The 135,393-nt window shown below is 37.1% G+C and overlaps 3 protein-coding genes across 5 annotated transcripts; 1 reads left to right on the top strand and 2 right to left on the bottom strand.

Annotated features, from left to right (window-relative positions):
* Positions 1-30,651: 30,651 nt before the first annotated feature.
* cnksr1 (connector enhancer of kinase suppressor of Ras 1) lies at positions 30,652-87,937 on the top strand. Of its 3 annotated transcripts, XM_073826765.1 has the most exons (22): positions 30,653-30,840; positions 37,275-37,432; positions 39,770-39,972; positions 40,079-40,163; positions 56,457-56,498; positions 60,018-60,137; positions 62,306-62,365; positions 64,779-64,847; positions 65,297-65,416; positions 68,236-68,324; positions 68,669-68,698; positions 68,912-69,015; positions 72,574-72,698; positions 72,948-72,981; positions 73,080-73,255; positions 76,157-76,230; positions 76,665-76,736; positions 81,056-81,129; positions 81,440-81,513; positions 83,120-83,222; positions 83,350-83,528; positions 86,619-87,937. In XM_073826765.1, exons 1-22 carry the CDS (start codon positions 30,789-30,791, stop codon positions 86,940-86,942), a joined length of 2,367 nt encoding a protein of 788 aa, XP_073682866.1. In that variant the 5' UTR covers positions 30,653-30,788; the 3' UTR covers positions 86,943-87,937. The 3 variants fall into 3 exon arrangements, with proteins under 3 accessions (XP_073682867.1, XP_073682866.1, XP_073682868.1); XM_073826766.1 differs by lacking the exon at positions 68,669-68,698 and having other exon boundaries at positions 30,652-30,840; XM_073826767.1 differs by lacking the exon at positions 62,306-62,365.
* A 259-nt stretch (positions 87,938-88,196) lies between these two features.
* On the bottom strand, positions 88,197-93,318 carry cldn23l (claudin 23-like). The gene is made up of 2 exons (XM_073826768.1): positions 93,171-93,318; positions 88,197-92,070 (listed from the first exon to the last, which is right to left on the bottom strand). Exon 2 carries the CDS (start codon positions 92,031-92,033, stop codon positions 91,362-91,364), a length of 672 nt encoding a protein of 223 aa, XP_073682869.1. The 5' UTR covers positions 92,034-92,070; positions 93,171-93,318; the 3' UTR covers positions 88,197-91,361.
* A 4,779-nt stretch (positions 93,319-98,097) lies between these two features.
* Positions 98,098-109,238, bottom strand: grhl3 (grainyhead-like transcription factor 3). The gene is made up of 15 exons (XM_073827261.1): positions 109,124-109,238; positions 107,961-108,129; positions 107,812-107,870; positions 107,065-107,257; positions 106,863-106,945; positions 106,616-106,766; positions 105,578-105,689; positions 105,204-105,298; positions 103,627-103,785; positions 102,296-102,377; positions 101,833-101,966; positions 101,022-101,148; positions 100,634-100,719; positions 100,482-100,546; positions 98,098-99,120 (listed from the first exon to the last, which is right to left on the bottom strand). The coding sequence occupies exons 1-15, from the start codon at positions 109,138-109,140 to the stop codon at positions 99,003-99,005; spliced, it is 1,650 nt and encodes a 549-aa protein (XP_073683362.1). The 5' UTR covers positions 109,141-109,238; the 3' UTR covers positions 98,098-99,002.
* Positions 109,239-135,393: the final 26,155 nt, after the last annotated feature.

Raw genomic sequence — 135,393 nt, 5'->3', positions numbered from 1 at the left:
TATGTTGTTTTGTATGAGCTAACCTATATAAGGAAATTATACAAGTGCAAGTATGTTTGGGATGATTTTGCCTTTAATTTTCACTGAAACTGTACAGTAAAATGACTTGAAATTAATACATTACATTAATACATTAATACACAAAACCAGTCTTAATTCGCTGGGGTATATTTGTAGCAATAGCCAAAAATACATTGCATGGGTCAAAATTTTAGATTTTTCTTTTATGCCAAAAATCATTAAGAAATTAAGTAAAGTTCATGTTCAATGAAGATTTTTTTGTAAAATTCCTACTGTAAACATATCAAAATGTAATTTTTGATTTGTAATATGCATTGTTAAGAACCTAATTTGGACAACTTTAAAGGTGATTTTCTCAGTCTTTTTGATTTTTTTGCTTCCTCAGATTTCTGATTTCAAATAGATGTTTCTCAGTCAAATATTGTCCTATCCTAACAAACCATACCTCAATAGAAAGCTTATTTATTGAGCTTTCATATGATGTATAAATCTCAGTTTTGTCAAATTTAACCTTATGACTGGTTTTGTGGTCCAGGGTCACATATATAGTCAGTGAGAGAGAGAGAGAGAGCCTACACACACACACACACACACACACACGTTGGGTTTACATGTTTTATGGGGACATTCCATAGGCGTAATGGTTTTTATACTGTACAAACCGTACTTTCTATCGCCCTACACCTACCCTACACCTAAACCTAGCCCTCACAGGAGATTGTGCACACTTTTACTTACTCAAAAAAACTCATTGGGCATGATTTATAAGCCTATTTCCTCATGGGGACCTAAGAAATGTTTGGTCCCCATAACGTGATGAATACCAGGTACACACACACACACACACACACACACACACACACACACACACACACACACACAAACATCAAAATAAAAAAAAAACGGAATAAAACACATTAATAGTATTTTTTTTTACATTAATAAATTATTTAGAATAATTAATATTAAAATACAAACGTTTATGGACTAATGTAAAGTATTTATAAACATACGAATATAAAGTATATAGGAAACGCCGGTTTGACAGCTTCTTTACATGCATTTTGCCTGCTCTCAGTACCCGTACCGTAAGTGCACGATTACACGCGCAACAAAAAAAAAAAAAGTGCGGCTGGCTTGACCGTGTATTTTAAGGCGCGGCTGGCTTGACCGCAGTAAAAAACACAATAAGGGACAAGGTTAGCCTGCAAAATCAAATGCATTAAATCAGCGTCAATAAGAATAGCACTTTTACATGTGAAAATAATTATATTATGATTCAGTTAGCCTAATGTTAGTTGTCTAAGATGCAGTTTTTAAAGATTAAAAGTTTTAAAATGAGTGTCGGGCGATCAGCATCACAAGTGTTGGCTAAGGCGTTAGCTACAGAACGAATAGGCTAGCTAGTTACGTTACTTATTGCTCAAAAATATGGTAATTGATTTAACTATGATCTGCGCAGCATTTTATACGTGGAGAGACAGTTTATGTATATTAGAAAACTCATTCTAATTCATTCCCACTCTTCTTCGGTGGTAACTTAACCCAACTCCGTGCTTCCTGTAATGAGAGCTGTCAATCAAGGTACAAGGATGTCCCTGTGGGTGTGATTATGATGAAAGTGACCAATCATAACAGAGTCAGTGCCCTCCTTGGTTTCCGCCCCCAAATTGTCAAAAGTCATCTAGACTCGAGGGAGCAGAAATCAGCTGAGCGAGGAGAAATCCACTGCGCGAGCAAAACAGCACTCCGCGAGCAGAAGCCCGCGCAGCTGCCTGTACACCTCTCGGTTGTTGAATTTGTGCGCGAGTACTTTTATCATGCCAGCTGAAGGTTCATTTTTGCGCGTGTGAAATAACATAATGTGCTCGTGAGCATGTCTTACACGCTCATAACTTTTGACTAAAGAATAACGCCATATACCACCCCTTAATCTACACATTTCCACCCACGGTGACTTCATTTTGTTTTCCTAACTGACAACGGTGTACCAGTTCTAACATCAAGGCAAAAGTTTGAGCAATGCATGCTAACTATTGTGACGTTGGTTGTACAGATGAGCACAGAACACTATTTAAAGTCCTAGCTTCAGAGGTGACGACAGCAGATTTATTGATTTATTTACCATATATTACGCTGCTGCCACACAGATCTAATATAAACACAGGATTTTTTTTTGGCCAGCTGTTTACCTTCACATACCTAACCAACTGTTTTTTGTAACTCGTATGCTTTTAAAATTAACTTGTGTGTATTTGACAGTTTAAGCGCAATAAGACATGAAAGACAACTTAGTTTAATACTTACACGCTGTGTGACAGCCACTTTATGCGTGCATGCTTCGGATGTGTGCGCTCAGAAAACCCGACCCGAAAACCCTAAGAACTTTAAAGGTGCCATAGAGAGCATTGATACAATATTTTAAATTGTTCTGTGATATCTACATAGAAGGTATATGGCATAGGAAAGGGCAAAAATTCTCCAGAAACGGTTTTACAGGTCCATTTACAACTTTAGGATTTGTCCCTAGAATGAAACGGTCTGTTATTACCTTATTTGGAAGGTTCATGAATAATAATGATGAGCTGGCTGTTTATATGCGGTTTATTGAAACTGGCGTTTTGAATGCACAATCATTTTACTTTCACTTTTGTGATCGCATGTGCTCTGTGTAACCTTATACTACAGCGGCAGTACTTACCACATAATGTTAGATGCTTGTTAGTGATGCTCAGATCTCTAAATCATTCGTCATCATCCGCGCAGTCATCTTTCCGTTTATGTGGTAAGTGAAATCTTATGTACTGCAATGTAACAGGCTACCACTAGCAGTAAGCTAACCGTGTCCCTTTAGTGGCTCGCCTTATTTTATTAGAACGCCTTACTTGTTTTCCTTGCCTTTCTAAGTAAGTTACAGACACCATCCCTGCACTTAACATCTCCTGCACAACCTGGAACATAACATTTATTCCCATTATCTGCCATTTTCGCTGTTGTCCTCGCTTTTTGTTTTTTTCCACATTAGCCTACCTGCAGAACTTCTGATGATTCGGCTATGCAAATGTTGGGGGCGTAACTATTAATGATCACGACTATTACGTAATATTACATAAAGCCTATTTTTCAGTGGTCTTTTTCAAACACCAGATTTACATAAGGAGGAGGAAACAATGGTGTTTGAGACTCACGGTATGTCATGTTCATGTACAGAACTGTTATTATTAAACTATGCCAAGGTAAATACTGTTTTCCATTCTATGGCACCTTTAAACTAATGTGTTTTGGCAAGGTATCTGAGGTACAAGCTGTAAACGCACAGCCCTATTCTGGAAAAGGGGGCGGGGAGCAGCAGTTCATTTGCATTTAAAGAGCCATGCATAAAAAAAACAGCATGTTTCTGCTTCCACTCAAAATAGGCATTTCAAAATGATATGTGGGGTATTTTGAACTAAAAGTTCACAGACACACTATCGGGACACCTGAGACTTATATTACATAAGAACATAAAAAGGGGCATAACATGTCTCCTTTAAACACTTTAAAAACAAGCAAAAATGTAGGGCTGTCCCCGAATAGTCGAAGATTCGATGCATCGATATGCGGAGCCTGATTCGACCACCGATCTCACAGTCGAATCTTCGCGGGTGAAACGAGCATCATACCATTTTGCCAATATGGGGGTGCTCAATGTCTAATTGCACACAGAACTACTGGTTTTGTACGGTTATATTAAGTTATATACAGCCTTTGATTATGATAATGCAGTAAAAACAAAAGTGAAAAGAAAGAAGCGTTCAGTAAATATTTTTAACGTGTTTGTGAATAATTCCAACCACCCCTGTGACAAATTTAATTTTCACTTTCTCTGATGCATGACGAGATGAGGACCATCTTGACGCGTTTTTGCAGTTGGAGGCGCCTCTTTTGAATGGTTTTCTGTTGGCAGTGAGCGTTCTGTGCCCTGTTTATGCGCCCCCGGCTGCTGCGCCTCGCGTTTTGCAGGAGCGCTCTGAGCGCCTGAAGTTGAAAAAAAAAATCAACTCTGAGCGGAAAAACACCCAACGTCATTCGCGTTCTTTTCCATTGTCCAATCGAATGAATGGAGATGCGGGTCTTCTGTTGTGATGGCGAAAGTTTACCGTTGCTTAAAAAGTCCGGAGACTGCAAGAAATGGAGGAGAAACCTTTGGTGTCTATCGTGGGTAACCCGGAGCTGTATTATTTAGGGTTTCTGCTAATATGACAGTTTACTTAACAGCAAAAAACTAAGTTAGAGCGCTCGCGCTATAATCCTTTGAATTGACTGACAGGACAGCTGTTTTGGTCGTTGCTTAGCAACATAAAAAAACCGCAGCACACTGCTCTTTCATTAAAAGTCACCAAAAAAGGCAGTGCTGTGCGCCTCGCGTTTTTAGAACTAAAAGACGCGTTCTGTGTTTTTATTTAAACCTAAATAAGTTTGTCTGTCAGTTGGCAGGCAGTTTTGGTCGCTTATAAAATAAAATAAAAATAGTTTTACCCTCCTGCTGACTATAGTGTCGTGCCCCTCCCAACCCATTCACACACGCACATAAGATGATTCGACTATCGGTCGACTATAGAAAGATTCGAAAATTCTGATTCGACTATGAAAATTCATAGTCGGGGACAGCCCTACAAAAATGCCTAAATAGCTACAAATAACTTTGCTTCATAAGACCTCAAAATAGCATCAAAATATGCTTTTTTTACCATGGTTTCAGCCAAAAATCTTTACTGCTCTACTGAAGAAAAGAAATCGTGTATAACCTGAGGGTGAGTAAATTAAAAGCAAATTTTTATTTTGGACTATCCCTTTAAAAATTAAGTGTGCAATTTTTTTTATGTTAATCTTAATTATAAGTACTTATAATCAGAAGTACTTATCTGCAACTTATCTAAACCATTTATAAGATTTACTCATAAAACCAAAAAACATAAAAACTGCATTATTTTTGCAATTTTGTTGTACAACACTAGCAGCACAGTTCAGCTTTAATATATAAGCTCAGTAATACCAGAACTGATATGCACTTACATAAATCATTGACAGACTGTGTGTCAAAGTGAGCTGTGAACATCAGCTATCTATAATGAAACTGATAAAGAAATATGAGCTGTGCTTAATTAACACTGCACTCATTTAACGCATACAACACTTTGATGAATCCAGGTTATTGAAATCTTCATACAAGATGTACAATATAATAGATTGTGTTTTGTGGCATCTCCCTCCAGAAAGAGAACGAAATTACCAGTACATTACCTACATTTCCTCAAGTCAGAGACATGTATAAAAATAAAACAAATAGATGAGATTTCAAAAATGGAAACATAAATTATCGGCTAACCATGTCTAAATTATGCGTGTCCTTTCAAGTTAAAAGGACAAACAGAATAGAACTGAAACTTCAGCACAACTTCTGTTTTTTTAGAAAAACAAACCCAAACTATTATTAGCATAATGAAACAAAACACACACATATACTGTAGATCAAGGAGCTGGAGCGGATGTAAAATGCATGAGAATACTAAAGTAAAAAAAACAACATAAGAGATCAGAGCCATTGGTCACACGTGACCCTGAAACTCTTCTCCTGACAATGCGATGCAAATGAAAGCGCTAAAAGAGCTGTCTGCAAAAAATTAACAACATCTTTCTCATAATGTGACCCTGTTACAGAAATAGCATGCAAGTAATTGGGACCAAACTGTTCCTGAGAGAGGTGAGAGGAAGGGTGCGTGAGTGAGAGAGAGGGAAAAAGAGATGCGAATGGAATTAAAAGGCTGGTATTTTAAATGACTTGGCCATTCATGAAACAAGTGTATGACAGGAGAGAATAGACAGGGTTGCAAAACAAGCGCAGATAATAAAACGCGAAATAAACAGACTTGTCATCTTTTCCAAAGAGGAAAAAGAAAGGATTGAGGTAAAAAAAAAAAGAAAGAATTGTGTGACACGTTCAAAAAGCATGAACCAAAAAAATTAATCAAACAAAAGTTCCCTTATGAGATTAACTCTGGTTTATGATGACCACAATGTGTTTTGTGGTTTAAATTAATGGCTGTCACGAGTAGGAAAACATCAAATTTCAAGAGACCTTTAAAAATGCCAATTTGCCTGTTTAGACTATGTCATGTTAATGGTTCATGGTGCTATTAATGGATTTCAATGTTTGATTTTGAAGAAATTTTTTGTTTCAACCTTTGTATGATAAACTAGTTAGCTGCCAAACTGGATCACCACTTGATGTCCAAGTAAAATCAATTGAGAACCAATGGTTCTAAGAAAACCTAAAGTGTTTTTAAGGTCCATTGATAAAGGGCTTCATTTTTTCCTCCTCATTAAGTACTTGACTTTAGACAGGTATACAGAATATAACAGAACCACTAACTAAAAAACCTCAAAAAAGCACATACTTCTTGTAATTGCCCCCCAAAAAATGCTGGATTTTTTGTCAGATGTATTATTAGTCCAGTCAAACATCAACTCTGCAGCACCCTTCAACTGACGAAAACTCATCCGGACTGCATGTGAAGAGAAGAAACTCATTTTTTCAAGCCCTGAAGGAACCAATATTAAAAGTCAGACCTGTCCCTATGCGTGACTCACTTCCTCATAATATGACTGACTGGCAGATAAAGTGGGAGTTGAGTTTCTGATCCCTCTGAAGTCCCCGAATAGGTCAAACCAGTGGTGTAGTGGTGCCTGGAGAAGTGGGTATACTCTTCATTCATTCATTTATGAAGTGTATACCCACGTGACTCTCGGCAATCTCTTCATTAGAGACGCTTTGAATTACTGTTGGTACGCATTTGTTTACTCCTTGGAAAAGAGGTTCACTGGTTTAAGAAATTTCTGATCGTAAAAATCTGCTTCTTTTTATTTGTAAGGTATAGTTTTCGTTATTATATACACTGATTAAAATGGATGGACTTGGATTCAAATTCGGCCCTGGACAAATCCAGCCCATCTGGCCCATGAGTTCCCCCGTGAAAGTTTAAATTGGAGTAAATAAATTTATGAATAAAACAGGACAGAAACGAATAATGATAGAAATTGCTGAATTCAAATTTTAAAAACTTAATAATGCATTTTTGTCACATAGAAATGCACACAGTAAAGCACTGATTTTAAGCTAGAACGCAGGAAATGTATTGCTAATAAATTCTGTAATAAAAAATCTTTCTGTAATAAAAATAATTTTCTCGTTCCAAAACTGTTTGACTTACTTTCTTCTGTGGAACACAAAAGATATTTTGTAGAATGTAACCAAACATATCTAGTTACCCTTGATTTCTACTGTATAGACATAAATTTACTGAATTTATCAAAGTATCTTCTTTTATGTTCCACAGAATAAAGTGATATTGAGTAGATTATGACAATTTCCATTTTTGGATAAAATATCAGTACTTTAATATTTGTAAACAGTGAAACAAACACCTTATTTTAGACACTGATATTGATCTTTAATCAGGCTCTTATTGAATTAACATTTTACTTAAATTAAAATGAATTAGAACTAAGCTGGAAAAGATTCGCGTTCAAGCGCAAGCAATAGGCTGAAACTTGCCACAAAGCACCGGCAAAAGTAAATAACAATGAATGTGTCTGGGAAAGAGTAAGGACAAATCTGAATTATTTATGAATAAACTAGTGTATTCTGAGTCAGTGTCGCAAAGATCTTTTTTTTGGACGCGCCTTTACAGAGAAATTAATCTTTACGCTTTACATAATGTAAGAGCTTTCGTTTTCGATTTGTTTTATTTCGTTAAGTAATAATTTAAAGCTTTCTATAGATATATTTATCATGTCTGTGAGGCATGGATTTCCCTTTATTTTGGTTAAGCACTCCTGTTCAAGAACGAGACGGAAGAAAGCGCATAATTTGTTTTCTTTATTTGATAAAAACGCTGTAACGCTTTTTGATTACTCGTACCTTTGTGAGCAAAAATGACAGATAATTTTACATTGCTTCCACTGAAAAAAATGCAAGTGATTGCGCTGGCGCCTCGATGTCCTGCAAAGGAGGAAAAATATATTTTTGTCCCGTCCATTGCTTCACCACTATTTCAAAAAACGAACCCAGCATAAATATGCAGATGTCATTCCCAAAACATAGTAGCGTGTATGTGTCCGAAAAACAAAAGTTTCATACAAATTCTGAATGGATTATAGCCTGGAAAGTGCAAAGCGCGCTCCCTTTATTATGACTAAAAGCGTCACCAATCTTAGTTCATAGAGATCTCACAAAGTTCCGTTATAATTAATAAAGCTCTCTAAACTACACAATGAATCTTGTATTTACATGGCTGTTCTTCAGAGCAGTAGGAACATGCAACTAGGCCATTATATAGTCTCACCTTTAACCCACAGATCAGGTGACGCCATTGACTAGGACACACCAATGATATTGGAAAAAGAGAGAGGAAAGGAGCAATTCAGGGGAGAGGAATGTAAAAGAAAGCCAAATAAAGGAAAGTAACTACAGTCGTGGCCAAAATTTTTGAGAATGACACAAATATTAGTTTTCACAAAGTTTGCTGCTAAACTGCTTTTAGATCTTTGATTTAGTTGTTTCTGTGATGTACTGAAATATAATTACAAGCACTTCATACGTTTCAAAGGCTTTTATCGGCAATTACATGACATTTATGCAAAGAGTCAGTATTTGCAGTGTTGGCCCTTCTTTTTCAGGACCTCTGCAATTCGACTGGGCATGCTCTCAATCAACTTCTGGGCCAAATCCTGACTGATAGCAACCCATTCTTTCATAATCACTTCTTGGAGTTTGTCAGAATTAGTGGGTTTTTGTTTGTCCACCCGCCTCTTGAGGATTGACCACAAGTTCTCAATGGGATTAAGATCTGGGGAGTTTCCAGGCCATGGACCCAAGATTTCAACGTTTTGGTCCCCGAGCCACTTAGATGTCACTTTTTCTTGATCTGGAAAACATCTACTGTGTACAAATATCTGACAGATGTCTGTAAGATGTCAGTTTTACATACATTGTAAATCATAAACATCCAAAAGTCATCTAATATACATCTATTTGACATCTGACATTTTTATAAACTCATATGACCTGCTCTTTAATACCAGTTTCAGCATGAAATAAACATGAAGAAACATCTGAAGGTATGTTAAAAGGAAGAGTACAACTTCCCAAAATCCGTATCCTGTATCATGTATCACGTAATTGCTCAATAAATGTTTCAACCGCGGAAAGACATCAATAAAAGAGCTTGTCAACAATGTCATGTGATATCACATTTACCTCAGAAAAAAATACCATAAACTTGTTAGTCAGCTAGGAAATTAACTCTAGAGAGGAGCATTTTGCTAAATATAGGCATCATATAACATAAAATTTGAATAAATCGTTTTTTATGACAGCCACCATTTAAATGTTATGGTATATTTCAAAAAATGAATTGGACTAGAAATATAATTATGTATGTTAAGTTAACTTTTAGTTTAGTTTAGTATTACAATTTTAATCGTTAATAATATAGTAATGTAGTTCCAACTGACTCTCTTGTAAATTTCACAGCATTAGTTAAGAGATTTTTTTTTTCCTTGAGAAAATCTGGCATGTACTGCACCTGATAAATATCCAAAATAATTCATATTCAATCAAATCGAAAATTGAATTGAATCGCAGGCTTGAGAATCAGAATCAAATCAAATCATGAAATTTGTGTCAAAACCCAGCACTAATGTGTATATAAAAGTAAAAGAAGAAAACTAAATGAATGAATGAATATAAACAAACAACATTACGATAAACAACTGTATGAGTCAGAAATGTCAGCTTGCTGATGATTCAGGCATTTGACATGCACACAAAACATTTGTGTCTATTTCAATGTCAAACCTAACAAGCGTGTAAGGCTGCATGGTAAGCAGTTATACAAGACTGAACAACTATGAATGTGACGCATCAAAGATGAAGGTCTGACAGAATATGTGAGCCCTGGTTAAAAGAAAAGAAACAGACAGCAGGAGTGATGGGCAAGAAGAAAAGTTAGACAGAGAGAGATGAAGAGAAAGTCAGACAAAGAATCATGAATGAAACCCCAAACGAATCATTAAAACTCTGTGATGAATTAAAGATAAATGTCTAATATTTTCAAAGTGTGAGACTCTGACTGGTGCTCACAGGTGGCAGGGATTTAAAAAGAGATGACAGGAGGAAATTTGGCTTTTAGTTCAGAGTTCCGGATCACATCATCTCCATATTCCCAGCCATCATGTGCAGCTACGCCTTCTCACGTTTCAAACCACTGCTCACACTGACAGCTGAGACCGGAAACACACGGTTTCAAAATCTGATATTCCCGAGGAACATATGCTGGAAGCATGTGGCATTGTGTGTGGTATTTACGAGTAAATGCAAGAGCAAGAAAGCATAACTGAATTTAATTAATATTCTTTTAGAATTTTCTTTCAGAAACTGAAAGCAACTAGAACAGAGAACATCTAATGTACATTAATCCAGCAATTCTGTTTTTTGGCTCCATCTCAGTTCAAAGCTCACAGCTTGGCTCGTAGGACACAGTCAAACTGGCTCTTCCGAGTGAAACATAACCCCTCCCTGTGGAACAGACCGGGCCTCATACGCTATGATATACCGTCAACACACTTCCAGCAAATCTGGGAAGCTCCCGGGTTCACAGGAATAAATTTCCGGCGATGGAGCGAGAACAGAACTTGTGACTCCTAGAGCTCACAGAAAGCCTGTCCTTTAATGGAAGCATACAGTCTCATATGCTCTCCTTTGTTCTCCAACATCTAATCTCCAAAGGGTTGGAAGTCCTTGTTGAGCAATCTCCAGGTTCCATATAACTGCAGGCTTTTGAAATAATGATACCAATCTTCGTGCAGTATGTTTGATTATAAACACACATCATCGCTCAACCTCAGAGAGCATGGCAGCCTACAAAGAGGTGAACAGCAGGTGCTTTGAATAAAACCAAAAAAGAAATCTCTCAAATGTCCAAAATTAGTACTCGCCATATGCCAAATAAGACTTTGTTGACTAAAAAAAACAACCAGTCAACCTGTAACTATATGTGACCCTGGATCACAAAACCAGTCTTAAAGTAATAGTTCACCCAAAAATGAAAACTTGATGTTTATCTGCTTACCCCCAGAGCATCCAAGATGTAGGTGCCTTTGTTTCTTCAGTAGAACACAAATGAAGATTTGTAACTCAAACCGTTGCAGTCTGTCAGTCATATAATGGCAGTCAAAGGGACCCACGGCTTTGAGAGTCAAAAAAAAAAAAAAAAACATATACAGACGAAACTAAATTAAACCCTGCGGCTCGTGACGATACACTGAGGTCTTAAAGGAGGTCACTGGACGCCCATTTTCCACAAGTTGATATGATTCTTTAGGGTCTTACTGAGAAGTCTATAACATACTTTGGTTCAAATTTCTCAACGGTAGTGTAAAAAAAACACTGTTTTTACCTTGTCAAAATCAGCCCTTTTTAGAAGGAGCTATTCTGTTGCATGTTCCTTTAAATGCTAATGAGCTCTGCTGACCCCGCCCCTCTCTGCAGTGGGATGACGAGCCGTAATGTTTACTTTAGCCGCGTTTAGCTGCGAAACTTGCTAAATAGCACATTAAGAAAAATGAACAAATGATTCGCACGAACATAGATGCATATGTAGATCGGGATCACCGCTTTCCTTTCAAAAACGAAAGTAACATTAATCCTCTGTATCTTCAGCGGCTCAGATGTCGGGAGTAAATGACGACTGCTGTTCATTATTACATCCAACAACAGAACACCTCAATCGCTCAATCTGAGACATTCTTGTCTTCCCCTGCATCAGACTTGACACAATGGCGATCGGAGTCAGACTGTTTCAGCACAGTGAGGGCGGGTCTAAGGTAAGGCGCTCATGTCAATCTACTATCTGGGAGCGTCCTCTGTCGGTGTGTCATCACACCGACTTGAAGCTGAGAATGACCTGATTTTAAAAAGGCGATATTACTTTTACAGATTAAAAAAATGCCACTGAGTGGATTTTTATCATTGTAGGGTGGTTGTGTACACAAACTGCAAACATACATTAATGTTCAAACAACATGTAAAAGTGAGTTTTGCATCCGATGACCCCCTTAAGAAACGAAATAATCAGTCTGTGCAAAAAACTGAACAGTATTTATATAATTTTTTTTACCTGCATGCGTCTACTATGCAAGAGCATGTTGACACGTCACGCGCCGGCTGTAAACGCACTCAGGACAGTTGGACAAATACAGACTGATTGTTTTGTGTCCTAAGACCTTAATGTATCGTCACAAGCCGCAGGGTTTGATTTGGTTTTGTCTGTGTATGTTTTTTTGACTCTCAAAGCCGTGGGTCCCATTGACTGCCATTATATGACTGACAGATTGCAACGGTATGAGTTAAAAATCTTTGTTTGTGTTCTACTGAACAAACAAAGTCATCTACATCTTGGATGCCCTGGGGGTAAGCAGATAAACATCAAATTTGCATTTTTGGGTGAACTATCCCTTTAAGTGGCATGAGTATATTTGTAGCAATAGCCAAAAATTGATCTTTATGACTGGTTTTGTGGTCCACATATGTGACCCTGGACCACAAAACCAGTCATAAGGTTAAATTTGACAAAACTGAGATTTATACATCATATGGAAGCTCAATAAATAAGCTTTCTGTTGATGTATGGTTTGTTAGGATAGGACAATATTTGGCTGAGATACATCTATTTGAAATCAGAAATCTGAGGATGCAAAAAAATCAAAAAGACTGAGAAAATCACCTTTAAAGTTGTCCAAATTAGGTTCTTAACAATGCATATTACAAACCAAAAATTACATTTTGATATGAATTTTACAAAAAATCTTCATGGAACATGAACTTTACTTAATTTCTTAATGATTTTTGGCATAAATCAAAAATTTTGACCCATGCAATGTATTTTTGGCTATTGCTACAAATATACCCCAGCGACTTAAGACTGGTTTTGTGGTCCAGGGTCACTTATTAAGAACTTCAATATAGCTAACTGGTTTTGTGGTCCACATATTAAGAACTTCAATATAGCTAATACATGTCTAAAACTGAACTGAATTGCTAATGTAATACTTGCTGATGATCCTGTGTGTTTGGGGGCTTTTTAAGCACTAGTAGTATGTGAGCAAGAACCGGAAATTATTTTTTTATACAAATCATGCAGTCTGTATCTAGTTGTATCCTGTACCTAGTACTCACTTGGCCTAGTCTGTATCAGGAAGCACTTTATAGTCTTGTGGTAATTGCTGAAATGCTGTAGCAAGATTGCAATCAGCACAGCTATTCTAAAATTTATAAATATAGATTCCTCTCTGCCTCTCTTTTTCATTTGCAGAAAGAATTTTACTCAAAGGACTGAGAAGAACTGTGAACATTTCTGCAGCAAACCTGCTGTCGCCTGATCGGTGAACCCATTTAAGGGGTGAGCGACCAGAAGGCAAGGGAGAAGAAAAGTTAATTTAAACATATAATTGTACAAATTACAATGACAGAAACAAAAGACTAAAAAACAAGATTCTCAAAAGAGATCAGCATTAGTCTGAGAGCAAGATAAGAAGTTAAATCGGCTTCCTTCCATTCTCATTAATCACATGACATCAGAGCATATTGTCTCAGCTTGCCCTGTAGTTATAAACTTGGCCTCCAGCTGAAGTTTCAGTGCTGTACAATGCAACTGACTGAAAGTTTACTGTAGTACAACAGTGAAATAAAGCAGGAGTTTTGCTCTCAGAGTTGTTAGCACTGTGGTCTCTTCGTGTGATCAAACGATAGGATTCCTCAAACCAGCGTGTCTGAATTTATCTTTGCAAATCAAAAGGAAATGTAAAACATTTGACGAAAAAAAACATTTCACTGTGAGAAAACTAAACTTATAAGACCAGCTTATATTACAGACACCAGTGAATTATGACAAACATTTGACTGTTGTTAAGATTAACCACAATGTTTTTACATCAGTTTTGTCCCATACACCACAAACAGTCTTGCTACATGAATTCAAGAGTGCTCGATAATTCAAAAAGTACTATTTTCCAGCTATTCTTATGACCTTAGATTGCTGTGTTATTTATTTGATTTTCTGACATTTCACATGTACCCCAGAGAAGACAAAATACATGAAGCAAGAAACACTGGAAAACAGTCGGTTCACTGAGCACAACATCAGAAAACCAATATTCTTCCACAGGAGTTTAAAGGTGGTACAAGCTGCAAAGTCATTCTACAAAAAATGTTAAATGTTTTTTAAATGTTATTTTCTTTCTAATTGCACAGAATGTTTAATAAGTTTCTTTATATATCCTCAGGCAAACTTTAAATCTCATGTATGATTTAAATCTACGACTTGTACAATAAAAGGGTTGACAGTTTTGCAGTTAATTTATTCATTTCTAGGCTAGGCACACTATAAGGTGGTCAGCAAAAGAGAATTATTGTTGATATTTCTAAACATATTCTGTGGTTTACTGTGCATAGTAACAGAGTTGACTATTTAAAATCATCCATTACTGACAAATCTAACAAAACATTAAGGTAAAATGTGACCCTGGATCACAAAACCAGTCATAAGTTGCCCGGGTATATTTGTAGCAATAGCCAACAATACATTGTATGGGTCAAAATGTTTCTTTTATTCCAAAAATCATTAGGATATTAGTTCCACAAAGACATTTTCTACTGTTTCCTACTGTAAATATATCAAAACTTAATTTTTGATTGGTTTTGGCATTGCTAAGAACTTAATTTGGACAACTTTAAAGGAAATTTTCTCAATGTTTTGATTTTTTTTGGTGCAAAACTTCCAAATAGCTCCATCTCTGCCAATATTGACCCATCCTAACAAACCATACACCAATAGAAAGCATATTTATTCAGCTTTCAAATTTCTAAAAATGGACCCTTATGGCTGATTTTGTGGTCCAGGTTCACAAATTACTATAAAAAGAGAGACATGTGTCTTATGTTTTGTAAATTATTTCAATCACAGGAGTTAGAATGATAACATGGTTGATAAACAATTTAATTGGAAACACAAGCTTAAAGGCAAGCTAAAACATTTATCCACATGAAGAAAGTTTCTGGATTTTTGTTTGTGTAAAAGACAATGTCTATATAAGTTAAGAAGTAAAAGTTAGTGACAGCTTTTCATCGTTAAAGTCATAGTTTACAAATGTTTAAGAGGGACACTTTTCTGTTACAAAACATCTCACCTGTGCTACTTTACGCGGCGCAACATCAAGTAAGGACTGCCAACTATACCTGAAGAATTCTGAACCAGTGTTTAGTGATTTTATAATTATTTTAAAGTATCAAATTTCTGTACGATTACTGTTTTTCTCATGAACTTCCCAAGGCAAACACGTGCACCTTTTGAACAAATAGAGAAACCCTGAGGACACATTAATTTTAGTGCTGTGATTTCACCACCTCTCACCTCCGTCTCCAACTGCACCAGCTCCATTTTGGGCCATGGTTCTGCGAGTTGAGCAAGTGGCATTGTGCACGCTCCTTCTTGTCTGTTTCAAGTACTCAAAATTGGACGGGGATTTCTTCCGAACCCGTGTATTCCCTGTTGGAACGACCTGGTCTGTCCCTTTGGATCTGGAGCAAACGGGCGACTTTCCTGTCTTACAATCCGCGCATAGTCCCTCCGTAGGAAAATCGAAACAGTTATTCCCGTTTAAATGACGTTGACGGATTCTCCTCTCGGTCCGGTGGTGAAGAGGAGTTGCACTTGCACAGCCCCGTTCCTGGTAATGAACAAATCCCCCCCACTCACTCACTTACACACAGGTGGATTTGGGTTTAGACGAACATGCGCCGTGCGTCTGCGGCGATGAAGCGCGTGTCCTCCGAGGAAATGAAATAAAAGATGTTATTGTAATGCAGTGGTTTCTCAGCTGACACTCACTATCGGTGTATACACGCAGACTCAGGAACAGAGGAGCCGATGCTGTCAGTGGGTTTCGCTCTGAACCGAATCCACAGTGTAAAAGCGCATGAGCTTCAGCCGATCATTGGTTTGAAGACAGTTCTCGGCCAGCCCCTTTCTCCTTCTACCCCTCTGCTGACGCCCCTCTCTGGGTACTTACTGAAACTGCAAGCTCTCAGCTGTATGGTCACAGTCAGACTCTCGCGAAATAAATTCTCTACATTTGAAATAAAAATAAAAAAATATTATTAATAAGAAAGTACAAAGAAAAAATATATATTGCAAACCACGTCTTTACTTTACTCAAATGTTAATAAACAATAGCCTACTATTAACGATTTTATAGAGTGTTTTCAAGATTTAACATCAATCGGCTATATTGACACTGAATGTAAACAATGGCACCTAACCGAACGAAACTCGATTATTTAGCTGATTATTGCTGCTGAAAATGGTCAATTATTGTCACGTTTTGGGCTGTACTAATCAGTCGGACAGGGAAAAACATTTGGAGTACTATAGACAGATTTCCAGAGTAAGAATCTTGACAACATTCATGTTTGTTCCCTGGTGAAAAAAGACAGCTAAAACCAGCCTAGGCTGGTTGGCTGGTTTTAGCTGGTCAACCAGCCTGGTTTTAGCTGGCCATAGCTGGTTGGCAGGCTGGTTTTAGGGGGGTTTTGGCCACTTTTCCAGCCCTGGCAGGCTGGTCTTAGCTGGTCAGGCTGGGGGACCAGCTAAAATCAGCTACTTCCAGCTTAAACCAGCCAACCAGCCTAGGCCGGTTTTAGTTTTTTTCAGCAGGGTTCTTATCATTTCCAGTCAGGTAGGTGAAATATTAGCCTTATATCTTAATTAATATTGCTTGTACGTATCTTTACCACCTGTTAAATTTAGTTTGTCAAAATATTGCGCCCTTTCCTGCTTACTAAGTCCTTCTCTATATGATTTAGCAGCTTCCACACATTCTGTATGAACTATGCAATCCATGCTGTTGTTTACGTGCGAGTATCGCCAATATAGCAGCACATCTGGGTAACTGACCAAATTGTGACGTAAGTGCAAACCCTTTATACTATTCTTTAACTCGGAAGTAGGGAAATAATAACAAGACGAAAAAAGGCACAAGAAAGGAAATCATTACAGTGCATATCAAACATCTACTAAAACTCTATCAACCACAGTAGAGATTGATGTTGCAAAGTATTCCGCAGCACTGGCACAAGTATCCTATCCCCTCCATCATGCCGGGTTTGCTTTTTTGTGTTGTCAGTTGTAATTGTCTTGTAGTCTTGCCCATTTTGTGACAAGGCAGCGATATGCCAATACCTCTTGACTCTTTATTCTCTCAAAGGGAGCAGAGAAGAGCAACTGTTGCTTCTTGCTGAGAGTGGTTACCACTGGCAACCACAGACCATCTGCCAGCGTGCCTGTGAATCTGTTGCCAGAGTAAAACAGAGTATGAATGGTCGTCTTTATGAGATGGTAGTGGGTGGATATGGAGTGTGCATGGTAGAGGACCATGTTTCATTGAGTCAAATGATGCCACAAAGCGCAAAGTGCTTTTAATGGCACTCAAATGCACTAATGATAATATAGGGCAATGTCAGGCTAAACTGTGACATTTTTAAAAGGCATCAGGACTAAGGCTGTATCCGAAATCGCCATCTATACCCTATTCACTATTCCCTACATTAGTCCACTCAATTAGTTCACTTAAAGGTGTAAATGAAAACGAGTGAGTGAATTCGGACACTAAGGGCACCGGAAGGACTGCCGCTTTTGCTTGCTGTGTATTAATCTTTTGAAACGGGCAGTTTCAGTAGTAAGAATAAGGGATTTATCTTTAACTCTGTCACAGAAATTATGTATGAACCCTAGTTATACAATTTAATAATCAATATACAACAAACTTATACCTGTATTGTACGCTGTAGTGGACGAGTGCGTTGTAAAATGAACGGATGGATGATTCAGCTGCGGGCGCCATCTTCTGGTGAGACGCGGGAATTTAATCAGCGCGCGACTCTCACAGTGCATTATGGGTTATCTCTAGACGTTGAGTGTACATCGGTTGTATACTCGTTTTTGCGGTGCATTGTGGGATTGAATGAGTGCACTCGAGAACATCCATTATGGTTTCGAACACCACTAAAAATGGCTGTCCCCTCAAATAGTGCCCTATTTAAAGGGTATAGGGGGCGATTTCGGATACAGCCTTAGGCCTCAAAGAAAGATGTGCAAAATTCCTTGATGTGGACATAAAGTCAATTGTATGAATCTTTTTCACCAAAATGAATTACAAACTCATTACGCTCTGTTGTGTATATGTGTGTGTGTGTGTGTGTGTGTGTGTGTGTGTGTGTGTGTGTGTGTGTGTGTGTGTGTGTGTGTGTGTGTGTGTGTTTTGCTCTAGGCTGCTGCAGTACAAACAGCTATTATGTACACAGATATCAGATGCACATACTCAGCTGTACCATGGCTTCGATTCTCTTACTCTTTACCACTAGCTTGGCCTATTTCAGCGAGGACCTGGCAATCTGCCTGCCAGCCTGTCCCTGCAATTACTGTACGGTAAGTCTCTTTGAATCAAAAGCGTCTGCTTGAACAGCAAGTACTTGGTCATGGTACAGTGTGAACACTGCGACTTTCTGTGCAAGGTGACTCTCCATATTATTTAGTCTTTAGAACTCACAAGAGACTCTAAATACAAAAGCAAATCCAAAGGTTGAAAAAAACTGAAACCAGAAGACGCAATGCAGGATGTTGTACTCTTTATTTGGCTGGTTTGGTATTCCTTGTTTTATACCAAAGCGGTTACCTGTGTTTTACAACATCAAGGTTTTAAAAATGTATCTAGTTTGACCTTGTAAAGAATGTGCTGAAGTGCAAAGGAAAGATTACAATGCATTCTGAGCATTACTGGAATACTAGATGCATACAGGCAGTAGGAGCTGAGTGAATTCAGACTGAGCAGTATTTTTATATAACACTTATATAAAATAGGGTACATTGCATAACATTTATGGGCCATTCTACACAATTGATGCAAACTGCTGTCCCACAACCAAAGATCACATTTGAAAAGCATGTAAGTATTCAAATCTTAGATGTGTACTAAGATCCTTCTATTATCAATTGAAACCCACAATAATATTGAAAATATCAGTAAACTTAATATATACAGTGGTGTGAAAAATTGTTGGACCCCTTCCTGATTTTCGATTTTTTTGCATGTTTGTCACACTTTAATGTTTCAGATCATCAAACAAATTAAAAAAATTAAACAAAACATGCAGTTTTTGAATGAAGTTTTTTTATTATGAAGGGAAAACAAAATCCAAACCCACATGGCCCTGTGTGAAAAAGTGTTTGCCCCCTAAACTTAATAACTGGTTGGGCCACGCTTAGCAGCAACAACTGCAATCAAGAATTTGCGATAACTTGCAATGAATTTTGGCCCACTCATCTTGGCAGAATTGTTGTAATTCAGCCACATTGGAGGGTTTTTCAGCATGAACCACCTTTTTAAGGTCATGCCACAGCATCTCAATAGGAGGACTTTGACTAGGCCACTCCAAAGTATTAATTTTGTTTTTCTTCAGCCATTCAGAGGTGGATTTGCTGGTGTGTTTTGGATTATTGTCCTGCTGCAGAACCCAAGTTCGCTTCAGCTTGGGTTCACGAACAAATGGCCGGACATTGTCCTTCAGGATTTTTTGGTAGACAGCAGAATTCATGGTTCCATTTATCACAGCAAGTCTTCCAGATCCAGAAGCAGCAAAACAGCCCCAGACCATCACACTACCACCACCATAATTTATTGTTGATATGATGTTCTTTTTCCGAAATGCTATGTTACTTTTACGCCAGATGTAATGGGACACACACCTTCCAAAAAGTTCAGCTTTTGTCTTGTCAGTCCACAGAGTATTTTCCCAAAAGTCTTGGGGATCATCAAGATGTTTTCTGGCGAAACTGAGACGAGCCATGCAGGCCAGGTGGAGTCATTAACACTGACCTTAACTGAGGCAAGATAGGCCTGCATTTCTTTAGATGTTGTTGTGGGGTCTTTTGTGACCTCTTGGATGAGTCGTTGCTGCGCTCTTGGGGCAATTTTGGTCGGCCGGCCACTTCTCAGAAGTTTCACCACTGTTCCATGTTTTCGCCATTTGTGGCTAATGGCTCTCACTGTGGTTCGCTGGAGTCCCAAAGCTTTAGAAATGGCTTTATGACCTTTTCCAGCATGATAGATCTCAATTTCAAAACTTTCTTTCTCATTTGTTCCTGAATTTCTTTGGATCGCAACATGATGTGTAGCTTTTGAGGATCTTTTGGTCAACTTTACTTGGTCAGGCAGGTCATATTTAAGTGATTTATTGACTGCGAACAGGTGTGGCAGTAATCAGGCCTGGGTGTGGCTAGAGAAACTGAACTCAGGTCATAAAGAAAAACCTTCATTTAAAAACTGCATGTTGTGTTTACTTGTTATCTTTGATTAATGTTTAAATTTGTTTGATGATCTGAAACATTTAAGTGTGACAAACAAAATAAAAAATCATTAAGGGGGCCAACACTTTTTCACACCACTGTATATAAAATCATCATTTATTGGGTACTTTCAATTGGGAGGTGGCTGTCCCGAAATCTAACCCCTAACTAAAATATTGTTGTATTTTTATCCGTTGTTGTTTTTAAAAGTATCTTTTTGATAGAAAGTTTTAAAAATTGTTTTAGATTTTTTTTGTAAATTATAAAACACCCCTAAATTTATGATCAGGAAATATTCCTGTGTCCCCCTCTCTCATAGCTATAATGTGTGAGTACATGGGCCCCAATAATAATTTTGAGGTAAATGTGTTCAAAAGTATGAAAATCTGTGTGTAACTTTAAGGAACCGCACTTCCGAATACCTTTTTTTTCTGCAGTTAAGCACACTTTTTTTAAGAGTTATTCCATAACATTTAGTTTTTACATGTGCACCGCTGTTCAGAACTGTGCTAGCTAACCATGTGCTGATTAGCATCTTTGAGCTAGGTTCAAATGTATCTAAAATTGTCAGTACAGACATATTCGGTGCTGTTTTGCTAGTGACGTCTTTGTTTTAAAATTGTCAATACCGAAATAGTCATGCCCGAAACATGTCATCATTGTTTCGGTATAGTGACAAAAAGAAACACATAACACTTTAATTGGAGAAAATTAAAAAAATGTGTAGTTATGCAATTTTTTTGCATTTTATTATATTTCAGCAGTGTTTTAGTATGCAAGATAAATTCTGTAATGTCATTTCAGAATTTTCCTCCATATAATGGACTTCCATGGTTCCAACCGAGTTTGAACTTCCAAAATGTAGTTTAAATGCAGCTTTAAAGAGCTCTAAACGATCCCAACTCCGCCTGCTGCGTCCATATTACGGCAGCAAACTTCCTTGACTATTACGCCGGAATGGGGGTGTAGTTCCATCTTATCGGCCTAGAAAATCACAGCTTTACATTTTCCGCCGGCATTAGTAGACAATATAACTACAGAAGAGTCAAGTTTTAAATAGGACAAATATCGAAACTTGTTGGTCATTTTTGAACGTGATGCTATTGGTCTAATAGGATTCAATGATTTATGCTAAGCTATGCTAAAAGTGATATCGCCAGAACAGGAAAACGGCTGAATGGATTTCAAAACGGTACAACTCAACTTATTAACTCGGGGGGAGTTGGAGAATGAGCCTATTTCCAAAAAAAGTGGAGTGTTCCTTTAAGCCCCGGTCACACTAGACTTTGAGCGTGCGAAATTCCTTCGGATGCTGCTGCAACGGTCGTGATATGACGTCATGCTCTGCAGCTTCTTTTTTAAAAGTTAAATTCAGCACATGACACTAATAATACTATATAATTAAAATGTAAAAACATACAATCTACTACACTTTACCGTAGTGCTGCAGTTTTAAATGTTTAAAGTTAAGGTTGTTTTCATTCAGCTAGAGGTCATGCTGTGACGTATCGATCTCCTGTTGGACACACAGAGTCATGTGATGCGAATTCGTTGCTCAGAGTTCACCGAGCTTCAACTTTCAAACGCAGCGAAATGCGAAAATATTTTGCACTGGCTTGCGTTTCCGGTCTAACGCATCCGCATGCGTATGAATGGAAGTCAATGGAACGAAAAGTGCAGTGTGACCGCACCTTAATGCAGCGTACAACACAGGTACCAATTCGTTGTAAATTGATTTTTAATTTTTTTTAACCAGGGTTTATACGTAAATTCCTTGACATAGTTCAAGATAAATCCTTTAATCTTACTACTCGAACTGTCGTTTTAAATGATTGTTAAACAGTAAGCAATACTATGCAAAAGCGGCAGTCCTTCCGGTGCACTTAGTGTCCGAATTCACTCACTCGTTTTCATTCACTCCTTCAAGTGAATTGTACTAGTGGACTAATGTAGGGAATAGTGAATGAGGGTTTAGGGGGCGATTTCGGATACAGCCTATGTATTGATTGATTTATTTTTAGCTCTGTGAAGGCTTTTATTACTGGCAGGATTAGATAAGTACTCAATAATGCCACCTAGAGGCTGGTGATATATTACACAGTGTAGATCCTCAGTAGTTTACCCTATTTGGCTACGCATCAGTGAGTCTGTTAGTCTGTTTGTATAGACCTGTGTATGAAGTCTCATGGCCGTTTGCCTGTTTTTCCTTCTGACCCCTCTGGTGGCCCCTTTAACACAACTCATGTGTCATTTGTTCCACAGTGCACAGATAGATGTGTTCAGATGTGTAATTGATGTTGATGCAAAGCTCTGCAAGAAATAGTTGCCAGCCAGAACACTCTTGATGATCGTTGGTTGTATTCCCAGCTCAAATAATCAAATTTGCTGCTCAGGAATTAACCGACTTATCAATTTTCACAGCTTTATGAAATTACGGTTGAACCACTGATGCCACTTGTACTATTTTAACAATGTCCTCACTACCTTTCTAGGTCTTGAACGTATCAGTTGCATTGCTGTCTATGCAGGATCAGAAAACTCTCGGATTTCATTAAACATATCTTAATTTGTGTTTAGAATATGAAGGTCTTACAGGTTTGGAATGACATGAGGGTTAATAATTAATGACAGAATTTTCATTTTTGGGTGAACTATCCCTTTAATTCTGAATTCCAGTTTAATTAACTTTTAAGTATTTGTGTCAATGATTAAGCAAAAACGTTGACACAATTTAGCGCAGGGATTTTACATGCCCTGTCACTGTTATGTAGCATTTATTTGACCTAAAAAAAAACACTGCCTAGGAATAACCCGCACATCCTCCATGGGTAATTGTGTATGCATTTGGTGCTGTGATCTGATTTCCAGCCAAGAGCTGCATCATTTCGCCTCCAATGACCTCGGAGAGTCCCTGTCTGGATCACGCTTGAGCACCATGGGAAGATGACTCATACTTAACACATTACACTGCAGAGGTGCACATTAGATTAAGACATGCCACTATTAAAACCCCTCACCCAACATGCACACATGCATACAATAGCCTTGCATATGCTCGCTATTATTCTTGAACAACTACAACAATGTGCCTCCCTCCTTAACTCCACACACATGCAGGCTATTCAGCAGGATGTCCGCCCGCCCGCCTACCACCCACGCTACATCACACACACCCATACGCGCATGTGAATTGTTGGACAATCAGTAGGAGGTGTGTGTGGGTGTAAAACGAAGCATGCAGCAGACTGCTGGAGCCACGGATCTGCTGTGGGCAGAATAATCACCGGACTGCATGAAAATCTTAATGGCAGTTCTAAATGGCATAATGCCAGTTGAACATGCACATGCACTCATGCCACTTGATTCAGCATGTGGTGTGTATAGTATGTTGATAATCAGTATGCATATACAGTTGGAGTCAAAGGTTTACATACACCTTGCAGATTCTGCAAAATGTTTGCATGTTTACATACAAAATGCATGCTATTTTTTTATTTAGTACTGACCTGAATAAAATATTTAACATAAAAGAGTTTTAAATGTAGTCAACAATAGAAAATAAAAGTTGAATTTATAAAAATGACCCTGTTCAAAAGTTTACATACACTTGATTCTTAATACTGTTGTTACCTGAATGATCCACATCTGTTTGCTTTTTTTTTAGTGATAGTTATTCATGAGTCCCTTGTTTGTCCTGAGCAGTTAAACTACCCAATGTTCTTCAGAAAAATCCTCTAGGTCCCACAAATTCTTTGGTTTTTCAGCATTTTTGTGTATTTTAACCCTTTCCATCAATGACTGTATGATTTTGAGATCCATCTTTTTACACTGAGGACAACTGAGGGACTCATATGCAACTACTTAGAAGGTTTAAATGCTCACTGATGCTCTAGAAGGAAAAACAATGCATTATAAGCCAGGGGGTGAAAACTTTTTGAATTTGAAGATCAAGGTAAAAAAAATTGTCTTCTGAGAATGATGTCAGTATCTTCTGTAGCTTCTGAAGGGTACTAAATAAAAAAATATATTTCGGCAAAATAAGAACAATTTACACATCTCCATTCTGTTGAAAAGTTTTCACCCCCTGGCTTATAATGCATAGTTTTTCATTCTAAAGCATCAGTGAGCGTTTCAACCTTCTAAATAGTTGCATATGAGTCCCTCAGTTGTCCTCAGTGTGAAAATATGGATCTCAGAATCATTGATGAAAAGGGTTTAAATACACAAAAATGCTGAAATCCCAAAGAATTTGTGGGAACTGATGGATTTTTCTGAAGAACAGCAGGTAACTTAACTGTTCAGGAAAAACAAGGGATTTATTAACAACTATCACTAAACAAAACAAAAACAAGCACAACTGTGGATCATTCAGGTAACAACTCAGTATTAAGAATCTAGTGTATGTAAACTTTTGAACAGGGTCATTTTTTAAAATCCAACTATTATTTTCTCTTGTGGACTATATGTAAACATCTTTTAAGTGAAATATCTTATTCAGGTCAGTACTAAATAAAAAATAACATACATTCTGGATGATCCCTCTTATTTTGGTAAAATAATTAACATTTTGCAGATTCTCCAAGGTGTATGTAAACTTGTGACTTCAACTGTATATCTATATAGACAGTTCATTTGCCAGCATACTCTTTTCCACAATGCAGTGGGTCTCTTGGTTGTTGTACCAGGCAGTATACATTACTAGTTTAGTATGCAACGTATGGTTTAAAGGTTAGGTTCAAATCCTAAAGATTTATGATCAATCACCATTGTGCATATGAGCATTCCGTGTGTACTGAGGCACTCCTCAGACTACTATCGAGTGACTGTTCTTGTAATAAAGAAAAGTGTAATTCTAAATTAGTGCACAGTGGATGTAGTAGGTAGGATACACTCTAATATAATATAAGTAATATAAGATGTTTAATTATGTATAATAGAGTTTTGTATGTTTAGAATGGAGTATACCAGTAGGCTTATATTGCATACTGAACAATGTAGACGCACAATGTGTCATTGTTGTCTCATGACATCACTGTTGCATTTTATTTCAGTGAGCTCTACCTAGTTATATATATCCTACAATCATATGCAGCTATTACAGAAGGTTCAATCATTCAGTAATGCTACAGATGGAAAAAGGATGCATTAAGAGACGGGGGTGAAAACTTTTGAACAGAATGAAGATGTGCCTAAATATCATAGCTCTTAATGCATTGTGTTTCCTTCTGAAGAATCAGTGAGTGTTTGAAACTTCTGTAATCGTTGCATATGAGCAGAGGTGGAAAGTAACGAATTACTCGTGTTACTGTAATTGAGTAGGTTTTTTTGTGTACTTCTACTTTTTAAAGTAACTTTTAAATTTTGTAATTTTACTTTTACTTAAGTACGTTTTGATTTAAGTATTGTACTACATTTTAAATATCATTATGAGTGTTTTATAATGAATGCTCACCCATAGAAGAGGAGTGAGGCTCTGTGTTTATGAGCATCAGGCGCACACTGACAGAGTTCACTGATCCTGTCTTTGTCGAACCTTCACATCGATGTGTTTCAAAAGAATGTATTTGCTGTAGTTTGAATTCGTATGTTATTTTTTTAATGGAAACAGTAGATATTCAGTCAGTCAAGTTCAAAGGGATAGGTTTAGTGGTCTTTTGGCATCTCCCTGTCCTGTTTGGTAAGGCAGGTTCACTTATTTAAGAAAAAGTACTCTGAAGTTGTAAAGAATGTCTGAAGTAAGGAATTCAGGTGCTTTAAATCTGTATATATAATTTTAAAAAGTTAGAATTTAGCAGAGGTTTTCTTTAAAGGTTATAAGGTATATTTAAAGTTTTAATTTAAAGTTTGTTTGAATTTTGAGTTTTTTATAACATGCAGTAGAAGAATAATAAGGCAAAACAAATGTTTTGGTTAATAAAAAAGACTTAAAAATAAATACTTTTCTCTTTACAGCGGAAGTAAATAAGTAAATTAATAAATAAGAGGATATGTCAGGCATAGGGGGGCCTTGCAAAATTGAACGGAGAAGGAGGGGGGGCCCCGCAGTAAAAAAAAGGTTGGGAAACCCTGCTCTAAGTTTATGCAACATTCAGCGGTTGTGATGTTTAAAGTTTTATGGGATTATTTGCCTAAAATTTCCCTAAATGTTTTATATGGTTATTTTTTTTATTTGTTATCTTATCTTATTTATTTGTTTTTATTGCACTTTAATTTGTAAAGTTGTTTCCTCAAATAAAAACAACCAGGTTGAGAATTATATCCCCTTGGTTTTTTTTTAATAACACTAGAATCCCCCACCCAGCACTGCTGTTCAAAAAAAAAAAAAAAATACTCACTAAATTTTACTCAGAGTAAAATTTTAAATGAGTTACTTTTTACTTTTACTTGAGTAGATTTTTTGACCAGTACTTTTACTTGTACTTAAGTAAAATTTAATTGAAGTAACAGTACTTTTACTTGAGTAGCATATTTTATTACTCTTTCCACCTCTTCATATGAGTCTCTCAGTTGTCCTCAGCATGAAAAGATGGATCTCAAAATCATACTGTTATTGTTGGAAAGGTTTCAAATACACAAAAATGCTAAAAACTGAAGAATTTCTGGGACCTGAAGGATTTCTCTGTAGAACAGTGGGCAGTTTAACTGTTCAGAACAAACAAGGGACTCATGAACAACTATAACTAAACAAAAAAGCTGTCCACAGCTGGACAACACAGTATTACGAATTAAGTGTATGTAAACTTTTGTAAATTAAGTTCCTGCGGACTATATGTAAACTTTTCTGTGAAATATCTTATTCAGGTCAGTACTAAATAAAAAAATAACATCCCTCTTATTTTGGTAAAATAATTAACATTTTGCAGATTCTGAAAGGTGTATGTAAACTTTTTACTTTAACTGTAGATGTAAAGGTTTGAAGGGCTTTGTTGAGTGTATGTTTAATGTGAGATCAAAAAATGGATGCTACCTCGAATTAAGTTGTGTTGTGTTTCGTGTGTGTGTGTGTGAGAGAGAGAGAGAGAGAGAGAGAGACAGAGAGAGATTTTTTAAATTTAAAATACTATATTGGCATCAGAAATATACAGTGTAACAACAGCAATAGCAATAAAACAGTTTAAGTGGTAAATAAAGCATAAAATAAATATAATAAATAAAAAGGCAAAAACAGAAAAGGAGACACTGTGCTCACTACTATGTTATGGCGAGTTTCCAGTTCATTCATCACTCTGGAAATGGACTGTCAAGTTGAGCACATTGCATTCTAAATATGTTATTTCAGCTAGAGAGGCAGAAGTGAGGTCTGGAAAAGCAATGAGTCTCCCAAATCCAAAATATCCTCATCCTCACCAACATTTTGTGCACCACCAGCCATCTTGTGCATTAAACATATTTTGCATGCAAAACACACAAAACAGTTGCTTTTAAATGTTATGCAAAACCAGAACTGCCTAAGTACCTTACAGCCCATTTGAATACATTAATGTAAATTAAAATGAAAGAGAGTAAGAGGGAGAATGTGCTCGATTTGTTGCAAAGATGCATTTCTTGTGCCATCACAAAGTTTATCAGTGTCCTCACAGTGTCTTTCTGCCAGGTGTGAATTCATATGCTTCTGCGTTGCATAATTAGTCTTTTCTTAGCAGCCAACTTGAGAAAAATAACCAGCAAACACTAATTATGAAAAACAGATTGGATCAGGCCCTGTTAGAAGTCAACATCTAAATGAAAGCATGCATCAATGATGTTGTTTACTCAAGAGAAGCAGAGCGATTAAAGGCATTAAAACAAATATATTTGAATTTGAATAATTAGCATAGTTGTTTAATATTTAAGATTAGGAGTGGAATTCTGGACAATCTGACATTATGTGAATATAGATTTGGTGAGTGTACTAGTGTACTGGCAAAACAGCGATTCTCATTGCTTACATTTACAAATGTCAACATGAAGAACCCGATGTGCTCAGACACGCAAAATACTGAATGGTATTTGGCTATTTTCTTGCAGCTCAAGAGGGAGGAAAGCCTCAGGGACTCTGGGCTAGATTTATACTTAAGTTAAAATGAGATCTGAAAACCAATACACAGTGTAAAACTAGGCCAAGGGTCAATTTCAAACAAATGTGGTACTAAATAAATGTTAAATTAAAACATTCATTTCACTGCAATAATCGCGTCAAATTGCTTTCAACGCAGCATTGCAGAAAATCACGAAGGTGATGTTCATAATATCTTCATGCCTTTATAGTGGCATTTAGCAGATTAGAGCTGGGCGATAATATAGTTTACATTACAAACAAAAAAAAGTATAGAGATTTGAGGTTTGCTGATAAAGCTGGATATAACATAGTGGGTTTGGACTTATGTCATGGTTTGGTCAGTTACCCACATATTGGAAATACTTGAATGTAAGCATAGATTGCACAGATAATGTACTACTAAATATGTTGTTCTGCTAATTTATGTTGTCTAAACCACGGAAAAAATGTGTGGAAGCTGCTAAATCGTATAGAGAAGGATTTAGGAAGCAGGAAAGGGCACAACATTCTGACCAACTAAGGTTAACAAGATACGTACAAGCATTATTAATTAAGATATTAGCCTAATATTTTACCTACCTGACCGGAAATGATAAGATAAAACATGAATGTTGTTAAGATTTTTGCCCTGAAAAACCTGGTTTGGCCATACACAAATGCCTTTTGTTCCTCAGTTTTTTGCACTCTTCCCGTTTGTTTGTTATAAGTTTTGGCAGTCTACTCCAAATGTTTTAGTATAGCCAAAAACATTACAAAAATTGACCATTTTCAGCAGCAATAATCCGCAAAATATGCGAGTTTCTTCGGTTTCATGGTATTGTTTACGTTCAGTGCTGCTGTGCCAAATACAGCAGATTAATGAGGCATCGTGAAAACACTCTATAGACCTCATGGCATTAATACAAACATTTTGCCAGTATATAAAAGTGACAGCGAAAAGAAAGTTTAGACCGTTTGATAACACTGTTTTCCTCACGAATTTTTAGTAGCGTCCGGTTGAGAACAAAGGATTTTGAATATATTCCAGGTCAGGTCGTCTCTGCGCACACAGTGCCGTCATAACTCAGTACAACTATTATCAAAGAGTTCAAGAGCTTCAAGGATACATTTCATAAGGCCACTCAATGCTCGGCCGCCTCTATGCTCCACAATAGAATGCAAATCAAATCATACACTTGCTTTGCTTTTGAAGCGGCTGCTCTTTTATGTTGCACTATCATCTAATCCATATCCGTATGTTCTGAATCATATGGCTTCTGCGATATTGCCTTATTGCTCACGCATCTAAAACTATAGAGAGAAGCACTCTGTTTACAATATGTATGGGAGGAATGAATTATAGAGCTCAATGAAGCCAAGACTGCATGGTGCTTTTGAGACATGTTTTATCAGGTTTAAACAATAGATAATAGAACTTGTTTAAAAAAATAAAAAATGATTTGCGTTCACACACATAACACTTAAACAATGCATCAATCACACATACAGTAGGAGGCGCTAGATTGCAGTACAATTCTCTGCTGAATAAATTAAAAAATAAATATACACACATAAAAAACAGCTTAATGGTTTGATAATTTTTGCTTGTCTCTTAAAAACCCTAAACCCAAACCCCATATTAAACTAGACCAGGCTGGGAGACCAGCTAAAACCATCAAATACTTCAAGGCTGGATTATATGATAAATTAATGACATGTTTTTAAAGAAGTCTTCTGCTCACCAAGCCTGCATTTATTTAAACCAAAGTACAGCAAAAGCAGTACAAATTGAAATATTTCACTATTTAAAATAACTGTTTTCTATTTGAGTAATTTATTCCTGTGATTTCAAAGCTGAATATTTAGCATGATTACTCCAGTCACATGATCATTAAGAAATCATTGTAATATTCTGATTTGCTGTTCCAAATTTTTTTTATTAAGACTAGGACTAAACGAAGACCTTGAAGGGTTAAATATGCTGATCAAAACACTGTTACGGTTTGCTGGGAGGGAGTCAGGCAAACCGAGAAAACTGATTTGGTCTCGGGACACTGAATTGCCTTTATGAGCGAGTTTCATGAACCCCTCCCTGCAAACCGAGACAGGCGCAGTGCACTCGGACAACAGCGCCGCACACCATTGGCTGAGAGCGCAGCTTTACCTGTAGGAAGGTGTGCCAAGCAGACAGCAGGATGAACTTTTCTTTGCTCTGATCCACTTCGGGGATTTGAATTCATGCTCCTGAGATTATGGAGCCCGTAACGTCTTGGAGCGACGAGAGAGTCGCCGAGTGGCTCAAAGGTAACGGGTGTGCCTATGTTAGTGTGTCTGTGATTTTGTGCGACCGACAGGTGACTTTATGTAAGTCGATATAGAGATATGGCCGAATTAAACAGGAACAACACAAATCCCTAAGGAGCGGGAAGGTGTTTGTGGAATGAGGAAGCGCCTTTTAGTTTGTTGATAAACTCTAGCGCGAAACCAGCTTACAGCTGGTCAATACAAACGCGGTTTAACTTAACAAACAGTCTTGTATTGATACGTCTTTCCTCATTATGCAAAGCGATAAAATCTGCTGCTGTCATTCTCTGTGCGAGTCCAGACTGGCCCACATCGCTGACTATATGCGCATGTCTCTATTCCTCACACTCATTTCTGTGGTTTCACTTTAACACTTATTTGTTTTATACTTTAAAATAGTGTTCATGTCGCTTTGTGTTACAATTGTAGTTACATTAGTACTGTAGTATTGCGTAATACTAGTGAACATAATAGGCTACTTTGGTTAGTTGTTATTTTGTGCAGTTTATGTATTGATATAATGTTTTGCATAAGTTTGTATTTATTTAATCCAAAATACAGCAAAAAAAACAGTACAATTTTGAAATATTTTTACTATTTAAAATAACTGTTTATTTGAATATATATTTCGAAATGTAATTTATCATTACTCCAGTCACATGATCATTCAGAGACTAGTCTAATATTATGATTTGCTGCTCAAAAACATTTATTATTATTATTATGTTGAAAACAGCTGAGTAAAACATTTTCAGGTTTCTTTGATGAATAGAAAGTTCAGAAAAACAGCATTTATTTACTTTATCATCACTTTTTATCAATTTAAACCATCCTTGCTAAATGAAAATATACATTTTTATAATTTCCTTCCAAAAAAAACAAAAACAATGCTGACTTTTTACTCCAGTGAATATTTATTTGTAGATTTGTCTACTGAATAATTTTGCCCAGAAAAAAAAGAAATACTGTTTATTGAACATATAGTGTCATTTATGACAATGTCCCCAACAGTGGGGCATGTTGTCACAATTCATCATGCCGTTACACAAGACTTTCAACAAACTTTAAATGTGACCCTGGACCACAAAACCAGTCATAAGGGTCAATTTTTCAAAACCGAGATTTATACATCTTCTGAAAGCTGAATAAATAAGCTTTCCATTGGTATATGATTTGGACAACAGGACAAAATTTAGCCGAGATACAACTATTTGAAAATCTGTAATCTGAGGGTGCAAAAACGAAATATCTAAATATTGAGAAAATCACCCTTGAAACTTTACATATATTTACGGTAGGAAATTTACAAAATATCTTCATGGAACATGATCTTTACTTAATATCCTAATAATGAGAAAAATCAATAATTTTGACCCATACAATGTATTGTTGGCTATTGCTACAAATATACAGACTTTTGAGTGGTTTTGTGGTCCAGGGTCACAAAAGGTTTTAAATACAAAACAGCTTATGAAACTGTTTAATAATACAATATTATAAGCAGTTTAATTATAAACCTTATTATTCATTTATAACATCCCCACCCAAAATGTTTGTGTTTTTCTTAAAACTTCCAAGATATTTATCCTACTTTTGTAATTTAGCAGTTTCACACAGTTGGACAAGGCAATGGAATTACACACTTCAGTTCTTTCATAATATTAAAGCTTCTTGCTTTTTTCCTAAAATAAGTTTTGGTAACACACATATTCGCTATTAACTAAGAGCTCCTAATTTGCTGCATACTGACAGAAAGTAAGGTAGTTGTTGTAGTATGTTTAGGTAGGGTTAAGGGATCTAGAATATGGTCATGTATAATAAGGAATTTATATGCTTTGTAAGTACTAATAAACAGCCAATATGCTAGTAGACCAGTTTGGAGTAGACGTTACAGTTACAGTATGTCACTTGCAGCTGTGTGCACATTGTGGCAGAAAAACACTGGTAACAAGTGGAGGGAAACGGGTAAAATCCATGGAATAAGAGAAACATGTATTGTTGTGTCTTTGGATGCAAGAATCGGAATGCAATGTATATGACATATATATGTAATAAACAGTTATTAATAGTGAATAGTGAACAGATTTTAAAACACTGGGCATCATAGACTTTGTAATAACCACAGAGGAAAAACTAGCTGCCACTAAACAACTGAAGTTCATAGTACCAAAAAATCCTTCTGATGACAGCAAACTCATGCATAGATATGTGTGCACTGTTGCTAATAGACGTGGGACAAATGAAAACAATATGTGTTCTAAAATTGAAAATATCAAACATGTATGATATCCTCAGACTGGATAGAATCCAAGTATATTTAGGGAAAATCAGAGCACTTGTCATAGTGTATTCCAGCCTTAAAAAGACATTAACATGAATTTTCCTAGTCTTTGAGTTCAAAGAAACAATTAGTTGTTTAACACTTTATATACCGTAAAATACAAGCATAATGAACTCATAACGACAATATTAGAATGTGCATTATGAATGTGGACTAATTATGTGTTTGTAGTTTTAGGTAAATTCAGTTTAAGCCCTAAACTTATTAGACTGTGATAGAAGCAAAGCGCTCCTTTATCTCCCTTGTTTGTTTTTTTACAAATGTTGGAAATTGTTGAATCTTGGGATCATTTGGGTCCTCAGTTTATGAGCTCTCTAAAGGCAGAATAAAGTATCAAAACCAAATGTGATAACAAAGCCTTGTATTCCCTGCTATTAAACTGCACTTTATATGGGGTTTAATAAAAAACAATTATGGTAAAACACTGTGTGTATCTTATGAATCTAGACTAGAGAATAGTCTCCGACAGTTATGAAATCTTTTGTCTGTGGATGTTGTTACGTAAAAATCTTACACAAAGGAATTTTCTTCAGGGCCCGAAATCTTTGTGTTTCACCAGCTTAGAGAAATAAGCTTAAATCCTCAGTGTTCATCTAGTTCATTTCAAAATTAACAACAGAAACTAGTGACACATCAGGGTTCTAAAGTGCTTTTTCCTAAAGTAAACACAGCAGGTGTGTGTTTTAACATGACTTTTAACAACAGCTGGCTGCACAACTTCAGCATGACCCAGATGCCTCCTGGGCACCTTCTTCATGCTAGGCCACTCATTTCCTTCCATTATAATGGATCTATAGAAATAGTTTTCGTACAGTATGCATGTGTGGAGTGATGATCAGTGGGGTCGTATTTGAGCTCCTCATATACTGTAGCTGTTTCCTTTCATTCATAATTTGTTAGTTTCTTTCTCTTTCTAACTACTCACTGACATATTTTTTCTTTTTGTATTTTATTTGGGTCAAAGATCATTTTCATTAATTGCAATTTTTAAATGCACCCAAATTTTAGGGTTGTTTTGTTTTAATGATTATGAAAGAAGTCACTTATGCTCACTAAGGTGGCTTTTATTTGACCAAAAATGCTAGAAATAATAAAAAAAAATTATTGCAATTTAAAAGAACTGTTTTCTGTTTTAATATACAGTGGTGTGAAAAAGTGTTGCCCCCCTTCCTGATTTTTTACTTTTTTGCATATTAATCAAAGATTACACAAGTAAACACAACATGCAGTTTTTGAATTAAGTTTTTTTATTATGAAGGGAAAACAAAATCCAAACCCACATGGCCCTGTGTGAAAAAGTGTTTGCCCCCTAAATTTAACTGGTTGGGGCACGCTTAGCAGCAACAACTGCAGTCAAGCGTTTGCGATAACTTGCAATGAGTCTGTTACAGCGCTGTGCAGGAATTTTGGCCCACTCATCTTGGCAGAATTGTTGTAATTCAGCCACACTGAAGGGTTTGAGCATGAACCGCCTTTTTAAGGGCATGTCACAGCATCTCAATAGGATTCAGGTGAGGATTTTGACTAGGCCACTCCAAAGTCTTCATTTGTTTTTCTACAGCCATTCAGAGGTGGATTTGCTGGTGTGTTTTGGATCATTGTCCTGCTGCAGAACCCAAGTTCACTTCAGCTTGAGGTCACGAACAGATGACCTGACATTGTCCTTCAGGATTTTTTGGTAGACAGCAAAATTCATGGTTCCATTTATCACAGCAAGTCTTCCAGGTCCAGAAGCAGCAAAACAGCCCCAGACCATCACACTACCACCACCACATTTTACTGTTGGTATGATGTTCTTTTTCTGAAATGCTGTGTTACTTTTACACCAGATGTAATGGGACTAGAGTGTGGATCGGGCCGCATTTTTCTGTCCGAGCCCGGCCCGCGTCCGACAGAGCAGTAACCGAGCCCGACCCGAACCCGACAGGCATTAAGATATTTATGTCCGAGCCCGATCCCAGCCCGACACAGTTAAAATCTTTTTTTTTTTTTCTCATACTAATGACACATGCACTTTTTTGTGTGGAAAGCCCGCTTTTATTAAGCAACTGTAGGAAGGCGTTCGGAAATGTCAACAGATGAGTGCATCAGTGCACACGGGGCAAAAAGCGCTGTTATAACACAGGCGCACTATCGCGCTGATGTAACCGAGCCCGACCCGAACCCGAGCATCCTTTCTAAATATCTGTCCGAACCCGGCCCCGCCCGTCGGGTTCCGTCGGGTACTGTCGGGCTCGGGTATCCATCCTCTAAATGGGACACACACCTTCCAAAAAATTCAACTTTTGTCTCATCAGTCCACAGAGTATTTTCCCAAAAGTCTTGGGGATCATCAAGATGTGTTCTGGCAAAACTGAGACGAGCCTTTATGTTCTTTTTGCTCAGCAGCGGTTTTCGTCTTGGAACTCTGCCATGCAGGCCATTTTTGCCCAGTCTCTTTCTTATGGTGTAGTCATCAACACTGACCTTAACTGAGGCAAGAGAGGCCCACAGTTCTTTAGATGTTGTTGTGGGGTCTTTTGTGACCTCTTGGATGAGTCGTAGCTGCGCTCTTGGGGTAATTTTGGTCGACCGGCCACTCCTAGGAAGGTTCACCACTGTTCCATGTTTTAATGGATAATGGCTCTCACTGTGGTTCGCTGGAGTCTCAAAGCTTTAGAAATGGCTTTATAACCTTTTCCAGACTGATAGATCTCAATTACTTTTTCACATTTGTTCCTGAATTTCTTTGGATCTCAACATGATGTGTAGCTTTTGAGGATCTTTTGGTCTACTTCATTTTGTCAGGCAGGTCCTATTTAAGTGATTTCTTGACTGCGAACAGGTGTGGCAGTAATCAGGCCGGGGGGGGGGGGGGGTGGCTAGAGAAACTGAACTCAGGTGTGATAAACCACATTTATGTTTTTAACAGGGGGGGAACACTTTTTCACACAGGGCCATGTGGGTTTGGGTTTTTTTTCCCTTCATAAAAAAACCCTTCATTTAAAAACTGCATGTTATGTTTACTTGTGTTATCTTTGAGTAATATTTAAATTAGTTTGATGATCTGAAACATTAAAGTGTGACAAACATGCCAAAAAATCATTAAGGGGGCCAACACTTTTTCACACCACTGTATTTTGAAATGTACTTTATTCTTGTGATGGCAAAGCTGAATTTTCAGTAGCCATTACCCCAGTCTTCAGTGTCAACATGATCCTTCAGAAATCATAATATGCTGATTTGGTGTTTAAGATCTACAGTCAAACCAAAATTTAATTAGACACCTTCAACATTTCTCACATTATCACAGTTTATTGCTTACCATTTTTAGAAAATGCTAATAAAATATGACAAGAACTCAAGAGTTAAACTGTATCAGAACAAATTCATCTTAATAATGTCAGATCTGATAGAAAGGTATGTAATGAATTACAATCAATCAAAAATTCTGACAACTGTTAGTATGACAATATTTACACAACTATCAATACTTTGTTGACCAATTACCAAGCAAAGCTTAATTTTGTTCAGTCTGTGGTGTAAAAAAGTTGCATTAGAAATTAAAGGAAAAACACTTTAGCAAAATATGGTCAGGTCAAAGTGTCTGAATAATACTTTTTGGTCCCATTTTTGTATTCGTTTTACTGGTAGTCCACTGTATGAAGATGTTTTGGATATAAGATGTCACAGTTTACTTTATTTTGCTATCCTCACTTACATAAATGAACTATAGTGTCCTTCACCCACTAGTAAAACAATATCAAAAATGATATCTGGTGTCTGAATAATTTTTGCTTTGACTGTATTTCTCATTATTATCAATGTTGAAAACATATTTTTAGAAAATGAAATGAATGAAATAAAATGTTCAAAGGAAAACTTTTGCAATTATATAAAAGTCTTTTGTTTTTGATGACTTGAATGCTCATAATGATCCCACACTTTCAATGGTAGTGTATATATAATAATATTTATATTATTATAGTAATATTTATTGTAATAATATTTATATTTTACATTCTTATCATCTGTTACTATTCACTATTCATGAACTAAATGTTTTTATTACTTATATTTGATGTTGTAATATTTCTCTGTGTGTGTTTGTCAGGTCTGGATGCTCCTCTACAGCAGTACTCGTTCTCCGAATGGCATCTCTCTGGCTCAGATCTGCTTCATCTTTCATCTTCCAGACTGGAGAAACTCGGAGTGCATAAAATCGGACATCAGGAGCTTATTTTGGAAGCTGTGGAAAAACTCTGTGCTTTGGTAAGACCATTGTATGTGTGTGTGCATTAATCTTTGTGAGGTCACAACATCTAAAAATGCTCCCAGTAGAATAAATAAATCCAAATGATACCAAGGGGTGTGTTTAACACTAAATTTAGTCTGTTTATTAATAGCTTCTATTTGGAACAACAGATTTGAATGGGGTTATAAAGAGGATAAAGTTGTATTTGAGTGTGTGATTTGTGAATACAGGGTGTATTTGTATTCGTAATAATCCTTTTGTTATTTCATAATCTAATATTAAGTATTTCTGTATGAGTGTTTGTTAGCATTAGTGTTTTTTATATGCCTGTCTGCTACCCGTATTAGACCCTCTGTTCTAGAGGTGAAAATGCTGTAGGACTTAAATCTGTCACTATCATTATTTAAAGCATTATAGCATCAGTCTGTGACTGAACTGCTTTGTATTCCATCTCTCTTTCTCTCTGTCTGTGAAATTCATTACATCTGAGAGAGTTGCTCACCCTGCTGACTTTAGCTGTATTCTCAGAGGCCTGCAACACTAACAAATCTCAGGGAACATTCTTCCATAAGTGTCTGGCCTATTTTTTGAAACAGTTTCCACTTTCATGTTTGTCTTGAGTCATCTCAGCTGTGTATTATCATGGATTTATAGCATACATTGCGTGCAGTTTCAAGAGATAAATAGTACAGTCGTTTCACTTCATTTTCAGATCATAAATGTGTTGATTGTTGGCTCGTACACTGAGGCTTCCCCCGAGCTGACAGTGGATGTGCTTCATGTGCTGTAAATGTTTTGCCCGCTGGGAGGATTAATGTTGACCTGTTGGTGCCAGGACTCCCTGTGTGTGTTGTAACAGCACATTCAGGCTTAACCGCTCCTGCTTTGCAGGAGGAATAATAATTTTTTTATTAATTTAGGAAACCTGAAATTTACAAGGCATGGAGCTAAGGTCAATCAGGACTTGGAGGCATATGTGGACATTAGTTATGCTGAGGTTGAGAGTGTGTTTGTAGGATAGGACAAGGAAACATGCCAAATCTTTCAGAGTAGGATTAAAGGTACATATTAAGTGGAAAAAAATAGGCATAAATATTGTACATTCTATCACAGAAGTCATTATAGTTAGGTAAACTTTCATAGTGGTGTACGGAAACTAAAACAAATGTCATTTTTGAGTTCACATTTTTAGCAACAGCAGTGGAAAAAATCCACAATAGCATTTCTGTGATTTTTCAAAAGATGAAAAAAATATTGAGAGATTGATTATGTTGATCAGAAGAGGGAAAGAGATGATTTCTGTAATTTAATGCTAGGTAGCATTAAGAAAGTATAGTCTACTACCAATCAAAAGTTTTTTATTCCTATGATCAAACCTAAATTTTCAGCATCATTTCTGCAGTCTTCAGCGTCACATGATCCTTCAGAATTCATTCTAATATGCTGATTTGCTGTTCAAGACACATTTTTTATTAATATTATTATTTAAAACATTTGAGTACATTTTTTTCACGATTCTTTGATGAATAGAACGATCAAAAGATCAGCTTTAATTTATAATGCAAAGCTTTTGTATTATTATACCATAAAGCTTGGAGTCAGTATAATATTTTTTTGGGGGGGTGGAGAGGGAGGTGGGGTAATTATCGATATTATTATCATAATAATTTACCTAGGATTTAAATTTTTTTGCTGTACATTGGATCAAATGAATGCAGGCTTGATGAGAGATTTCTCCAAAAAACTTTAAAAAATCTTATTGTTCAAAAACTTTTGACTGGTAGTGTTTCAACAACAACACCTAAAAAATGTATTTAACATTGATAATAAAAAAAACGGTATCTTGTGCACAAAATAAGTGTATTTGAATGATTTCTGAAGAAACATGTGACACTGAAGACTGGAGTAATGATGCTAAAAATTCAGCTTTGAAATCGCAGAAATAATTCAAATTCTTAAATGTATTTAAATAGAACACAGCTTTAAATTTTACTGTTTTTGCTGTCACTGCTGTTTTTGGATAAAAAAAAATGCAGGCTTTGTGAGGAGAACAGATTTCTTCTTTTAGTGTACATGGAATTTTTAAAAATAACAATATTAAAAAACTTTGCTAGATTTCCAATGTTGGAAATGAACTATGGAAATGCATCATCACAGTCTGTGAATAGGGTCTGTTCTTTTTCTGTGTAAACATTAGATGGGTGTGACCTTGTAAAATGAAAAGTAGATTAACTTTTAAAAACACATCTCTGTACCTTGCAGTTTTTTTTTTTTAAATTTCCCTTTAAATGGAAAAACCATTCTGAACACCATTGTGAATGGCACCTAACATATTCTTTCTTGTGTCTGCGCAGACATACAGTGTTGGGGGTGACAATCTGCGCAGTTTGACAGAGAAACTGCGTGCAGTAGCTCATACTCTGCAGATGAGCATACAGGGCAGATGGCGCGTCAATACCAGTGACGGACAAAACGCCACCAAACTGTCACAACAGGTGCTGCAGGCAGTGGTGGACGTGGTTACAGCATCCAATGGACTTGTGTCTTTGCTCAACAGGTGAGATCTGAATGGTTACCTGCGTGTGTTTATATACAGGCTGTGAATTTTTTACATAGAGTGGTGTTTTGCTTATTCTCAGTCATAACGTATATGTCTGTTACAGGTATCAGTTTGCACAGCAGACTGGATATGCAGCAAATGAGAAAGTTGCCACTTTCTGTAAAGATCTGGACATTACAGTGCATAAGGTAAGTGTGTTCTTATTGCAGTGTTTTAAAAAGAGATTTTACTCAAAAAATGTTTTGCTCCCCTCATGGTTGCAGAGTATTTAAAGGGATAGTTCACCCAAAAATGAAAATGACCCTATGATTTATTCACCCTCAAGCCATCCTAGGTGTATGTGACTTTCCGCTTTCAGATAAATACAATTGGAGTTATATTAAAAAAATGTCTTTCCAAGCTTCAAAGCTTTTAAAATGGCAGTGAATGGCTGTTGAGATTTTGAAGCCTAATAAAGTGCATCCATCTGTCATAAAAAGTACTTCACATGGCTATGGGGACTAATTAAGTTCTTCTGCAGTGAATTGATGCATTAGTGTAAGAAAAAAGAAAAAATCCATATTTAAAACTTTAGCTGTTGTACACGCGTTCACTAGAAAGTGTTGTTCCAGTGGATGACGTAGGACGTAGACATAGCGTGAGCTCCGGTAAGAATATGCCAGTCTCGTGAGAACGTGGTTTTGTTTACAGCAAAGGAAAACCAGTCTCCTCTTGGCTTATATCGAAATCCTCCGACATTTTTCTTTATGAAAAGCTAGAGATTATGGTTTCTAAAATTTTAAATATGGGTATTTTTCTTGCACAAACAAATCTATTCACTTCTGAAGGCCCTATTATTCCCTCCGGAGCCATGTGGAGCACTTTTTATGACGGATAGATGCACTTTATTTTGCTTCAAAACCTCAACACCCATTCACTGCTATTATAAAGCTTGGAATAGCTGTTTTCTTTTTAAATTAGAAAGTCATATACACCTAGGATAGCTTGAGGGTGAGTATATCTTACAATTCTGCCTTTATAACTCATAATTGCAAGTTTATATCACACAATTCTGAGGAAAAATCTGAATTGTGAGTTTATATCTCGCAATTTTGCCTGTATAACTCGCAATTGTGAGTTTATATCCCGCAATTCTGACTTTATAACTCACAATTGCAAGTTTAAATCACACAATTCTAATGAAAAAAGTCAGAATTGTGAGTTTATATCTCACAATTTTGGCTGTATAACTCGCAATTGCGAGTTTAAATCACACAATTCTAATAAAAAAAGTCAGAATTGTGAGTTTATATCTCACAATTTGGGCTGTATAACTCGCAATTGTGAGTTTGTATCCCGCAATTCTGACTTTATAACTCACAATTGCAAGTTTAAATCACACAATTCAAATGAAAAAGTCAGAATTGTGAGTTTATATCTCACAATTTTGGCTGTATAACTCGCAATTGTGAGTTTATATATTACAATTCTGACTTTATTACTCACAATTGCAAGTTTATATCACACAATTCTGAGGAAAAATCAGAATTGTGAGTTTATATCTTGCAATTTTGCCTGTATTACTCGCAATTGTGAGTTTATATCCCACAATTCTGACGATATATCTTGCAATTCTGACTTTATTACATTTGTGTCATGCAATTATGAGAAAAAAAAGTCTGAAACCTTAAAAACATCAACACCAATTCACTGCCATTATAAAGCCTGGAAAAGCCAGGATATATTTTTTTTAAATATAATTCTGATTGTATTCTTCTGGAAGTAGAAAGTCATATACACCTAGGATGGCTTGAGAGTGAGTAAATCATGGGGTAATTTTCATTTTTGAGAGAACTATCCCTTAAAGTTGCTCTAATAATAACTTTGTGTGAATAACAAACTGAAATAGAAAGGGGTCATGACATGAGTAATACATTCGCCTTTTGAGATATAAGACGTCATGCTGATGTTTCATGCTGTAGTGGCTGACGTGATCAAGGTCAGATAGAGGTTCTGGTGATTTTTAAATTTGTCCATACTGCCTATTTTGAGATGCATGTTGCATGCTCTCCAAAAATGGCTTTGTTTGTTTGTTCTACGCCTGATACAAACACACTGTAATGCTGGCAAACACATGGTTTTCATTACACATATTCACTGGACTCAAGAGGGCTAAGGCTGTCCGAGAGAGAGGGAGTGAAAGGGGGAGAGAGGGAGAGGGGCGGGCATTAAAAGTCAGACTATGAGAACTGAAATACGTTTCGGTCGTGTGTTATTCACCTGTGGTGAGCGTACAAGAGAGAAGGTCACATGATATTCACTTTGTCAGAAGAGTATCTGTCATCTGGATCTGGAACAGCAGGGTTTGTTTTTCCATCTATTGGCTATTTTATACTTGAATAAGTTGTGATTGCTTATTTTCTCTCTCTCTCTCTCTACCATTGATTTATTAATTTGACATACCTTTACCTAGAAAGCTAACATTCGCCTTTACTTGGGTGCAAACAAACACATACTCACACATACTAGTGATAAAACATGTTGACTCACAGTGTTGTTAGAAACCAGATAGCATCTATTTCAAGATTTGTGTTTGCTTTATCATTCGAAAGGCATCTGAACCATTTGTTTAATGTTTCTTGCAGAGTTGTTGTTCGCTTTAAAGTTTTCAATGACTTTTTGGTGCTGTTTATGTATGCAGAGAGGGAAATAACAAGAAAGGGTTTGAATCGTTGATGATGTGACTCAGTCTTCCACTCTAAGACCAAACAGCATTGCTAAAGAGGGGAAGGAAAGTGTGGAAATGAGAAAAAAGCTAAGTGTTTCTGTGCGTGTATGGAGAAACAATGTGCAATGTGCACACTAAGAATGTTGACACTTGATGCTATCACCTCCTTTCTGTCGGTTGTCACACACACAAACACAGTAAATCACTATAGTTGTTCTCTCTCCCTTTCTGCTTTGCCACCGAGTTCGTTTTCCTATAGCTGATGGCATCTTTTCCAATTTAAATGCATTGTTTGTATACTTCCTGTTTACACTACAAAGAGTATTGTGTGTCATGAGTGCAAATGCTTTTTTGTGCAGCAATCAGGCTCTTTTCAAATAAGAATGGCAGTAAGAAAGTAGTTAATGTACAAACTGAAAGCTGTTCTGGATCACCGATCCTTACATAATCATTTATACGTACAATGGGGTCCAAAAGTCTAAGACCACCAGTGAAAATACTAATGTTACTGTAATGTTAATGTTTCTGTTCAAAAGTTTGTGGTTAGTAATTAAAAAAATACATTTGAAACAAGTCTCTTATACTCACCCAGACTGCATTTATTTGATCCAAAATAGAGTAAAAACAGTAATATTGTTTTTAGTAATTATTACTAAAAAAGTATTACTGTTTTCAATTCTAATATATTTTATATGTAATTTTTTCCTGCAATTGTAAAGCTGAATTTTCAGCAGCTATTTACTCAAGTCTAGTCAGTGTCACTTGGTCCTTTAGAAATCATTCTAAATATGTTGATTTGCTGTAAAGAAGTCAATTTCTGCCACTGAAAAAAACATTGAATTGCAGCTTTTTGTCTCATAATTGCGAGTTTGTTTCTCGGATACTGATGTTTTTTTCTCAGAATTGTAAGATATAAACTCATTGTGAGTTATAAAGTCAGAATTGCTAGATATAAAGTCAGAGATATAAACCTTTTATGGATATAATCATTTTTCTGAGAATTGCATGTTTGTAGCTCACATCTCTTTATATCACAAATCTGAGGAAAAAAGTCGGAATGGCGAGTTCATATCTCAAATTCAGAGAATATATCTCTCACAAACCTAAATAAGTGTATGTCTCACAATTATGACTTTTTTCACAGAATTGCGAGTTTATATCTCACAATTTTGAGGATAAAAGTCAGAATTGCGTGTTTGTATTTCACAATTTTGGCTGTATAACTTGCAATTGCAAGTTTATATCCCACATTTCTTTATATCTTGCAAGTCTGACTTTTTAACTCACAGTTGCAAGTTTATATTTCACAATTCTGACTTTATAACTTGCAATTACTAGTTTGTGTCACGTAATTCTGAGAAAAAAATTCTGACAATATATATCTCACAATTGCGAGATATAAACTTTTTATGGATATAATCTTTTTTCTGAGAATTGCATGTTTGTATCTCACATTTCTGTCTTTATAACTCACAATTGCAAGTTTATATCACACAATTCTGAGGAAAAAAGTCAGAATTGCAAGTTCATATCTCGCAATTTCGGCTGCATAACTCACAATTGCGAGTTTATATCCCGCAATTCTGACTTTGTAACTCGCAGTTGCGAGTTTATATCACAATTCGGAGGGAAAAAGTCAGAATTGCGAGTTTATATCTCACAATTTTGGCTGTATAACTCACAATTGTGTTTATATCCTGCAATTCTGACTTTATAACTTGCAATTGCAATTCTGAGAAAAAAATTCTGAGAATATATATCTCACAAACCTGAATAAGTTTATGTCTCGCATTTATGACTTTTTTTCACAGAATTGCTAGTTTATATCGTATAATTCTGACTTTATAACTCACAATTGCAAGTTTATATCACACAGTTCTGAGGAAAAAAGTCAGAATTGCAAATTTATATCACAATTTTGTCTGCATATCTCACAATTGTGAGATATAAACTGTTATGGATATAATCTTTTTTTCTGAGAATTGCATGCTTGTATCTCACATTTCTGACTTTATAACTCACAATTGCAAGTATACATCACACCATTCTGAGGAAAAAAGTCAAAATTTAAAGTTTATATCTCGCAATTTTGGCTGCATAACGCGCAATAGCGAGTTTATATCCGCAATTCTAACTTTATAACTCACAATTGCAAGTATACATCACACCATTCTGAGGAAAAAAGTCAAAATTTAAAGTTTATATCTCGCAATTTTGGCTGCATAACGCGCAATAGCGAGTTTATATCCGCAATTCTAACTTTATAACTCGCAGTTACAAGTTTATATCACAATTCGGAGGAAAAAAGTCATAATTGCCATTTTATATCTCCCAATTTTGGCTTTATAACTCGCAATTGTGAGTTTATATCCTGCATTTCTGACTTTATAACTTGCAATTGTTAGTTATGTCATGCAATTCTGAGAAAAAAATTCAGAGAATTTATCTCATATATCTCACAAACCTGAATAAGTTTATGTCTCGCAATTATGACTTTTTTCACAGAATTTTGAGTTTATATCTTACGATTCTGACTTTATAACTCACAATTGAAAGTTTATATCACACAGTTCTAAGGAAAAAAGTCAGAATTGTAAATTTATATTTCACAATTTTGACTGCATAACTCACAATTGCGAGTTTATATCCTGCAATTCTGACTTTATAACTTGCAGTTGCGAGTTTATATCACAATGTGGAGAAAAAAAGTCAGAATTGCGAGTTATACAGCAAAAATCGCAAGAAATAAACTCGCAATTCTGACTTTTTTTCTCTCGCAATAAACTCGCAATTGTGAGTTATTGTCAGGATTCTTGTCTAGTTTGTCTTGTTTTTCCCAGTGTTTTTCCCCCCTTGTTTCTCATTCATATGGTTTAGTCCTTGTCTCCCCCTAGTGTTTAGTCTGAGTTGGTTTAGTCTATGCCCATATTTGTATTTTCCCCTCGTCATCTCGTTATCTTGTTTGTTACCACGCCCCGTTTCTGTGTATTTAAGTCTCTGTCTAATCACTCCCCAGTGTCCGTCGATGTATTGTTACTTCTGTCAGTTTTGCTCTATGTTCTTTGTTTTTGGTTTACTTTACAATAAATAGCAGTGTTTATTTAACTCTGATTCCTGCCTGTCCATCCTCCACTCATCAACCTGCTACAACTGTGACAGTTATGCAGTCAAATATTTGTGAAATATAAATTTACAATTCTGACTTTTTTCCTTAGAACTGTGTGATATAAATTTGCAATTGTGAGTTATAAAGTCAGAATCGTAAGATATAAACTCAAAATTCTGTGAAAAAAGTCATAATTGTGAGTTTCTATACTATAATTCTGATTTTATAACTTGCAATTGCTAGTTGTGTCAAGCAATGTTGAGGAAAAAAATCAGAGAATGTATATCTCACAAACCTGAATAAGTTTATGTCTCGCAATTATGATTTTTTTTTTACATAAATTTGAGTTTATATCTCACAATTCTGACTTTATAACTCACAATTGCAAGTTAAACACACAATTCTGATGAAAAAAGAATTGCGAGTTTATATCTCGCAATTTTGGCTGTATAACTCACAATTGTTTATATACTATAATTCTGACTTTATAACTTGCAATTGCTAGTTGTGTCATGCAATTCTGAGAAAAAAAATCAAAGAATGTATATCTCACAAACCTTAATAAGTTTGTCTCACAATTATGACTTTTTCACAGAATTTTGAGTTTATATCTCACAATTTTGGCTGTACATCTCGCAATTGTGTTTATATACTACAATTCTGACTTTATAACTCACAATTGCGAATTTACATCTCGTAGTTCTAACTTTATATCTCACAATTCTGACTTTATAACTCACAATTGCAAGTTTAAATCACACAAATCTGATGAAAAAAGTCAGAATTGCGAGTTTACATCTCACAATTTTGGCTGTATAACTTGCAATTGTGAGTTAATATCCTGCAATTCTGACTATCTTGCAATTCTGACTTTATAACGTTTTGGTCACGCAATTCTGAGAAAAAAAAACTCTGAATTGTTAGATTAAAAAGTCATATTTACCTTTTTTTTTATTCAGTGGAAGAAATGAGGGGACGTTGCTAGAAATAGAGTGTTCATTCTGCTTACTTTGTAATAAGTTTCTGACATTTGAAGCCATGAAGGTGAGTGTTAGACCAGGTGTTAGGAGACAGGTGGGCCTCTGATCTTTATAGAAACCACGTCATCTGAAGTCAAAGGTCATCACGTCAAGAAAACCTTTCTGGTGACGCTAGTGTGTGTCATACATAGATGACTGTGTCTTGCTCACCGGAGGTGCTGAGGTTTTAATGAACAGATGAACAAATATTCAGTGTCTTCAGTGTTAAACCAGATATGAAGGGAAACTCTTTTTATCAGAGATATAATTGCACATGTGCATGCATTGCTGTGTTTGTATGCATTGCCCGGGGAGTGTGGAATAATTAGCAGTCAGCCGATGACTTTATCGAGCAAGAGAGAGAGGAGTAATGAACTTAAAAAGAAGGAGAGGTGAGGGAGTGAAAGATAGATTAATTAAAAGAGAGATAAGAGGCGGAGAGTAAGAGAGGGTGCAAAAGGAAACTCTCTCTAAAACACACACACACACACACACACACACCGTACTGAAATACATCAGTGGATTAAGAAGAAAAGGTCACGTCGATCAGACAGAGGTACTGTGTGTGCTTATTTTAATTTTTTTTATATAGCTGGAATACATTCTCAATGTTTACATGCCTGAAGGAGATTCTGAATTATTTGGTATAATATTTGCTGGTTTGTATTGAGAGGAAATGGCTTTCATTTTATAAACGTCTTTTTCTTGGAATTTCGGAAGTCGTCTCTTTTCTAGAGTGCCTAAATTCAGTCCAGAGTTCATTTTGCTGATTATGTGGTTAATGTTAGATGATATATAAAGACCTCATAGAGGTTTAAACACAGTAGACTTCTCTTTGCACAAAATGTACAGCTCTCTTGACACAAAACTAGATATGGTGTATATACTTTTGTTAGGAAATTTAGTCTAGCATGGAATGTAAACTTAATAAACATTCCAAAAATGCCTTACTGACAAAATAAAAATGTAGAAAGGTTTCTGTGAGAGTCAGAGGATATAAAATACAATCGGCTTGCTATAAAAACATGAGAAGTCAATGGAAAACAACCATGTGTGTTGTTTATGTGTTTGAGAGGTGTAAATGGATCCATGCAGGATGTGAGGGAGATCTTTTTTTAGTATCTTCAGGTCTGCTAGCCTGTGACCCCATGACAGAGCATTTGATTTGGCAGTTTGTCTCTGCCTAGAGACAGGAGCATTTATATACTTTGGTTTGCTCCTTTTCTATCTTTGTATGCAGCTGCAAATGCAGTTATTTGTCATGCCAATAAGCTACAGAAAAAGAAAGGAAGAAAAAGCCATAGAACAGCTGACCTGTGTTTTATCACTGAGGAAAGCTCTCTCTCTCTCTTTCTGCAGTATTGAAAACAGAGTTAATGATCATTATCAGTGTGAAATGAGGAGCTTTGTTGGGAACTAGAAGATAACAAGGTAAAAGCTTTTGAGCTGAATGAAGCTCCTTTGTGTTAGGACGTCAGCCTCAATAGAACTGGAGGATGGGGACAATAGCAGGACTGGAGAGAAAACCAATATCAGGTGTCTTTTTCGGTTTCAGTTTTTAAACTGAGTTTTCAGTTTTCAGTCATACAGTTAGTTATGCATTTGCTCAGCTGCGTGCATATAAAGAAAGGGTAAAGAAAACTGCACATAAAAATATCAAAAGACAAAATGTTCTCTTCTACTTTCCTCATTTAAAGCAGCTGTGAAAGTTGCCAAAGTTTGAAGCAACAGATCTTGTCTTCTGTATATCTGAGTGTAACAGATTATTGAAATAGAAGAAAAATGAAGGCAAGGACTTTGCTATATGTGACCCTGGACCACAAAACCAGTCATAGATACATCATATATCAATAAATAAGCTTTCTATTGATGTATGTTTTGTTAGGATAGGACAATATTTGGCTGAGATACATCTATTTGAAATCAGAAATCTGAGGATGCTAAAAAATCAAAAAGACTGAGAAAATCACCTTTAAAGTTGTCCAAATTAGGTTCTTAACAATGCATATTACAAATCAAAAATTACATTTTGATATGTTTACAGTAGGAATTTTCAAAAAATCTTCATGGAACATGAACTTTACTTAATTTCTTAATGATTTTTGGCATAAAAGAAAAATCAAAAATTTTGACCCATGCAATGTATTTTTGGCTATTACTACAAATATACCCCAGCGACTTAAGACTGGTTTTGTGGTCCAGGGTCACATATACCAGTGTCGGAAATTAATGAGGGCTTGTAGCAAAAATGTTACCGAAATGAACAAAAATGCTGAGGTGCTTAGATCAGAGGTGCTTAGATTAGTCAGCGCTGAAAATGCGCCAATCAGAGATGCTTAGATTAGTCAGCGCTGAACTGTGTTGATTGCGCACGCTCCTGAATTCACTCATCATAAACAAAACAGTGCAGATATGTAAATAGCTACACAATTAATTTAGTAGATTCAGTGATTATAATGGGAGTTTTTGCATAAAGTGTGCTAGACTAGTCGAACGTTATGAACAATGTATCACAATCACAGTTTTTTACAGACGCTAGGACACATTTCTCAATACTTAGGTCACTTTTGCAAAACTCTTCACACAATTCTCCTAACCGACTTTCAGCTTGGCAAAGCAGTTCATTTCATATTCAAAATGCACTACAACTACCAAAACACTTTATTCAGGTCTCAAATAAACTCATTCTTCCAGAACACTAGCAAAGGTTGACAGCCGACAAACACACTTTGTCACCCACAAAACAATGACCTAAAAAAACACTAACAACAAGTAGCATTACACAGTGTTTTCTTGTGTAAAACAAGGACACATCTCTGTTTATAATTGCAATATATATTGTTTATAACTGCAATATATGCTACTGGAATGAATCAGACATGATGCAGAATTCGTCAGTATTTTATGTTGTTTATTTATTTTTATTTTTTTGCACTAAGTAATTCCAAAATACAAGAATTTGTATACACACCATCCACTGATACAGATACAATAGTAATGCTAATCTACTGCATTTTTAGATTTGAAATATGTTTCAATAAAATATCGCTGTTGAATTTTGCTGTCTTATTCAGTTTTGCATTATGTTATTGTTTTGAACATAAGTTTAACAGTTTTGAAAACAGTATGTAAGCACGTGCAAAATGTCCTGTACGTACAAAGATTTTTGGCAGTTGTTGAGTCTGAGTGAGAAAAGAATTCATGAAATTTGAGAGATGTAGTCATTGAATGCATTTTGTGCCAAAACAATGATCGTTGATCCTCAGTTTAGCCCACATAGACTTCTGTTGTGCTCACTGTGTCAAGAGTTTTGCAAAAGTGACCTAAGTATTGAGAAATGTGTCCTAGCGTCTGTAAAAAACTGTAAAAAGCATTATCACAATATATAGAGCAATAATCTATAATAATGATTTTTGTCATAATATTGCAGTCCTATGAGCTCCTGTTTTTTTTACATGTACAATTTACATAGGCTACAAATTTAAACAGTCTATATTGTTGTTAGTAATTGGGTAAATTTAAGTATTTGACAATAAAGTAATTCATAATGGTGATTACAAAAATTGACCTAATGAATGTAAAAAATTCCCCTGGAAATAAATTCAAGGGGGCAAATATTGCCCATTATGGAAAAGTTTATTTCTGACTCTGTTACATACATAGTTTGTTGACTGGATTTTGAGATATGGGTGTTGCACTGCAAAAAGAAGGCAGGTGGCAGGTTTAAGCAGACTGAATGACTGGAGAAGTCCAGTGTTCTTCAACAAAGAAGTCTGTAGTTAGTAATTTTGAGCTCTGCCTTTAGGAAACATGTTGCTTCTTTTCATTGCTATGCTGATGACACCCAGATTTATTGAACAGTCCAATGGCAACACCGTTGGCCCTTTGCAGGCTTGTATGAAGGACATAAAAATGTGGATGTCATCAAATGTTCTCAATCTCAGTGATAAGAAAACCAAAATTATATTCTTTGGTCCCCCTAGTGGCTTTCCCACAAAATATAGGGGTCTTGCTTGACAGTGAGTTCAGTTTCTTTCATCTCTGTCTTCTCTCTAAAAATCAAGTCTTTTCAAGACTTCATGTATTCACATTTAGACTACTGTAACTCACTGTACTGTGGAATGAATGAATGCCACTTCCTTGGCCCATCTCCAGTTGGTTCAAAAAGCATCGGCAAGACTCTTAATGGGTCTTCATAAATTTACTCCTATTACTTCTGTGTTAGCTTCTCTGCATTGGCTGCCTGTGTGGTTTAAAGTGAAAGTGAGAGTTTAAAATCCTTGTTTTTGTTTTGAAGTCTCTAAATAATTCAGCGCCTGCATATTTATCTGAACTTCTATCCTTATGCAACCTCTTTCGAGCTCTTAGATCAGGTAGTTAAAAACAAAGAGGAGAATGTGCCTTTGCATTTTACATACATGTCATTCTCTTCCTAAGAAGGTATTTAGATTTGGCGGGATGTAGGTTGGGGGAGGAATATGTCAGGCATCAGCAATGTGTTTAAGATGAGATTTATTGTGGTAGATCAATGAGATGGTTCTCCAATCAGCAGTAAGGACTAACCTGTGCTTGAACTGTACCATAATGACCTATAAAAAGACACTCTGGCAGTTTTCGCTGACAGGGTGTGAATATACAGTAGAATATATTACACTAAATTACACTGAAGACATGACCAGTGTGTGTCCTGTTTGACCTTCCACATCACTCCATCCTGTCATTCCATTCAGTTTTACGTTTACATCTGTTTCCATAGTAACGGCACATCTTGGTTCCAAGCACTTGTGCATAAAAAACCGGCTCGGAGGCACAACCATATGCTTATCCAATCACCTCAAACAAAGCAGATAATTGCTCTCATTTAAAGTGGAGTCCCAGCAGTCACTGCTGCGTTAAATCGCCAACTCTCTGTCAGATCTCATTGTTTTACTCCAAACTATGTGTGTATTTATAGGGGAACTGAGGAGTTTATTTCTAAACAAGATTTTTGAATTAAATCCGACTAATGGTTGCCCATGCATAAGTTATCACCGCAGTGCTAGCATAATGAGTGATTTAATCTATTTTAAAGTGGTTGCAGTTTAAGTCAATATAGCCCACCGGCCCACCCCCATCAGTAGTATTTTTCCTGTTAATAATAAAAGTACATAAGACGAAAAAGGTTTAAGCATAAAAACAGTAAGTGTAAAAGTGCTTTAAATTGTTTTTTGTTTTATGTTTAATTTAATTGCATTTTTGTTTTTCTGAGCAATCTTGTCAGGCATATTTACAACAAAAATCAATTTATGACATATTAAAAGATTAATTACTTTCACCCTAATTACTAATTAGTTGTAAATCTACCTTTTTACAATTTGCCACTATCCTAGGGTTTGCCCATTTGTCAGTAAGAATTTTTTACTCATTTAAAACACAATAAGATTTAATATGCTCCCTTATTCTTTTATATATATTTAATATGTACAAGTCAGAATAGGCATGTTGTTTGCTTTTTTACATATATTGTGTTACACTGAATGACAATTTAACACTATTTCAACCAAATTTTGACATTTTATTTTCTAAAAACTTATTTGAAACCTTAAAAGTGGACACTTTACTTAAATTTAATGTACTTTCTATGGACATAAAATCACTTTAGTAAATTTCTTTTGATGTAGACATCTTAACATCTTTGACCCAAATATATATATTTACACACACATTTATTAGGGGTGTCACAAGGAGAGTCAGAGACGTGCGGATCCAATTGCAGCATTTATTGAGAATAGTCAACAGGCAGAAATAATCACCAGGAAAACAGGAACAACGTAGGAAATCCAGGAAACAGTTCGATACACAGGCAATGGTCGCAATGGCAGGTAGCAGGAATCGTCAACGGGGTACACAGTCCAGAGTCATACACAGATAATCCAACACAGAGAAAAACGCTTAGAATTACGACCATATGGAACAAGACCTCGCAAGGAAGTGTGTGTGTCTGTGGCTTAAATGCATGTGGGTAAATGTGAAACAGGTGTGTGCAGCAATCAGTTCAGTGGGAAACAAGGAGCAGCTGTGTGCAGTGATTGGTGCAGTGGCTTATGGGGATTGCAGTCCAGAATGTGTGTGCAAGAGTTCATGATGAGAAGACAGACCAGATACATGACAGAGCCCCTCCCCAAGGAGCGGCTTCCAGACGCTCTAACCACATAATACAACCTGGAGGGTGGTGGAGCGGAGGCGGAACAGGGGGAGGGATGGAGGGCCAGGTCCATGTAGGGGTACTGGAACCCCGAACTGAGGCGGAGCCGACGGAGGGAGAAGCCATGATGGAGGAAGGGTTGGCTCCTGCATGGGGCCGACCGACGGAGGTGGAGCCCGAGGCGGAACCGGAGAGTCGATGGTCCTGGGCGACACAGAGGATCCGGAGGGCCAAGGCGGAACCCAAGGCTCTGGCGACCCCGGCGGAGATGGAGGTCCGTAGGTACGCAGCGGAGCCGGAGTGACAGAGGATCGAGGCTGTGCCCACGGGAGGGAGGAGGTCCACAGAGCCGGCAGGACGGAGTGACGAGGCGCAGCCGGAGGAGTAGAGTCCAGAGGCGAAGGTGGGGCGACGACTGACCGGGGCGGAGCCGGAGAGACGATGGAGCCCGGAGGAGCTGGTGGGCCGACGGCCGACAACGGAGACGAGGGAGCACAGAGCCGGGGTGGAGCCGCAGGGTCGGAGGGCCGAGGTGGAGTCCAGGACTCTGAGACTGGAGGTGATGGTGAGGGGTCCTTCAGTCTGGACACCGATGGAGACTGGCAGTCCCACGGCAAGTCCTCTGCACCGAAGGTGGGATGTGGGTGAGCAGAGGGACTGTCAGGAGACAGAGGTGGCGGAACTGGAGCAGCAGGGAGGGTGGGTGGGAACAGTCCATGCATGAGCTCCGTGACCAGAACCGGGCAGACAGGAATCTCAGGAATCTCAGTCTCTGGAAGGCCGGGCTGAACCAGCGGAGGCTCTGGAAGGCCGGGCTGAACCAGCGGAGGCTCTGGAAGGCCGGGCTGAACCAGCGGAGGCTCTGGAAGGACGGGCTGAACCAGCGGAGGCTCTGGAAGGACGGGCTGAACCAGCGGAGGCTCTGGAGAACTGGACGACCCCAGCGGAGACTCAGGAGGGCTGGGCGTCTCCAGCGGAGACTCTGGAAGAGCAGCCATCTTGTGCAATGGCTCTGGAAGGGGGCCCATCTTGAGAGCAGACTCTGGAAGGGCAGCCATTTTGCGAACAGAGTCTAGAAGGGAGGTCATCTTGTCAAGAGACTCTAGAAGGGAGGCCATCTTGCTTACAGACTCATGCGGGTCCATATTGTGATGCTGGAGAATAAAGCTGCTGGATCCTTGTAGCGGCGAGGTCTTCTGTCACAAGGAGAGTCAGAGACGTGCGGATCCAATTGCAGCATTTATTGAGAATAGTCAACAGGCAGAAATAATCACCAGGAAAACAGGAACAACGTAGGAAATCCAGGAAACAGTTCGATACACAGGCAATGGTCGCAATGGCAGGTAGCAGGAATCGTCAACGGGGTACACAGTCCAGAGTCATACACAGATAATCCAACACAGAGAAAAACGCTTAGAATTACGACCATACGGAACGATAAGACCTCGCAAGGAAGTGTGTGTGTCTGTGGCTTAAATGCATGTGGGTAAATGTGAAACAGGTGTGTGCAGCAATCAGTTCAGTGGGAAACAAGGAGCAGCTGTGTGCAGTGATTGGTGCAGTGGCTTATGGGGATTGCAGTCCAGAATGTGTGTGCAAGAGTTCATGATGAGAAGACAGACCAGATACATGACAAGGGGTGTAACAATACACGTATTCGTATTTCCAATTAACACATATACATTTCCAATTAATGTAGACCTGTTACATTCTTATTTTCATAAGGCCTATTATTATTATTATTATTATTATTATTAGTCTATTTACTCTTCAATTTAAAAAGGTCTTTTTAAAAAAGGTCTATTATACAATGAATTATAGACCTATATTAACACTGCAGTCATTTATAAAATAAAAAGCTTTTCAAGCACCGACTTTCTTTTTCAAGCACCGACTTTCAAAAACAACCTGTTAAACACGAAATACGTTTCTCACATTTTTTTATTTAGGTTTTTTCACTATGTATAGGCCAAAAGAGAAACATTTAGGGAATAAATGAAAACTGTTAGCTAGGCTATATAACGTTATCAGCACTCGTCGTCTCTGAAAGAATATGCAGCATCAGATGGCGAAAGCTCTGTCATTACTCCGTCATTCCGTTTTTACTTTCACTTTCTGCATAGTGAATTGACTGAGACGTTCAAAGCATAACTTTTGCGCAAAATTTGCACCTTGCTTGTGCGGGATCCATTGGCTCGCCTTCTTGATTTAAAACAGAAATATTTCCAACATTGCGAGATAACCAATTACCCCCGTACCGAACTTACAGAACCGAACCGTGACACCACTGTGTCCAGGGTTGCCAGGTTTTCACAACAAAACCCGCCCAATTGCTACTCAAAACTAGCCCAAAAGTAGCCCAATCGCATTTCGTTGGGGGGTCCCCCTGTAAAAATCGCGTTCCTGGGGGGTAAAATACACGTTTTTTGGCGGGGTTCCCCCTGTAAAATTAGCACTCCAGAGATTAAACATTTACGTTATTGGGGTCGTTTGAACCTGCAGACATGAAAGGCAACCAGCAGCAACAGTGTTAAAATAGCCTGCAGACTTAGCAACACTGACTGTATCGTATCGAACTGTAAATATTAATTAATATTTGTTCCAAAAATGTAAAAAATATAGTAATAGTGATTCTTGCCCTAACAAACTCTACTGCTCTGTACTTGTTAGGTTTTGATGAACCAGTGGACATGAATGCATTCAAATACAACTCTTTGTGAGCCTCAATGTTTGTGTGTTTGTTGATTTCTCACGAGGGGAAGTGACAGACCTGTCTAAATAACGAGAAGTGAGCCATCGGTGTCAAACACACATACCTCACACAAAATTCATCAGCTGCGTGTCATGTCATATCCTCTCACTCGCATACCTGAGTCCAGTGAGTACATACTTTTATGCCTCAGATGGACTAACTCTGGCTAATACAAACAGATCTGAGGTTGGATATGAGCCTTTATTTGTTTTGGTTGTATTTGTACTGAACTTCACAGCTGAGTGAGTTGCGCATTGGCTGAAGTGAATCTGTTGGTGGTCTGGGATTCAGTGTTTATCTTTAGGGATGTTACATAAGATCTGGCTCATCGGTAAATCAGGTTCAAACGCTTTTTCTCTTGCCACCGATCCTCGGCGGCTGTCCTAAGCCTTTAATTAGACTACGATCTACATGTTCCAGTCATTACGTATGAGTGTGTGTTTGTAATCATGTTCTCAGGTCTTGTACAGCTCATGTAGTGGATTAAACGGTCTGAGGGTTGGCTGTATGGTAGCGGTGTGTAGTGTCACTCTGTTTGAGGAAGTGTTTCATTGAGATGGCTGAAGGAGCTGAATCAGCCCTGGAGTGAGTGGGTTAGGTGAACTCCCCTTGTGTGTTTATAGATGTCTGAATTCTGGATCAAACTCCTCAGTGGGTAGAAACACTTGCATTTTTAGTAAATGTTTTCATTTCTCTCTCTCTCTTCCCTGTAGGAAACCGCTGTGTTTGAAAAGGAGAAGGACATCATCTCCATAGTAAGAGATCATGGGTCTTCTGTTTTCACTCTTACTTTCTACATGTCTTTTGATTCTTTGAATTGCATTAATATAATCATACACTACCAGTCAAAAGTTTTTGATTAATGTTTTTTTAAAGAAGTTGTTCACTAAGTTTGCAATTTAAGTAAAATTTTAATTAAATATATTTTAAGATGTAATTTATTTACTCAAAGCTAAATTTTCAGCATCATTACTCCAGTCTTCAGTGTCACATGATCCTTTAGAAATCTTTCTAATATGCTGATTTGCTGATTAAGAAACATTTAAAACATTTAAAATCAATACTTAAAATAGCTGAGTATTTTTTTCAGGATTCTTTGATGAATAGAAAGATATAAAGATCTGCATTTATTCTCATTTTTTTATGCTTTTGTAACATTATACACTATAAAATTCAAAAGCTTGAACTCAGTATAATTTTTAGGGGAAAGAAATGAGAGAAATGAATACTTTTATTTAGCTAGGATGCTTTATATTGATCAAAAGTGATGATAAGGACATTTATAATGTTGCAACATATTTCATTTTACAGATAAATGCTGTTCTTCTGAACTTTCTATTCATCAAAGCAACCTGGAAAAATTCTACTCGGCTGTTTTCAACATAGTAATAATAATAATAAATGTTTTTTGAGCAGCAAATCAAAATATTAGAATGATTTCTGAAGGATCATATGACTGGAGTAATGATGCTTCAGCTTTGAAATCACAGGGATAAATTATATTTTAAAATATATTTTGAATATATATAATAGAAAACAGTTATTTTAAATAGCAAAATATTTCAAAATTTTACTGTTTTGCTGTACTTTGGATAAAATAAATGCAGGCTTGGTGAGCAGAAGAGACTTCTTAAAATTTAAAAAAAAAATCTTACTGTTCATAAACTTTTGACTGGTAGTGTGTGTGTATATATACATTCATATATTATAATTTTATTGGTTGTCCATATGAATAGATTAATACATTTTAGTGACAGAAATTACATACAATTGCTTGCTTTCTCTAGTAGAGGAGAGTGGGGTGATTCGTGCCAGTGGGGAAGTTGTGCCACCCCTTGTTTCTCGGAAACCATAGAAGAAATTGGTCATGTGACCACATACTTTTGTAGAGCCATCCAATTTACCCATCCCTCAAAGAAGAGAGACACATGGCATGAGGGCTAAGCACATTTTAGCTCAAAAAACTGTTTTTTGCCTTTCAAAGTAAAATGTATATGATCGAGGTTTTTTGATTGTTGCGTCTGAACAATTATAGACACGTTTGAAAATATTTCACACATGTTTTAGTGCTTTAGTAGGCTACACAGTGAGTCTATACAGTTAGCATTATGTTAGCTCTAAACTGCGGGATCATGCTAGTCTTTCAAAATTGTCAGGCTGGGGTAATTTGTGCCAAAGGGGCAGGGTTAAGTTGTGCCAGTGGGATGTTAAGTAATAGTCCGGATCTAGACCAGGGCTGACCAACCCTGTTCCTGGAGATCTACCTGCAGACTTGGGTCCAGTCCTGCTCCAACACAGCTGTCTGTAATTATCACATGCTACCAAGAGATTAATTAGCTGGTTCAGGGGTGTTTGATTAGGGTTGGAGCTGAACTTTGTAGGATGGTAGATCTCCAGGAACAGGGTTGGGCATCCATGATCTAGACCCACATACCCACAGGGGATAATCTGCCTCATCAGTGTTTGATTTACCTGCTGTTTGTCCTTTTTTAAGTGGCAAAAGTAAAAATGGGATGTTCAGAAAAGTTCATAAGAAAGTAACTTCTTTCCTATATGTTACATAATTGACAGACAGCGTTTTGTTAACAGGCAGCGTTCTGATTATTCACAAATATCATATATTGTGTATTTGAGTTTTTTTGTGTTTTATGAAAAAGTAGAAAATATGACATGCCAATAGTTTAGTAGGGTAACGATATCTAAATAAACCTTAAATTAGCAATTTTGTATTGAATTTGTCTTGATTTTATATAGCATTACAGTTCATGACATTAAAATGTTCTTTTTAACTTAAATAATCACTGGCACACTTTACCCCACTGTATTCTCCCCAAAGGCACAACTTACCCCGCACCGGGGGCAAGTTGTGCCACGGGACCACTTTTTTTCTGAAAGCTATAATTCTGAATCAGTTTATTTCAGATCCAAAGTTATTGTTTCCGGGGATGCACCACATCCTGAAATATATGTACATGCTTAAATCGGAGGGATTACTGTCATGGCTTCACTATAAAGTCACTTTGAGTAAAAACTGGCACAACTCACCCCACTTTCCCCTAAAATGTGGATATGCTGTTAATTACCATAGAATGACATTTTCAGTAGTGTAATGAACTAACAAGGTTGTAAGCAAATGTACAGCTTGCATTTGTGTTACAGTACTTTATTAAATATTAAAAGTGTGATGTTTGAACTTTTGAATTTAAGTTTTATGATTCATCCTTTCATCATTGAGACTGCAATGTATATTTTAACATTATCCCAGGGCAATACTTTATTAGGCTTCCAGTACTGTACTTGCTGTAAATGTGAATTTAATTTATAGTTAAAGATTTATTTGATGTGGTAAACAAGAGCCACAGATGTGTTTATAAAGCTGAACTTGTATTGATTCTGGAACATTCCTTCAATATTCTATTATGGTATTCATAATTTAATTTACATTTACACTTACATTTGTCATGAGGTCAGTCTCTTAAAGGAACACTCCACTTTTTTTGGAAATAGGCTCATTCTCCATCTCCCCCCGAGTTAATAAGTTGATTTTACCGTTTTGAAATCCATTCAGCCGTTCTCCTGTTCTGGCGATATCACTTTTAGCAGGCGGAGTATTATCAGAAATGAGTTCCCAGCTAGTTTAGCATTTGCACATGTGCTGCGTGTATTACTGCTCCTGCTTCAGCCTTATTACGGCAGCAAACTTCCTTGACTATTACGCCGGAATGGGAGTGAAGTTCCTAATCTTATCAGCCTAGAAAATTGAAGCTTTGCATTTCCACCGGTCTTAGTACACGATATTACTACAGAAGAGTAAAGTTTTAAATAGGACAAATATCGAAACTCGTTGGTCATTTTTTAATGTGATGCTATTGGTCTAATAGGATTCAATGATCTATGCTAAGCTATGCTAAAAGTGATATCGCCAGAACAGGAGAACGGCTGAATGGATTTCAAAACGGTAAAACTCAACTTATTAACTTGGGGGGAGTTGGAGAATGAGCCTATTTCCAAAAAAAGTGGAGTATTCCTTTAAGCTTAAGCTAAACCATGATACAATTTTTCTAGATTATTTCATTAATACAAAACTCAAATGAACAGCTTTTGTAACTTTATAAATGTCTGTCACTGTTGTTCAGTTACCACCAGACAGTTAAATGGTAGTGTAGCCTACATAGCCCTTTATATTCCAATAATATGTGTGATTTTATTCATTACTTCAGAAGAGATGGTCCATCTTCCACCTGACACCTTTTTATTTCTGTCTCTCTCTCTAGTGTCGTCAGTTGGTAGCAGTGTGTGATGAGATTTTGACCGTTACTCCATTGCCTCTTCTTACCCATACTGCTCAGCTGGAAAGTGTTGACCTGGTCCCAGCCTCACCAGGAGATCAAGTGGTAATGCATTTTATCATTTATAACTTCATTTCTTTACAGTAATTCATCCTTTCTCTATTTCATCTTCTTTCATTGTCCAGTTGCATTCCATATTTTTCTGTGGTGTTCACCTTGAAAGAACTGGCTGTGAAACTTTTTTTAGTCAGACATTTTGCAAATAACTTATCAAATTAAACATTAAATTGTAAAGTAGAAAAGTATGTTGCAAAACGTACTCTAGTGTTTTATTTTTAACTTTGAAAAATCATTTTTAAAATGTCAAAGGTTTAAGTAATTTTCTGTATTCAACATTTAGTTGGATACTTTGCCGCTGCTAAATGTACACTAAAGTTTGGCAAATGGTAAAGAACTAATCATGCTTAGTATAGAAGTACAGATGGAGGTTAAGGGGAGACACTGCAGGCAAATACACTGTTTTTTCATGCACCTGTGAATTTTGAGATTTTGGGCCTTTTGGTGTTTCATAAAGTGTTTTTTCAGACTAGTGGAAAGAAAACACCCAAAAGACACTGTTAAGTGTTTCACTTTATCTGTTTGTGTCAACAGGTTTCAATTACAATACATATTTGTAAAGGCCATTTTTTCTCCTACACTGAGCCATAGATCTCCACTTCAGTAACACTTAGGCACATCAAACTTTACATTTTTATTCCTGTCTATATTCTGAAGGTTTTTACAGAGGGATTTGTTCATAATTTGCTTCATTTTATACAACATTTTATTCCCCCAAAAATTGAAAAAAAACAAAAAAAAAACCATTGTTTTCTGTCTGTTCTAAGTTTTTTCTGAATTATGGAGTGACAAAATGAGATACCTAAAATCCACTCTGTAAAAACATTTGACTTTAGTTTGTCAAAAAAATGAAACAAGAATTGTGAAACTGACTTGATCCAGTGTTTAGATTTTTATACTAAAACTGTATGCAAATTAGCACATATTTTATTAAATAATGCCTAATTTGCATATTTAAACCTAACATTTAAAAAAAAACTTGTAATACAATAAATGTTTGCGATTATCAATATAATCAATTAACTGAGTAAGTAAGGTGATAACTATTAGTTCTTTTTTTTTACCCCATTCACCTGCAGTGTCTCGCCTTAAACAAAATCTTAATTTTAACATCATCTTTTTCCCTCTCTGTCTTTTTCATCTCCTTCTCTAAACACGGCTTAAGTCATTTCAACTCAGACAATCCTTCACTTTGTATTGTATTCAGCTAATATGTTGCTAAGGGTGAAGCTATTTAAAGAGAGTTTAATTATGTAAAGCTCTTCCTTCCTGTACCTTCGACACAAACACTTGGCAGCTCCACAAAGAGACGTTCTTCTGTAATGTGTCTGTAGACTGTTAAATTATTCAATTAAAAAGCATTGATTGGTTTAAATTTGCCCTGGTTTGTTTAAGAACAGTCATACTCTGAAGACTCAAATAGTCTTTATATAATTTTTGACATGTTTGAAGTGAATTTGGGGCGTTTATGTTTTGCATGTCTTTAAATCAGATCCAAAACACACAATGCAACATGTATGATTACACTGGCAGTCATCCACAAACCATTCAAGGAAATCCAATAACAGGGTTTTACACTGTTCAGTATCCTGTAGTTTATTGACAAAGGAAAGACAAAGAAAATACTTGTGATTCTTGCCAAGTGAGACCAGCCTTTGCTGTTTTCTGGAGAGAGGTTGTGGGCAAACTCATTAGGTCTGTATTTTTGTAACATAATGAGCTGGCATTGGAGAAAACAAGTTTGAAAGAATATAATAATTGGACGTGATTGATTATTATTGATCTGACAGATACTAAAAGGTTCATTTAGCCTGAGGATGGAACGTACTGGTTCATTATCTCTTAAGACAGCAGGTCTCTGTACTTATAGCACATTTTCAGCACAGTCAATACTATATAGATCCAACGTGGGCTGACATCCGATACAGCAGTCGATTCATTGACCAGGACCGCTCCCTCAGTTCTCCTTTTGAATTTCTTGCTACAATGCTGGCAGGAGGGCTGAATATTAAAGCAAACCAGCAGGGTTCATGGACCAATTACCAGCCCAGATTCTCATCTTGCTTATAGGAGCCAATATCAAATCCATTGAATTCTAGTTTAGCTGAGGTCGAAGATATTCTTGGCTTGATATGCACATTATTTCTTTCACATAGGGAATTGAGATCACCACCACAGGATCCAGAAATCATTTTGTCACTGGAACAGCAGCAGAGGTAGGAGAGGTTGATGGTACCCCAGCGCTTCATATATTTTACTGAGATTGAAAAGTATCATTTTGTTTTCTTATGGTATTTAGTTAGAAAGAAATTTAGTGCATAAACAGACACAAATCATTCATTTCATTCATTAAATTATCTGCTGGGTGTGTGTGTAGGTAATGATCCCATAAATGAATTGCCTCAGAATAGAGTGAACTAAAGGTTAACTTTCTCTTATGGAAAAAAGCAGGCTAGTTTAAAGGTGTCTGGACTCACTTAAAACAAGAATCGTGGGTTTGAATTTTTTGCACATTAGGGTCAGAAATAGGAGAAGAGGGGAGTTATGATGTCATCTCTTTTAGTTTCATCTGTCATTGAATTCAAAGAGAGCCATATTTAGTCTCACACACACATATTGGGTTTCAGTGTTTTATGAGGACATTCCATAGTCAAAATCATTTTTATTCTCTACAAACTGTATTTTCTGTCCTCTTACCCCAGCCCTACCTCTAAACCTAGCTCTCACACAAAACTGTCTGCTGTTTTAGATTTTTAAAAGATCAGTCTGTATGATTTATAAGCTTGTTTTCTCATGGGGACCAAAAAAAAATTCCCAACAAGGTTAAAATTTATATGGGAATTGCTATTCAGTACTGTCCAAAAACAGTTTTTTACATAATAATGACCCAACGTTTTGTACGGCAGTGCATTATAATCATCCAGTCTTAAAGGGGTCCTGTTATGCTTTTTCACTTTTTGAATTTTAGTCAGTGTGTGGTGCGTATGTTTGGGCATAAAAAAACATCTACAAAGTTACAAATCTCAAAGTCCATTCCAAAGGGAGATATTTCATTTTTCAAAAATCCCTTTTCAAGAACTACAACAAACGGCTCCTTTGGACTACAGTGTTTGTTTTACAGATGTTATGATGTCACAACGCAGTCCATTAGAATATAATTGGTGGGGGATAGCCTACATTTAGCGATGTAGCATGGACAGCCGCTTCTGGGATGCTTCAGTGAGCCGCAGGGAGGCTGGTATAAATGCAAGCATTAACTAAAGTGGCCGCAATCTGCTCCGGTCGCCGTATCAGAGCAGTGCCATTGATGTGTGTGGTATAGAGGGTCGAAACACTTGTGGAGCCGCGGCTGATGTAAACACAAGCATTAACTAGAGTGATGATCATCGGTTGCCGTGTCGAAGCCGCGCTGTAGATGTGTGCAGTGTGTGCTAAGAGATTTATTCATCATGCAGTGTAGATAGCTTCACTAGCCTTATGTGGAAGCTGCTTTCAGGCATGTAAATAATTAAATAAATTAGCACAATAATGATAATATCATGTATCAGCGATCTCGCAGGCTGAAGATAGGACCAACACTACTGTAGCATATTATTTACTCACCCTCCATGCATCCTAGGTGTATATAACTTCCTTCTTTTAGACGAATGCAGTTAGAGTTATATTAAAAATTATTCTGCCACTCCCAAGCTTTAGAAAGCCATAGACTGGTGTTTCTCTTGCTGCTTTGGAAAGGGGTGTGGCAGGAATAAAACGTCATCTAAGCTGTTCGCCAATCGCAACACAGTGGGACTGCTAACCAATCACAACACATTTGGTTTTCCGAAAGGCAGGCCTTCATCAAACCCTTAACTAATCAAGCCATTTGTGCCAGGCTGGGGAGAAAGCTATTGTAATAATGTAAAATATGTCATTAATTACTCACCATCAAGTCGTTCTAAACCTGCAAGACCTTCGTTTATCTTCGGAACACAAATTATTATTGAATTTGATTAAGTCCGAGAGTTCTCTGACTCTTCATAGACAACAAGGGTACTAAATTGCATACAAAAACCGAACCGAACCGATTTTTTCTTTTTTAAGAAAAACATCCACATATAAATCGTAAGAATCAATTTAATCTAGCTTGTGCTAACAGTTGTACACGGAACTTGTTGCTTTGGAAAGAGGCGTGGCAGGACTAAAATGCTGTCTAAGCTTTTCGCCAATCACAATGCAGTGGGACTGCTAACCAATCACAACACATTTAGCTTTTTGAAAGGCGGGCGTTCATCAAACCCGGAGCTAATCGAGCCATTTGTGCCAGCCTGGGGAGAAAGCTATTGTAATAATGTAAATTATGTAAAAAATGCATTTTTCGAACCACCAAGCATGACAGCATGTTCTAGTGCACTCCCAAAACAAAATAAAGACTTTGTAAAAGAGTATAATAGGACTACTTTAAAGATATTGATGTTGCTTTCAAAATCCACTTGGTTCAAAAAGGGGCTTGTGCCAGTTTGAATGGGCTATTCAATTTTCTAAGCCATTTCAATCATTCGTTTGGTATTTTTATTGGTAGTGGTGTTTTGGTGCTGAAATATTCAGTAGAACACTGTGTTGTACATAACCATACATTCTGTTTTACAGTCTCCTACAGAGATCTGTGAGAAGATTTTAGCGGGAGATGAGGTCATTCAGGTCAACGGACAGATAGTGGTGAGTAATAACAGTTCAACGCTAATGATGTTTAACTGTACTAATAGTGATATACTGGTGTTATTTGCATAAAGACTGCTGTAAGGATAGAAATTAGACAGGGTTTTAATGAGAGGGGCTGAAGCCCCGGGTTGGCACAGTAAGACTCGTCCATCCATTTGATGACCTGCCTGCTGGATTCGGATTTGAGCAGATGTCTTTTGTCCACTAATTTGGATTATCAATGTTTGTGGCCCAGTGTCCTGTAATTACTGATAGGAACAGAAGAAAAACAACGGTTATTTTAAATTGATTTTAAATTACATGATTAAAAAAAGATTAATCTAGCACAGTTTTGTGAAAATGACCCATGGATTGGTGCAGCAACAACATTAGGTGCAAAAGAAACACTATTTTGGATTTAAATATACATTTATTTCTTGCAGTGTAATTTATGCATTCTATTTCAGGTTGGTTGGAGCCGGGCAAACCTTGTTAAAAAACTAGAGGAAAATCCAAATGGAGTCACTCTGGTTTTGAAGAGGCTTCCAGGGTACCTGAAACGCAAGGAGAGCCGAGCCAAGTCTGAGGTACTACAGGCTTATCCTTTGCCTGTACATATGCCACTTTAAACATTTTCAAAATAGCTGTTGATATTACATATATACATATATTAAAATACTACTTTTATACTAGCAGTTTAGCCCAAAAACACTGAAATATATTTTTTTTTTTGGCTGTAGGGGTATGTCAGCTTTGTTAACGCTGCTGGATACACATCTGATTTGGTTATCAAATTTGAACTTTAGGACTGAAAGTCCACACTGTTATTTTGCAAATGAACTCATTGCCCTCAAACAACAACTGAGTTAACTGTCACTGGAAAGAAAGGATAAAACACTGTACATTTTCACTATCATGACTTCTATGGAAACCCATTTCTGGCACATAGGAAAACAATCATGCTTTAGTAAATCATAATTGACATAAAATTTGAAATTGTTACATAAAAAGTCAAGGTTGCCATAATTATAACTTTTTATACAATTTTAGCTTATGTCATTTCACTTATGTCGCTGCTATTCAAAAGTTTGGGATCAGTAAGATTTTTATTGTTTTTTTAACAACAGTCTTTTCTGCTCATCAAGGCTGCGTGTATTTGATAAAAAAAAAATACAGAAAAACAGTAATATTGTGAAATATTATTGCGGTTTAAAATTGTGGGTTTCCTATTTTAATATACTTTAAAATATAATTTATTCCTGTGATGCAAAGCTGAATTTTCAACATCATTACTTCAGTCTTCAGTGTCAAATGATCCTTCAGAAATCATTCTAATATGCAGATTTATTATCAATGTTGAAAACAGTTGTGCTACTTAATATTTTTTTAAAAGCTATTATACTTTTTTCAAGACTCTTTGATGATTAAAATATTAAAAAACAAAATAAATCTTTTGTAACAATATACCGTTCAAAGTTTGGGGACAGTAATTTTCTTTCTTTCTTTCTCTGAAAGAAATCAATACTTTCATTCAGCAAGGATGAGTTCAATTGATAAAAAGTGATAGTAAAGACCTATATTGTAACTTCTTATTCATCAAAGCATTCTGAAATAAATATCACAGGTTCCAAAAAAAATATTAAGCAGCACAACTGTTTCCAGCACTGATAATAATAATTCAGCAAATGAGGATGATTTCTGAAGGATTCTGTGACGCTGAAAATTGTTACAGCTGATGAAAATTCAGCTTTACATCACAGAAATAAATTATATTTTAAAGTATATTAAAATAGAAATTTGTTATTTTAAATTACTCTGTTATTACTTTTTTTCTGTATGTTTGATCAAATAAATGGAACTTTGATGAACATAAGAGACTTTAAAAAAAATTTTTTTTAAACCTTACTGATCCCAAACTTTTAAATGGCAGTGTGGGTCCTATATGATGAAAGAGTGAGTGTAGATTAATATACTTTCAGGTAGTAATAAATGACAACAAATATCAGATTTCTAATCAAAGATGGATGTGCTTTGAATCTGGTCTGTAGAAATCTTCTGAACAATCCCAAAGTGTTTTGACAGTGTTAATAACCAGTTAGAAAATGAACACATGAGTCTCATATGAGGTGCTGCAAGCGTTTTACATTGTTGGTTCTTTTAGTGGTTGCTTTGCAACAGATTTATGAAAGTCACATGTTCACACGTCACATGTGGTTGCGCTTGTTTGAAAAGCAATACACACATTTCCTCTTTGTGACGCTGAAATGAATACATACTCTCTCACACATACAGACTCAGACATGCATACTAAAATACACATTTTGAAAACGAAACAGACAATCTAATTTTCATTTGAACTTCTCGTGCATTAAAAGCATTGCCATGACAACAGCGACTTCCTACGATTCAGTCTCCTGTGACTGCAAACACTCAGTAGGACAGTGTGTGATGTAGAAGTCATGTGGCGTTTAAAATGATCGGGTCTGTTGGTCACCCTGAGGGACTGATCCACGGGGATGTGCAAGGAGCTCAGAAAAACACACAGATCCTTAGCAGACCCTTCACATACTGATGAATTCAGACTCAAGACTTTTTCACATAAATTTGTGAGCTATCAAGAACATTCCAGTGGTGTTTTAGTATCATCGATATACTACTGTATTTTTTTAAGGTAGTACTTTTTTAAAAATATATATTTTTTCTTGTAAAACTGTGTGCCAGTGCTTGTGTTTGTGTTTATTAAGCAATAATATTTTAATGTTTTTTTAACGGGATAGTTCACCCAAAAATAAAATTCTGTCATTAATTACCCCCCCTTAAGTCGCTCTAAACCCGCAAGACCTTCGTTCATCTTCGAAACATGAATTATTATTGAATTTGATTAAATCCGAAAGCTCTCTGGCCCTTCATTGACAAAAAGGGTAGTAAATAATTGAATAAAGTCGTTATTTTTGTGTTCTTTGCGCACAAAAAGCTTCAAAAAGTTAAGGTTGAACATAAATTTTTTGTGCCTTGACAGTGGTAGTACCCTTTCTGTCTATGAAGGGTCAGAAAGCTCTTGGATTTCATCAAAAATATCTTAATCTGTGTTCCCGAAGATGAACGAAGGTCTTACTATCCCTTTAAAAAAAATCTTGAACTATTACTGCCCACAAAGTATTGCTTAATAAACACAAAAACAGGCACTAGCACACATCCTTACAGGAAAAAGACACATAAAAGCAATTATACATGCCACAACCTTACCACGATCATTCACAAGACATGAAAATGCGCTCATTAACTGTTACACACCTAATATGTACACCCACACAAAAAAAAACACACTCGCCACATGAGTCACTCTCTGCGGTGACATTGGGTTTTTCCAAACATCTCATCAATCTTATCAATTCCTTACTTTCAGAAGGAGGAGGAAGAGGACGAAGAGGAAGAGAAAAACAAACATTCTCTTTTGGGCAGGGTGGCAGCTTCAGTCCGCTCTCTATCCTTCAGGTGAGTTTGTCTGAATATCCTCAGACGCGTCTATAATCACTATATTGCTTTTTAAACTATCACTATATTGCTTTCTGGGGCTCTGTAGAGGCATTTCAAATCTCTCATTTCATGTTTGTTGTTAAAACATCATTGAGAGAGAGAAATTATAGTAGTTAGAGGCTCTACAATATGTTGGAATACAATAGGTTTTGTCTGCTTCGCCTTGATTCTGTGCCTTCATCGCATCATTTTACTCTTTTACTGTAAACTTACCGTGTATAAGAACTGAAAGTCTTCATTTCTCTGCCTGTGTGTTTCATGAACTAAATTCTTGTTTCATAACTGTTTTCTGCGAGCTACAGTGAGGACATGCGAGCAATCCGCTATCTCAGGTCTGTGTGTGTGTGTGTACAGCATGGCTGAATTGAATTTGAATGTGAGCTATAGTATGTGTGTGTTTAGGTCAGTTTTCATAGCATTAAAGCTGATTCTGTATGTAGCGCTGCAAAGAGCCTCTTAGCTGACTGTGTTTTCAATTATTTTTTTAGTGTTATATGCTTTCATATAGTTTGTAATGTATGTGTGTGTGTGCTTATGTACCACAGATCAGCGTCAGACAGTACATATCATTTTAGACAGGAGAAATCAGCGCTCTCTAGTGAACAAAGCTCTAATGAAATTCAGCCAATCACCTTAAAGCCAAGGGCAGGTAAGATCACAGCAGACTGTACAAAAAGACATCAGTTGGGATATGTATGGGAATGTAATATTGGGAATGTAATATTTGCCCAAGATTGTCCTGAAGAAAGAAAGAAATATTGTTCATTAGCTTCAGTTGAAGTCAAAAGTTTACATACACCTGTCACAACCCCGTCTGTCATTGGTTTCTCCCATTGTCTTCCCCTGCCATTCTGTGTTCATTTGGTTTAGCCCTGTGTTTAGCCATTATCTGTTTCACCTGTCCTTGTAATCATTAGTCATCTGTGTCACCTGTGTTTGATAATTAGTTGCCCTTTATAAGTCTGTCTTTGAGTTTAGTCTTTTGTCGGTCTTTAACGTTTCCTGGATGTGTGTGAAAGCCCTCTGTGTTCCTGCCTGTTCCTGCCTTGTTCATCTTGGAGATTTCTATTAAATTTATTGTTGATTGTAAATCTCGTCTATCGTCTCGTCTCGTCCTGCACACCCGCGTGACAGAAAGACCGACCCAAAAAAAAAAATTCACGGCGTCTTCCCCTGCGTTTATTTTCCGTTTTTTTTGTATCAGTGTTTAGTTTATTTTTTTTTCTTCCCCCGTCATGAATGATCCCGCCGTCCTCATTCTCCTCCTGAAGCAGGGGAACCGCTCTCTCGAGGACCACACCAGAGACTTTATATTCCTCGCCCCGTTTACGCACTACCCGGACAGTTGCCTATGCACGTTCTACCGCGTGGGACTTAATGATAACATCCAGAGGCAGCTGTCCGGGGAGGGTCCTCGGGAGAGCCTCGCCGACTACATCGAGTGGGTGCTGGTGTCCAGCAGAGCTTCGTTGACCGCGAAGGATGACACCAGCCCCACTCCAGACCCAGAACCCAGCCCAACATCACCCCGACAAGCGGAGTTGCAGCCCGAGCCCACCGACGATGGAGAGCCCGAGCCGAGAGCGACAGAGCCAGAGCCGGACCCATCGGACCAGGTGCGAGAGCCGACTGCTACATCCGCGACGGTGGAGTGTGACGTGGAGCAAGAGAGGGCTACAGAGAGCCCTGCCCACTGCACCACCACTGGGGGTGAGAATGAGCAACACTCTGGGGACTTAATAGACTTTTCCACAGAACCACTGGCCTGCCTGAACTTCCCACCCACCCGCCCTCTTCTGCCTATGCCTGAGTCTCCGCTGGTCCCGTCCAGCCGTCCTGAATCTCCGCTGGTTCCGTCCAGTCGTCCAGAGTCATCGCTGATTTCGCCCAGCCTTCCTGAATCTCCGCTATCACCTGTCAGTCCCCCTGCTCACCCTCAGTCATCCACCTGTGCAGTGGGCTCGCCGCGGGACTGCCAGCTTCCATCGGCGTCTCGGCTGGAGGATTCCTCAGCTCCGCCTCCAGCCTCCGAGTCCTGGACTCCGCCTCGGCCCTTCGACCCCGCGGTTCCACCACGGCTCTCGACGCCCTCCTCTCCACCGTCGCCCGTCGATCCACCAGCTCCACCGGGCTCCATCGTCTTTCCGGCTCCGCCCTGGTCAGTCGTCACCCCATCGGCTCCTCAGGACTCTGCTCCTCCGGCTGTGCCTCGTCGCGCCGTCCCACCGGCTCCTTGGGACTCCTCCTTCCTGCGGGCACAGCCTCCATCCTCTGTCGCTCCGGCTCCGCCGCGGATCTCCGGGACTCCGCCATCCGCCTCGGGCGCCAGAGCCTGCTCCACCTTGGCCCTCCGGATCCTCGGCGTCACCCCGGATCATCGGCTCTCCGTCTCCGCCTCGGGCTCCTCCGCCATCTGCTCCGCCTCTGTCGGTCGGCCCCATGGAGTCGGCACGCCTTCCTCCACCATGGCTCCTCCCTCCGTCGGCTCCACCGTGGGCCGTCATCATGGCTGTGGTCTGGGTCAGTTCCTCCTGCTTCAGGCCCCTCCTGTTTCCTCCCTGGCTCCTCCCACCTTCGTCGCCCCCCTGGACTCTGTTGACTTTGTTTGTTGTCCCCCTCCAGGGGTACCGTCCTCCGCCCAAGCCTCCTCCCTTATGTACTCTGTTCTTCCGCCCCTCTCGTTTTCTCCACGGCGCGAGGACGCGCCTTTCCGGAGGGGGGCGTGATGTCACAACCCCGTCTGTCATTGGTTTCTCCCATTGTCTTCCCCTGCCATTCTGTGTTCATTTGGTTTAGCCCTGTGTTTAGCCATTATCTGTTTCACCTGTCCTTGTAATCATTAGTCATCTGTGTCACCTGTGTTTGATAATTAGTTGCCCTTTATAAGTCTGTCTTTGAGTTTAGTCTTTTGTCGGTCTTTAACGTTTCCTGGATGTGTGTGAAAGCCCTCTGTGTTCCTGCCTGTTCCTGCCTTGTTCATCTTGGAGATTTCTATTAAATTTATTGTTGATTGTAAATCTCGTCTATCGTCTCGTCTCGTCCTGCACACCCGCGTGACAACACCCTTGCAGAATCTGCAAAATATTAATTATTTGACCAAAATAAGAGGGATTATAAAAAATATTTAGTACTAACCTGAATTAGATATTTCACATAAAAGACATTTACATATAGTCCACAAGAGAAATTAATAGTTGAATTTATAAAAATTTTACATACACTTGATTTTTTTAAGTGATAGTTTTTCATAAGTCATTTGTTTATACTTGTTTGTTTTTCAGCATTTTTGTGTATTTGAATCCTTTCCAACAATAAATGTATGATTTTAAGATCCATTTTTTTAGACTGAGGACAACTGAGGGGCTCACATGCAACTATTACAGAAGATTCAAACACTCACTGAAAAAAAACAATGCATTAAGCGCCTTGTGTTGAATTTGAACTTATTTAGTCTTCTGGGAAACATGTAAGTATACTCTGTAGCTTCTGAAGGGCAGTACTAAATGAAAATTTTATGATATTTAGGCAAAATAAGAAAAATGTACACATCTTCTTTCCGTTCAAAAGTTTACACCCCTGGTTCTTAATGCATCGTGTTTCCTTCTGAAGCATCAGTGAGCATTTGAACCTTCTGTAATAGTTGCATATGAGTCCCTCAGTTGTCCTCAGTGTGAAAAGATGGATCTCAAAATCATACAGTCATTTTTGGAAAGGATTTAAATACACAAAATACTAAAAAAACAAAGAATTTGTAAGACCTGAAGTAATTTTCTTAATAATAGCCTGAGTTTAACTGTTCAAGACAACTGTTTTGTAATTTTAACTGTTATTTTCTCTTGTGGACTATATGTAAATGTCTTTTATATGAAATATCTTATTCAGGTCAAAACTAAATACAAAATAATATGCATTTTGTATAATCCCTCTTAACATTTTTCAGATTCTGCAAATTCTTTTGACTTCAATTGTATATTTTTCTAATCAACAGCATGGCTTTACAGTTGAACTAGTACTAAGCAGCATAAAATAGCCTGAACCAGCGCTTTAATTGATTCTATTTCAGCTAATCTTTTCATCGGCCATAGTTTCTTTGCTATTCTTTGCTGCTGAACATATAGATTTGTTGCTTAGGTTACAGACATTTATAGCTTTGAATTCATCTTATAGGCTGTCGAAAAAATGTTTAAATCTGTCTTCACTTTTATAGACTCTCAGCGTGGAAGTCAAAACAGTTTGGAAACAGATTCATCTGCACAAAGGAGTCCGTCCCCACAAAGCTCAGAGCAGAACCGATCCAGCACAAGCTCCCTCCCTGACATGGCAGGGCTAAGAGTAAGTACAAAAAAAACATTTATAAACCTTAATTTGATATGACATACAACTCAGTATGCTTTGCACTTTTTGCATTTTGGATACTACCGCATACTATAATGATTTGTCACCCTTGTGCTGCCCTTAAGCGTGATAAACAACAATACAATAAAGTGGTCCTAATGTGGCAATTCTGATCAAATCAGCAGAAGGTCTTCTTTAAACCCTATGATCTCAAACTAATTATATGTTGCTTTTTTTTTACCAAAGGAGGAAAAGGAGAACAAGAAGAGCTCAACTAAAGGTCAGGGATTTGTTCATTCACTATTTTTGCAGGATTTTTTCTAGGATATCTTATTTCATCCATTGCAAAATAATTCGTGATTCATATGTACAATTTAGGTACGCGGACGGCATTAAGCCGCCGGAGGGTGTCCTGTCGTGAACTTGGCCGTCCAGACTGTGACGGATGGCTCTGGAAAAAAAGAAAAGAAGCAAATGTCTTCATGACTCAGAAATGGCAGAGATTTTGGTTTGTCCTGAAAGGTCCTACACTGTACTGGTATACCAGCCAACAGGTTAGTACAAGTTACAAGTAGTACAAAGTAATCTCGGTAACAATTTATAATAGGGAACGTGCATTCACTATTAATTAATAGTTAGCATCCAATAGACTCATAATTTGATGCTTATTAATAGTAAGGTAGTTAAGTTTAGGTGTGGAGTAGGATTAAGGGATCTAAAAAAAAGGATATGTGCTTTATAGGTATGAATAAATGATCAGTATGCTAGTAATATGTATGCTAATAAGCAGCTTGTTAATAGTTAGAATTGGTTCAGAATAGTTCACCCAGAAATTAAAATTCTGTCATTAATTACTCACCCTCATGTTGTTCCAAACCCAAGAACTTCGTTCATCTTGAGAATACAAATTAAGATATTTTTGATGAAATCTGAGAGCTTTCTGACCCTGCATAGACAGCAATGTAACTTAAAAATGTAAACTTAAAAAAAGGTAGTAAGGACCTATATATTGTTAAAATAGTGGTTCAACCGTAATTTTACAAAGCTATGAGAATGCTATTTGTGTCACCCTCACGTCACCCTCCTCCGTCATTGTCGACAATATTGCAATTGCAATGTATGCGTCAAGGTACTTTCGATACATTAACATTTCTAAACTTTATGGATCTGGGAAAATTTCAGTTGCTCATTATAAAAGGTCACAAAGCTTTTGGACTTTGGACATCAAAATATCTTAATTTGTGTTCTGAAGATGAACTAAGGTCTTACAGGTTTGGAATGACATGAGGGTGAGTAATTAATGACAAAATCTTTGGGTGAAATATCTTTTAAAATAAAGTGCTACCATAAACTGCCATCTGTGTAATCAATTATTATATTAAGAATTATTAAAAATGTGTTAAACTGAAAAAAAAACCTCCTTGAATGCATTTTCATCTATACTAGAGATGCACAATATATATAGCACTGATGCCTGATATTGGACATTTAATTATGCTATATTTTCTCCTATTTTTACATTTAGATGACATTTTTCATCATCTAATGCTCATTTACAGTTCATATTTAAAATATGTGTCTAAGTAGCACAGGTATATTTGTAGCAATAGCCAAAAATACATTAGCGAATTTTCTTTTATGCCAGACATTGTTTGGATATGAAGAAAAGATCATGTTCATACATATTCATTCAATTCATTTATGAATTGCTAAGAACTTCATTTGGACAACTTTAAGGGCGATTTTCGGTATTTCGATTTTTTTTTTTTTTTTTTTTTTGCACCCTCAGATGATGTATAAATCTCAATTTCAAGAAATTGACCCTTATGACTGGTCAATATATTTAAGAAAAATATTAAAAAAATCTTTAAATAAATATAAATTCTACATACTGTGGATTATAATGTTGTGATTTTGCATGTTTTTTTTTTTAAGGTAAAGTCTGTCTGTCATTTTCTGTTGATGGTAAAAAATAGTTTTGGTCCGCATTGACTTCCATTGTATTTTTGTCCACACAATGGAAGCAAATGGGAAACCATATGTTTGCCAGCATTCTTCAAAATATTACATTTCATGTTCTTCAGAAAAAAGATAGTCATACAGGTTTGGAACAATATGATTGAACAAATTGATAGAAATTATAGAAATTCTGACAGAATGTTTACTTTGGGCTGGACTATTCCTTTAAGTTACTGAGACAAAATAACTTGTTGGAAAAATTGAGCAAAAATAAATAAATATACATCATCTGAAAGCTGAATAAATAAGCTTCCATTGATGTGTGGTTTGTTAGGATAGGACAATATTTTCAACTATATGAAAATCAGAAATCCAAGGTTGCAAAAAAAAAAATCTAAATACTGAGAAAATCGCCTTTAAAGTTGTCCAAATTAAGTTCTTAGCCATTCATATTACTAATCAAAATTTTTATTTTTAAATATATACAGTAGGAAATGTACAAAATATCCTCATAGAACATGATCTTTTCTTAATATCCTAACAATTTTTTGCTTAAAAGAACAATCGATAATTTTGACCAATACAATGTATTTTTGGCTATTGCTACAAATATACCAGTGCTACTTAAGACTGGTTTAGTGGTTAAATATGAACTGTAAATGAGCATTAGATGATGAAAAATGTCATCTAAATGTAAAAAATAGGAGAAAATAAACAATTGGACATCCGTCCAAAACATTACTGTGCTATATATATTGTGCATCTCTAGTATAGATGAAAATGCATTCAAGGAGGGTTTCTTTCAGTTTAACAATTTTTTAATAATTCTTAATATAATAATTGATTACACAGATGGCAGTTTATGGCAGCACTTTATTTTAAAAGATATTTCACCCCAAAATGTTGTCATGAATTACTCACTCTTATGTCCTTCCAAACCTGTAAGACCTTAGGTCATCTTCAGAACACAAATTAAGCTATTTTTGATGAAGTCCAAAAGCTCTGTGACCCTCCATAATGAGCAATGTAACTGAAATTTTCCCAGACCCAGAAAGTGTAGAAATGTAAATGTAGTAAGTACCATGATCTTATTTTTAGATCCCTTAATCCTACTCCACACCTAAACTTAACAAAAACCTTACCATTAATAAGCATCAAATTATGAGTCTATTGAATGCAAACTCTTAATTAATGGTGAATGTATGTTCTGAGCAATATGACGTCAATATGACGGCTTGATAATAGAGACTGTTTAGGAGTGAATGGTTTTTTATCTTCGTAGGGTGGTTGTGTCCACACACTGCTAAGACATATTTATATGCAAACACCATGTAAAAGTGAATTTAGCATCCAGTGTTCCCTATATCAGCATTTATCCATAACATGAGACTAATTATCAGCTTATCGGTATCCCTCAGAATTCTAATATCCGTGTATCTCTTAACAAAGTCTGTACTGTACATATACTTAATTGTTGAACCCATATATTTTTGCAGGAGGAGAAGGCTGAAGGCTTAATCAAGATCGGCAGCTACAGTATAGAGAGTGCAGGAGAACACAAGAGGAAGTAGTGAGTATCTTCTACACTATACCGAACATGCTGGCTCTGGTTACCCATTCATTTTTTTGCAGTCGAAGTCAAATATGAAGGGAAGCGTATCTGTTGACTGAACGACATTAAAGCCCGTTTAGCGTGATTGTTTGTGTTCACACTGTCATAAAGAAACAGAAGTCGTCGGTCTCCTCGGACTCTGTGTTTGTGGTTGGCTGTGAGAGTGAGAGTATCAGACGCAGGAGGGCAGTTAGCTGAAGATGTGTGAATCACAGAATTACACTTTACGTTCCTCAGAGCTTCCCCCGCAGTCCACAGACACTGAACAGCACAACCTGCCACCACGATGACAAATGAGTTTTTTATTTTTTCATTAAGCTGCTAATGCCTCTGCCCTAAGATTAATGGGTATTATCATCTGATCTTTCTCTCTCGTTCTCTTTTTCTCCTAGTGTATTTAAAATGTGCCATCAGCGCTTCCAGAATTTCTTCTTCGCTGCTGATAATGTAACCGACATGAGCAAGTGAGTGTGACTGCATATAAACATGCATTTTCTCTGCCGAAAGTCATTCATGTCTTTATAGCTCAGAGAGCATTTCGTAAAAATCATTGAGTAGCGCAAATGTCACAATGATTAGATCGTGCTGTGCAACTGCAGTTTCTCTTCATGTGCAAATGATTGTGCTTTGACCTTTGAATTTAAATGGATGTGTTAGATGCAATGACATTGTGTTTTTATAGGTGGAGTGTGTGATGTGTTAAAGTACTTTTTTTTTTTTTAAGTTTAATGCGCATAGGCTGACTTCATAAATAGTGCAAACACTGTGTGGGAGAGTTTAGAATAGACAGACGAGTTTATTTTTACACTATCTGCGCTGTTTTATTAATTAAAGCAATTATGCAAATTAGGTAATGGTGTAAACAAGATCTGACAGAGTTCCAGACCTTGCAAGTCGGCTCTGAGACTTTGCAGGGGAAATTTATTCTTAATCCTAATAATTAGTATCTTTGAAAGTACATACTGTATGTCATATTGCTTTATATTACTGAGAATAAAAATGATAAAATAAACATTTTGATAACAAGCAATCAACTTTAGCTAATAGCTTGAAGGCATAGTTCACCCAAAAATGAAAATTCTGTCATTAATTACCAGTGATGGGAATAGCGGCATTATAAATAAACTGCGATATTAACAGCATTACTTTTTTTCAGTAGCAAATAATCAAAACAAATGACTGTTTCCCCCTTTACAATGCTGTTACTGTTAATGACAATAAATTGCGGCATTACTATAATACTCACTGAAGCGGTTTTCATCCGAGTAGGTTCTCTCTCGGCTATTTTTTTGTTTTGTTTTTGTTTTGTCCTCTTTGGTCTGTGACTATGTTTGCCGGAATATATGCTTTTCTGTGTATTTCTGACTTTGGTTTTTACCATCAACATGCCAGGGACTGCAGATGAAAATTAGCCTAAATGGCTAAATCTGTTACATTTACATAGTATACTTGTTTAAATAAATAAAGTAATCTTAGGCTACTCATCAGAATGATCTCCACTGGATCAAGCTGCGCATCTCAATGTGTTGCGTTCTTCTTCTGAAGTAAATTCTGGCTTGTTCCTCTTCTCTCATCTTCTTCCAGAAACGAAAAGTAGCTGAGATGAACTTTTTTGAATGTTCACTTTTTTTTTTACTGAGGTGATATGGACGTTTAGCTACATGTCCGTGCATCTCACGTGGATGTTTGAAATTTGAAAAGCAGAGTGGCTTGTGGGTGTGATTACATTAGAGATGAGTTTAGACAGGAAAAACTGAAGCTTGCGTTGGTGTCATATGGATTACTTTATCAGAGAATAATTGTTTTCGAGGTGACTTACTTAATTTAAAAGTAGAGGTTTCAAGCTTCCTATAAATATTTGTATCATGTCTGTGAGGCAGGTATTCGATAAGATTCAGGTTGTTTTATTTACGTGTCTGTGAAGAGTGGTAAATAAGACCGAGACAGCAGAGAGCACACCCTGTATATTTTCTTTATTTTACAAAAGCACATTTGTTTTGTTGTTATTATGACAATACACAGTAAAAGTAGACCCTTTGCCGTTTTTAACTATACCTTATTCTTATCTGTATGATCAAAAATGTTGGAATATTTTCAGCTCTATAACGTGATATTTAATCTCTGGAAGGTGTCTCTTACATTGTCCCACAGCAACATCAAAATAGTTTAGATTAGTGTACAATGTTTTATTTATTTAACACATTTAATATTGTGGGCATCCAAGTTATTTGACATATTTGAAAAAAAAATTTCAATGTAACACAATAGTTACTTTCCCTGGTAATTAGTTACTTTTATAATGATGTAACTCCGTTAGTAACTCAGTTACTATTTGTGAGAAGTAACTAGTAACTATAACTAATTACTTTTTTAAAGTAACATGCCCAACACTGTTAATTACTCACCCTCATGACGTTGCAAACCTGAAAAACCATTTCTCTCCGGAACACAAATTAAAGGTGTGTTCACACTTGTAGTTCGGTTCGTTTGGTTCATTTGGTCAGGATCAAAAGGGAAATGATACATTTGGTCCTGGTCCACTTAGCGTTCACACTGGCATTTTTGACAGTGAACCTAAAGATACCAAAACCTAAAGGCATAGTGATACAGGGAACTTTACCTCCTTGTTGATCTACGGTTGCTCTCTGCTTGTTTTGTTTTGGATACACCGCTTGTTCCCTTCGCGAAATCATGTCGCATAGCGTCGTATCTTGTCATTACTTCCTGTTTTTGGTTCGTTTAGAAGTATTTGGTCTGTGTTGCATTCATATTTAATTTGAACCGCACCAGAGTTTGTTTGGAAGCGAACCGAAACCGATCTTTTTAACGGTCTCTGTCCGCTTGTTTGGTGCACACCGGGGTTTCGGAATTGCAAACAAACTGCACTAACAGAGCAATTGCATCAGGGTTCGTTTTAATCGAACCAAAAATGACAAGTGTGAACGCATCATATTTTTGATGAAATCCAAGAGCTTTCTGACCCTGGATAGACAGCAATGCAGCTGACAAGTTCAAGGCCCAGAAAGGTAGTAAGGACATCATTAAAATAGTCCATGTGACATCAGTGGTTCGACCGTAATTTTTTGAAGCTACAAGAATACTTCTTGTGCAAAAAGAAAACAAAAATAACAAATTCAACATTTTCTCCACTTCCGTGTCAGTCTTTGATGCTTGTTCACAAGAGTATCACAACGCATGCATGTGGTGCTGCTGATGCAGGAGTCGGCGATCTGGCATCGATCTTTTTTAGTTCATTTTAGTCTGTATATTCTGGTTTTAATAAGTAAGGCTGGGCAAAAAATTGCAAGTCATCCTCTCTGTCAAAATCTTCAGACATGTTTACAAAGACTGTTTTATGTTCAGTGTGCATCTTCTTCTGCTTGTAAACAAGGCATAGCGCATCCAGGTTCTGCGTCAGAAAACCGGCTCCTGCGTCAGCAGCATCACACGTATGCGTCACGATATTCTTGTGAAGACGGATAAGAAGAAATTGTTGAAAGTTATTTTTGTTTTCTTTGCGCACAAAATCTTTTGTCGTAGCTTCGTAAAATTACAGTTGAAACCACTGATGTTACATTGACTATTTCCCTATGTCCTTACTATCTATCTGGACCTTGAACGTGTCAGTTGTGTGGCTGTCTATGCAGGTTCAGAATGCCCTCGGATTTCATCAAAAATATCTTCATTTGTGTTCTGAGGTAAAATGAAGGTCTGATGGGTTTGGAACAACATGAGTGTGAGCAATTAATGACACAATTTTAATTTTTAAGTGAACTATACTTTTAAGATTATTTTTAAATGACTAAATTTAAATAATTTAATATAATTCTAAGACTTATTTGGGCCCCCTGGAAGCTTGCAGACGCCCCCTGGTTGAGAACCCTTATTGTAATGGTAAAGAAATTCAGCAATTTGCATTTAATGTAAATTAATATAATGCCGTGAACAAGCTGAAAAGGCTTGTACTTGTTATTGGAAAAACATATTTTTGTGATTTTATTAATGTTAGATCAGCCACTGCATGGCACCTCTGCAGTAATTCAGATTGGAGCACTTTATGTAATAGCACTACAGACTGGAGCTCTCTTTTACACTTCATGATTTGTCCCATGACCAGTTGAGCTCAGGTGCTTGTTACCTCTAAAAATAGAGCTGATGATATGATGTTCAGGAGAGAACCTCGGGCAGTTATGTTAACTATCATCAATCATTCCCCCACTCGTTTGCCAAACGATAATATTAGACCGATATCAGATGACTCAGTTTGTCTCATCGAAAGAGTTTTAAGCCATTTATGTTCATTATTTAGAGACACCGTTGTCCAGATATTCGGTTGCCAGGTTGCACTTGTCGATCTAAGCCTCATTATGAAAGCTTTGAACTCTAAAATGAATCTTAATGACTTTGACCTCCTGAGTGGCACTTGAGGAGCTGCAGTAAAGCAGTGAGTCAGCAGACGCAGCAGAGTCAGACATAGAGAGCAACAGTGTCGGTCTGTCTGTGGCACTGGAGATAGTGTGAATGCCAAAGCTTTTAGCCTCTTAAACACTCCCACCTCATGTTATTGCTTTGTACTACAGCATACACACACACACACACACACACACACACACACACACACACACACACACACACACACACACACATTCAATAATTTTTACCATTTCAGAATTTTTCACAGATCACCTCTGCCCCCTACTGGCCTTCACAGAATACGACACAATATAAATGACAAACATGTGAATTGCTGATAAATAAGTGATCTCTCTCTCTGTCTTAACAGATGGATTAATTGCTTAATCACAGCCATTCAGAAACATAAGAAAAATGTTCAAAGTCAGCCAGACAGTGAAGAAGGTAGGAAAACAACACATTCACATTCAGTTATTTTTAATAGCTGGCATCTTTACACTGCCAAGTTCTGTGAAAATATGCAATGCCAAATTAAATCTGTACTACAATACTTGCTTCGATAAAACACTACATGAGAACCTCTTTGTATTTTGTCAATCATGCGTGAAAATCAGCAGTCAGAGTGTATGTTTTGTTTGATTGATTCAGACAGAAATAGATTTACTCCACCTCTTTGCCGTAGTATGTGTGTTAACACATTTTTATGGTATATATGCTGTACTACTTTGTCAATACAAAATGTTTTTGTTGCCAGAATGTTACAGTGAAACTGAATCTGAGGAGGAATCGTCACGATCACCACTTTCTCATCGGAAAAAAGTCCACACGGTGAGGGAAAACAGACACATATGTGCAAACAGACAACCTGTATGATTATTTTTTTCTGTGAAACACAAAATAGATATTCAGATATTTACACTATAGTTGAAAAGCTTGGGGATTAATCAAAAATACAGTACAACTATAATTTTGTGAAATATATTATATTTATATAGTTTTTTTGTGAAATACACTACCAGTCAAAAGTTTTCGAACAGTAAGATTTTTAATGTGTTTTGAAGAAGTCTCTTCTGCTCACCAAGCCTGCATTTATTTGATCTAAAATACAGCAAAAGCAGTAATATTGAGAAATATTTTTACTATTTAGAATAATTGCTTTCTATTTGAATATATTTGAAAAAAAAATATTTATTCATGTGATCAAAGCTTAATTTTTCAACATCATTACTCCAGTCTTCAGTGTCACATGATCCTTCAGAAATCAATTTATTATGCTGATTTGCTGTTCGGGAAACATTTGTATTATTATTATTAATATTTAAAATAGTTGAGTACATTTTTGTCAGGATTCTGACACTTTTGTTTAGCAAGGATATTTTAAATTGATCAAAAGTGATGATAAAGACATTTATAATGTTACAAAAGATTTCTGTTTCAGAAAAATGCTGTTCTTCTGAGCTTTCTATTCATCGAAGAAACCTGAACAAAATCTGCTCAGCTGTTTTCAATGTAATAATAATAATAATAAATGTTTTTTGAGCAGCAAATCAGAATATTAGAATGATTTCTGAAGGATCATGCGACTGGAGTAAAGATGCTAAAAATTCAGCTTTGAAATCTCTGGAAAAAATAATTAAATTTTAAAATATATTAAAATAGAAATGTTATTTCATAAAGTAAAAATATTTTTTGCTGTACTTTGGATCAAATAAATGCAGGCTTGGTGAGCAGAAGAGACTTTAAAAAAAAAAAAACATTAGAAATCTTACTGTTCATAAACTTTTGACTGGTAGTGTATATAATATTTTATAATTAAAATAATATTTTTCTATTTTAATATATTATGTTTTCATGTATTATAAAATGTTATGTCTAATGTCTACTATGCTGATTTGCTGATCAAGAAACATTTATGTTATTACCAGTGTTGTAAACAGCTGCTTAATATTTTTGTGAAAACCTTGAAACATTTTGTGAAAGCCATGAATCATAAATGGCCATACTCTCACTTTTGATCAGTTTAATTAATTCTTGCTGAATTAAAGTAAGAATTCTTGAACTGTAGTATAAAATATTGCCACTTCACCTTCATTTTGTGGAAGAGCTGTTTGGATCATTTGCTATAAATTCAGAACTTTACAATAAAAAGAACACTTTTCAGTAACACTTTACAATAAGGTTAGTTAAAATTAGTTAACTACATTAGTTAACTTGGACCAAGAATGAACAATACTTCTACAGAATTTATTAAGATTAATAAATGTGTTGTTCATTCATGTTAGTTAATACATTAACTAATTTTAACAAATGACACCTTATTGTAAAGTGTTACATTTTTTTCTGTTACCTAAACTTACAAATGAGGAAAATGGCTGTGTACCTTTCCTTTATTACATTAAATGTTTAACAGAGATTCTTCTTTCTTTTGTCATAGAAAACTCAAACACAATCAAACACACTTCCTCGAACAAAGGGAAAGCAGAACAGGATGTCAGAGCCAATAACCATTTCACAAGCAATGGGCAGTAAAATTGCAGGTAAAGGATCATCGTAAATCAGCCTCTCTATATCTTGTAGCGCCTTCAAAGCTGTGTCAAGAAAACCAGTTCTTTAATAAAAACCAAAGCTTTCATTGAACAAGCCAAATCTTGCTATGTCTCTAAGGAAAAGTAGATGAGATGGATGAAATGTTCCACAGCCTGAAGAAAGGAGGAGTGTCTCTGATTGGACAGAATCAGCCGACGACTCACGACCAGCTACGTAAATCCTTCATCAAACGCAACAAAAACCCTGTTATCAATGAGAAGATACACACACTCCGTGCCCTCCAGAGTACACTTAAGGTAAGACTTGCATCTATGCACACAAACACTAACAACCCAGCATAAACTGTTATTATTTTTAACTTCCTACGTCAATCATAAATTTACTACACTACCAGTCAAAATTGGACAAGTTAATATTAACTAAATGTTTTTAAAAGAAGTCTCTTATGCTCCCCATGACCTCACCTATTTGAGGAAAATATTGTGAAATATTAGTACTATTGAAAAAAAAACGCTTTCTATTTTAATATATTTTAAGATCTCATTGTGACCTGATCCTTCAGAAATCATTTTAATATGCCGATTTAGTGCTTAGGAAACATTCCTTATTGTTCATGTTGAAACAGATGTGCTTCTTAATACTTTTTTAATAATTAATACTTTTATTATTATTAGGAAATCGATAAACTGATCAAAAATGACATCAAAGACATGTGTAATGTCTTCAGAACAAAAGAGTTCTATTTGGAATAAGGGCTTAACTACTAACTTTATAGTAATCAATGAATTCTCAAATAAGTCAATTTCCACAAAAATATGTTTTAACATTGATAATAATAATAATCATTATTAATAATTGAGCACCAAAAATAATTGATAAATGATCAATTAAGCAATTACCGGGGTTCAAGCGCCTTAAGGCATTATAGCATATGATAAAAGACATTACGTAGCAAGCCTGTAACCACCTAAATCAATGATTCAAAAAAGCTTTTTTGGCAAATCCAGGTAATTTACTATAGAAATGTTATGTTTTTTTAACGCTTATGACTGTTATAGCAATGACTGTGGTCCGATCTCCTTAAAACTTGCATGCTTGTTTAGAATCACCTGTCGCATGAGCTCACCAAGTTTTGTGAAGTTTTGAGTTTTCCTTTAGACTTTATAGGGTAAATATAGGGAGGCCCCTTTTTTAAACAACCCGTTATAGCTTCCCAAAGGGTAAATTTAAACTTTTTTTTTATAATTATTGACCTAGAGAATCCGGAGAATTGTACTGCTGTGTTTTTCCAGATAAAACCTAGGACTAGTTCACAAAGGGAGGTTTTTTTTTTACATCTTCTCAATCATTTAACAAACATTGTGATTGGTAGCAGTACATTTCTAGAGGCAAAGTTGTCTGAAATGAGGAGTCTTATTATATAATATAAATATTGTACGTATATGTGGGGAATAACGCACAATGTACAATTGTTTATACCACTGAAAAATATCGTCCCCAAGTGGCCTCCGTTAACCATCTCTAATAGGTGCTCAAAAATAGGCGCAAATATCCTTGTAGACACTTCTGGCACTTTGAACCATGACCATGCATAGTGCTTTTCATGTTAATAGGACAAATGGTTGCATACAGTGCCTTGCAAAAGTATTCATACCCCTTCATTTTTTTCACATTTTGTTTTGTTGCAGCATTATGTTAAACTGCTTTATATTACTTTTTTTCCCACATCAATCAATCTACATCTCATACACCATAATGACAAAGCACAAAACAGGTTGATCCCGTTGCATAAGTATTCATACCCTTTTCTGGGACACTCGAAATTTAGCTCAGGAGCATTCATATTGCTTCTAGATGTTACCACACTTCGAGTGGAGTTAAACTGTGGCAAATTCATTTGAATGAGTATGATTTAGAAAGGCACACACCTCTCAGAAAAGGTCTAACAGATGAAAATGCATATCAGAGTATAAACCAAGTCCTGAGGTCAAGATAACTGCCTGTAGAGCTCAGTGACAGACTTGCGTTAAGGCATGATCTAGGGAAGAGTTCAGAAAAAAATCTGCTGCAGTGAAGGTTCAAAGAAGCATGTCGCCTACATTATCCATAATGGAAGATGATCGGAACAACTAGGACTCTAGAAAATGTCTGCCAGCCCCCATCCAAGCTGACAGAGCTTGAGATAATTGTCAAATGCAGATGTGCAAAGCTTGTCACTTCATACCCAAAAAGACTTGAGGCTGTAAAGGTGCTTCAACTATGGACTGAGTTAAGGGTATGAATACTTATGCAATGTACTCATTTCAGTGTTTTATTTTTAATAAATTTGTAAAATTTGCAAATCTGGTTTTTGATTTGTCATTATTATGGTGTATGAAGTGTAAATTGATGTGGGGAAAAACTAATTTAAAGCAGTTTAACATAATGCTGCAACAAAACAAAATGTGGAAAAAATTAAGGGGTATGAATACTTTTGCAAGGCACTGTAGTTGTAGACATTTTTATGGTTTTCCCTCATATAGTGCCACCAAAGTGGCAGAGCGCTGCAACTTTTTTTTTATGTGACATCAGATTCAGCTCTTACATATGCGTTCTGAGCGAAGATACCTCATCTTCAGGAATTATAGGCATTTTACTAAAAGTGGCCCTGCCTCTTTTCAAAAGTTTTGGTTGCGATTTATGACGGTAAGTTGAAAGTTATTTTTTTTAATATAATTATTCATATTCACTCTCCAGAGAATCTTTCTGCACTGGTTTGGTTTCGATGGGGCGAAAAACCTAGGACTAGTTTGCAGGTTTTTCCAAAAAATCCAAAATACCCAAAAAGTTCATGATCGAATCTAGCGTTTCGTGAGCCAAGGATTCCAGCGACTTAAGCGATTTCGAGTGATTTCGTACTTTTGATCGCACTAGAGCCCCCGTTAGGCCAATTGGGGTGAGCCTTGGGGACATTGATGGTGTTGTTAGTACTAAAATCCTTCCAAGTTTCAAGTCTCTATGACTTACGGTTTGGTCTGCACTGTCAGTTTTACATAGAGGTACATAGATTTTACATAGATCCTTGGCCATGCTAACAATTACGATAGGGGTTCAGTGCTATGCGCTTGAACACCTAATAATTGAGCACTAAATCAACATATTAGTAGGATTTCTGAAGGATCATGTGACACTGAAGTTTAAGTTGTAATACAGTTGGAAAATATTACCGTTTTTACAGTATTTTGATCAAATAAATGCACTGCTGAAAATCAGAGACCTCTTAAAAACCTTTTTTTTTATTATAATTATTCCAAACTTTTGACTGGTAGTGTATGTAAATACCCAGGTAAAGTAGGACAGGCACACAGCTGTCTCTTCGTTTCTCACTGTCTGCTGGTGTTTCCTAGGCGAAGGAAGCAGAACTTCAGCTGATTAACAAGATTTTGGAGGACTCTGAGTTCTCACCGGAGAAGTTCCGTCACTGGAAGAAGTTAAATGAAGAGCTGCTGCAGGACATTGACAGACAGTACAAACAGACAGACTCGCCAAGCATAGACACAGAGTCCAAGGCCAACGACGAGCCAAGCAATCTGAATCTGAGTGACGGAGAACAATTGGTAGATGCAGAGGCAACTCATGACGGAGGCTCCACTTCTACAGAGACGCAGGTGCTGATGCAAACGCATACAACACTCACAGACGAAACTACAGAGAACTACTTTTACATATGACACCTTAGATACTGTGAATCCAACCGTTTTCTTCCTGTACTGTATTGAAACGTAACTAAATGAGAAATGAAAGTCCAACACTGGGATAAATATATGGATTTGAATTGCAGAGCACTGGCTGCTTTATCAGAGGATCTATCATCTGGAGCTTTTCAAAACTACTTCGTATTCCTGCTGTACGTGAATTTATGAACTGCGTTATGCTGGCAAATGAACAAATCTAACTTTAGGCACTTGCTAAAGGATGTTGATTATACTGATGTATGTCATTTTAAAATATATATATTTTAGATTAATTATATTAATATAATCCATATTTGTTTTTACGTCAGGTATGTGTGTAAGGTTTCCCCTAATATGTCAAAAATATTTTATGAATGTTTCCGGTATGTTCAGACATGATAGACAAGAAAGTATTGCTTTTATAAGAATGTGTTTTTTTTTTTATTATGTAAAAAATTGTATGGCAGTGCAGATCTTTAAAACAAGTTTAACAGGCTCGGAAAAACTATATTTCCTGAGGAAAAAAAGATACCTCATTGTGCATAGTTTGTATTAAATGCCAGCAATGGTCATTTCCCCAGATTTGCCACACAGTGGCGCCCTGTGTTTTGTTCACGAGGTGTTTCACACTCACTCGCCTGTTTCTTTGAGTCTTTCTGTGTTTTTATACCAGCAGTGTATAATCATGCATATAATGGCTGTTTATATATATTTCCATCTGTAGCTTTATTTTTAACATCACAGTTTTTTTGTTTATCCAAGACAAAAACTGGTTATAAAGACATTGTTGTCAAAAACTGATAAACTCATCTCTTGGTAGAGAGCAGTTAGTGTTAAGTGACTTTTGTTTTTTTGTGTCTCCTGACAAAGGAAAAATCCCAAAATGTAATGATAATTTATTTCATGTTGCTTTTCATTTTTGTTTATACACACAGGGTGTAAACAGAGATGTGAAAAAGAAAGAAGAAATAGAAACATGAGATTTGAATGTTTGTCATTTGCTTTTTTTTATACAAAATGCGCAATTACAGTATGTTTAAACAGAGCCAAAGCCACTCTTACCACACTTGTTTCACTGAAATTGGTTTAAATGCTTATTTTGCAAAAAATATTTTAAATAAATTAAAAAAATACAATCTTACCAGACAGTAATTCTGCTCTAATACACTGCAAAGCAAAAATTTATCCTCGCATAGATATGTTTTGGTGTATGTTTAATGTAACAATTGATCAGATTTTCTAAGTAGAGTGATTGTCTTGCTCAATCCAATACAAGAAACTTAAAAAAAAAAAACTTGAGTCTGATCTGACCTCAGCTCTTGTGATGTGGGAATGTACAGGTTCAGGTTGCTATGTATTTACCCAAACAAATTGTTTGGCAAAATCATTATTAGTTAGCAAGACAAGCCAATAGATAATTTGAGCAGGTGTGCTGACAGAAATATTACAAGCAGTTGTTTTTCACATGACATGGACAGCAGAAAAATGCTTTGCTTTGGAAACATTTACCAGTAGTCTAACAAACATAGTATCACAGTCTAAAACTACACGTATTTACAACGATTTATCAGGTACAGATAGTAATTTATTACAGATAAATATGTTACAAATTGTTTTCAAGCCGTAAGTCTTGCGCGAAATGACACATGACACATATTTCACGCACTAGCGGGAAAAGCCAAAAATGCCAACGTGGCTCTAGTACATTGCTTTCATTTTACGACAGCTTTAGGGAAGAAAAATACAGTACTGTCATGATGAACAGCAAAACTGCTACGATACAGAGAACTAATACAATCTATAATGTCATCGTCTTATCAACTGAGGTACTGCGTTTAAATGAGGCGCGTCGCATGGAAGTAGAAAAAAACACGTTTCAAGTCGTGTTTTTAAAAGTTGACTGAACTTAAAGGCTAAAGCTATTCCCAATACGGTTAAATAAATAAACAAATAAATAAATATTATAAAGTGCACAAGAATGCAGAAACGCATTCTGTGTTAAAGGGATAGTTCACCCAAAAATGAAAATTTGATGTTTATCTGCTTACCCCCAGGGCATCCAAGATGTAGGTGACTTTGTTTCCTCAGAAAAACACAAACGAAGATTTTTAATGAAAACCGGTGCAGTCTGCCAGCCTTATCATGGACGTGGATGGGCACCAAACATTTAAAAGTAAACAAAATCATGCACAGACAAATCCAAATTACACCCTGCGACTCGTGACGATACATTGATGTCTTAAGACACGAAACGATCGTTTTTGCGAAAAACTGAACAGTATTTATATCATTTTTTACCTTAGATACACAGCCACGTCCATCTGTCCTGAGCACGAGTTTAGCATCAGGCACATTACATGTGTATGCGCTCTGGCGTGGAATACACAAACGCCGGAAGTGATCTGTCGCGTGTATACGACACTCATTGTTTACACAGTGTACAGAGAGTGTGGGTATAGGGTTTTTCAAAATGGTAATTAATTGCGCTTATCCCGATTGTTCAAACCGATTTAAAGCTAAAAGATTACGCTTGCTTGCGCAAACTCATCCGGGACTTTTCACTAATTTCCCCTTACGGCGTTTGCGTATACTACGCCAGAGCGCATACACATGTAACGAGCCGGATGAAAAGCTCGTGCTCATGGCAGTTGGACGTGGCTGTGTATCAAAGGTAAAAAATTATATAAATACTGTTCAGTTTTTCGCAAAAAAACGATCGTTTCGTGTCTTAGGACATCAATGTATCGTCATGAGCCACAGGGTGTAATTTGGATTTGTCTGTGCATGTTTTGTTTTACTTTTAAAGGTTTGGTGCCCATCCACTTCCATTATTTGGCTGGCAGACTGCACCGGTTTTCGTTAAAAATCTTCGTTTGTGTTCTGCTGAAGAAGCAAAGTCACCTACATCTTGGATGCCCCGGGGGTAAGCAGATAAACATCAAATTTTCATTTTTGGGTGAACTATCCCTTTAACCTGCTTCCCATTCACACCAAGAATGATAATGATCTATCATATTTTTCAAGGAGAAAGTAAGCTGTTTTCGGTGAATGTGCAAGACTTCCGGTTCATTAGCAACTGTAGGGAAAACAATAACAAAGAGCAGTAAACTGTAATAGTGCTTGCACTACAAACCAGTGTGTTCATAATTAAGATAATACTTAAAAATAACATGGTAAGACACACCAGTTTGCAATATCAAGCAGCAAAACAAGTTGTTTTGTACAGCTAAGAATAGCTGGAAGTGACTGACAACGGAAGCCAGATTGATTAAGTTTACAAATGGCCGCGCCCGCTCTTATGGGAAAAATAGGTGGATATAGTTTTAAAATCGTTCTACCTACAGCAATAACGCTAATAACTACACAGATGAGTGATGTCAATGAATTTGCTTTCAGAAAAATAAATGACTAAAACATTGACTAATAAATTAACCCTACTGTGAAGAAGTTGAGCATTAAAGCAGCAGACGACAAAACTGCAGTGTACATTTATAACAAACAACATTATGGTTTGTTGGTATGGACACTAATATAGACCAATTTGGAGTAGACGTCAAAGTTACATCACTTGCAGCTGCTTGCACATTGTGGTGGCAGAAAAACACTGGTAACAAGTGGAGGGAAACGGGTAGAATCCATGGAATAACAGAAAAAATGTATTGTTGTGCCTTTGAATGTCAAAATCAGAATCCAAACCTTTTTAAAAAAAAAAATACAGACGTTGTTTAAATGTCTAAACGGCCAGGCTAATGGATGAAACCTGCTATGATTACTCTACTTTTAAAGCATAAATTTGATTTAAGCTATAGGTTTACATAATATTCACATATGCAGTTCATAGGGGACATATTATATTAGCCCTACAGTTACAGCATAAAATGTTATTTAAACCTATATCATTTTACATAACATTTAGCTATTTTATCTCACAATTCTGACTTTCTTACTCGCAAATGCAAGTTTATGTCTCGTATTGCAGACTTCATAACTCGTTTTAACCCAACCATAGCGAGTTTGTGAATTCTGAGGGGAAAAGAGCCAGAAGTATGGGACAAATTCATGTCTCTGAGTGGATTTTGATGAGTTGAATTGCGAGAATAAAGTCAGAAATTTGAAATATATGCTCAAACTTACATTTTTTTATTCTTTTATTCCATGGGCTTTTTCTGTCATTTTCTGCCACCAAATAGGCTCCACCCACTATAAACATCACTGTTTGCAAGTGGTCTATAGAGTTACTGTTATAGTTATTCTTGGTGAACAGGCCTTAAAGGAGTAGTTCACTTTCAGAACAAAAATGTTCATTATTTCTTTCTTCAGTTGTAAAGAAATGGTGTTTTTTTAGGAACACTTTTCAGGATTTCTCTCCATATAGTGGACTTCTATGGTGCCCCCGAGTTTGAACATTTGGTCCATCTAACAATTCACCTCATACATCTCTGCACTGTCTTTGAGTCTCTGCTTGTGGCAAGCACACTTCATGCTTTTAAACCCATAGAGCAGCGCGGCCCCTCCCAGCACCTGTACCCAAGCTCCCACCCACCCGAAATACAGCGACCCGGCCGGGTGTAACGTTAGTCGGGGTGGCTTGTGTACGTTGAGTCCTTGCGTCTCGGATATGGTTGAATCCACCTCGATCCCCAGCTTCGAAAGATTATGAGTGTACACTCCTAACGCAGCCAAACTGAGCACACCTGCCAACGCCACCAACAGGCCACCAGCTGCCGCTACACTCCTAAGCGGAATGTCAGTCCAGCAGCGGACGCCCACGCTGGCAAGGACAATCCCTGCGCCGCACAGGAAAAGAGACGACAGGACCATACCCTGGACCATTCGAACCCGGGCATCCCGCTGGTAGGACCCTGACACAGGCCAGCACTCTTTGACCTCGGAGTGCACCACCTGCAGGCAGCTCTCCCACAGACCGTCCGAACGGAGTAGGAGGAGCTCCGTGGCTCCGCCCCGTCCTGCCGCACCCAGCCGCGCCTGTCCCTCCCTCCACTGCGGTGTGATCGCAGCGGTGAACACCAGCACAAGGCCCAAGGGAGCAAACACTACCCCCATCAGCATGGACGCTGGAGTGTGCATCTGTGTAGCTCTTCAAGACGAAACGACCAGCAAAGACCTGGGTGAAAAGAGTCAAATTTCAGTTACACTCGCATCCGAGTCATTCAAATTCCCTCTGACGCCCATCAGAGGAAATATATTAGCGGTTTTCGCAGTCTGTTAGATCTAAAAGAGAAAGAGTGCGCACTGTATATGCATGTCTTGTTAGCCGATGACTCTCTCCTTTGAGCTCTAAGAAACATCGTCACTCCTGGCAACCAGCACAGTGGAGGTGAATGGCCCGCTGTTGCTAAGAGACAGTAACCTGGACGATCCGGTTGCATCTTTTGTGGTACATCTGAAATGGTTCTAACACTATCAGCCACAGGTGCAAGTCTCTGAATGTCGTTTTCTGACGCAAATGTGTGGTTGTGTTGTTGCAGATAGTGTGAACTGGATACATTTTGAACAAGTCTTACGAACATCATACGTAGACAGGAAGCCAGACGTCTGGGAGCTGAGAGAGCTGATGTCTGTTCCAGAAGGCAAGGACAAAGAGACCCTGCGAATGATGCGATGCTATAAAAAGATCTATTTTAATACACAGACACCAGTCTGTGGAGTATCTTCATCATCTAATTGGTTGTTAACCTGAATCTTGACAATATCACCTTCAGAGGTATCTGTGAGAGGGGTGTGGGCGAACGTTTCAACAGTTTGGTCAATCACGGAATGCACTTAGAGTGAAGTCGCATCTATCATCACATCAATTTCCTGTTCCACTCACTTTAGTTGCATGGCAACCCAAAAACAAACATTTCAAAGGGTGCACTGGCAGCCGTATGTTAATGAAAAGACTGAATCTGCCACACCAACAAAATGTGGCTACTCAGACACCTGTCTTCAAACTACACTAGTTATTAAAAATCTGGAAAAACAGCATGACGGAGAGATCGGAATTACAGTAGTCAAGCTTTGATTTTACGATTAAAAAAAAAAGGCATCATGAGAAGGATCAACAGGATGAGGCATATGCAAACTAGCCACAACAGACCCCAAAGATGCAAGACAAGTGTATTGACCTGCTCTCCTGACCTGGTTTTTGCGTTCATCCCAGAGATATGACAGTCATCTGCTTTTCTATTTAAATCACACATAACCGAAATGTCTTGTACTCACCTCTCTGCACAAGAGTGAATGATCATTCAGCTGTTCTCTTTGTTAATTCGTAGATGGATCCTTCTGCTTTCTGTTCTTTCTCGTTTTCTCGCTCTCTGACTCTCTCTAGTCTGGTGTATGAGGCTTTCCATACACCCCCGTCGTTCTTTCAAACAGACACACACACGCAGAACAAACAGCAAGACCGACGTGTGCTGACTGCAATATGCAGACTGCCTGCTGAAGCAGGCGATCTGATGAAAGAAAATGTAGATGAATTGAAAAAGTCAGCCTGCTATCATATGAATCTTGGCTATATAGATTTATACATATTTATGAAATCCCAAAGAAAGATGTCAATCAGTGTGTACATGAGCCTTGACCCCCAAACATACTCACTCCTGAACAAACATGTAGGTAGTCCTTACGTCTTTGACAGGGTTCTGACTTTATTAATATAAAACTTACAGTAAGTGTACATAATGTCCCATTTGTTTACTTTTGGATAGCATTTTTTAAAAATATTATTTTATTGCAAAAATATCGATTTATTGCATTAAAGCTGGAAAGCAATAAAAAGGAACAAAGACATGGTTGTAGGGTATGCGGTGAGATACCCTCATGTGCAGTTGACAGTGCAAAATGTGGGGTAAGATGGTCCTTTACCTGGGGCAAGAAGACTTTTACAGAATGTTTCAATGCCTTTTGATAATAATAATGATTATCAAATAAAATAATTATATTATATTATAATTATTATTAAAAAAAATAATTCTAATTATCCACTTCTTTTTCCCATAAGATCAATATTAAGCTGTGAAATGAGCTGTTTTGTACAGCTAAAAACAGCTGGAAGCAGATGATACCGAAAGCCAGACACATTCAATTTACAAATGGCCAAATGCAAACTGGTATGTCTTATCATATTTTATTGTATTATCTTAATTATGAACACAATGTTTTACCGTTTACTTCACTTATTCCTCTTGTTATTTCCCTTCGCCGGCTTATGAACTGGAAGTTTCACACATTACCAGAAAACAGCTTACTTCCACACTGAAAAAAATGGATGGATAATATAGGGCTTGTGTTAAATTATTTTCAGGGAAATGCACAGCAAAAGTAGTTCCAGGCAGGTCTTGACCGCATTACATGTTCATATCACTTCGCCAAATGATTTCTGTTATTTCAAAGGTCCTTACAGCCTACAACAGCAAAATAACCGAAACCCACAACAACACTGACTGAGCAAATAAATATAGTAAACAATAGGATAAAATCCCAAATTATTTCCTTTTTTTTCCCCACAAAATTAAGTGTTGTGGCTGCATCATCACCTCACGTGTGCGTTATTTTCTATTAATTCAATAGGCCATTGTCAGTTATTCCTTACTTAATATTTATATACATTTAAGTAACATACTATGTCTATAACAATTAAGTTTTGACAATTAAGTTGAATAATTAAACAACCAATTACAAACATATTAGTGTCATACATCATCCTTTTTAGAGACAAATTAGATGTAGAACTGTTTTGACTATTTCAGCCAAACTGATAACTGGTATTCAGAAGAAATGACAATATTAAGGAAAGCATAGATATTTCTTAAATGTATTGAGATAAGATTTTGTTTCATTTTAAGTCAAGAGACAAAATTTAATACTCTAATTATTAACAGAATATATTTTTTGCTTTCTTGGTGTTACGAAAATTCAGCCTATGACTGTATTAAAATATTGACTCACTGACACAGAAGCAATTTGATAAGTCCAGGCCCAGCTCCAGACTCAAATCAAAACCACTAGAAGGCAAGTAACCTTTAGCCAAAAAAGTGTAATGGCTTAAGATAACATTGTGGCGCAGGGAATGAGACCAGACGCCTTTTTTAATGGATGTCAGTGGAGGAGAGGCTTCACTATGGTGAATAAACAGCCTTTTTTTTAGGAAATAGTTTATAATTTATTGAACTGACTTTGAATTGAATTAATGTGTATGGTTATCAAGGCAATACTCCCAATAGACTAATCTCCTAGAGTTTTTTATATTTTGAATTTTTTTTTATTTGTGTGCATTTACAACACTATTTACTTTGTATTATATCATCTTTGTATCAAAACTACAAAAAAAACCTAGTAAATGCTAATGCAGGGGGTTTCTAATGCAGTGTCTGTGGGAGGGATGGTAAATTTGACATTGTTCTATCCTCTGACTGCCGTTATCAGGTGAAAAAGGTCCATAGTAAGACAATCTCATGCTTAAATCGGTAAGGGTGTTTATTAATTTAGTGACAACGAATCTCTTATTGAATCCCTTAGTGACAATAATGAATCTCTTATTTACATAGTGTCTACACTTAGTTATAATGAGATTATTCGTGCTGAACACAACACCTGGATTCTAACTTAAAGCCTCTGATGCCTCTGTGATTGGCTACATTGCTCAACGCTGCAAAAACAACTTGAAATAGAAACATATCTCCAAAGCACAAACCATAGCGCACTGGATAGTCTGCCAAATCTGCAATGAAATGCTATTATTACAGCTTTAACAGGGGGTGCTATTGATTTCGTTTGAGGGTGAAATCTACATAGAACCGGGCCTGGATGAGTCATGTTTAGTGGCCGCTCTGACAGTTTAGGTGTGTTCGGTTCATTCAGTATAGGATTGGTCGGATTGATTCGAATAGATAAGTCTTAAGTGTTGGGGCAATTCTTTAAAAGATTCATAAGAGTCAAGTTTGTGAATCAGAATACACTAGAACTGGGAATCAATTCCAAAAATAATCTATTCTGAGGCATTGGGAATCGAGGTTTGGAATCGACCCCATCGAGGGGAATCGCCTCCTCATTCAGAGCCGTTTGTGCAAATGTATTAAATTATTTACCTGCCCGACAGCAGCTCCAGCATAAGGCTAGTGAAGTTATCTACACTGCATGATGAATAAATCTCTTGCCACACACTGCACACGTCTACAACATAGCTCTGACGCAACCACCGATGATCATCGCTCTAGTCAATGCTTGTGTTTACATCAGCCGCGGATGTGTTTCGATCCTCTGTACCGCACACGTCATTTGGCGCAGCTCTGACATCTTGAACCAGAGCAGTTCGTGTCCACTTTAGTCAATGCTCGCATTTATACAAGCCACCCTGCGGCTCGCTGAAGAATCCCAGAAGTGGCTGTCCATGCTACATCGCTTAAAGGAACACTCCACTTTTTTTGGAAATAGGCTCATTCTCCAACTCCCCCCGAGTTAATAAGTTGATTTTTACCATTTTGAAATCCATTCAGCCGTTCTCCTGTCCTGGCGATATCACTTTTAGCATAGCTTAGCATAGATCATTGAATCCTATTAGACCAATAGCATCGTGTTCAAAAATGATCAACGAGTTTCGATATTTGTCCTATTTAAAACTTGACTCTTCTGTAGTTATATTGTGTACTAAGACCGGTGGAAATGCAAAGCTGCGAGTTTCTAGGCTGATAAGATTAGGAACTACACTCCCATTCCGGCGTAATAGTCAAGGAAGTTTGCTGCCATAATATGGCCGAAGCAGGCGGAGTATTATCAGAAATGAGTTCCTAGCTAGTTTAGCATTTGCACATGTGCTGCGTGGTATTACTGCTCCTGCTTCGGCCATATTACGGCAGCAAACTTCCTTGACTATTACGCCGGAATGGAAGTGTAGTTCCTAATCTTATCAGCCTAGAAAATTGAAACTCTGCATTTCTGCCGGTCTTACAACTCTGCATTTCTGCCGGTACACGATATTACTACAGAAGAGTCAAGTTTTAAATAGGGCAAATATCGAAACTCGTTGGTCATTTTTGAACGTGATGCTATTGGTCTATAAGGATTCAATGATCTATGCTAAGCTATGCTAAAAGTGATATCGCCAGAACAGGAGAACGGCTGAATGGATTTCAAAACGGTAAAAATCAACTTATTAACTCGGGGGGGAGTTGGAGAATGAGCCTATTTCCAAAAAAAGTGGAGTGTTCCTTTAAGGCGAATCCCCCACCTCGTCCCTCCCCACCCGCCAATGATTTGAATTTCCGTAGGCAGGATTTACGTTGTGACATAATAGCATCCAGAAAACAAATGCTGTAGTCCAAAGGAGCCGTTCATTGTAGTTATTGAAAAGGGATTTTTTTTTTAAACTCTTTGGAGTGGGCTTTGAGATTTGTAACTTTGTAGATGTTTTTTTATGACCAAACATACACATGATGTGATCGAGGGTCTTGATCTTATTTCCATCTTAAATAAATGCTTTTTTTAACCTTTCTATCAGCTAATGATAATTCTGAAAGAAAATGCAGAGAGCACAGATCAGTGGCAGAGAGCACATCTCATTGACAGATAAACCAGGAGCTCTTATATCAGTGTTGTTGTGTCAGATCTATGTTCCTGTTCAGTTCCTGTTTTTCCTTATTTGGTTATGTTCCTGAGTTGCCCTGTTTCACCTGTGTTTGTTATTCTGTTTCACCTGTGTTAGTTAATTATGCTTATTAGTTCCTTGTTTGAGTATTTATAGCCCCACCTTTCCTCTGTTTCTTGGTCCTGTCTAAACGTTGTTTCAAGTGGTTGTGTTTTCCTTGTTTCCTGGTTTGATTTATTAAATATTCTGTTTGTTTTGACTTCCTGGTTCTTTTGCGTTCTCCCTCATGCTCCTCACCTCCCAAAACCTGTGACATGTTGTCAATGTTCTGGTTATTTTGTTTCAGTGTATAGTTTGATAATTTTGTGCAAGGCATACTTTTAAAGTAAACATCATTTAGCTGAACCGTGCTGAAGCTGTGAGCTCTTACTAATTTAATGGGAAATGCGGACAAAATTTGAATTTTTAACTTTATCCTCAATCGCAGTTTGTGAAGTAATGAGTTAGCCTATTAAATGATCTCAGCAAGAAAACCTCTTCAAACAATGACAAAACACTTCAAAATGTTCTGGATTTTGCATTTTATTTTCCATATAAAAGCAGAGGCAGTAAAAAAGGAAAACACAGCTTTAGTATATCAATGTTGTTTGAAAGCAATACAAAGCATTTGAAATGTACAAGTTTTGTGAAGCGAAATCCACAAAATGAAACCGTTATTTAATCTGATATTCGGGCAAGTTCGATATTGCATAGTGGTTCGTCCGAACTTTTCTTGTCTTAAATGTCGGAGGACAAAAGGTCCGGTTGTCCTGACAACCGTTTACAGCCACACAAACTCGAAATGTGTGGAGCCAGTTTTCAAAATGTGATACGCGGCTCTTTAGGGGCGGAAATGTGCGACTTAAAGGTCTGAAACACTCGTGTGTGTGTTTGTGGAGCGTTTCAGATGTGAAACTAAAAGGCTGAAAGTTACAGCACCCTGACTGGAAGTATGCTGAAGTAACACGCGGCAAGATTAATAAACATGCAAACCACCATCAGAGCATTAAGCGACACAAACGCCTCACATCCTGTCCTAGAAATGATGGGCCTACCATAAGCAGCAAAAGAGGCAGCGTCAAAAAAGGCAAGTTTATCTTTGAAATAATAACATATAACTCTTTTAAAATCACGTCAACACACAACATTATGATAATTATGTCTATTTACAATTCATATTTACAGAAAACGTACCTTGTTGATCATAATTGCTCATGTTATAAAATTACGGTCGATAAAATATTAAAAAAGGTACAAAAGTGGAAAAATGGTATTTACACTGTTCAGTATTGATGCGTTTTGTTAAAACTGAAAATGTTATAACGCTTCTGGCACTGCAGAATCGGGCTCATAGTCATGCTTTTGGATCGAAAGAGCAGAAAAAAGCTGCCAGCAGCACCAGGTGTGATGTCACAAGTGGATTTTGTCATTCATAACTCCATAAGTGTGATCTGGAAGTGATTGATCATGATTTCTGTGATCTCGATGAGGAAGGCTGAGTGGTTGCTGTAATGCTCAATAATGTTGTCATCCATGTTCACAAAGATCCTGTTGATGAGAAGAAAGAGAGAATAAGTTATTATTATGATTCTAAATAATTTGAATAAATTCAAAATAGTAAAAAAGACTTGCTGAAGATTACATTTTTAAATCATTAGTGTTTTTAAATATTAACTTTAAAAATGACTGCAGAGGTAATCGAAATGCGAAAATACGGGAAATTAGTATGCAAAATTAAATCTATTAGTTGTACAAAAACCACCTGCTTATTTGCATTTGCGCATTACAACACAATTATTTATTTTAGTCATTATGACTACATTGAGCTGTTGAGTGACGCTGACTGACTACAGATGAACTGTGTCCTACCGACTGCTGAAAGAAACCCTAAGCATTCCTTAACAATCTTCTGAAGCATTCATCATTCCTTCCCTGAGGGCAGACCCTGATTTAGATCCTTAAAAACACCTTAAAAATCCTTATCTCATGACTTACGCAAACAATTATTTGGCACAACAGTCATCTCCACTGGCCAACATGTATACGATGTGCGGGTGTATGACAGACTAACAGCGAGGTCATGCCAGCTCTCCCAGCCCTGAGGGCGGAGGGAGTCTGATTGAAGATTGGGGCGAGAGAACAGGCGAGAATGCGGCCCGACCTGTCCCTATCCCTCAGCCATATCATCAGCTAACGGCCTGAGGAAAGTTGAGCTCCAAGTTACACAGCTCTAGGCTAGGATGATTAAGATAAAACGCCTTTAATAGAGTCCTGGATACGTTTCTTTGACCTATGTAGGTCAAACGCCGCTTAAATGCTCCATCAGGCTGTGAAATATGGCCAGACAATTATATGCTTTACTTTAATGCCTTATTACTTTGTGATGCACTGAGGTGAGTTATTCCCACACAAGTTCTGAAATGGATGAGTGAACGGGTAAGCGCAAATGTCTACATGGTGTCATGGGTGATCACCAGCCAAAGAGATAAATGCTGTTTTCAGTCGCTTACACAACCAGACGCCAGTTCCTATCAGAGCCCTCATCTCTACTGTTTCAGATTCATGAACGACAAAAAACATATAGCGCAGTCTACCCTATGTTGAAATCATCTTGTCTTCCTTCTTTTGTTTTGCTTTTAATTCACCCTCTCTTTCTTTTTCTTTTTCTTTTTTTTTTTTGAAGGGGAGCAGCAATCATCACATTCCAAACACTATAGATCTCTTGTCAACCCGGTCTGTCGACTTTGCTTCCTGGCAGCTTGTTGAGATGGAGCTCTGATTATAAGAAAAGGGTTTAACAGTCGTTCGTCTCTGTGAAAGAGCATTTCGACATCCCTCTATCTGTGACTTTGTCACACCTCGCAACAGTCCCCAAACGTTGGAGCTTAGCTCGGAAATATCTCACTCACCCTCTTTTGCACTTCTTGAAGATTTTCCCAATGGTGTCTTCTTGCATACCGTACTTTTCTGAAATCTGAGAAGGCAGAAAGTCGACATGAGTCACATTTTAGGTACAATTCCTCTTGCGAATATGTGTAACGGAAAGAGGTTGAAAACTCACTGCTTCTCTCAGGCCCTTGAGGGTTGGCGTGTTCAGCATAAGGGCATCGAATACTTCCTCAGTCTCTCGTCTGACGTACAGGAGAACTGAGAAGAAAATAAAGAATCTAGCATTAAAACACTGTGTGATTGGCAAATTGATTCACTGTAAAAAAAAAAAAACTATTTGTTGAGTCAAGTTAAAATAATTTGTTACCCGGCTTCCTTAACATTTTAAGTTCAGTCAACTTGAAATGTTAAGTTGTACTAAGAGACAACTTAGATATTTGAGTTGATTCAACTTAAAATTTGAAGGCAGCTGGGTAACCAATTATTTTAACTTTGACTCAACAAATTGTTTTTTACAGTGTATGTTCCCAGGTTCTAAATTGATCTTGAGGCTTCCGTACCTCTCTGTTGATCATCTCGGCGGGCTTGTTTGCTTGGCGGGGAGCTGATCTGGTCGCCGCCGTCTTTGTAGCAGTTGATACGTTTCAGCGATGTCCTGTCACTTTCCTCCAGGCTAACAGGGGGCACCTGGACAATAACAAACAGATAAAATCAAATGCCGCTCAGTTTCCTGTCTCTTGCGTGTTTGCACGCTGATGATTACAACGATAGCAAGTTTATCACAGTGACATCTCAAACACTCAAAAAAAAAAAACCGTAGGATGATCGCACGACGTCCTAATCCTTCGCTAATATGCTAAAGTCACTAATATGGGCTGTGACTAAAAAGGCCAAAAGACTGATGTTATGAAATGATGTCGAAATCTAGCAAGTGAGAATTGCGCTAGTCTGGACTGTGGGAAAAAGGCCTGTCGGAACAGCCTCCATCCCTCCTCGCTTAGGCTGTGTAAACACAGCTGAAAAGCATCTCTTCAACACCCTCAGAAGTGTGTGTGCGCGTGTGTTTGAGCTCCCACGGGTTAATCCCTGTGTCAGTCAGCGTGGCCGTCCCCTCCTCAGGTGAGTTTCGCTCGCTGTCATGTAAACTCTGGAGCGCACCAGTTAGCATGTCTGATCTCGAGATCACTTTCTCTTATTCTTTTCCAAGCCCACTTCTTTCCCACCGCATTTTTTCCCACACTTTTCCTCCCTCGCTCCCATACGCTCAGCCCTCGGGGTGTTGGTGAACATGACTCAACAATGCTGCGGTAAGCCGCATATCCTAGGATATAGGGAAGAGCGTGTGTGGATGTGTGTGAAAGACAGACGTACCAGGCCACAGCGCTGCATGGTGCTGAAGTGCATCTCTGGGATGAATAAAACAGGTTGTGTGACGTGATCATCTAGAGTTTTAAAGTAAGTAGAGTCCTTTCCAACTGAGCTGGAAACTAGGCCCTGTTTACAACCTGAGGAGAAGAAAAACAGCTTTAATACAACACTCAAAACAGTAAATGTTTCAGGAAGGCATGACTAACTAGTGACCCGCAGGTAATTTGAGTTTGAGAGCCCTCTTTTACACATCGTTGAAAATATGTGCTTAAGAGCTAGTTTTGGTTTTGGCTTTTGCCAAATTAGGAGGAAATCCTAAGTAGCTGTTTAGCCATGGCTTGTTGGGTCAGAACATGGACACCAAACGTGGAAGATTATGTACTGTTTTTCTTAAGGCTTTTGGTAGGGCGGTAATGGGTGTTCTCTGACAGTCTCAGGCTGTAATTATATGACTGACGGCACTTACCATTGTTGCTGGAGTCTGCAACATTCTTGGTCCTCCTCTTGCTTCTCTTCCTCTCCTCATCTCTCATCTTCCTCTCTGCTCCCTGCAAACATTCAAGAACAATAAAACATTTAGATTCTGAGCAGTTGCAAACACTGGCATATTAGAACAGCTTATAAAACACCTAAGGTCTTTGCACACTAAGTGCGAAATTCTCGTCCGAAATTTTTGCATGTTGAAAAATAAATACTGCCTCAGAAACTTTCGTCTGTTTTCAGATCCAGTTCGATTTTCTGTGTTTTTGCAGGTTCTTTATTGGCATTGATGGTCCATGAAGAACCTTAAACATCCATGGAACCTTTCAAATGCAAAAAACGTTCTTTATAGTCGAACAAATTTTTTCATTGTTAACTGAAAGGTTCTTTGGGGAACCAAAAATGGTTCTTCACTGACTGCAAAAACACCCTTTTGGAACCTTTTTTTGTAAGAGTGTAATTAAGCAATAATTAACAATACAAATGTTTTTAAAATCTTAAAACACTAACTGAACTTGGCCTTTATCTAAAAGAAAAGAAAATATTTAAAGTTTTAGTATTTTAAATTACTTTTTCTTTTTTAATACATCGGTTTTCAATAGACATAAAATTATTCTTATAAACAACTCAGGAGTTCATGTCTAGTTTAGATGCCAGCTGCGTAGTAAATATGCATTTGATCCAGCTCGAGAAACCACAGCAATGCAGTAATGCACTTAGTTCAATTGCTGCTGCTAAACCAGTTCGACGTGTGTTAAATCTAACCTTCCCATCATGCATTTCCCCCACACACTGTCAAACAGCTATTAACTATGGCCGCCGTGGAACACACAAACGGGCTTTGAGGAGATGAAGGAGATACGGCGGTCTGGTGACATTTATCTGATCAGCTCAACAAAAGCGATCAATAGAATTCAGAAGATAGTGGTATCAGACAGTGTAAGGGTAAGAGACACCGAAAAAGAGATAGACAGACTGAAAGAAAGAAGGAAAGAAAGAAAAAAACGCTTCTGCTTCAGTGAAAACAGTTATCACGTAATTGAAAATGTGCCAGATCAGAGGTCAGACATTGGCAGTTTTCAAGTAAATAACTTAGTAGGTCATGGTAACAGTGAGTCAGGACTAAGTTTTGTTTAACAGTTTATGACGCAGTTAAAGATGAGCCAAATAAGCGACAGAGATCTTATGCACACCCTGATAATGAAACTTAATGTTTCTGATCCAAGTTTTATGTTTAATTAAACCTTAAAATGCATGTCTGCATCTTTTCATGCTCTTTTTGTTCTGCTTACAACACATTTATAAAGCTTGGCTTACCTTGTCGCAGAAGATCTTGACCTGACAAACAGCTCTGTGAATGAGACGGTTGTTCCCTGAGCTGAAATCATACGTGTCGATCTGAATGTTCAGAGGAAGACCCTTGACCCCCTTCTGCGAGGAGAAGTCAGTGCTCAGAGAATTGATGCCAATGTGCACCTGTAAAACATGGAAGATACATGAAATCTTCAGAAAGGAAATTGGAAGTCTGAGGTCTAGAAGCTGGATTTGTTATTTAACAAGATGACACAATAGTGCATTTCATACAGAGACGAAATCACTTTGAAATGTCTCAAATCAAAGGAAGGGTCAGGAACGAGACCCATTAGATGTGTCATCTGTAAATATGGTACGAGTGATTGTTCAATAACTCCAATTCATTTCAAAAGAAAAGGAGTGTCCATATGGAGAACAACATGACGAGATCGAACATGTTGGAACTGGAGGTTAAACAACAATAAGAAAAACAATCACCTAAATAATAAGATGATTAATGAGTAAATGAGTGAACGGGTGCTGATTTCCAAACATTTCTTCCTAGTTCCTCATAGCTGCTGATTCATTTGGCACAACGCGGTTGAATAACAGTTAACAATTGGAATATTTCAATTCAGATTCTGATTTATAAAAAGTACTGTTGCGACGTTGCGCAACCACAAACATTGTTAGATGTTAGACTAACAAAATTGATCACTTTGTTTTGTCGCTAATATTTGAATTCAGATTCTACATTGCTCAGCTACCATAAACATCATTAGAGTTTACTAGAAGAATTGTTTAGTCTATTTATTAGCTCAAATCTGTAACTTTGTAACATAACTGTAGTGGCTATTTTATTGAATCTATAAAAGTGCATTACAGTGATTGTATTCTTTCTTTCTGTCTCTGCTCCACCTGCTGCGAGTTTCGTTGTCCCACCCATCACTACCCCGGGGGCATGCTGAAATGTGCCCTATTTCTCTCCTTCCCTGCTTCCTTCCCTCCCTCTTTCTTTCTTCTTTCTCTTTCTTTCGTTCTTTTTTATTCCCTATGATGACAGGTGCCTGAGGAGGCCACATACCGTAGATACCACTGTTCTTTGACACTCCTCTAAATGATCCTCCTTTCAACCCATCACTTCACAAAAACAAGTGACAGGTGGATTTCTCTCTCTCTCTGTGTGTGTGTGTGTGTGTGTGTGTGTGTGTGTGTGTGTACCTGGTATTCATCACGTTGTGGGGACCAAATGTCCCCACAAGGATAGGAATACCAGTAGATTTTGACCTTGTGGGGACATTTCTCAGGTCCCCATGAGGAAACAGGCTTATAAATCATGCACAATAAGTTTTTTTGATGAAGTAAAAGTGTGCACAATCTCCTGTGAGGGCTAAGTTTAGGTGTAGGGTAGGTGTAGGGCGATGGAAAGTACAGTTTATACAGTATAAAAACCATTACGCCTATGGAATGTCCCCATAAAACATGTAAACCCAACATGTGTGTGTGTGTGTGTGTGTGTGTGTGTGTGTGTGTGTGTGTGTGTGTGTGTGTGTGTGTGTGTGTGTGTGTGTGTGTGTGTGTGTGTGTATTTTCACTCGTACCTTTGCTTCTTCACTGGTGTTCCAGATAAAGGACAGTGCGTTGAAAGCCACCTCTTCCACGTTACTAACTCCACTGAAAACTTCCTTGTAGTCAGCTGAGAGTCAATATAGAATTAATTAATATAAATTGTAAGGAGTTAAACACACATCAGTCAAAAAACCAAATGACATCTGACTTTAAATCTAATAATGGGTGAGGCCTAGTTACTTGTATATAATAAAAGCATTCTTCAGTTTCTTAGTCAGTATTGTCTGGGTTTCCAGAATTAATTAAACGTAATTATGATTATGTACATGATGTTTATGCTTAAAGTAAATAAGGTCAAGAGATAAGATGTCCTCTGAAAACAAAGATATGTATATAGTAGACGTACCGATATCAAGGACTCTCTGTTTAACGGTAGGCTGTCGAGCGTGCCAGTGGTTCCAGTACTTCAGCTGCATCTCAGGACTCTTGTCGTTCTCAAACACAGCCATGATCACCGTCTGAGAGAGATAAGGGAAGATGAAAAGCATTATTAGAACCTGTATCTTTGTGTTTTTTACAGAGTGGTGACTCCCTGTAGGACAAATGCTAGTCTTTTTGTCGTTTACCAAGCGACTAATTCTCTTTCTCTTTGCTTTGTTACCGACCATAGCAGTGTAACCTTAACAAAACAGCCAATCTGTCACACCTATAGTACGCAAGTTTGGAAGTTTTAGGAAACTTCCCCCAAAGCGCCTTTGCTGTTGCACGGCATGGTTACTAAATAACAAAATGTGACTTTTTCAAACAGTGCCTATATAACTAGTAGTTCTTTCTCTTTAGAACATGTTATATGTGACCCTGGAGGACAAAAACAGTCTTAAGCAGAATGGGTATATTTATAGCAATAGTGAAAAATACATTGTATGGGTCAAATTGATTTTATGCCAAAAATCATTAGAATCATTACTGATTAGTAATATGCATTACTGTAAAAAGTTTTCACCAGTTTCAACTTAAAAACTTAAGTTTAGCAGCTGCCTTAAAATTTAAAGTTAAATCAACTTAAGTCATTTCAACTCACAAGTTAAATCGACTCATTTTTATTGTAACAAGTTAAAATGACTTAGAATTTTAAGCTGATTTAACTTAAAATTTGAAGGCAGCTGCTGAACTTAGGTTTTTAAGTTGAATCTGGTGAAAACTTTTTACAGTGTAAGAACTTCATTAGGACCATTTGAAAGGTGATTTTCTCAGTATTTTTATTTTTTGCACACTCAGATTTTAGATTTTCAAATAGTTGTATCATCCTATCAAACCATACACCAATGGAAAGCTTATTTATCCGGCGTTCAGACAATGTATAAATCTCAATTTCATAAAATTGACTCTCATGACTGGTTTTGTGGTCCAGGGTTATTTCCGTTATTTGTGTCTACGAACTTACTTTTACTTTGCTGCATGACACCCCAGCAGTGCTGTCCACTCCCTGCAGTGTGATGGGGTAAAACTGCCCCTTGTTGAGGTACACCATGGGTATTTCTGTTGTCTTGTGCTGGGATGCTTGTGGGGCACCAAGAACAAACTGGAAGTCATTCCTGTGAAAAACAGTCAAATGAAATCAATATGAAATATATAAAGTCACCAAATGACTATAAAATGTAAAGATTGATTTGTAAAGAAGCCAGTCTTACCTGTATCTATCTGGAGGAGAGTTGGAGTAGGATTCTGAGTATACAGGGCTTGTCTGTCCCACAAACGTGCTGTAGGCAAGAGGCTGTTTTTAAAGAAAACAAACAGAAGTGTCATATATTTATGATAATTATAGAGGGCAATGTACTTGCATTCATAGCATATTTTTTAGCATCTTTTTAATTTGAAATGTATTCTGCAAACCTCAGGTGTCGCCTCCAGAAAGGGTTGGTCAGATGACCATGATTTTTGTGCTGGGTGCAGAAGGGGGTACAAGTTGTCTCCAGTGTAGCTGTCAGTGCTTGGTAATGCTTGCTTTGAAATGCTTTCCGTAAGCAGCTTCATAATGTGAGCGTTCTCCAGCGTGGCCAGCTCAGGGGAAGAGCTATTCACTGACCTGAGACAAACATGACAGTAGAAATTGTGAGCCTTCTAGATATGATACTCCATCATAAATTCTATTCACACAGGGTTAACTGTTAGCTGCATAAACAATGACGACAAAAAAGTGTTAAAGTCAATAAAAGCTTTACTCAATCTCTGCATTGTTTATGGAGCTTTCTTTGCATGAAAAGCAAAGCCAAACACTGGGCGGGAGCTGTTTGCCACCTAACGCCAGTCTTCTTTTTTTTTCACTGTTTGAGTTTCTCTGCAAGCTTTGACATCGGGGAGACCAACAAGCTCTATAGGCAGCTATTTTTCACTTGCACAAAAGGGTGCTGTGTAGTGACTCAGTCTTTTTGGGATGGGTTAAAGAAGAGGATTAACAACTGAACCAGCTCTGACCTCAGATAATCTTTAGCTAAATTACTCAACCAATATTCTGGAAAGAGCAAATGTGATATTTTATGTCTGGATAACCTGCTGTTTTAACATTTCCATCTTGCCTTCTACCTTATAATCTTCCATACTATTGTTTTGTACAAAACCGTTTTGATAAATCAAACCTACCTCTCCATGTACATGCTGCTCTCGCGTGCACAAGATGTCATCTTTTGCTCTTTTGGGGTCTTAAAAAGAATGCATTTATAATATTATTCCTGTGTATCATGCAAATTAAATATAATAAGAAATAATAAGCATGTCTTTAAATGTGTTACCTTGCAGGCTTCATAGAGGAGACTTAGAGTTGCAAGTTCTTCATCTGAAGACAGCCTGGGTTTACTCTTGCTGAAGTCACCGCTGTCCATGCCAGGCCAAGAGTCCATAATGTAATTGTCTGGATAGCGTAAGTAGTTGAAACTCTCGTTCTGTTGTACCATGAGAGCCCTAGGCGAAAAAAGGAGGAAATATTAGCATAGATAAAACAGCAAGGATTACCAAGAACTGCAACATGTGATTTGGTAAGGCAAAATAATTGAAACATAAAAGAAACAGGACTAAATGTCAAGAGACAGGCTTTCTCTGCTCCTCTGTTCTCCTAAGGGTAGTGGCTCTTGTAACGGATCAACGGTCAGAAGCAAAGCCTAAGTGAAGGGACTTAATTTTATCTTAACACAAGCACCACAAACAAAAGACACGGATTTGAAGAGGATCACTAACTCTTCAAGCATTGGATTTGTTTTGGGACTTTCCCTAACTACTAGGATTAGCAATGAGGTGGTCTGCTATGGTAAGCTAAAATGCAAACAGAGCTTTTTAGGCACCTGTGCTCGCACCAAATGAATGAGCATTTTATCTTTATTTATTTATTTTTAAAACTGGATATACCCATATTTTATCATTCTAGGCACCTGCATGTTGACATAGACCCCGACCTCTGACTTTAGCATTTGAGACTAGTGCACTCAGGCCCCTAGGGCTGTCTGTAAGAGTAAGAGTCAGAGAGTGCGTGTTTGGGTCCTGGTGTCAATTTTCCGCAGAAATTATCTTCATGTACTCATTCATGTGGGGGCCTGTTTACACATGAGCAGAGGGAGAGTGGGAGAAGAGGAGAAAGACATTACTCAAGAGGAACAGACAGCTCAGAGCGGTGAAACTGCACTATTGCACACCCCACAAGAAAATCAGATGAATCATATGAAACAAGATTGATTTTTTTTAGTCCTGCATTAACAGCTCATTTGAGAACAGCTCGTCTAGACAGTGTCCACTAATATATGTATATAAAGTTCAATCTTTAATCTTAAAAAAATGACATTTTTTAGGATAAGCAATTATAGCAATTAACTTTTAGTAACAAAATGGCGTTTGTGTTCAACGCAGCCAAATCCTTAACTAAAGCTTTAGCAAATCAGATATAAAATTGATGGATGGCACTTACTCAATCTCCTTGGTCATGACTCCTCTGACAGACAGTGATGATAAAATCCTTAGTTTGTGATAATCTCGTCTCTTCTCTCAATTGTGTATGTATGCCTGTTTGTATCCTGATAAATGAAGTGGTTGGATTTGTATCCACATCGTCTCTCTGTATTTATCCACCTAGCAGGTTGGCTGCTTCACTCTAATTGGCTGGTAGCCTGAGACAGGTGTGTGATAGGACAGGTGTATCCTCCCTTAACTCTCTCAGTGCTGGAGAGAAACTTCAGCATGTGTGTGAATATGTTTTGGTGGGGGTGGGGGGGTTAACTCATTAACACCTTGTATAAAAGACTGAAAGTCTCCAGCCAAAGGTGTGAACTGCATCTTATTTGGGATCAGAAACCAAAGGCACTGGTGAAAGAACAAGGCTTTAACATGCAAATGAAAGGTTGTGTCATTCTCAGTCTCTGGCCGAATGAAAAAAGGAAGTTTTGGCTATGGTTTTTATAGCTTTCCCTCACGTTTTTATTTTTATTTGGAAAAACCACAAAACAAGAAGCATACTTTACTATGATATGGGTGTATCATGCATGATCATATATTTTTAATGCAAGTTGCAAATGAAATTAATATTGTTTTCCTCAAAAAGTCTAAATAGCTCACGAAAATGTGTTCTTGGAATGTTTTGCATTCAGAAATAAGGTTTTTTATAACTTGATGGAGACATTATTCCATTAAGTTATAAATAAAAAATTCAAAACATTTTTGATATGTTTTTAAAAAGGTTATTCTTGGTTATGCAAACAGTAAGGCAGCAATTCCATTTTGAAACATTATGTAATATGTACTAAGTATTCTGAAACAAGTTGTGACATTAAGAAATGTTAACTAAAAATAGTTTCAGAAATAAAATTCCATTAATTCTATATAAATAATGCTTATGTGCGAATGTTTTGAATATATTATTAAAAACCCAGATAACTTTCTATTAATGAACATTCTATTAATGCTAATGTAAGCATGTTTGTTCATAACTTTGAGAGAACCTTGCCAAATCATTCTGAGGATGTTCCTGTTAGCCGGATACATGCATGATTTGCAGATAAAAATTCTGCATATCAGATATGCATTTGGCAGTAAGTGATGATAGACTAAGAACAGATAAATGCTTGCCTTTGTTCATTTAAAATCTCATTTAAAGTTTTTTTTTACCAGTCAAAAGTTTTTGAACAGTAAGACTGAACAGTAAAAATCTCTTCTGTTCACCAACCCTGCATTTATTTGACCCAAAGTACAGCAAAAAAACGTTATTTTTCATTTTCTTTATTTTTATATATTTTAAAATGTCATGTATTTATATGATTCTGAATTTTAGCAGCTTTACTCCAGTCACATGATTCTTCAGAAATCATTCTAATATCTGCTAAAAAACAACAGAAAAAAACATTTATGATTAATATTATGTTGAAAACAGCTGAGTAGAATTTTTCAGTTTATATATATATATATATATGAAGTTTAGAAGAACAGCATATATGTGAAATAGAAATCTTCTGTAACATTATAAATGTCTTTATCATCACTTTTAATCAAAATAAAGCATCCTTGCTAAATAAAAGTATTAATTTCTATCATTTCTTTCCCACCCCCCAAAAAATTATACTAAGTCAAAGCTTTTGATATGGTATAGTGTATAATGTTACATTATAACATTATTATAATATTATAATAGATTAATGCTGATCGTTGAATCTTTCTATTCATCAAAGAATCCTGAAAAAAATGTACTCAACTGTTTTAAATATTGATAATAATAATAATAAATGTTTATTGAACAGCTAATCAGCATATTATAATGATTTCTGAAGGATCATATGAAAGTAGATGGAAGTAATGGAATAAATTACATTTTAAAATATATTCAAATAAAAAAACAGTTATTATTTTAAATATTTCAAAATTGTACTGTTTGTGCTGATCAAATAAATGCAGGCTTGGTGAGCAGAAAAGATGTCTTTAAAAACACAAATCTTTTTTTTGACAACAAAACAACAAACTCTTTGAGTGACTTCCAAGCGGGTAAACAATTGCCGATGATTTAGATCCATTTGAACTGGCATTTGAACATATATACTTTGTCTTAAATAATGTGAATAATGACTGTTTTGCCATATTATTCTATACTTTTTAAAGGTTAATTTGCAGGATAAGATATGCACAGTATTTCAAACTTTGCACAAACATCAGCAGTCATGCTTATGTTTATTTGTCTATTAATCTAAGTTTTGTTAAGACCTCAAGGTATCTGGCATTGTGTCACAAAGGGTGCGTGCTCTGCGGCCTGCCTTCACACACACCCACACAGTTTCACACACGCACACACATCAGACCCCTCGGGCATTTTGGAGCTGAACCAGAGAAATGTGCAGAAGACATAGATTAGAAAAAGTAAGAAAGGAAGTCAGGAATGCTGATAACACTTTAGTGGTTTACAGTAAATGAGCATGAGTTCCTGGACACAAATGTAGTTTTTTTGTTATATTCTATATAATATATGGTTATAGGGTGTAGTTACTTATGCATTGCATTTGCATTTTAAAACCGACTACTATAGATACAGGGCATCTTACACATACCATATTTGTATTTAAATATAGTGCATTTTAAGTCTGTCAATAAGCTGTCAATTTCGCACTTCTTCAAGGATCGTATTTCAGGAACATACAGTGTGTATTACTATGCTATTGTCATATTTCTCTATAATTTGATATAGTGCGAACTAAAATGCATACATTCTCATCTACTTTGCCACCCTGGTTCCTATATGTGTATAAACAAGTCTCCATGCATCTTTTTTCTTCATTATCATATGACTAAACAGAATTACACTGATCTTATTATATAATACGAGCAGGTCTAATGTCAAACTTAAAGCAGCAAGTGTGAACAGCCTCGTTGAGAGCCATCATGTTCTGCTGAAGTGAGAACGTAAGGGAAAGGGAAAGAGCCATTAGAGTGAAAAGGGATCATTTCACACCTAGAAACCATGCTGAACACTCAGAAACCAGAGGTACATGCAAGAGAACGCAAATATAGAGAAAGAAAAAGATGGGAAGTGAATATAAATAGTCTTCCAATGTCCAAGAGGCCATGAGAGGGTTTCTATATCACACTCTCTTGTCTATTCACAGTTTCTACACTCTTAAAAATAAAGGTGATTTAAAAGGTTCTTCACAGCGATGCCATAGAAGAACCATTTTTGGTTCCACAAAGAACCATTAAGTCAAAGGTTCTTTAAAGAACCATCTCTTCCTTACCTTTTTATAATCGGAAGATCCTTCTTTCGCCACAAAGAACCTTTTGTGAACTAGAAAGGTTCTACAGATGTTAAGGTTCTTGATGGAACTATTTAGACAAAAAAGGTTCTTCTATGGCATCGTGAAGCACCTTTATTTTTAAGAGTGTAGAAACTGAATTGACAAGAGAGAGTGTGATATAGAAACCCTCTCATGGCCTCTTGGATGTTGGAAGACTATTTATATTCACTTCCCATCTTTTCCTTTCTCTATATTTGCAGTCTCTACAGAAGGTTCTTCAGATTATAAAAAGGTAAGGAAGAGATGGTTCTTTAAAGAACCTTTGACTGAATGGTTGTTTGTGGAACCAAAAATGGTTCTTCTATGGCATCACTGTGAAGAACCTTTTAAAGCCCCTTTATTTTTAAGAGTGTAATCGACAAGACAGTGTGATATAGAAACCCTCTCGTGGCCTCTTGGATGTTCACTTCCCATCTTTTTCTTTCTGTATATTTGCATTCTCTTCAGAAGGTTCTTCAGATTATAAAAAGGTAAGGAAGAAATAGTTCTTTAAAGAGCCTTTGACTGAATGATTCTTTGTGGAACCAAAAATGGTTCTTCTAATCTATGGCATCGCTGTGAAGAAGCACCTTTATTTTTAAGAGTGTATAGTGCTTCTTCCATCCCAGAATCCTTGAAGGTGTGACAAAAATGAACAAGCACTCAGGTTTTCCTAATCCTAACAGCTTTACATGCATTTTAAAATTATTTCATTTCTGAACGAACATGAACATTCCTATTCACTATTTAAAAAACTAAATCCAAGTAATCTGATGATATTCATTTCTCAGGATATTGTAAATGAACCAAAGCTCATAATTACAACTACTCACTATAGATGAAATAAAATATAAATTGAGGACCAGAAGTTCACAAGTGAAAATGCTTCTAATTTTGCATCTATTCATTAAATGCATCACGATACCATAGAAGAACCTTTTTTGTTTAAATGGTTCCATAAAGAACCTTTAACATCTGAAGAACCTTTCTGTTTCACGAAAGGTTCTTTATGGCGAAAGAAGGTTCTTCAGATTCTAAAAAGGTAAGAAAGAGATGGTTCCTTTGACTGAATGGTTCAAAAATGGTTCTTCTATGGCATCACTGTGAAGAACCTTTTAAAGCACCTTTATTTCAAAGAGTGTAAGGTGTATGTACAAAGAGCCACAGGAACAATGTCACAAATTTAGTTCAATTTAGTTTAATTTAGTAAATTTAGTTTAATTAACGTTAGAAATTTTGCAATCTTGAATATATCTTATTCACTTCATACCAGTGTGTTTATGTAATTTAAAGGTTAAAATCTTCTCAAAGATTCTTGAGGTGCTAAGTGTAAGGCTTTTGTAATCTACTGTATGATTGCATGATATTTAAGCCTCACATTATCCGAGATTAATTTGCCATATGAACCGTTCATCATCAGAGTCGAATATAATAACCAAAATCAAACAGTGTCAAACAGTCTATTCCTGTATATTCACAGGGTGTGCCGAGCTGATGAAATTTAGAGCTGTGAGAACAAGAAACATTATGCACCTGTAAATGCATTGCATACACTGATCTGCACTAGCACCACTATCTATTAAATGAAAATAATGCTATAAGAAATGACATCCAAACAACAGACCTTTTAAAATTGGTGCAATACTACTTTGGATGAAGCAATTCTGCTCATATTCTCATTTGTAAATGCATGTAATGCAAATGTGAAATCTCACATAGCTTTGCAAAAAAACATACTCTCAGGTTTTCTTTTGGTGTAACTGTGTTCTATTTAGTCTAAAATGTACAGCATGTTAGCATTTGAGGTGTGTTTAAACTTCCTCTTAGTTCAAATGCAGTATGGCCCAATGAAACTCCCAGATGTTACTCAAGATGTGCTTAAAATGTATGACTTTGGGTCAAAACCCCAGATCACTCTGAATCATTCATGAGGGATCAGGACACACACGCACATTGTAATGGTAAAATTACAGGTGGTAGAGGCGTGACCTGAAATATCTATTGGTCCGATCTAATCCTAGTTTCATTCTCTCTCTCTCTCACACACACACACACACACACACACACACACACACACACACACAAGTCTCAAAATCGGAGGTTTCTTACAGTCACACTACAGTCGTCTTCACATTTCTCCTCGGGCTACACTGTGACTGTCGTAACTGAAGGACACTGAGTATAAAAATACACACTGACATACCTGCAAGATACAATTGTCTCATATTTCCTTCCAGGGATTTTGTCTGCACATAAATGTTGTAACAGAAGAGCAGAAAGTGACACACTGTGTCAATAGCTGTTTCCTGAACCAGTATAGATGAAACTACATCAAAAAGCTGATTTGTACCTTTATTTAGAGTATGTAATGCCCTCCTTTCTAGTCAAGAGGATTTGTGGGAGGCCTAACAAAGAATAGTAAATTAAAATGGATTAAAGTTATATTAAAGGGTGAATGAGAACAAGGTGAACACACTTCAGTCCTCAGCCCTAGAGCGAAAAACTCACGATTCTTTGAAGGGAAACGATAAATGTACATTTATTAAATATGGAGTATGAGTTGTAACAGAGAACAGGGTTTCAATCTGAGTGAGTATAGCCTGAAATAACAAACTAAACACAGCTAGGATTAGAGGAGCTGACTAACCTATGCACAAGACAAAGATGAAAACCAACAAAATAAACTAACCTGACTGCTCTCTCTCACCAATAACCAAGAGAAAAGGGTGCACTCTTAAAAATAAAGTTTTTTTATTGGCATCAATGGCTCCATGAACCCTAAACATCCATGGAACCTTTTAAATGCAGAAAAGTTTTTTTATAAAATGCTCTTAAAATTGGTTCTTTTAAGAACTGTTCACTGAGTTCTTTGGGGAACCAGAAATGGTTCTTCTAAGACCTCACTGCCAAAACACCCTTTTGGAACCTTTATTTTTAAGAGTGTATACAAAATAAACCAGGCCCCCACTCTATAAGTTAATTTGAAGTTTAAAAATATACATTACCTTTAGTTACCCACACGAGCTAGATAAGCTAGTTAACATAACACAGCCAACAGTTAGGAATTACTGTCACAATAGCTTTTAGTTACCCACACAAGGATTAACTATTGGGCAGCACCCACAACTGGCAAAATTATATAAGAAAGAATATTGTGAAACTAATAGTAGTAGTAGTATACTTTATTGTCCTTGGAGGGATTTTTTGGAAATTTGTTATGGACTACATGTTGCTGCAGAGACATACAATAACCTAATAATAATAATAATAAATCTGTGATGATTTTAAAGAAAAAAATCGAGATTTTTGCTTTTTCTAAGTAATATATTTAGAGAATATATTATAATACCCTTAAACAATTTATTGTGTACTTTTTGTAGTTGTTGACATGCTACATTTGTCAGAATTTCTCTATTTTGGTCTAATTTGCAATTCAGCATTTTTAGTTTAAAATCAGGGACTTTTTACTCTGCTCTTTTTCCTAGGAATTAATAAACGAAAAATAATAATTGCACGCATGTAATTTTACAAGTAATATACAAGTAATTTTCAGGTAACTGGCAGATATTTGTAGTGTATATATAACAATTTATTTTTTCAAATTGTCTTTTATATTTGTCAAAACTTATTCCAATTATTTTAATTTATTTATGAAAGTCCGTTTCCACCGCTGAATAAATAAATAAAAATGTCCCCAATCTGACCTTTTTTTTTTTTTTTTTTTTTTGCAATTGTAAGTTTACATCTTGCAATTAACTCACAATTCTAAGAAATAAACTTGCAGTTCTGAGAAATCAAGTCAGAATTGCGAGATATAAACGTACAATTCTGACTTTTTGTTCTCACAACTGCAAGTTTATATCTTGCAATTGACTTTACTTCTCAGAATTGCTTATATCTCACAATTTTGACTTTATAAGACGCAACTGCAAATTATTAAGTCAGAATTGTGAAATGTACTCATAATTCTGAGACTATAGTAGTGCACATTTGAAGTGGATCAAAAAAGTTAATCACAGTTGTCCTAAGACAAGAACGGGTATAGCTTTGGTTTAAGGACAACTTTTATGAAAGGTTTTGATCCATTTCAAATGTTGTTGTTTTTTTCACCTGAAAATTTGACTTTATAACTCGCAATTTTGAGTTTATATCACACAATTCTGAGAAAAAGTTAGAATTGTAAGAAAAAAGTCAAAATTTTATCATGCAGTTCTGACTTTATAATGCAATTGCGAGTTTATCATTGTTTGAATTGCGAGAAAAAAGTCAGAATTGCAAGTTTTTATCATGCTATTCTGACTTTATAACTAAGAAGTTATAAAGTTTATAAGTTTATCATGCGATTTTGAGGAAAAAAATCTGAATTTTTAGTTTATATCATGCAGTTTTGATTTTATAACTCGCAACTGAGAGTTTATATCTCACAATTCTGAGAAAAAGTTAGAATTGTAAGAAAAAAGTCAAAATTTTATCATGCAGTTCTGACTTTATAATGCAATTGCGAGTTTATCATTGTTTGAATTGCGAGAAAAAAGTCAGAATTGCAAGTTTTTATCATGCTATTCTGACTTTATAACTAAGAAGTTATAAAGTTTATAAGTTTATCATGCGATTTTGAGGAAAAAAATCTGAATTTTTAGTTTATATCATGCAGTTTTGATTTTATAACTCGCAACTGAGAGTTTATATCTCACAATTCTGAGAAAAATGTAAGAATTGTGAGATATAAACTTCAAGTCAGAATTGCGAGTTTTTATCACGCAATTCTGATTTGTAACTGACAATTGCGAGTTTATATCTCACAATTAGGAGAAAAACATAGAATTGAGAGAAAAAAGTCAGAATTGTGAGATATAAACTTGCATTTGCAAGACAAGTTCCCTAAATCGCTCCTCAGATATTTCTACTCACGCTCGTGTGTATCCCTGTATACACACAGTCGGTTCGTCTCTCGAGACGTCTCCGTTCCCTCCTTCAGGGAACGAGGGTTACAATACGTAACCGAGACGTTTTCATCGCACGGTTCTGACTTTATAAATTGGAATTAAAAGTTTATCACACAATTCTGACAAAAAAGTCTTGATAAGTTTATATCACGCAAATCTGACTTTATAACACGCAACTACGATTTTATATCTTACAATTCTGAGAAAAAAAGTCAGAATTGCGAGTTTGTATCACGCAATTCTAAGAAAAAAAGTCAGAATTGTAAGATAATATGTCACAATAATTTTTTTTTAATTCAGTGGCAGAAACGTCTCGGTTACGTATTGTAACCCTCGTTCCCTGAAGGAGGGAACGGAGACGTCTCGTCGAGATGCTGCTCTTCGGGAGATGGTGACCGCACCACTCCCTCCCCCGGAGGAGGGCCGGGCGGAGAATCTTTTGTTTGTTTTTTCCCCGCCACCGACCGTCAAAAGACCGTCAAAAGAGCAAATTTCTCTATCTCTGGGTCCCCAAGTGGGACTGCGGGGAGTGCGCAGGTCACCCCTGCGCCTCACCCGTCCTCCCCCCTCGCCAGCGAGCGACGATGGGTGGTTCGAGAGCACGGCGAGATGGACTACTCACGCACCATCGGCTCATGCGCAGGTAAGCGTCTCACACACTCAACATACAGACGCTCTGACCCCGCCCCAGTCCGGCAACGAGACTGCGAGGCGGGGCCCCTGCCCCCCTCTTCGCTGCTCCCCCGCGGGTACGTCGGTGGTCCCCCTTGTGCCGCTTGTTCACTTTCTGGGAGCCTGGAAAGAGCTTCCCAGCCCATCTTGCTGGCTCCTTCGGACCATCACTTCCGGCTATGCGATTCAGTTCGCCCGGCGCCCTCCCAAGTTCAGAGGTATCCACTTCACCTCTGTCAGGGCCGCAGATGCTCCCATCTTGCGTGCAGAGATTGCTTCCTTGCTGGCGAAGGAAGCGATACAGCCGGTCCCTCCAGCCGACATGAGGACGGGCTTTTACAGCCCGTACTTCATAGTACCCAAGAAAAGCGGCGGGCTTCGGCCGATCTTGGATCTACGCGTCTTGAACCGAGCCCTTCACAGGCTACCGTTCAAAATGCTCACTCAGAAACACATTTTCAGATGTGTCCGTCCCCAAGATTGGTTTGCAGCGATCGACCTGAAGGATGCGTACTTTCATGTCTCAATCCTTCCGCGCCACAGACCCTTTCTGCGATTCGCGTTCGAAGGCAGGGCATATCAGTACACGGTCCTGCCCTTCGGGCTGTCCCTCTCCCCCCGTGTCTTCACAAAGGTCGCGGAGGCGGCCCTTGTTCCCCTCAGAGAACAGGGCATTCGCATTCTCAACTACCTCGACGACTGGCTCATCCTAGCACAGTCTCGGGTTCAGTTATGCGAACACAGGGACCTGGTGCTCACACACCTCAGCCAGTTGGGTCTTCGGGTCAACTGGGAAAAGAGCAAACTCTCTCCAACACAGAGAATCTCTTTTCTCGGTATGGAACTGGACTCGGTCAGCCAGACAGCACGCCTCACGCAGGAACGTGCTCAGTCAGTGTTGAACTGCCTAGATACGTTCAAGAGCAGGACAGCGGTCCCACTGAAACAATTTCAGAGGCTCCTGGGGCATATGGAAGCAGCAGCGCCGGTTACACCGCTGGGGCTACTCCATATGAGACCGCTTCAACACTGGCTTCATGGCCGAGTCCCGAGGAGAGTGTGGCTTCGCGGCTCTCACCGGGTTCAGATAACACCGGCTTGCCGCCAGACTTTCACCCCGTGGTCAGACCTCTCATTTCTACGGGCAGGAGTACCCATGGAACAGGTCTCCAGGCATGCTGTGGTACACACAGATGCCTCCACCACCGGGTGGGGAGCCACGTACGACGGACAGGCAGTTTCAGGGGTTTAGACGGGCCCCCAGCTGACTTGGCACATCAACTGCCTCGAGTTGCTTGCAGTACGTCTCGCCCTGCTCCGCCTCAAGGGGCACCTACGTGGCAAATACGTGCTGGTCCGTACGGACAATATTGCGACCGTTGCGTACATCAACCGGCAAGGCGGTCTACGCTCCCATCGCATGTCGCAACTCGCCCGTCATCTCCTCTTGTGGAGTCAGAAGCATCTGAGGTCGCTTCGTGCCATTCACATTCCCGGGTTGCTCAACCGTGCGGCCGACGAGCTCTCACGAGCTGCGCTTCCCGGAGAGTGGAGACTCCACCCCCAGTCGGTTCAGCTGATTTGGAGACGCTTCGGCGAGGCTCAAGTAGATCTGTTCGCCTCCCCGGAGACAGCCCACTGCCAGCTCTTTTTCTCCCTGACCGAGGGCACACTCGGCACGGACGCACTGGCATGCAGCTGGCCGCGGGGCCTCCGCAAATATGCATTTCCCCCAGTGAGCCTTCTCGCACAAGTACTGTGCAAGATCAGGGAGGACGAGGAGCAGGTCCTTCTGGTAGCCCCCTATTGGCCCACTCAGACCTGGTTCCCCGAACTCATGCTCCTCGCGACAGCCCCTCCCTGGCAAATTCCTCTGAGGAAGGATCTTCTGACTCAGAGACGGGGCACCCTATGGCACCCGCGTCCAGACCTCTGGAAATTACATGTCTGGTCCCTGGACGGGACGCGGAGGTTCTAAGTGACCTACCCCAAGGGGTAGTTGACACTATCACTTCGGCGCGAGCGCAGTCTACTAGACATGCCTACGCCCTAAAATGGAACCTGTTCGTTGATTGGTGTTCCTCCTGTGGAGAGGACCCCCGAAGATGCCCGATCAGAGTCGTGCTCTCCTTTTTGCAGCAAGGGTTGGAGCGTAGGCTGTCCCCCTCAACCCTGAAAGTCTACTTGGCTGCCATATCCGCTAACCACGACCTCATAGAAGGAAGGTCGGTGGGGAAGCACGACCTGATCACCAGGTTTCTTAGGGGCGCCAGGAGGTTGAATCCCACTAGGCCCCCTTCCGTGCCCTCTTGGGACCTGTCGCTAGTGCTTACAGCACTGCAGCAGGCTCCCTTTGAGCCCTTGCAGTCAGTAGAGCTGAAGTTTCTCTCGATGAAAACTCTGCTCCTGCTTGCATTGGCTTCCATCAAGAGGGTAGGAGACCTGCACAGGCTTTTATATCTGCATATTTATTACATCAAACCAAAAATAGAAACGTCATCACACATTTTAACAAAATTCAAGGTTGATCAAGGCCATACATCTTTAAATCAGGAAATGCGATTGTTTTAACAGATGAAGCATAATTTGAAGAAGTTTCTTATTCTTATTTTACTTGTCATTTCTTCACATCATCTTTTGAAAAGAATTATAGAAAGAATCATAAAACGTGAATAGGTTTTAAAGCAGCACACACACACACTGTTCTCCTGTCAGATTTTTGTCTTATGTAAAGTTTGTGCTAGTGTTTGTTTGATTTCTATCAGCAGAGATGGTGAGGAATAATATTTTCTAAGCTCTTGTAATGGTCTGTGGGATTCTCTGGCAGCAAAACTGGCATAAATATGAAACAATCCCTCATTACAGCAGATGAAAGAAGGAGGCAGAGAGCATGTGTGATAGGCATCTGCCTCTCTCTCCCTTTCATTCTTTCCCTGGATGGGTTAAGATGTTCCCGTGGGATTGTGAGGTTGCCGTGCTTTCCAGGATTTGTTACCACATTGGGAAGAGCAATAGAAACGAAACATGTCAAGACCCCGCATGCAAACGCTAACGCGCATGCTTATTGTAAATAACCTTGGAAACATGTCCAAACCACCACCCCGCTAGCCTTCAACACCTACTATAACACGCACATGTGCCCCCTACAAACACACACACACACACAAACTGCATCCTTAAAATCTACCCACACAGAGAAAATGATCCCCTCACCACCTCCTACCACTCACAGATAAACTTGCAAGTACTTTTGTTCTAACTTTAGAGAACACACACACCTCTCACGTGTGCCACACAAAATCTCTCACCCAGTTTCACTCTACAAGTCCTGTCTTGTTAGAGAGAATGCTAGAGAAGAGACATATAGGAGAAAGAGTGAGAGAGAGAAAGAGAGAGCAACAGGAAGAGAGAGAGGAAACATTTTTGGATTTTCATCACAAGTCTTTCATCTATTTGAATAAATGTGCTAATATAAACAAATCATTTGTAGAGCTCCAATAACTACTGAAAACCTTAATGTTGATGTCATTGTAAAGAAGAAAATGCATAAAATAAAGATTTAATACATTTAACCAGAGCAGAGAAGATTAGAGAAAGTCATAAGTTGTAAAAAAAAAAATAATAATACAAATTAAAAAAAAAAAAGGAAAAATGTTATAACTTGTAAAATTTTTTTGCTTAAGTAAAAGATATCAATCAAAATCAACACCTTATCTCTAAGCCGTGTACATTAATGTCAAATACAAAACAGGAGTATTATACGTAACAAAAACTAAAACCTAAAGAGACTTTTTTTGTTATTAAATTAATATAAGTATAAAAGTAAATCAAATAATGATTACGAAAATAGTATTTTCTCTTATACTTTTATCAATAATATGAAAATAAAATAAACATTACCAGAAATAGTGTATAATTTAATATAATGTAATCAGGGTTCATACAGATATCTGTAAAATGAAATTCCAGAACTTTCAAGAATTTTTTTAAGCACTACTTTTTGATTTTCAAGGACTCCAATCAGAGATCTCACTTATCAAACAATGTCTTCTCTTTCAAATGCTACAGAAAAAGATAAATAGATAAATAAAAATATACTAATAAAACAAAATGGCAAAAGTAAAGCACATGCAAAGTATTATTACTAAAGTTTTCCAAAGTATACTACACTCTTACTATAGTATACCTTCTTTCTTCTTTCTTTGTTTTGCTTTTATAACTGTACTGCCTTAATTGTTTAATGTTTTCTACTGTTTAAGAAAAATAAAAATGAGAAAAAAAGATTCGCGAAACTGCTCTGAAATCCTGGATTCGCCATACGCGCTTCGAAGTCCGCTAACCTGCTCCAAAGTTCCAATCTAAATCAAATGATTCACGATCCATGCTCCGAAGTCTCGATCTGAATAATGATTCACAAACCATTAGTTCAGATCAGGACTCAGAGCGAATCATTTGACTTTTGATCAGAAATTTGCATATTGCAAATCATTTGATTTAGATCAAGAATTCAAATTGCGTATTCTGAATCATTTGATTTAAATCATTAAATTCACAAAATGATTCACAAATCAAATGATTTGCGATACACGCTCCAAAGTCCTAACTTAAAATAAAATGATTTGCAAACCTGCTCCGAAGTTCTAATCTAAATCAAATGATTCGCGAACCCGCTTTAAAGTCACAATCTGAAACAAATGATTTGCGATATGCGATCCCATTGGAGTGCTTCGAAACAGTGAATCTTTTTGCGTCACATTGGTTGAACTCATTCAGAGTTTACTGTTATTTTCAAGAGTTTTCCAGGCCTTAAATTTAAAAAAATCTAATTCAAGTACTTTAAGCACTTTAAGCACCTTGTATGGACCCTGTATAATAAAAAATAAAGAACTTCTTTTATTTCAGCTAGTTGCCAAAGAAACATTTCTCACTTTCATTTAGTTTAACTTGATGAACTAAAATATCTAAAACTGAAATAAAATCTATATAGACATATAACAAAAAAAACAATAATGGATAAGAATAAAAACACACAAAATTACTAAAACTTTAACTAAACTAAAAATCTTAAACAAATAATAATAATAACTAGTTCGCAAAAGTAGGTTTCGGACATACGTCCGGTTTTCGGGGTCAACCGTACGTCGCAGTTCAAAAATTTCGTAATACACTTTTGTTCGGGCTGACCCAAGGAACGCACCGATGTAAAGTTTTTGAGTCTACAACAAACGGTTTACGAGATTATGCCAAAAATGTCAAAAATTTTAGTTTTTTGCGCTGTAGCGCCACCTATGGTCCGATTGAGCTGATATACTTTGATAGGTTCTCCTCGATTTTTGCTCTATCTTCTGACCAAGTTTCAAGTCTCTAGGCCTTACGGTTTGGGCTGCACATTCAGTTTTACGGCAGAAAAAAAATAAAAATAATAATAATAATAAAAATCCTAACAATTACAATAGGGTTTCAGTGCTACGCACTCGAACCCCTAAAAACACAAAAAATGCAATAGTATCTTAATGATACTAACACTGGTTTTAAAAAAAGTGCTGGGTGAGATCACATTTTGTATTTATTTTCTTGCTTATATGTGACCCTGGACCACAAAACCAGTCAATTTATATATAAGATACAATTTATATTTATACTAAAATCAGAGCAAATAAGCTTTCCATTGATGTATGGTTTGTTAGGATAGGACAGTATTTGGCCGAGATACAACTATTTGAAAATATGGAATCTGAGGGTGCAAAAAAATCCAAATATTGAGAAAATCGCCTTTAAGGTTGTCCAAAGGACATTCTTAACAATGCATATTACTAATCGAAAATTACTTTTTGATATATTTATGGTAGGAAATTTACAAAATATATTCTTGGAACATGACCTTTATTTAAAATCCAATTATTTGGGGGATAAAAGAAAAATGTACAATTTTGACTCGTACAATGAATTTTTGGCTATTGCTGCAAATCTATCCATGCTACTTAAGACTGGTTTTGTGGTCCAGGGTCACATTTTTTGTCTAAAATGTCAAACAAGATAGAAAAACACTGAACAAATAGAAATAATAGTGCTTGCAAAATATATTTTTCTATAAGTCCTTATATTTGCCCCTGGCAAATTCTGACTTAAGGTAACTTTTATTCAATCAGCAAGGTTTTTTTTGACCGGAACTGACACAGGCTTCTCCCAAAATATAATAAGATGATGTACAAGAGGCATCATTGTGGAAAAAAATATTTATCAGCTTTTATTTACATTTGAACAAAAAGTGGCATGTCCAAAATTATTCATACCCTTTGCAAACTGTCACAGTCTATCCAAAGTTCTATACCATTCCAAATAGTCCAAGCTGTTCTAAAGCATCCTAAATTTTATGGTCAGATGAAACAAATATTTAATTGTTTGGCCACAGTGATATAGCCTTCATTTGACATAAAAAAGGAGAAGCCTTCAACCCTAAGAACACCATCCCCACTGTTAAACATGGTGGTGGGAACCTAATGTTTTGGGGTTTTCTTAACCTAATCACAGTAAACGACAACATAAAAAAGGAGCAATACATCAAAATGCTCAACAACAACATCAGGCAGTCTGCAGAGAAACTTGGCCTTGGGCACCAGTGGACATTTCAGCACGACAACGACCCAAAACACACAGCAAAAGTGGTGAAGAAATGGTTAGCAGACAAAACATTAACGTTTTGCAGTGGCCCAGCCAGAGTCCTGACTTAAATCCAATTGAGAATCTGTGGAGGGAGCTAAAGATCAGGGTGATGACAAGGAGACCCTCCAACCTGAAAGAGTTGGAGCTCATCGCTAAAGATGAATGGGCAAAAATACCAGTGGAGACATGCAAAAAGCTGGCCAGCAATTATAGGAAGCGTTTGATTGCTGTAGCCAATGAAGGCTTTTCTATTTATTATTTAGAAGAGTATGAATAATTTTGGACATGCCACTTTTTGTTCAAATGTAAATAAAAGCTGAGAAATATTTTTTTCCACAATGATGCCTCTTGTACATCATCTTATTATCTTTTGGGAGAAGCCTGTGTCAAAAAAAAAACTTGCTGGTTGAATAACAATAACTTTATGTCAGAATTTGCCAGGGGTATGAATAATTTCAGGGCTTGACTGTATATTCTAAACTATACAGAAAATTGTATTCATTTGTAATTTATTTCAAATGATCATATTAATTCGTGTGAATCAATGTTACAGATTTGCTTTTTTTTATCAGTAGCATACATATAGTGCAAAAATCCTAAATGTTTCTTGTTCATTTGATGTTTTGTTGCTTCTTTTTTTATCCAGTTCCTCAAACTGCAGATTTTCTAGATTTTCAATCCCAGATCTTCAATGTGGACAGCCTCATTGTATACGCTACAGGTGTTTTTGTAACTGTTACTTTTCATGCATGATAAATAATGACTTCCTGTGTATATTACTGTATTTAATCCTAAGGAATAATGGGTTAGGAAGAGGATTATAATCTAGTGAAGCTCCATGGATTAACTAGTACAGGTGAGTCACGGAGTGAAAGAATGCAAAATGCACCTGTTCAGACACCTGCTGAAGAGCACAAGAGACTCTGATAAGACAAATGCGGTGTCATTATGGCTTTAGTACACTGTAAAACACGCCTGTAAATGAAAGGACGGGGCAAACGAGAGAAAGGGGCAAACGTGTAAAGCGGAGGAGGTAGAAGTAAAAGGTGCTGGTTTGTGCCCACAGTAACACAACAGGTTCGACCTGAACCAAATGCTAACAAAGGCTGTGATTACAAGGTGCTGAAAAAATGAAGGAAGAGACAAACAAACAGAAAGAAAATGAAACAGGGCCTTTTGTTCCAACGTGAAAAGTCAGGGCTCATCGTGGAAAGCTCCTATTCCCCTGCGCCTGTGTGTCTGTCTAGATGTCCATCTCTCCATCTGGATTAACCTCTCAACACACACAGAAAAGACGGTTAACACCAAGTCTGCACAAACAAACCATTATTGCATTAACACTGACCTAGACAAGCGACGATTCACTCCTAAAGTCATCAAACACACAACGAAACACACACACACACACACACACACACACACACACACACACACCTGTTCTTAGCAACTCAGAGTTAGGACATCCCATAGGTGTCTAATACAGACCTAAATCCTACTCCTATATTTTCATCTTTACAATAAATATAAATTACACTACTGTTCAAAAGTTTGGGATTGGAATGATTTTAATGATTTTTAAAGTCTTTTATGCTCATCAAAGTTGCATTTATTTGATAGAAAATACAGAAAGAAATGTTATAAAATATTATTGCAATTTAAAATAACGGTTTACTATTTTAATATACTTTAAAACATAATTTATTCCTGTGATGCAAAGCTGAATTTTTTAGCTTTATTTCTCCAGTCTTTAGTGTCACACGATCCTTCAGAAATCATTCTGATATGCTGATTTATTATCAATATTGGAAACAGTTTTTGCTGCTTAATATTTTTCTGGAATCTGTGATACTTTTTCAGGATTCTTAGATGCATAAAAAGTTAAAAAGAACAGCATTTATTTAAAAAAGAAATCTTTTGTAATAATAAGCAAGGATGTGTTTGTAAACATTGATTGCTAAGACTTATATTGTTAGAAAATATTTCTATTTTTAATTATATTATAAATGCTATTTTATTTATTCATTAATTTAAATAAGCCTGTTTCATTTCCAAAAAGAAAAAAATATTTGATTATAAATCAGCATATTGTTAATAAATCAGAATGATTTCTGAAGACTGGAGAAATGGATGATAAAGATTCAGCCTTGCATCACATTAAGAAACTATATTTTACAGTGTATTAAAATAGTAAAATAAAATAAATAAAAAATAAATTGTAATAATATTTAACAATATTGCATTTTTTCAGAATTTTTAATCAAATTAATGCATCCTTGATGAGCAGAACAAATATATTTAATTTGTTGATTTATGTAATACATTATATCTTTCATTTTATGCTTTATTTAAAATATTATATTACATTTATATTGTTGTGAGCATATATTTATGAGCTCATACATATAAATAACCTAGAAATCATCATATGCACATAAACACACTTTTACATGCACATACGATATGACGTGTAATCGTGTAAATATAAATTATAAAACCATGCATGAAATTATAATAATAACAAACTATTTAGTCATTTATAGGATGCTGAAATAATAATCATAAATAAATAAAAAAAATGTCTTACCAAAAAAACACTAGTAATTTAGCCATATTTAACTATATGTTTAAAAAAGACATACACTGTAAAAAAAAAAAAAAAAAACTTAAAAGATTAGATTAAAGAGAAGATTATTAGATTACTTCTTTAGTCTTTGCAAAATACTCTTCAGTCTTTGCACTTCAAAATTTCATGTTTAAGCCTGTTACTTGCTGTTTCCTTGTAATTATGTAATTATGTAATTATATTATGTATATTATGCAAAAAGTCATGATTTCCCAAATCTTTTCTCTTTTCATTTTAAATTTGCCTTTACAAATTTAGCCAGCGGAAAATTCTATAAACGATGCAACAATGCAGGTCATAGATATTTTACGCAAGCATGAGTAGTATCACTGATGAGTCTTTCTCCATTGCCTTTTTGGATTACATTTTTTTTTCCTTTTTTTTGCAGAATAACATGCACTAACCACAATAAGGCCCAAAAGAGACCCATATGACACAATAGGGTGATTATTATGCACATTAAGTTTCAGCAGACACTATCATATTTGATATCTGTGTTGACATGCAGCATCCATCTACCAAAAGAAGAATCTGAAATGAATGTGAAGTGCTGCACTGTGCTATCCCAGGGTCTTATACAAACAGTTATGCTGTGCTCAATTTCATTACTTTTGTGTATCCATCACCTAATTATTTGTAGGTATAAGGCTTTACGAACCTTTACATTCTTGCCATGAGAACATTTTAATTAGCGTTTCTAAGGCAAATGTTATGACACATGATGAAGGTATGGTTACACCCTGTTATCCTCTAATGACTGTCATTCTGATTAAACTAGTCACGGCCGCGTTATGCTTCATTTCTCCCTCATGGCTGCGCTCGCATTTGGACTGAGGTGTCACTGTCATTGTTGTCTCTCGGATCAATGTTTAAATACCTCTGAGTGCGTACCAAGGCAAGTCTGAACCTGTGGAGGTTTTAGGAAAAGCCTGCCTTACCACAACCCTCTAACGAACCTTCATTCCATCGCAAAAAAATCAGGTATCGCCAGAAACTCGCTTCCGGGGTAAAATAGGAAGGCCAAAAATAGAGCGACACAGAGCGGCTAGCTACTTTTTCATCATCGCTGCTGCAAACGCTAACGTTCGCGCATTCTTGACTGATGAAACAGGACTGAGTTTGTTTGCTGTTTCAAAAACCCGTTTGTCAGAGAGGTTTTCATTACCTTTGGTCTGTAACTAACGTTTTCGTGCTGGAGGGGATCTTAAAGACAGCCACCCACATATGACAAGACAGAAGAAGTGACATGAAAAGAAAGATGAATTTTAGGTCTGGAGGTGAGAGTCTGGTCTGTGGAGAACCGCTCAACTGTGACAAACTCATTTGCATGGCCCCATAAGGTCTATTATGAATAATTATCTATTTTAAATGATTTATTTGATTAAAAAAAATAAAAGCATGAAAATTAAACATTATATTTGTATACAACATACTATTGATTATAGAGATTGCTTGACAAGGTTTTGTTTAATGTGGGTTTTTGAAATCAAGGTGTGTCATGCAAAGACAGTTCACCCAAAAATGCAAATTTGCAAGAAATTTACTCATCCTCAGGCCATTTAAAATGTAGATGAGTTTGTTTCTTCATTAGAACAGATTTGTAGAAATTTTGCATTACATCACTGTCTCACCAATGGATCCTTTGCAGTGAATGGGTGCCATCAGAATGAGAGTTCAAACAGCTGATCAAAACATCACAATAATCATTTTGCAATTCTCATAACTCCAGTCCACCATCGAACATTTTGTGAAGTGAAAAGCTGTTTTGTTTTGTTTTTTGCTTCAAGCTAAAGTATGAGTCCTCTATCCATAATATTGCTTTCTAGTGTGAAAGCAGTCTAATTTAGGAGAGAAATTTGCATAGATCCAGCACAAAACAGTTCTAAAGAAATATGTTGGTGAAATTTGAAGTGACTTTATCCCTTGAGGAAGTGGTATGAATTTTGGATTGGTATTTTGACCAGAAGCAATGGTGTAAAGTTAAAATGTCTTGATGGATTTTTTTTCCTACAAACATGCAATTTTACACAAGATGTTAATTGATGGACTGCAGTCATATGGCTTATTTTGGATTATTGTGCTGCTTTTATGAGCTGTTTGGACTCTTATTCTGACGGCACCCATTCACTCCAGAGGATCCTTTGGTGAACAAGTGATGTAATAATTTAGCAAAATTCCTTCAAATCTGTTCTGATGAAGATACAAACTCGTCTACATCTTGGATGGCCTGCACTGAAAAAAAAAATGGAGTATTTACTTTAAAAAATGCTTGGAAACAATTTTCACTCAGAAAGGCTAGTAAATTTACAAATAATTGCCAAGTAAAAGCCTAAACATAATTATTAGTAGCTTTAAATAGAATTTAAGTTAAGTTTACTTGGGAATTCTTAGTCAATTTTATTTTGTAAATTTTACTTAATGCTTAATTTATTAATATTTATAATTTACTTAATTTTTCTTTTGGAGGTTTGTAATGCATACATTAAGTAAAATTTAAGTATTGAATTAAGTAAAAATAGTAAGTTTTACAAGCTTAATGTCACAGTTTTAGCAGAATGAGGAGTGGAGATGAAGCAGGAACAGAGTAGAATAAACACTGATATTTATTGAAAACAAGGATGAAGACGAAGTACAAACAAACAGAAGTAATGCATATCAACGGACACTGGGGTGTGAACTGACACAGATTTAAATACACAACAAACAGGGCGTGGTTACAAACGAGATAACAGGATGACCAGGGCGAAATACAAATATGGGCATGACTGAACCAAAAGAACATGAACCAAAAGGGGGAGACAAGGACTAAACCATTTGAATAGGAAACATGGGGGGGGGAAACACTAGGAAAACATGACAGAAACACAACTAAATCCTGACACTTAAATTGAGTACTAATATATAATTTACTTACATGTTTTAAATTCTTGCCCAAACTAAATTAATGTAGAAATTACATTTGTTTTAATTGAGTATTTACTTCACCACAAAGTAATTTTTATCAGCGTGGGGGTGTGTAAATTTTCAGCAAATTAGCATTGTTTGGTGAATTATTCCTTGATGTTTCCAGAATCATAGTATAACAGAAATACAAAAAAAGAGAAAGATTATAATGAATTATTTTAAATAGTAACTTAAAAATTAATATTAAAATAATTAACTATTCCTTGATTTTTCTTCTGTTTAGCTTTCCAGTTGTAAATTTGAGTGACATTGGAGTCATTTTGGCCAGCATAACGTGAAGAAAACATTACCTTTTAAGCTACTTTCTTGCTGAATTTCAAATGACAAAGGCTGTAAAAAAAGACTAAACTGCCACTAAAGTATGAGCCTGCAGGTAGCATGAATAAAGGTAGAGTTGTAGAAATGCCTGACTTATTAGAGGGATGAAATGCAGACAACTGGTCTGTCAGCTAGTCTGAATAACCCTTTGAGTGCACACACACACACACACACACACACACACACAGAGAGAGAGAGAGAGAGAGAGAGAGAGAGAATCATGAAGGATCATAAGGTCCTGGAAGTAGAAGAATTATAAGACCATGTGCCCTTAAAAATATGGTCTAGTTTAGTGAAATTCAAGTTTTATGTTTATGTTCTGTTTACTCTGCAGCTTGATGCTTATCAGTGCTGTGGAAATTTTCACTGATAATAAGTCTTGGAGATATTCAATAGCCACAATCAGGAAAACTTTTAACAAAATGTGTGCATAATGAAATATAATACTTTATGTTTTTATACTCTAAAAAATGCTGGGTTAAATACAACCCAGCGCTGGCTGAAACCCAGTGGTTGGGTGTAATGTTTAATCCAACCTTCTGGGTAGTTTTATTTGACTCAACTACTGGATAAAAAATGACTATGTCTTGCTTAAAATTAAAAAATCAGATACAGAGTTACTAGATTATCAGCAATAATCAAAAGGTGAACATTTATTTATAAGCTATTTTAAAATGTTTATTATTTGATTATTATTTATTCAACGTATTAATAAATGTTCATTCGGTAAACATATTAGGAGACTTAATACGCTCTTAAAAATAAAGGTTCTTTATTGGCATCAATGGTTCTGTGAAAAACCTTGAACATCCATGGAACCTTTCAAATGCAGAAAAGGTTCTTTATAGTCGAAAAAGGTTCTTTAGATTTTTAAAATATTCTTCAATATGATTCTTTTAGGAACTGTTCACTAAAAAAAAGTTTTTGGGGAAACCAAAAGTGGTTCTTCTATGGCATCACTGCAAAAAACACTTTTTGGAACCTTTATAGAGTGATGAGATATCATGATATAATGTCAGAATTTTTACATTTTAAATAAAAAATAGATACATTTTTAAGAACAAATGGTCCTGGAGATATCAGATGATAAATGTGTTAATATTAAAATTTCGGTCTTTTATAATATGGGCACAGATTGATTCTAAAGAGACTAAATTCTTCCCTATGAGATGCACTGAAGTCTGTTAGTTTGTTTCCAAGAAACTGAAGTTGTTGCTTACTGAAAACTATTAATATCATATAATTTCAGAAGACTTGGAATGCAGCACAGAAGTTATATGTCATCACTTTGCATCCATTTTGAAGCATTAAAGTTGCAGTCTCTTTTAATTGACCATATGCACATAGTGTTCTTTAGAGCTTCTGCATAATGATAAGCCAGCTCATAATCTTCTGCTGAAGCACATTTTATATGCTATATATAGGTGGACACTCTTGAGACTCCTCTACTGCCTCATTCTTATCAGAAACTGAGAAAAATAATAATTGCAACATTGTAAATAATGATAGCGGCATGAACATTCAGTTTTATATTATTTAACAACATATAAATTAAATGCCAAGCCTGGTATCCCAGAAAAGTACCCGCATAGATGTACATTTAAATGCTGACAGCTAAACACCATCATAAGGTGTTTAGGCTAACGTTAGCTAGCTAGGAATACTTCTCTTCAAGGACATCTTAATCGTATTCTTGATAATCAGTAACTTGCCTTCATAGTCATGAACACATTTGTTAAATCTTGTAATATTTTAAAGCCTATTTTTCACCTCCACAGCTCTACAATAAAATTCACTTCAAAGATTCACTTTTCATTCATGATGAATGTTTTTCACAAAAACATCTTTTTAAGATAAAAATTACATGAATATACCCTTATAACCAGGAGATGGCAGCAGAGGATCAATCATTGGCTGCAGTTGCCATTTTAACGTTTTTTTTTTTCAAGATGTCTTGCTTTTCGATTTATTATAAAATTGCTAGTATAATAAATTTTAGTACTTTTACCGCACTGAAGTATATTGTATAGCAAGTAAAGTCATTAAATAAATACACTCAGACACAAACAGCCTATAAGATTGAATTATTTAGATACCTATTTATACTAAAGGGCTATTGAATGCTTGAATCTGATTGGCTGACGAACGTTCACATGGTGTGTATTATTTTCAGAGAAACGCACGTACACAAAAGAAAAAATGCCAGATTATTTCAGTGTTTTTGCCACAATATTACGTTTATGTTAAGTTTTAATGTTGTTAGCGCTGCTCTGAGGATTAACAACTTAAAAACTAAATGACAGGTCCCACAAGCGAGGAAACAACGGCATGGTCTTGAAGAAAATTAACTTAAAGTTTCACTATTAGTAGAGACACTGCTGTCGATCACATTTGAGAGACACACAGACTTGAGAGAGGTAATTCATGCACTTAATATCTCTCTCCCTCTCTCTTTCTGTCTGTCTGCTTGTCTGTCGGTCTGTCTAAAGTTCATTATTAACTGCATTAGTTTGCTATCAACGGCTCAAATGTCGTTACTAGGTCTAAAATGACGTTGTGGAACTAGCAACGAAGCTGTTGGATGAGCTGCGTAAGAAATTAATCATTAATTAAGGGCAAATGCTGGAGGAATGTCTTGAGATATATCATCTGATCGATGTCTTGAGGTGTGGACACTGTATTATAAGCAGAATAATTGACTTCTGTCTGTTGAAGTCTATGAAAATACGTGTTGGCCGCAACACCACCTTGGGTGTGCATTATTTTCTAAGATTTCAATGGCCCGTCATCAATTATTCCTTACTTAGAGCTTTTGCATCAGGCTATTTAAATGCGGAGCCTGGTAATCCCAGGAGAGTACCTGCATAGATGTACATTTAAAAGCTGACAGCTAAACACTATCATGTAGTGTTTAGGCTAACGTTAGCTAGCTAGCTAGCCATACTTCTCTTCAAGGACATCTTAATCATATTCTGGATAATCAGTAACTTGCCTTCATGGTCATGAACACATTTTTTAAATCTTGTAATATTTTAAAGTCTTTATTATTTTTTAAATTTACAGCTGTGCAATAAATTTCACTTCAAAGATTCACTTTTTATTCATAAAGACCACATGGGAAAAAAATTATTTTTCACGGAAAACGTCTTTTTAAGATGAAAATGACATGAATATACCCTTATAACCAGGAGATGGCAGCAGAGGATCAATCACTGGCTGCAGCGGCCATTTCAACTCCCTGTTTTTTTTCAAGACGTCTTGCTTTTTGATTAATTATAAAATTGCTAGTATAATAAACTGTGGTACTTTTACCGCACTGAAGTATATTGTATAGCAAGTAAAGTCATTAAATAAATACGCTCAGACACAAACAGCCTATAAGGTTGAATTATTTAAATACTTATATATAGTTCACTACAAATTAAAGAAGTTAAATATTGATGATATAAGAATTAAATAATGCACTCAATATAAATCGATACGAATTTGAAATATTTTATATAATTTAATAACTACATCTTTTACTGTAATAATAATAATACATCTTGAACTGTAAAAGCTATTAAATAGCTTATATTTAATCAACACAAACTTGTTACTGCTGTAGTTTTGTTACTCTGAATTTAGTCTGAATCATTTAATGCACAGCTCTTTTTTTTTTTACATCTGCTTGACATCTGCTTGTCAGTGTCACGGGTGAGTAAGGGAGGTCTGGGTCCAGGTGCAGGTAAGATAATTTATTCTTTAAACAAACAAATAACAGATAAGCAAATAAACAAAACACAAGCCAACAGCCAACACGGCACAACACGACTCGATCCGGGGATACACAGACAGACATGAAAGACAATGCAGCCAGGATGATGAGTGGGGAAGAGGGGTTCTTATAACCCAGATAATTGTGACCAGGTGAGAGGTAAATGATTGCTAATGACAAACAGGTGTACAAATCAAGGGAGTGTAGTAAAAACAGCGACCTCAGGTGGCTGAGGGAGGCCCCACAGCCCAGATCATGACACTACCCCCTCCCCACGGAACGGCTCCCAGACGTTCCACAAGTCTGGAGGGTGGAGGAACGGGGGAAGGCAAATCAGGGGGAGGGACGGCGGGCCAGGCCCGTGCAGCGCAGTCACCGCTGCGTCAGGAACAGAGAGCGCGGTTGCCTCAGCGTCCGGAACAGAGAGTTCAGTCGCCTCCGCGTCAGGCGCAGAGATAGCGGTCATGGCCGCGTCCGGAACAGAGATCGCGTTCACAGCCGCGTCAGGCACAGAGTGAGCGGTCAACGCCGCGTCAGGCACAGAGTGAGCGGTCAACGCCGCGTCAGGAACAGCGAGAGCGGTCACCGCCGCATCAGGAACAGCGAGAGCGGTCACCGCCGCATCAGGAACAGCGAGAGCGGTCACCGCCGCATCACGCACAGAGTGAGCGGTCATCGCCGCATCAGGAACAGCGAGAGCGGTCACCGCCGCATCAGGAACAGCGAGAGCGGTCACCACTGCATCAGGAACAACGAGAGCGGTCACTGCCGCGTCCGGAACAGAGAGAGCGGTCACCGCCGCGTCCGGAACAGAGAGAGCGGTCACCGCCGCGTCCGGAACAGAGAGAGCGGTCACCGCCGCGTCCGGAACAGAGAGAGCGGTCACCGCCGCGTCCGGAACAGAGATCGCGTTCACAGCCGCGTCAGGCACAGAGTGAGCGGTCAACGCCGCGTCAGGCACAGAGTGAGCGGTCAACGCCGCGTCAGGAA

Source organism: Garra rufa, chromosome 21 (assembly GCF_049309525.1).
Source record: "Garra rufa chromosome 21, GarRuf1.0, whole genome shotgun sequence".
Classification (NCBI taxonomy): domain Eukaryota; kingdom Metazoa; phylum Chordata; class Actinopteri; order Cypriniformes; family Cyprinidae; genus Garra; species Garra rufa.
Note: the sequence above shows the minus strand (reverse complement) of the source record. Positions and strands in the feature narration are given on the sequence as shown.

What these genes read in the sequence shown, in the direction of transcription:
- cldn23l (XM_073826768.1), bottom strand. Translation starts at nt 92,033, where the DNA reads ATGCACACTCCAGCGTCCATGCTGATGGGGGTAGTGTTTGCTCCCTTG.
- cnksr1 (XM_073826765.1), top strand. Translation starts at nt 30,789, where the DNA reads ATGGAGCCCGTAACGTCTTGGAGCGACGAGAGAGTCGCCGAGTGGCTC. An exon ending in ACTGGTATACCAGCCAACAG is followed by an intron (nt 73,256 to 76,156) that starts GTTAGTACAAGT and finishes ATATTTTTGCAG; the next exon opens with GAGGAGAAGGCTGAAGGCTT. An exon ending in AATGGGCAGTAAAATTGCAG is followed by an intron (nt 83,223 to 83,349) that starts GTAAAGGATCAT and finishes TATGTCTCTAAG; the next exon opens with GAAAAGTAGATGAGATGGAT.
- grhl3 (XM_073827261.1), bottom strand. An exon ending in TCCTCTATGAAGCCTGCAAG is followed by an intron (nt 107,871 to 107,960) that starts GTAACACATTTA and finishes ATTCTTTTTAAG; the next exon opens with ACCCCAAAAGAGCAAAAGAT. An exon ending in TGTCATGCAGCAAAGTAAAA is followed by an intron (nt 105,690 to 106,615) that starts GTAAGTTCGTAG and finishes TATCTCTCTCAG; the next exon opens with ACGGTGATCATGGCTGTGTT.